The 132,460-nt window shown below is 48.5% G+C and overlaps 1 protein-coding gene across 11 annotated transcripts; it reads left to right on the plus strand.

Annotated features, from left to right (window-relative positions):
- The first annotated feature begins 7,803 nt into the window (after window positions 1-7,803).
- On the plus strand, window positions 7,804-96,794 carry MLPH (melanophilin). Of its 11 annotated transcripts, none has more exons than XM_030580631.1 (17): window positions 7,806-8,017; window positions 26,700-26,835; window positions 39,467-39,688; window positions 41,966-42,102; window positions 49,787-49,825; window positions 51,441-51,535; window positions 54,111-54,239; window positions 56,484-56,685; window positions 60,723-60,940; window positions 69,370-69,453; window positions 71,998-72,186; window positions 85,616-85,771; window positions 86,503-86,595; window positions 89,026-89,118; window positions 90,436-90,493; window positions 94,679-94,776; window positions 95,562-96,794. In XM_030580631.1, the coding sequence occupies exons 2-17, from the start codon at window positions 26,726-26,728 to the stop codon at window positions 95,586-95,588; spliced, it is 1,950 nt and encodes a 649-aa protein (XP_030436491.1). In that variant the 5' UTR covers window positions 7,806-8,017; window positions 26,700-26,725; the 3' UTR covers window positions 95,589-96,794. The 11 variants fall into 11 exon arrangements, with proteins under 11 accessions (XP_030436497.1, XP_030436496.1, XP_030436498.1 ...); XM_030580634.1 differs by having other exon boundaries at window positions 7,811-8,017; window positions 60,777-60,940; XM_030580632.1 differs by lacking the exon at window positions 7,806-8,017 and adding an exon at window positions 17,573-17,592.
- Window positions 96,795-132,460: the final 35,666 nt, after the last annotated feature.

The following is a 132,460-nucleotide window of genomic DNA, read 5'->3' on the forward strand; positions in this document are numbered from 1 at the left end:
TAGTCTCCTCTTTTCCAAGATGAAAAGTCCTAGCCTCTTTAATCTCTCCTCATATGGGACCCATTCCAACCCCCTAATCATTTTAGTTGCCCTTCTCTGAACCTTTTCTAAGCCAGTATATCTTTTTTGAGATGAGGTCCTATTCACAAGCACCAAGGCAACCCGGCAGCTGCATTGCTGTACCAGGAAATCCACAGAAGCCAATGGCATGTCTCTGAGCCTATCCTGACTAAAGGTATATCTACACTTGAAATGCAACAGAGGCAAACTGGAGCTGCACCGCTGTAGGATTTAATCATAGGTATTGCATACAAAAAAACGCTAAAAGAACATTACTACGGTTGCAAATACTCGATATGTAGGAAGTGCCAGAAGAAAGATTGCTTGTGCAACTTTACTTCAGAGCTTCTGCACCTCGATAGTCTTTAATTACAGGTTTCAGAGTGATAGCCATGTTAGTCTGTATCAGCAAAAAGAATGAGGAGTACTTGTGGCACCTTAGAGCAGGGGTCGGCAACCTTTCAGAAGTGGTGTGCTGAGTCTTCATTTATTCACTCTGATTTAAGGTTTTGCATACCAGTCATACATTTTAACGTTTTTAGAAGGTCTCTTTCTATAAGTCTATAATATAGAACGAAACTACTGTTGTATGTAAAGTAAATAAGGTTTCTTAAATGTTTAAGAATCTTCATTTAAAATTAAATTAAAATGCAGAGCCCCCTGGACTGGTGGTCAGGACCAGGGCATGTGAGTGCCACTGAAAATCAGCTCACGTGCTGCCTTTGGCATGCATGCCATAGGTTGCCTACCCCTGCATTAGCGATTAACAAATTTATTTGGGCATAAGCTTTCCTGGGCTAAAACCCACTTCATCGGATGCATGCAGTGGAAAATACAGTAGGAAGATATATATATACACAGAGAACATGAAAAAAGGGGGGTTGCCATACCAACTCTAATGAGACAAATCAATTAAGGCGGGCTATTATCAGCAGGAGAAAAAAAACTTTTGTAGTGATAATCAGGATGGCCCATTTCAAACAGTTGACGAGAAGGAGTGATTAACAGTATGGGGGAAATGAGCTTGGGGAAATAGTTTTTAGTTTGTGTAATGACCCATCCACTCCCAGTCTTTATTCAAGCCTAATTTAATGGTGTCCAGTTTGCAAATTAATTCCAGTTCTGCAGTTTCTAAACATTACACAAACTAAAAACTATTTCCCCATGAAAGTCACGACCACTTTTACCACTGATTTCAGTGGGAGCAGGATCTGGCTCTAGACTCGTTATATAACAGTGCACAGTTCTTTGCTCATCTGTTTATTAAGCCCTTTGTTCCTTGATGCTGATTAGTTTTTCTCTTTAATTGTGCTAGAGGGTGGGGGAGGGGCACTGCTATGGAAATAACAACAAAGACTTTTTCACGGGGTACGTCGGGCAGTTGTTCTCCGGTGAACATTGCACAGGGTTATAACAAGCAGGGAGTGGTCTCAGGGTCCTATCTATAACACTCTGGATCATGGTTCCCCTGCCTACCCACCTTCAGGCACCCCTTTTCAGACTGTAACGGGCACCGTTTTTAACTGCAAAACCGTGGAAAGAAAAGCTGGTCAGGGTACGTCTCCCAGTTTCATAATGAATAGGCCTAGGGCTCTTTTCCAATTTGAACATCGCAGTTCTTTCTGCTTGCATAATAATCTAGAACCAAGAGGAGTGTGATCAGATGAATCATGATTTGAATCAGAAATGTGAAATAACCATAGCCCCCGGAAGGGAAGCAAAACTTGCTCTTTCTAATTCAACGAAACTAATGTGACCTAATATATCCAGCTGGTTATTGTATCTTAGCATGGAATCAGCGGGGTAGGCTTGTGATCTAATACCCTGCATCCTAAGATCAGCAAAATTCACAAACGCTCATCCCCGCTGGAGACTAAGGCTATGTCTACACTGCAGGCAGGCAGTGATTGAAGTACATGTGGACACAGATAGCTAGCTAGGAGGAGCACTGGAGCCATGGCTTCACTGTGGACTAGTTAGCTGACAAATTACTCAGCAGTCTGAGGGGGTAGCTACTACCCATCTTCACTGCTGTTGATGCTCACACGAGCAAGATCGATAGCAAGGCAGCAAGTTTTGAACCATAGCTTAGCACAGGCCCTGAGGAACTAGGCAGTCCCACCCTGCCATCCAGCAACCTGCTAATGGCTGCCAAACTAGAACCTGAACTCTGAGAGACGGCTCCAGTCCTGGGAACTGACTGGTGGAATGCTGGGGGGCCTGACTGGTTCCCAGCTTTTATTTAAATCAAGGCCAGGAAGAGGAAGGTGTCCTTTCAATTCTGTCTCCCCTGGTTTGGATGGTCTCTTTTGCATTACACCTGCTCCTGCTGTCAGCCTCCTGACTCAATGGTTTGCCCTCTGGCCTGTCCCAGACTCTGACCTCCTGGTATGTGATCTGGCCTGACTCCTGCTCTGGCCACTAGGTGAGACCACCCACGTATTGGGTGACACTTGAATATGCTGCAATCACACCTCGGACTGCAGTGCAGAAAGAGACCGTCACCCAAGACTTCATTTCATGCACATAAAGTCAATAGTCTTAGTTAGGCTACACGCAGGGGAGAGGGTTTGCTGGATTGGGGCCAGAGCCTACAGCTTTCCTGTCCGTGTAGTGTAACCACTTCGGATTCTAAAGGGCTAGATCCTTGGTTCTGGTCTCAGGAAGGACTGTGTGAAGGCAACACTGCCCGAAGGATGCTAGCAGCCCTGGGTGTATGCCTCTTTTCCTAGCCATGCCCCCTGCCCTGTGCATAGTTGTGGGGCTCCACCAAAGGGTCTCTAAAATAGCTTGAAAGCTGCTTTGTGCTGCTGGAGCAGAAGAGCTATGAGGGGGCCCAGAACCTGGCCCTGAGTCATGGCAGCAGTGGTCTAAATCAGGTCTGTAATAGAAAGGCTGCAAATAAAGGGCAAAATCTGCCCCTAAATCCATAGCATTGCTTCGGTGTGAGTGAGGGAGCTTTTGGCATATGCTACTAATAACGTTTCTTGGCCAATTCCCCTACGAAGACCTAAAATAGTCCCAAGTGTTGCTTTTTAAAGATGCGATTAACTTTTAATTCCAATTCTAATATCACTTAGGGAGGAATTCAGCCTGTGGGACACAAGCCAGATCTAACCTCAGTCATGCTAGTAACCTGGGCAAAATCTTCAATTTGCACCTCTCTAGGTCCTTGCATCTAGGCTACATCTAAATCTTGCTGGTTCTGTCTGAGTGAGCTGTAAGATACGGCCTTTCCGACCCACCTACCCAGCCAACACTCTCTCGCTGGAGCTCTCACCGCCTGGCTCGGGTTACTGCAACATCACTTTGCTCTGGGCTTGACAAGTGTCCGGTCCTGCCCTCTCCTGTCCATTCAGGCTGCTGCTGCAAAGTTCATTCTCCTAGACCTTCACTTGGCCCATGTTACCATCTTTGTATCCTCCCACTGGCTCCTCCTTCTGTATCACATCAAACAGAAGCTGCCTTTCATCACTTTCAAGGCCCTTCACCCCATCCTACCCCTTTTCTGTCATTCAGTAGCAAGGGGTTGACTCCTCCTCTGATGGGGCCATGATGCCAGCCTCCATCCCTCACTCGTTAAATCTTCAAACAGGTACCTTCATCCTCTCTCCTATGCTGCCTCATATGTGGGGATGAGAACCCCGTAAACAGCTGCAACAAAGCTCCTTCCCTCAAAACTCCCCTTTCCTGTAGTGCCTATAAATCCCTTGACAGGGGTTAGGTGGCTGGTGCGGTGTGACCCCTGCCAATCAGCAATATTGTCTCATTGTTCTCCTCCGCCTGTCTCCATCTGTTATCTCTTATGGGTTAGGGCAGGGACTGGCCTCTTGTTCTGGATTTGTATAGCGGCTAGCACAATGCAAGCCTGGTCCATGACTCGGGATCCTAGGCGCTACTACAAATTCTGCTGCTTATAGAATGGCTTGATTAGCCTGCCGGGGAGAGGATGAGAGAACAAACACATGGCAGATGTCGCAGATGTTGCTTAAGCATGACTGGAAGATGCTTGGATATTACAGATTGGAGCCCAGCATAAGAACCTATACTGAACAAATAGCATCAACCCACTCTTTTAAGGCAGGTCTCTGATACAGTCAGGGATAGTCTCCTCTATGGCGTCTGGGGGGACAGGGAAGCTAAGATGCTGCACGTTCCTAAGGTACTTACATGGCACCACAGTATCAGAGCATAACCTTTAATGCAGTTATTCTCAAAACACCCCCCACTAACCACCTGTGCTCTAGGTGGGGGGGACAGGATGCCTGGGCCATCGAAGGGGATTACACACAGATCTTCTGAGTACCTGCCTAGCACCCTAGTCACTGAACCAGCCTTTCTCTACCTCTCTAAGTAGCTACACGCCTATGGCTCTTCAGGGTGGAGAGGGGCTGAAATGGAAAAGGGCCTTTCCTTGCCTCGTGCTCGCCCTGCGGGTGGCAAGCAGCTCCCCCTCGTCCAACCCCTGCCCCAGCATGCAAGGCAGCGAGATCACTCAGGTGGCACCCAAAGGCACTGTCCACCCGGAGCCAGCCCCCGAAAGTGTGAGTCTCCTAGGCGAGCCGCCATCACCAGCGCAGACAGACCCTGGGTCCCGATCTAGTTTATCACACGAGAAACCACGGTGGCAGCCTCAGGGGTTCAAGGGCGTTTTCATACAGGCCGATTCCAAGTCCTTGAGAACTGAGCACAAGCCTTTAACCAGTGTCCAATGACAGCCTCATAAAGTGAATCGTTAGCCAGAGCAGGAGCTGAAGGGGCCCAGCACGTGGCTCTCTATGAAACACATGGAGGGCCTGATTCAGCTCCCCTGATAAGCGGGCCCTTCCCTCACCCTGGTTTCTGTAGCGTTGCCAGTGGAGTAAAGAACCTTTCACTGTAAGAGAGGCAGTGCTGAGTCCGATGGGCTGGATGCCTGGGTCGCTGCTCTCCTCTTTGAGCCAGGGGGCAGGGAGCAGGAGGAGCCCTGGCTTCAGCCCCCTTTCTTGCTGGCCTGGTGTATAGGGGGGAGAGAGCTGCCTTCCCCACCCTCAGAGCAAGGAGGTAAGCAGGTGAGCACTGTGACCACTGGGCGAGGTCCGTTCACTCAGTCACTAGCTAGCTAGGGTGACCAGACAGCAACTGTGAAAAACCAGGCCGGGGGTGGGGGAGGGAATAGGCGCCTAGATAAGAAAAAGTCCCCAAAACCGAGACTGTGCCTATAAAAATGGGACTTCTAGTCACCCTAAATCTAGCCCTCTCTGAACAGCTGTGTGTATCCCCTGTGAGAAGCTGATGGGAGGCCTGCATGGTAAATGACAGGCCAGGTGCCTGTGTCTGTACTGTTTGTCACTTTCAAGGATTACGCTGAGGTGTTACCAGCTATTACTCAGCTTCAGTACTGGCAGCCAAATCTGGCCGTGTGCTGGCCACCTACGAGTGTGAGCTGGTGACATGCCCCGACTGAGACGGGCCTGAGCTCAGATCTGGACTTTGTCAGAGTTTGCAGGTGTTTTCATACAGGCCGATTCCCAGTCCCTCCAGTGGCCACCTGGAGTGCAAGGGTACTAAGAAAGGAGCAAAAAGAACGAGGAGTCCTTGCGGCACCTTAGAGACTAACATTTGGGCATAAGCTTTCGTGGGCTACAACCCACGTCATCAGATGTGGAAAGGAAAGGAGCGTTAACATGCACAATGCTTGTAACACTCCCTCCACCTTTCAGACACTAACGGGCAGGTGATGCAAACTTCACCTAGCTAATAGCGCTTAGTTTGAAGCTTCCCTGCAGATCTTCCACGTACACAATCCCACTGAATTCATTACACCCCCGGGGCATTTTGTTTGCAGAGGGCCACTAAATAGAACCTTTCCAAGAAAGGAAATGCAAGGCAAGGCAATTCACTCTGAGTTCCATTCAGTCCAGCCCATCCACTGTTCCTTTGGGCAGCGAGGAGATCAGGTTAAGCTGATAGTGTAATACACGAAACTCCAAAAGATATATACATCCAATGATCCAAGCCTAGTGAAGTCAATAGAAAGATTGCTGTTAATGCAGTTGGCTTTGGATGAGACCCAAGTCTTCCTCATTAGCCCCATCCTTAGAAAGGAATGGTCGTGTGAACAGGGGCAAGATATCTGTCTCCCCTCACCATGCTGCTGGAAAGCAAAGGTTTGTTCATCCTTTTCAGCACACAGATTTTTGTTTACTATCAAGGTGAGGGCTTAACCTGGTGATTAAGTCACGGGGATGGAGCTCCCTGCTCTGCCACTGACTTCCTGTGTGACCTTGGGCAAGTCACTTGAGTTCTCTGTGCCTCCATTCCTGCGCTGTAAAATGGAAAGCCTTGCCTACCTAGCCCTCAATCCTGCAGTCAGCTCTGGGTAGGCATACCCCTACAGCCGGACCACCCCTTTGGGGAAACTGAGGCAGTGAGACGAACTGACTTGCCTGTGGCCACACACGTCACCTGACTGGAATTTGGGATTGCCTGACTCCAAATTGTGCTTGTTCCACCAGACTATGTTGCCTCTCAGAGTTTTTGGGTGTGGAATTTGCTCCAAGGCACAATTCCCTTTTCTTGGAAGGCCACTGATCATGTGTATTGTCATCTACAGGCATAACGGTGTTATGCCCTATACTAGAAGGAAAGGATCTATGCTTGGGAGTCTGGGAGAACAAAAGGCTTGCTGTACTGGCTGGTGGCAGGCAATGTGCAAACTTCCCCACTCATCTTGCTCCATAGAACCAGCATGATCTGTGATGGTCACTGCCAGTTGTGTGCTGAAGCGGTCCTGGGCACCCTTAGCTGAGACCACCAAACTCAACTCCCTGGTCTGATCACCACTGGATTTCAACCCAGTCTCAAGAAACAAAAACCTGCGTGCGTTAACCTACTTGCATCACCATGGCCCCAGTTTTAATTATGATTTATGATGAACTCATGCCACAAAAATAAAATCATTGAGCAAATGGGACTATATAGGATCACCTCTTCATATCACCACAGTCTAATCTCATATTGATTTCAGCATCTGAAAGTCTCCACTAATTATCATGCACCAGTAGGCAAAATATCACATGCTGCGGACTCAACTCTATTCAATGTTTCCCAAGCTTGGAACAAATTTCCTTTAAAAAAAATGGATCATTTTTGGAGACAGAACTAACCCAGGCTTATTTCTCTTGCTATAAGCCCCAACATGATGCAGATACCACTAGACACAGTCACTTTAACTTGATTTTTTTTCCTCCAAAGCCTAAAGAACTTGGATTTTCTGTGTGTGAGTGATGCTGGGTTTTTGCTTTGGTTTTTGTTGGTGGTGGGTTTTTGTTTGTTTGTTTTGGTATGTTGGGGGTGTTTTTTTTTTTGGTATGTTCCTTTAGATTTTTGTTTGCTTATGCAATCACCTGCTTTCAAGTCACAAGATTTCCAAGACTGAAAATCCTGGGTCTTTTCTCAGCTCGTTAAAAATTGCCATAGATTTCCCTTTTCCTTGGGGTCTTTTAATTCTCTTTCCTGTAAAGGCATTACAAGTCTGGCAATAGGATAGCGGCTGGGGTTTGACGTGCCTAGGCCAAATTCCTCTCTGGTGTAACTGCACCGGCTTCCACAGAGTTACACCAGGATTGCATTTGGCCCCCTATTTCCTGTCTATTCCCCTTACACTTTACTGCAATCTCCGAAGACTCGCTCCTCCTGGGAAACTGGGTTACGAGGGGGAGTGGGGGTGGAGAGAGTCTTGTGCCCCCCCCAGCTGAGCGCGTCTCTGCCGCGGCAGCTCCAGCTGGTTTGCTCGGCCCATGTGATCGCTGCGCACCGATTAGGGGGTTGGTGCTGCCCAGCCCCACGGCAGGGGATGGGAACCCAGCACTGGGAGCATGTGACAAAAGCATATTTTAACCCCACCCCCTGGGACTGGATTGCCACCGAGCCGGGCAGGGAGATCAAAGCAACATCGGCTGCAGCCCTTCGCAAGGTAAAGTGCAACTGCGCCTTCTCCTGATCAGTTCGCAGGGGTTTCAGCAGGGGATCTGATCGGAAAGGGGGGAGGGTGCCTATTGCTAATCAATTCTTAAACTGAGAGTTTCCCCGCTTTGTAGCAATCACCAGCGCTGCCCTGCTGCTGCAGCTGATATGGCAAGTGAAGGATGGTGACAGCAGCCCAGGTAAGCCTGGGGACTGGAGAGAGGAGGGGAGAGAAATCCCCCTTTTAGTTTGGGAGGGGTGGTGCCCTAAGCAGGTAGACTTCCAGAAAGAAGGAGAGCTACATTCTGGATTAACCTGTAACGCAGAGAGGCTAAAACTGTGTCCAGAAGCACAGCCCAGTTCTCCCAGCTCTGCCTTGAATGGCCCTCAAAGTCCCACGCTAGTTTAATCAGCAGGAAAGACCAGTAGAAACTGGTATATGCTCCCCTGACATTGAACGCCCTTTGAGCCGGCCTCAGAAATTAGGTCGCTTTTCAATATGGTGGTGGATACCCAGCCTGAGGCTGCAAAATGCCAGTGTAAAGTGTGTTCATTACATTTCACATGCACTCCGTGTCATACGCATGGCTGGCGGCGCCCTGCTTTAGCTGAACTTTCAGAAGAGCCTGCTGTGGAGAACAGGGCAGCTTCCTCTGTCTGCATCTCCATGCTCCCATGGGTTTAAGACTCAGGCCTGCTTACCTAGAAATCGAGGAATTGTCCACCTGCTGCCTGGCCTAGCGATTTCACCTGAAGCTGTGTGGGTAAATCTAGTGCAATCCCTGAAAATGTAAGGATCATTACTTTGTGTGTGGTAATTTCATTTGCAATGCAGTATTAATTATGAATAGATCTTCAAGGAAGCTTATACACCATTTCTAGAATCTAGAATAAATCTAGAAGCCATTCAAGATATAATCCTGCCTACTTTTGCCTGCACACTCCTGTTGACTTTAATAGAGCCACAAGGTGTACATGGGGTAGGGGATCATGCCCCAACAGGTTAATTTTTAGCATCATGTAAGCAGAATAAATGGGGCAACTCCCATTATTGTTAACAGAGTGACTATCTAATCTGCCCCATGTAGGGCTGACTCCTGTAAAACCACTGTGGCAGTGGGAAGTAACTTTGCTTGAAGACTCTCAGTTTCTTAGGTTTTATCATTTCAAACAAACCTTATTTATGGCCCTTGTCTAGAGGGGAGGTTAGTTTCATTTTTAGAGATCAAAAATTGTTGAATGTACAGGTGCTCTGAGCACGGGATGCCAGTTAATGGATCCTGGCAGGTGCGGGGTGCCCGCAAATCCTGCTGTCTACATTGGCAACTGAGGGCACATAGAAGGCACCTCGCACCATGCCAGACTGGGCCCTTCCTTTACCTTCAATCTGTCTTTTGCTCTTGAGTCTTTTAAATGGAGAACCATTCCCAACCATCCAGCTAGGGAACAAGGATGGTGCTTCCAAGCACGGATATTTTTATTGATCTTGTGGCTCTTAAATACAGCACACCGCAGAGTGCTAATGCTTTGCAAATATTAACACATTCCTAAAGGGGAGGGCGTGGATGTGGGGGAGGAGGGTGTGTGAGAGAGCAGATATTATTAAAAATAGTTCTGAGTATGTATTGTTGACATCTGCTTGACACCCTGCCAGAGTCTTGTGATCTCCAGAGAGCAATTATTCTACCTCAGAGGTCTTTAAAAGAACAATGAAGGTCTGAAGCCACTTTGCCTGTGCCATGTCTTCCTCCTTCACTTTCTATTACCCCATCAGTTATTCCCCCCTCCCACCACTGTTTATAATTTGATAAATACATGTAAGGTTAAGAAGAACTAAAATTATGTTCTGTGAGCTTTGTTCCTTATATACTTTTTAAAACAACTCTTTACATGATTCTCTCAAAATTATAAAAGGCCCCGCTCCTCGGCAAGGCTTATGAAAACAAAACAATTGTGGGGTTTTCGGGCCTTCCTATTTTAAAGCTGTGCTGAGCCAAAAAGGTACAATTACTGCTCAGATTTCAAACCACCAGATTCTGGAATAAAATGTCCAAATATGGAGTTATTCCAGAATAGCTATTGAACTTTAAATGTACACTTGACTTTATTCTGGGTTAATTGTCATGTATGAACAAGCCCATGTGTTTGAGTTTTAAACCCATTGTAGCTGATTTTATCATGTAAATGCTAACAGACACACTACAGTATATGTTCAGCTATTACCATATAACAGAACTATGATATTCTGAAGTTTTAATGATTCAAAACATTGCAGTTTTACAGTAATGCTGCTTACTTTTCTTTTTTTTTTAATTTAATCATTAGGTCCAATAAACATTAGTTTCTTCTCTTGTTTCACTCAAATCAACTTCAAGTTAATGATATTAGGCTTTCCTTGATTGCACCTGCTTCTTCCGGAAACTGTTGGGCACTCTCCCGAAGAGGTTTCATTTCCAGAATTGCTGACTTTCCACATTGAAGTTAATGGGAGCGCAGCACTTCTGAGAATCGGGCACCTATTATCTTATCACTGTGCGAGTCTAATCTTAATGCATGTATTCTGGAAGACTTGAGTACGTAACTGAATTAGTTACTGTACCTTAGATCAAAGACTAGCACGTGAATGGCAAACAGACAGCTGATGAGTTGAAGTATTTATCATATCACCTGTATGTTGATTTTCCTTAATATAATCGGAGGTTAGAAATGAAGCTATTATCACTGCATGTTCCAAAGCCCGAATGTGTGTCAAAGACAAAAATGAAGGATGTAAAAAAATTGCCATGTGGGACATTTAACAAATCTGGGGGATTCCTCCCTTTAGTGTAGCCAACTCTTTCTGCAGGCTCAGCTTCATAGGTCTTTATTTCTGATACAAATAATTTTCAGTAATTTGAGCAAGAGGACACCAAAATTGTGTGTAACAGAAGTAAGTTGGGGCCTAACATGAGTGATGCCTCCTGAAATACATTTGAGAGGTGCACTAACCATGAGACTTTCTAGCCAAAATATCTCATGGTCTAAGATCCAGTGCTCATTTCTTTAAAGGGACATTGTCAGGTTAAAAAAAAAATTAATTGCACCCGTGCTGCTAATAATACTTTAGGATGTAAATTCAGGATCAAATTTAAGCACATGCCTAACTTTAAGCACATGCTTATGTGCTGTCCCGGAGAGAAATGCTTTCTTGAATTAGGACCTCAATTATTAAAGGAAATGATTTTTTTAAAATCAAATTCACTGTCCACTACTTTAAAATATTGGAATTTACTTGTTTCATTTCTCTCAACTGAAACAATAGGGGGAAAGCTGCTACGCAATTTCACCCATCCCAGCCCTGGTTGTCGGTTTCCTAGCAGTTTCCTTTTGTTGTGGGGCTTGGGTTGCCAGTGCTGCAGGGAACCGATTGAATGTAAACACAAACTGTTTTCATGGAAATGTTTTAAAAACCGATACATTAAAAATCAGGGTGAATGGAAAAGGTTTTCTTTTTAAAAAGAAGCTTAATTCATTTGTACCCCGTTGATCAGGGCTACTGTTTTCTATAGCTGAAGATTTTCTTCTCTGGCTATAAATAGCTTTTCAGTAAATATAGTCACTATTGGCCTCAACTCGGGCAGACCTGTGTCTAGTCAAGATATTTGTATGGCTCCCCGTTATTGTAGCATCTGAGTGCCTTGCCGTCTTTAATATATTCACCCTCACGACACCCCTGTGAGGTAGGAGAATGTCGTTCCTACTTTACAGATGAGGAATTAGAGCACAGAGGGTGTGTTTACACAGCCCGCAGCAGTGGGCCTCCCAGCTGGGTTAGCAGACTCAGGCTCACAGGGCTGGCACTACTGCACTAAACCTACCTATGTAGACAGCACTTTGAAGTTGTGCTTTGCGCTCTGAAGGCCACTTCCCTCCCCAGGCTTCAGAGACCCCTGAGCTCCAGTCCGAGCTGCAACATCTATTTTTAGTGCCTCGGCATGAGTGTGAGTGTGTTGACCCAGGCTCGGAAGCTCACTGCCTCTGAGAAGGGGAGGTTGACGCAACATGCGCACCCCTATACTGTCTGTGCTTGAAGGTAAATTCACATGTTCAAGCAGGTTAGCTTAATGTTATTTCACATGCCTCCTTTGGGGCAGATCTGAGGCTCGTGTAAATCCTAGCTCTTAAACATTTGCACCAGCTAAGGATTTGCCCTACAATCTAGCATTCAGCCGAGAGGGTGCGTTTTCAGTTCAGTGTGTCCCACATGCTCTGATTCTGCAGAGCACGTAAACATGAGCTGAACTTCTAAGCACTTGAGCAATCCTATTATAGGGCCATGAGATGGTCGAGTTCAGGATAGCGACAAAAGGAAGAAAGGAGAACAGCAGAATATGGACCCTGGATTCAGAAAAGCAGACTTTGACTCCCTCAGGGAACTGATGGGCTGGATCCCCTGGGAGGCTAATGGGGGAAAGCAGTCCAGGAGAGCTGGCTGTATTTTAAAGAAGCCTTATTGAGGGCGCAGGAACAAACCATCCCGATGTGCAGAAAGAATAGCAAATATGGCAGGTGACTAGCTTGGCTTAACAGAGAAATCTTCAGCGAGCTTAGACACAAAAAGGAAGCTTACAAGAAGTGGAAACTTGGACAGATGACCTGAGAGGAATATAAAATAATGTTACAGCATGCAGGGGTGTAATCAGGCAGGCCAAAGCACAATTGGGGTTTCAGCTAGCAAGGGATCTGAAGGGTAACAAGAAGGGTTTCTACAGGTATGTTAGCAACAACAAGAAGGTCAGGGATAAGTGTGGGACCCTTACTGAATGAGGGAGGCAACCTAGTGACAGAGGATGGGGAGAAAAGCTCAATGCTTTTTTTGCCTCGATCTTCACAGACAAGGTCAGCTCCCAGACTGCTGCACTGGACAGCACAGGTACGTCTACACTACAGGATTATTCCAATTTTACATAAACCGGTTTTCTAAAACAGATTGTATAAAGTCGAGTGCATGCGGCCACACTAAGCACATTAATTTGGCACTGTGTGTCCATGTACCGAGGCTAGCGTCAATTTCTGGAGCGTTGCACTGTTGGTAGCTATCCCATAGCTATCCCATAGTTCCCACAGTCTCCCCGTCCATTGGAATTCTGGATTGAGATCCCAATGCAAAAACTGTTGCGGGTGATTCTGGGTAAATGTCACTTAATCCTTCTTCCGTGAAAGCAACGGCAGACAATCATTTCGTACCCTTTTTCCCTGAATTGCCCTGGCAGACGCCATAGAATGGCAACCATGGAGCCCGTTTTGCCTTTTGTCACTGTCATCGTATGTGTACTGGATGTTGCTGGCAGATGCGGTACTGCAGTACTAAACAGCAGCATTCATTTGCCTTTGCAAGGTAGCAGAGACGGTTACCATCCCTATTGCACCATCTGCCATGCCATTGTAAATTGGCGATGAGATGACGGTTATCGGTCGTTCTGTACCGTCTGCTGCTGTCATGGGTGCTCCTGGCTGGCCTCGCTGAGGTCGGCTGGGGAGCATGGACAAAAATGGGAATAACTCCCCGGGTCATTCCCTTCTTTATGCTTTGTCTAAAAATAGAGTCAGTCCTGCCTAGAATATGGGGCAAGTGTACTAGAGAACCAGAGGGCACAGCCGCTCCGTGTCAGAGCCCCAGAGATCCCGCAAAAATGATGAGCTGCATGCCATTCTAGGGGGTGCCCCTGCAACAACCCCATGCGTTGCTTCCCTCCTCCCCCAACCCTCCTGGGCTACCATGGCAGTGTCCCCCTGTTTGTGTGATGTAATAAAGAATGCAGGAATAAGAAATACTGACTTTTTAGTGAGATAAAATGAGGGGAAGGAAGCCTCCAGCTGCTATGATAGTCCAGGCAGGACATTAAAGGGTGGCGTGGGAGAGGAGCCCAGCCTTCCTCTGCTATGATAGTCCAGACAGTATAGAATCTTTTCTTTAGACATGAAAGGGGGGGGGCTGATGGAGCTCAGCCTCCAGTTGCTACAATGAAGATGATTACCAGCCATTCTGTACCATCTGCCGGGAATGACCAGGAGTCATTCCCGTTTTTACCCAGGCGCCCCCGGCCGACCTCACCAAGGCCAGCCAGGAGCACTCACGGGCTGATGATGACGATGGATAGCAGTCATATTGTACTGTCTGTCACCGGGAAGTGGATGCTGGTGTTCAGCGCTGCAGCACTGCGTCTACTAGCAGCATGCAGTAGACATAGGGTGACATTGAAAAAAGGCGAAAAATGTTTTTTTTCTCTTTTCTTTCAGGGGGGAGGGTGTAAATTGACGACATATATCCTGAAACACCCAGGAAAATGTTTTTGACCCTTCAGGCATTGGGAGCTCAGTCAAGAATGCAAATGCTTTTCGGAGACTGCGGGGACTGTGGGATAGCTGGAGTCCTCAGCCCCCACTCCCTCCCTCCATGGGCGTCCATTTGATTCTTTGGCTTTCCGTTAGGCTTGTCACACAGCACTGTGCTGTGGCCTCTGTCTATCATAGCCTATAGATTTTTTCAAATGCTTTGTCTTTTCGTCTTCTGTAACGGAGATCTGATAGAACAGATTTGTCTCCCCATACAGCGATCAGATCTAATATCTCCCGTATGGCCCATGCTGGAGCTCTTTTTGGATTTGGGACTGCATCGCCACCCATGCTGATCAGAGCTCCACGCTGGGCAAACAAGAAATGAAATTCAAAAGTTCTCGGGGCTTTTCCTGTCTACCTGGCCAGTGCATCTGAGTTCAGATCGCTTTCCAGAGTGGTCACAATGGTGCACTGTGGGATACCGCCTGGAGGCCAATACCGTTGATTTGTGGCAACGCTAACCCTAATCTGACATGGCAATACCGATTTCAGCGCTACTCCTCTCGTCGGGGAGGAGTACAGAAAATGGTTTAAAGAGCCCTTTATATTGATATAAAGGGCCTCGTTGTGTGGAAGGGTGCAAGGTTAAAGCGGTTTAACACTGCTAAATTTGCTGTAAATGCGTTGTGTAGACCAGGCCCCACAGTATGGGGAGGAGGTGAGCAGCCCTCAGGGGTGAAAGAGCAGGTTCAGGACTATTTAGAAAAGCTGGTCATGCACAATTCCATGGGGCCGGATCTAATGCATCCAAGGGTGCTGAGAGAGTTGGCTGATGTGATTGCTGAGCTATTGGCCGTTATCTCTGAAAACTTGTGGCGATCAAGGGAGGTCCCAGATAATTGGAAAAGACAAATATAGTGCCTGTCTTTAAGAAAGGGAAGAAGGGGAATCTGGGGAACTACAGCCTCACCTCAGTCCTTGGAAAAATCATAGATCAGGTCCTCCAGGAATCCATTTTCAAGCACTTGGAGGAGAGGAAGGTGATCAGGAACAGTCAACATGGATTCACCAAGGGCAAGTCATGCCTGACCAATCTGATTGCCTTCTATGATGAGATAAATGACTGTATGGATATGGGGAAAGTGGTGGACATGATATATCTTGACTTTAGCAAAGCTTTTGATACGGTCTCCCACAGTATTCTTGCCAGCAAGTTAAAAAAGTATGGATTGGATGAATGGACTGTAAAATGGATAGAGAGCTGGCTAGATTGTCGGGCACAACTGTTAGTGATCAACGGCTCGATGTCTAGTTGGCAGCCAATATCAAGAAGATTGCTCCATGGGTCAGTCCTGGGGCCGGTTTTGTTCAACATCTTCATTAATGATGTGGCTGAGGGTGCAATCCATCCCATCATCAAGTTTGCAGGTGACACTAAGCTGGGGGGAGAGGTAGATATGCTGGAGGGTAGGGATAGGATCCAGAATGACCTGGACAAATGGAGGATTGAGCTAAAAGAAATCTGATGAGGTTCAACAAGAACAGGTACAGAGTCCTGCACTTAGGATGGAAGAATCACATGCACCACTACAGGCTGGAGACTGACTGGCTAAGCAGCAGTTCTGCAGAAAAGGACCTGGGAATTAGCGGATGAGAAGCTGGATATGAGTCAACAGTGTGTCCTTATTGCTAAGAAGACTAACAGCATATTAGGCTGCACTAGTAGGAGCATTACCAGCAAATGGAGGGAAATGATTATTCCCCTCTATTTGGCACTGGTGAGGCCACACCTGTAGTACTGTGTCCAGTTTTGGGCCCCTCACCACAGCACGGATGTGGACAAATTGGAGAGAATCCAGCAGAGGGCAATGAAAATGATTAGTTGGCTGGGGAATATGACTTACAAGGAGAGGCTGAGGGAACTGGGATTGTTTAGTCTGCAGAAGAGAAGAATGAGGGGGGATTTGATAGCAGCCTTCAACTACCTGAAGGGGGTTCCAAAGAGGATGGAGCTCGGCTGTTCTCAGTGGTGGCAGATGACAGAACAAGGAGCAATAGTCTCAAGTTGCAGTGAGGGAGGTCTAGGTTGGATATTAGGAAAAACTATTTCACTAGGAGGGTGATGAAGCACTGAATGGATTACTAGGGAGGTGGTGGAATCTCCATCGTTAGAGGTTTTAAAGGCCTGGCTTGACAAAGCGCTGGCTGAGATGATTTAGTTGGGGTTGGTCCTGCTTTGAGCAGGGAGTTGGACTAGAACTTCCCGCGGTCTCTTCCAACTGTAATCTTCTATGATTCTAAGGTATTAAAAATCCCAAGGGCTTCCTCCTTAGCTCCTGAAAAACCTAGCTTTCCCCCATGACAATTTCTACAGTGCAGTTATTAGAAAAACCTGCCGTAGTTGAAATCCTGAAAATGTGGGCCCAGCACAAATGGAATTGATAGCAAAAGAATAACATTGGGACTACCATAATGGACATATTATTTATTGCCATGGCTTATTTAAATGCAAGCGAGTTGAATTAAGCTGCCACAGAGTTTCGAGTTTATAGTATCAGAGAGCCACTGGGGTTGTACCATAGACCATTTGAATAGAAGTAGAATCGATGGGGTGAAATGAAGACATTATGGCTGAATATCTGGGAAAAGCTTCCACCAATGAGATATCTGAGGCTGTGGAATAGTCTCCGAAGGCCAAATAACTCCTTGGCCCAATGGCTGCTTGGGTTTCTGGTGCAATCGATTTGTAAAGCTTTGGGAATGTGCGGTAGGAAGCGCTCCTGCGCCGGCAGTAGGGAAGAGGCCTGGGTAATTTACTACTAGGTCCCATCTCTGACTTCTGTGAGTCTATGAAATGCTTTTACTCCAGACCCCACACAACAGCATTTCATGCCCAAAACTTGTTGGACTAAATTCATCCCGAATGTAACTCCACTAAGTCAGTATCGTTAAAATCAGTGATGAATTTGCCTGTTGATTCTCAGCCACGTCTCCTGGAATGTGGTTGGCATTCATGCATTGTTCCCACTGGCCAATTTATGCCAAGCCATTCAATGCTTTATGTTCCTATCCATTGCTGCTTAGCTGTAATAGGAATATTTAAGTCATTAAACACCTGTGCATGCTGTATGCTTGAACTCATGTCAGATAGGAAAGGAATTAACTTGTGTTGGTTTAGCTTCTGTTTACTTTGCATGTTACCATTAATTTTTATTGATTTACAGTGCCGCTGGCTTCGCAAGGTATTAAACGTCTGCACAGAGGCAGGTACAATAGCATCTTGTTTCTGTATATTTTGATTTAACCCATTCAAACAGTACCAAATAATAAAAATATATCTCTTTACTAATGTAATTCCCAAGACAGTATATCAGATTTATGCTGTTTATAACAGATCAAAATTTAACTCCCCTTAGGTATGGTCAAGCTATGTTTCTCAAGGCAAAAGTCCTGTCTTCCTGACATAGGACTAGATTCTACTATCCTTTCTCACACCTTTACTCCAGGGTTGCTCCCACTGATTGCAGTGCTACCGCTGGAGTAAGCCACTACTATACATGAGTAGTGATTCTCCTTGATTCTCAAACCGAAAAACATTTTAACTGTATTCCTGAAGGTCAGATTGTCCTCCCATGGAATAGCATCTGACTCCAGTTGAAGCCAGTGGAACTTTGTGTGAGTAGAATCTGGTCCTAGTTAAAGACACACCAAAAGCAGAGTAAGAAAGTCTGAATCTTGCTCATAACAGTTTAAAAAATGGTATGTGAATAATAAATACATGGCATGGCATCACTGCATCAATCAACAGCAATGCTCCTATGATTTTAGGGGGATTCCTAAAACCGGCTGCCTTGTATTTTGGCACCAGTCAGTTGTTTTTATGTCAAGCAGATCAGAAAATCACTGAGAGCCCACCCAGAGAAGTACGGGGCTGTACCTTGGTCTACCCTCATTCAGTGGCGGATTAACAAATTTGCCACCCCTAGGCCCTCAAAAAATTCCCCCCCCCATGCCACCTCACCTCCGCTCCCCTGTGGCAAGCCTGGGAGGGACGGGGGAGAAGGAGAGTTGTGGCACACTTCGGAGATGGCGGAGGTGGAGTGGAGGTGAGCTGGGGCAGGAAGCAGTTCCCTTTCTCTCCCCCACCCCCCAAGAGTTACTCCCCACACCCGCTGGCCCCAGCTCACCTCTGCCATCCCCTGAGCACGCCACTACTTGCTTCTCCTTCCTCCCTCCCAGCACTTCCGCGTGGCAAGCCGGAAGTGCTGGGAGGGAGGAAGGAGAAGCAAGTAGTGGCGTGCTCAGGGGATGGCAGAGGTGAGCTGGGGCCAGGAGGGGAGGGAGGGGGGAGAAGGGGAGTTGGGGCGCTCTCGAGGGATGGCAGCAGTTGAGCAGAGGTGAGCTGGGGTGGGGAGCAGTTCCCGGGGCACACGCCCCCACGGGTTACTCCCCGCACCCGCTGGCCCCAGCTCACCTCTGATCCACTCTGCCTCCTCAGAGCGCACCACTACTCGCTTCTCCCTCCCTCCCAGCGCTTTCGCGTGGCAGGCCTGGGAGGAAGGTGGAAGGAGGGAAACACGGCGCGCCTGGGGGAGGAGGCAGGCCGGGGATTTGGGGAAGGGGCAGAGTTGGGTAGGGGGCGCAAGCAAATTTGCTGCCCCTGCAAATTTGCCGCCCTAGGCCTAGGGCTTGTTGGCCTAGGCGATAATATGCCTCTTCCCTCATTGCATGTTGTAGTATGGGCGGGAGACAACAGCCAGGCAGAGCTTTGAGTCCATCCGCCTCATCCCTGATGCACCAGCCAGCACAGCCATGCCTACATGGAGAGGGAAGGAAGCTGCCCTAGGCATCGGGCTGTCGTGCATGGTTTACTTCTCCCATGAAGCAAGGGAGAACCATGACTGAGCCACAGTTTGGGTCCTGGTCCCTGCCTGGTGCCGTGCAACTATGCACAACTTTTCCTTCCAACCTAGCGGTAAAGCGACAGTGTAGCCCCTTAAAGAGACTAACAAGATTTTATAAAGATTGGGATTTAAAGGAGGAGGAAGACTAAAAATAATCTCACTAGTTTCCAATATAGGCTGTGTCTAGTATACCCATTATCCATCTGAATGTTTGCTGTCAATCATACACACTGCTGTCAAATCCGGAAAACACGCCTTTACAAATTACAGCCTACGCTGCGAGTGTTAGCGGATTGTCAGTCCCCAAAGCTTCCCTTTCTAATTCCCAGCGTCCATCAATTTCTAACCCTCATTAATGTCGTGATGATGTTTGCTCCAGCAATTGCTCAAAGACTAACGAGAGCCCTTTTTCCTTAGCATAAAGTTATAACTGTGATAAGGTTTGCCTTAAACACTATCCAAAATGAGATTGGACCATTAAATAAAAGTTGCAGTAGTAATACGTAAAACTAGAATTCCTGGTGTAGATCCAATCTGAAGTTAAAGTTGTTTGAACTTGTTTTCTCCCCGTGTGCTGTGTACTGGATGTGTCGTTGCAATGTTCTGAAGGGATGCAAAATGCAAACGATAGACGCTCTGTAGAAAACTACAAACAGGTGAGGGGGAAAAATGGGATTATAGACCTGAGACATCTTATGACTCTGTGATCGTTCCAGAGAGCGAACAACAGCCAGTGAACTTGTCTTTGACATGAGTGGAGGCTTCCTTGGGGTTGGCAGGGAGGGCTTTCTGCCTGCTGTGTTTGGATACAGTGTAATCTCTCCACTCTGCAGTCAATTGGATCCTTTGTGTTAGTTTTTCTTGCCTTCTTTCAGCTCAGAGAAGGGCAGGAGCTGCAAAACTCAGATCTCAATTTCAGCAGCACCGAGGACCTCTTGCTTCTCCCTGGCCACTTGCAGGGATTTGTCACGGTTCTGAGTGCACAAGCCATTAGGGAGTCTTGCACTCTGATGGCCTGGTGAGGAAACACAGACTTTCAGCACCAGGTTCACAGCTGGTATAAATCAGCATAGCTCTGTCTAAATTCCTGGAGTTGCACTGATGCACACCAGCTGAAGATCTGGCCCATAATATCGAGAAGACTTGATGGATACATCGAGTGACAGCAGATTTTTGAATTAACATTGGGGACCTGATTTTCGGAAAGTCGAGTCTGGGAAAATATGCACGATAGAGTTGAACAAATAATTGATTTTTCAGTTCAGGGGCCAAACCAAAACATCTTTTTTTTTTTTTTTTTTTTAATTGTTCAGTTTGAACCAAAAGTGAATTATTTTGGTTTTTCTCACCTGGAGGGAAAAACTGGGGAGAAAATTGTTTGTGGTTGAACAAAATGTTTTGTTTGACCCTGTGGCAGGGTGTACCAGGGCCTTTCAGGCTCCCTGCTGGAGGGCCTGTGGTCCTACCACACTCTGCTCCAGAAAAGGAGCAGTGAAGGTGAGTCCTCCAGGCCTGCCTAGAAAGGCTGCAGGGAAGCAGCCAATCAGAGTCCAGCTGGCTCTATTAAAAGACCCTGCAGGGACTGAGCAGGTCAGATGCTGGCTGGGACTAGAAGGGGGAAGCAGGACTGGAAGGCTGTGAAATGCCACAGGTAAAGAGTCCTGGGAGAGACCCTGAGGTAAGGGTGAAGAGCAAGGGGCTCTGTGGGAAGTGGCCCAGGGAATAGCAGCAGCAACTATTAAAGAGAGCAGTATGTGGTTACTATTTGTGGGTTGGAACCCAGAGTAGTGGGGGGCAGTCCCCCCCCCCACTGGAAAAGTGGCCAAAGCCCCAAGAAGGGGACAAGTTTAATTTTGAAGCCCAAGCACAGGGCTAGAATTTAAAGGCAAAGAAAGCCCTGGAGTCACTGCTCTATACCTGGGTAGGGACAGACTTAAAGCTAGCCCAGAAAGGGCTGACAAATGCACCCAGAGACAGGGTTGCAGACATTAGCAAGGGTACAGGGAGTTCATGCACATTGACTGGGTGTGACTTGGCCAGAGGGCTGAGCCACTGAAGACCCACCTGATGAGGGCAACAGCTGACAGGGGACACAGCCAAGAGAGAGCAGGTTTGAATCCACCCCAAAGGGGGCACTCACAAGAGGTGAGTGGCCCCTGTCTCACACCCACAAGTGTGGTTCTGGTTTTTTTGTTGTTGTGGTGGTGTGGTTTTTTTTCCTGCTAAATTCACTGTTTCAAAAGGAAAAGTTGAACCATTCCATTTGGAACTGGCCAAACTGAATCCTTGCAACTTCTTGCATTTTTTCCAGTTTATTTATTTAGCCAAAACTGTTCACCGAATTTGACCTGAATTTGCCACTTGTGTTCTGAAAAACTTCACCCAGTTGTAGTGCAAAATACATGTATACTAGGCAGGGGTTAAAGGGTGTATGTGTATATGGGGGGGGGTGGAATACAGCTAAACGCAGAGAGGGGCTCCCCCTTTTCTGCCTGGCTTGAGTTAGCAGCACTCTCACATACCACCTCATCCTTCATTGCTGTCACAATGAGAACTCTCATTCCTATTTCATTCCTCTCATTCCTGTTGAACTATCTCTAAGGCTGCTTAAGTTACTATGCTGAGGACATGGAGAACTGAAAGCTCCATTGCAATGCATTAGTTTTACTGGGAGTATGAAGGCGAAACTGCTTAAATGAAGCTGCCATCAGAGGGGTAGCCATGTTAGTCTGAATCTGTAAAAGCAGCAAAGAGTCCTGTGGCACCTTATAGACTAGCAGACGTTTTGGAGCATGAGCTTTCGTGGGTGAATACCCACTTCGTCAGATGCATGTAGTGGAAATTTCCAGGGGCAGGTATATATATATATATATATATGCAGGCAAGCTAGAGATAATGAGGTAGTTCAATCAGGGAGGATGAGGCCCTGTTCTAGAGTTGAGGTGTGAAAACCAAGGGAGGAGAAACTGGTTCTGTAATTGGCAAGCCATTCACAGGCTTTGTTTAATCCTGAGCTGATGGTGTCAAATTTGCAGATGAACTGAAGCTCAGCAGTTTCTCTTTGAAGTCTGATCCTGAAGGTTTTTTTTTTGTTTTTTTTTTTTGTTTGCTGCAGGTTGGCCACTTTAAGGTCTGCTATAGTGTGGCCAGGGAGGTTGAAGTGTTCTCCTACAGGTTTTTGTATATTGCCATTCCTAATATCGGATTTCTGTCGTTTATCCTTTTCCGTAGCGACTGTCCAGTTTGGCCAATGTACATAGCAGAGGGGCATTGCTGGCATATGATGACGTATATTACATTGGTCGACGTGCAAGTGAATGAACCGGTGATGGTGTGGCTGATCTGGTTAGGTCCTGTGATGGTGTCGCTGGTGTAGATATGTGGGCAGAGTTGGCATCGAGGTTTGTTGCATGGATTGGTTCCTGAGCTAGAGTTGCTATGGTGCGGTGTGCAGTTACTGGTGAGAATATGTTTCAGATTGGCAAGTTGCCTGTGGGCGAGGACTGGCCTGCCACCCAAGGCCTGTGAAAGTGTGGGATCATTTAAGCAGGCTTATTGGTATCTGCTGCTTTTTCCATATGTAAGTTCTGCAGCGGCGCTTGCAAGTCAGATAGATGCACTGATACCCAGCCAGTGATGGCCTGACTTGCATGCACAAGTGTCTGATTTCTGTGTACCGTTGTGGGAACCCTTTGTGCAAAATAGGCATGCAGTTGTGCTCCTTTTGTGTGCAGCCTTGGGCTCCCGTTCTTCTGAAAATCAAGCTGTCAGTTTAGTTTGAGAAGCCTGGTGGTTCTTGGGCTTGGTCTACATGGAAAACTTGCACCGCCAGTGCAGACGTGAAGAAATCCAACCCCCTGGCCAACATAGCTATTACCTGAGATGGCTCATAAGGGAGGAGGGATGGCTCAGTGGTTTGAGCATTGGCCTGCTAAACCCAGGGTTGTGAGTTCAGTCCTTGAGGGGGCAGCTTAGGGAGCTGGGACAAAATCAGTGCTTGGTTCTGCTAGTGAAGGCAGGGGGCTGGACGTGACGACCTTTCTGAGGTCCCTTCCAGTTCTAGGAGATTGGTATATCTCCAATTATTATATAATTATATTTTAAAAAAGCATTATATAAACTGATCTTACAAGAGTGCTCTCATTCTGAAGCCTTTGGGGCCAGATCCTCAGCTGGTGTAAACCGGCTTCTCCTTCCATGGCTCTACATCGATTTACATGAGATGGAGATCAATTCCATTTGACTCATCTACGGTCACCAGATACATAAAACATCTGCTGACTCTCAAGTTAATGAGTTTTGCGTATTTTATTCATACATCTGTAAGAGAGGGACGGGGATGGGGGAATCAGCTGATGGTCATGTTGATTTTATTTTCTTTCCTCAAAATAGGAGGTTATGTTTGTGGCGTTCATGCTGGTGAGTGCTCTTGTGTAAAGCTGCAAAAGTCAATGAACAAACATTAAAAAATCAACTTCAATTAGTACATGCTATTAACTAGCAGGCAATAGCTTTCCCATTTGATTTCCAAGAAAGCTTCATATTTAAAAGCGGCAGCAGCTTGTTTACCAGAACTGTATCAAGGGAAGATTTTTTTTTTTTTTTTTTTTTTTTTTTTTTTTTTTTTTGCTCCTGAATTCTCGTTCAAATGTCATTTTCATGTGATACTGCCATGTCTGACCTCCGTGTGGGCACATTGCTGACAAAAATAACCCAAACACTGCAATATTGAGGCCTCACTAATAAGAACTGTAAAACCATTGCTGACTGTTAGACCAACTCTGCAGCTGTCTCAGTTCAGCAGACCACTTGAGCATATAGGTTGTTCCATTGACAAGATGTCAACATCGATTTCAGAGAGGCTACTCCAGTTCTTAAAGTTAAGCCTTGTGCTTATGTTCTTGGCTGAACTGGGGTCCCTTTGAAGTCAATGAGAGTTGTGCTGATTTCAGTGGAATGAGAATCGGGCAAATGCTGAATGCTTAGTGTTTGGCTCTTGGGCTTAATGGTACCTTCCTTCATAAGCAATCCCATTGATTTCCTTAGTGGGAGGCACCACTTGGTAAGTGGGGGTGGCAGAATCTGACCCTATGCCATTGAGACATGTTCACAGTCCTTTTCAGATGAGGCTCCACCTTGTAAAATAAGGAGTGATCCTCTTCCTCCTGAAGTTAGGAGGGAGCATTGCTGTTTATTTGAACAGCAACAAAAGTAAGACCCAGATGTCAAACTTTTCATCATTGTAGTGCAAGCAATTGGTCATAGATGCCAATTTTAAGCAAATCATTACATTTTGCTTCAAGTTAGAGTTTCTATATAGCGAGAATTAACACTGACCATTTGGTCTCTTGCCCAGTCGGACCAAAAGTTGTGACTGTCTTGTCAACAAAATATTTCCTTCCTTGCCTGAGCAGCAGCATATGTGCTATTGTGTTTGTGAAGGGACTAGAAACAGGCATGTCAATACTTACATTCTAATTATTCATACTGTTCTATTTTTTCTTCTTCTCATTAATGAATTCAGAACAGAAGCAAAGCCATGCTTGAGAGGTCCTGGGATAACTGCAGCAAAAGCCCTTAGACAGGCTCTTGTTGGAATGCTAATTGTCATATATTGACCTGCTATTTGGATTCATTGGTGCAAAGCCGCTCTCAAATCTGCTGACGTAATTTGCTGATAAACTCATTGCTCACTTCTGCTAGTTAACTAATTGTTCTTATTGGGCTCCCAACTCAGCTGGACAAGCTAGAAATAGATTCACAGCTTCAAAGGGAAAAGCATGTGCTCAACTCAGAAACTGTCTTCTCCTGAAAACTCCATTTCTACACAAAATTCATTTGAATTTGGATTCAGCTCACCTAAAGTCCTTTTGAGGCCCAAATCCGGTTGATGTTAGTCCACCTGTCGCCCTGAATGAATTGCTAAACTGAATTACTCTTCCTCTTGCTTGGCAGATGAAATACAGTAGCTAAGTAGCTGTGACAAGGAATTTGCAGCCTGGACTGTAGGAAGCTATCTGAAATGGAGGTGACCTGGGGAGAAATCATTTTGGGTGATGGCCTATGTTGAGAGCATGGTCTCAGTAGATAGAACTTCTCATCCTGGCAGAATTTTGTACCTCTTTAGTGTGTCTTACTCTTGGCTTAAATACCTTGGTGGGGAGGGGAGAAGCATGTAAAGTAAGGTTTGCTCCTACAAAGGAAGAAAATGGATTCCTTTGGCTACCCGGAGTACTTTCTCAAGGAGAGAGCCCCACTCATTAAGTGAATGAGAAGCCAGGGTGATAACTAGGCCTGTTTTGGCAATCAGATTATTTTAGGTTTTGTCCTGCACCCTGTGACTTGTTCTTATTAACAAGAGTCCTAATACACAATACAAGAGATTTAAACCTTCTGCCTTCAGTAATCACATGCATACAACGAAACCAGACTTGTCTTAAGTTATGGAGATGACATTAGTGAATTCATGGTGACAATATTAATGGTATGATGACACTGTTAAATAAGTTGCAACCAAAATATGCTTGGCTTGTGTACAAAGCTGGGACTAAATCAGATGGGAGAGAAACAAGCCAACGAATCAGAAGAGCGGGGAAAGCTGTTCTGTGACCATTGGTTGTAGTAGGTGTCTGTAGAGTGCTTACATCAGGCCAACCTGGCACCCTCTCTGAGGGGGAGCAACAGCCTTGTCCACGGTTGTTCAGGTCAGGCTAAAGACCGGGGAGCTGTAGCTGATATCAGTTTGACAGGCAAAACCTCTCCCAGCAGGGAGACACCAGCAGGCAGGGACCACATCCGGGACCACACGGCCTGAGGTGCTGGTTGGCTCCATTTGCCCTGCAGTTTAGTGTAGAAAATAAGGAAAGGAGAAGCAAGAAGTTGACAAAAGCCACCCTGCTTCCCTTGAAGTCCATGGGGATGACATTTTTTTCATCCTATAGCTGCCATGGCAAGCAGAGAAGATTCTAGAAGTCCTGTCACCCCAACCCCTCACAAACATCAGGCCTTGACTTGTTAGGAAATGTTTAAGATTTGTATAGTTCAGATGCACTTTGTAAACCGCCTGTTTAATAAGCATTTTACTCTACAAATGAAGGCCTCAGTTGCATCAGGCTCTCTCAGTAAGACTCTGAGCAAAGGGATCAATTCTAAGGAAGCTGTCCGTAGGCCTTAAACTACAGTGTGGCTCTCTGAAGGCAGGCTGTGTCAGCAAGTGACTTTCATTGCCACAACTGGCCACCCATTGTACACAACGTCACCTCACATACCAAACCATTGGAATGAACCAGCTCATACGGATGTTGACAGAGGTGGTGTAAGTTCCTTCCCTCTGTCAATATGAAATACCTCCCAGGAGATGCATGAACGTGTGCCTTGTCTGACAAAGAACATGACAATGTTTCTTTGAATGTAGATTGGCTCGTGTATAACCTTATTGACTTATTTCTTATTGCTCTCGTTGTTGTTTAGCTCCCCTGACACAACTGCTTGCTAGGATGGGAAGGAAACTGGATCTTTCCAAGCTAACAGATGAAGAGGCCAAGCACGTCTGGGAGGTGGTTCAACGGGACTTTGATCTGCGGAAGAAAGAGGAAGACAGATTGGAGTGAGTACATGCTTTACGCACACTTCAGTGCTTTAACTCACAGAAGGAAGTAGCAGGCTCAGATCCCTGAGGTCTCTTTTAACATGAGAACAGACAAAGCCAGCAGTTTGAAAATCTGGGCAAGAAAAAATAGTGTGGACTTGACCCTGCGGCCAGCAAAGCCAATAGGAGAAAGGAGTAGCCCATTGTATTAACCTAGTAGTCCACTGCATTTGGTTATAGTCTGAAGGGGAGGGTCCAGCTACTCGGCTGGTGCAAATCAACATAGTTCCATCAGGATCAATCACGGATTTTTAAATCGGTGGAGCTACACCAAGTTTTGCCAGTTAAGTATCTGACCTGAAGTGCAGTACCCTCACTCCAGAAATGTCATGGGCCAAAATCAGGTTTCAAAGATACCCAGCTTTCAGTGTATGGAACAAAGTATGGAATTTGGCTCCATTGCTGTTAGTTTTATTGGTAGGCTTTCATAAACTTAACAGCAGAGTAAATTCAAATACCTGCATGGTTCTTGTGAGTGGGCAGTTTGCAAAAGAGCTAGCTAAAAATAGGTCAACATTTATAACATTTTGATCTGTTCTTCATTAAAATTGGAACTTTGGCACCTAAATTGGATGAAATTTCTAATCTGAGAGATTTTTCCCAACTGTGTTCCATAGTATGTATTATTCATCTCAGTCCTGAAATATAGGGTGGGAAAGTTCAGTGTCTAGCTTGGACAGCAGAAACGTCTCGTTCTGGTTTGAACAGAAGGGTGACAAATGCTTATTTTATGTGAACTAGTTATTCCATCCTCTGTGATGCTGAACTTCTGCTGACCTTGATGGCACTGAACTGGTGAGCCAGCAGAGGAGATTGAAACTGACAAATCACTATCCTCTGACGTGCTCTGGGGGTAGGAAGCTCATTGATTTCAGTCCTTTGGCTCAAAAGAATGGAATAGCGAGTGACAGTCTCATGCCTGTATGCATGAGCCACCCTGGTTTGCATGTGGTGGGTGTCCCCAGCGAAAAACCTGGGGCCAAATTCAGTCTTTGCATAATCAGCTACAACTGTGATGGCTTTAAAAAGGAATTGTATTGACTTAGGCTGAATTTGGTCCTTTGTGGCAACCTGCTGGGGTTTGTAGTTTTTTCTTTGACAAAGGGGGTGTTCTAAAACAGAAAAAATAATCCTTAACAGTAATAGGAATCTTCAGAACCAGCATCTGGACATCTTACCTGTGGCCACTGAAGGGTCCCCACTACCAGCAGCCTCCCCTGGACAGTGTCTAGAAAAACATGTGCCAAGGAATTTCCCAGAATAGACTTCAGAGCACCTGAGCACTTGCAGTTCAGGAAGTAAAGTCTAGTGTTTAAGGCCCTAGCCTAGGACTTTAGAGACCTGAGTTCAATTCCCGGCACTGGCACAGACTTCCCGTGTGACCATGGGCAAGTCTGTCAGTGTGCCTCTTTCCCACCTGTACAGTGGGGATCATTGCACTGCCTGGTGTTGAGGGTAAATACATTAAAGATTGTGATGTACCAAGAGCAGATTCCCTTCTAACCCAATGCTCCAACAGCAGTAAATAGCGAATGGGCAGGACCAATGTGCCCCCCACACACCTGAAGTGAGCTCAGATTCACAAAACACCTGGAGTTTGAATAGGAGGCAGAGATTGTTACTCTGAATGATATTTTTTTTTCCTTACAAGATCCTCTGTGTGTTACGTGTCCCAAAGGTTGTGCTATATTAATCATGCAGCTTGGCGAGCGACGACAAGGGCATTAAAGTAACATAGTTACCTGGAAAGAGACAGGAAAGACTAATTCTGTCTTGGGGAGGGAATTGTTTATGCTGTGCACTGAGGTAAGAGCAAAGCAGCTTCACCATGAATCATAACTGTGGGTGACTTCCTGGAGATTCCATTTGCATTGACTCCTTTTATAGTGTCTATAACCATAAAACATGTTCCCGTGTCCCTGGTGAGCTGACTTCCCGGCAGTTCAGGAGGGCCAGGGAGGAGTGAATTTATAGTGCTCATGGCAACCGGGAACAACTAACGCCTGCTAGACGCTGACATACCTTCAAGTTTCCCCGCAGCTCTGCCAACGGGTCTCCCTCCGGACCGATAAACTCCTCGTGTGCCTCTCCTGAGCAGAAATAGCCAATTACGCTGTTGGACAAACTTTATCCTGCTATGCCAGGCCCTGTAAATAGTCCCTTTAAATGCTTCGAGTCGGTGAGTTTGATTCAGTGTGGCAGGGAGCAGCGTTTTTTCTTTCTGGTCACTGGTCCTGAAAACATTTTTGTACCAATTCACCAGCTAAACAAAAGTCTCTCCCATGTGATTTCAAAAGAAGGTACCTTGCCAAATACTAAGGCTAGAGAGGAATGTTTTAGATCATTTGATGGCTGGGAGCACAAGCTTGCCGGGCCTAGATACCAGTTGTTTCCATCTGACATTTTTTCAGTTCCTCCCTTTTTTTTTCTTCCCTGTTCCACAATGTAAGTCATAAGGTTCAGCCGGTGCAATGAACCCTTCATGCTGCCCGGTGACCAGGGGGATGAGACCGGGAGGTTGTGTGTGTTTTGAGGGCTGGCGGGCAGGGACAAGGCTACAAATGAATGCTTTATACTCTAGCACACCGTTCCTCTCTCCCTCTGGTTAAGGTGGGGCCTTAAAATGAAGTTGTTGCCATTACCATCTTCACCTTGATTCCATCGTGGCCTTGAAGTGCTCACACAAATAAGCTCATTTGTCCTCCATAGTCAGCACTGAGTTGCTGGAGACTTGTCTACGTGTGGTCCCTACAAAATCACCCGGCCTAGCTGTGGTTGTTCATAGTCATGGACCAGGACCTCACTGATGTAGAAGGTACCAGGCAATCCTGCAGAATGGGCATTTGGTGGGGTGTATAAATGCTATCCTGCCACAGCCATGAAGGGGTTAAAAGACACAGTAGCTATCTCCTTAGCTGTGGCTGATTGGCAGACCAGCACAAGCTGGCTTAAGAGCCTGCAGACCAGAAGGGAGTGGCCAGGAAATTTGAGGGGGAACTTTGCATCAAACGCAAGGGAGCAGGAAGCAGCTGGAACCCCCAGAGACACAGCTCTGAAATAAGTAGCTCTGCAAAAGCAGCTGGAAGCCCTTGAAGGTAGGAGGTGGCCCACGGAAGCAGCAGTGAGTCAGATGGAGCAGACCTTAGCTACTCCGTATGGGATCCCTGGACTGGAACCCTTGCCTGCCACTAGCAGAAGGGCGGTAAAAGCCCTGCAGATGCAAGGGGAGAAGGACCATTGAGTCCAGGATGGTCTGCAGACCTGCCAGAAAGTCATTAGACTGTTTTGTTTGTTGAACTTGCCTACCCCCGAAGAGGTGGTGACTGTAAGTGACCTGGCTGGAGGGCTGAGTTGTGAGAAGGGGCAAGTCTCCCCAGGCTTGGAAGGCCTGTCAGTGGGGGAGACACCAGAATCAAGAGGCTGCTGCACCTTGCCTGGCCATGAGGGGAAGTACCAGCCACTGCATTACCTTTCCACAGGGGGAGAGCCCTCCAGATCTGCTCAGATGGCCCTGGAACCTTGTTTAGCCTAACCAAAAGAAGGTTGAGGGGATATGATTGCTCTTTATAAATATATCAGAAGGAAACGTATCAGGGAGGAAGAGGAATTACTTAAGCTTAGTACCAGTGTGGACATAAGAACAAATGGATATAAACTGGACACTAGGAGGTTTAGACTTGAAATTAGACAAAGGTTTCTAACCATTAGAGGAGTGAAGTTCTGGAACAGCCTCCAAGGGGAGTAGTGGGGGCAAAAGACATAACTGGCTTCAAGAGTAAGCTTGATAAGTTTATGGAGGGGATGGTATGATGAGAGAGCCTAATTCTGGCATTAATTTAGCAATTGATCTTTGATTATCAGCAGGTAAGTATGCCCAGTGGTCTGTGATGGGATGTTAGATGGGATGGGATCTGAGTTACTACAGAGAATTCTTTCCTGGGTGTCTGGCTGGTGAGTCTTGCCCGCATGCTCAGGGTTAAACTGATCGCCATATTTGGGGTCAGGAAGGAATTTTCCTCCAGGGCAGATTGGCAGAGGCCCTGGAGGTTTTTTGCCTTCCTCTGCAGCATGGGGCACGGGTCACTTGCTAGAGGATTCTCTGCAGCTTGAGTTCTTCAAAGCACAATTTGAGGACTTCAATGAGTCAGACATAGGTTAGGGGTTTGTTATAGAAGTGGACGGGTGAGATTCTGTGGCCTGCATTGTGCAGGAGGTCAGACTAGATGATCGTAATGGTCCCTTCTGACCTTAAAGTCTGAGTCTATGAACCTGGCTGGCTTGTATAGGTCCCTGGGGCTCCATGTTGAACTGTGGGGATCACAAGGGCTAGATTGTACCTTGAAGCATAGCCCTGATTGGACTAGGGCATATAAGATGCATCACCCTAGATCTAGCACGACAAGCCACTACACTTCAGAGACACCCCTCTGAGGCACAATCCCTGCTTCTCTCTTACTGGGGCTGAGGGGTTGTAATTTGCTGTTGGCCTGTACCAGCAGCAAATAAGGACAGCAATGCACTAGCCTCACCGTGCTGGCTCGTGCATGGTGTGTCTTGAGCGGGAGCCAAGGCTTTGTCCATCCCTCCCATCCACCTGCCTTGGTGGTTGCACTGTGCTGGCTGGGGAACATCCAAAGTTCCTCCCATACCCACCTAAGCAGTGGGGTGGGGTAAGTGCTTTACCCTGAGTGCCCGGATCCTAGGTCCATGCACCTTGTTCTGGGAGTACAGCAATAATTCTTCCTCCTCTGTGCATACATGTAACCCAAGTGACAGTCTAGCCCCTGGCTATTTACAGTGTGTAGAGCTGGCTTCAGCACACAGCAGGTTCTTCACCGCTGCAGCAGAACATCTATCTGAACGGCAGAGGTGTTCGGGTGTATGGACGCGGAGCAGGGAGACAGCTCCCTCTGGCCAAGCTTGGAGGAGCAACTAGAATGGTGCAGTATTTAAAATGTTCTGTCGGGCTCCACTGAACAGGCTGCATGTCATAAAGGTTTCACATGAACTCTGCTACATCCATTATTACTAAGGTGGGCTGGACTGCTCTAAGCCACAGATTTGACAGGCTGTAGAAATGGGCAGTACCAAGGATGGGGTTGACTTTTGATGTTTTTCAGAACCTCCTCGCTCAGATTTTGGTTTTGCAAAGTGAAAGCCTAACCCAAGAGGGGTTTTGGATCCAAACTAGAGCATAAGAAAAGGAGCCTGTTTTGTTTGACATGCAGGTGCTTTGGATAAATAGTGCTGGGGCATTTTGCCCATTTATAATACAGAGCTCTGCTTAAGTCAACACAGCCACCCTGGCATCAGGGTGATCAGAATCAGTTCCTAGCAATGCAGTCAAGTGTAGGGTGAGTTATGTAAAGATCTGCACAAAAGAAGCCATTTGCAGCACACAACAAACCTGGCTGGTTCCACCAAACCCATCAGCCGAGCTACATGCTCCTGAACACAAACATCTGTTAACTATTTACATCTGCACACATCACAGTCCTAACAAGCCAAGCTCAAATAACTACCCCTTCCCATGTTGGAAGCCCGTGGCCTCTGCCTTACAGTGGACTTGATGCAGGCCCGTCTCATAGTATGTTGCAAACACTGGTGTGTAGGAGTTAGGGTGACCAGATGTCCCAATTGTATAGGGGCAGTCTTAATATTTGGGGCTTTTTCTTATATAAGCTCCTATTACCCCCCCACACACACACACACCCATCCTGATTTTTCACACTTGCTGTCTGGTCACCCTAGTCAGAGCGTGCCCATGCAACTTTGTGCAGCACAACTTAGAACAATGGAGGACGTGGTGTGACAGGTGTTATTGCTGGAGTAAGTTCACCATTTTCTCTCACCATCAGTGCGTACTTCACCACAGACCTGTCTGTCTGTGGTAACCTTACATTAGCATCTTCTCCATGAACCTCCCACTCCTCTCTCTGCTAGCCTGCCTCCAGTGGGATGGCTACAGCTGTTCTTGCAGGATGGACAACCTCTTCCGTCAGTGACCACAATGCTCCTCTGCTGATCTGTCAACATCACCCTGGCGTTTGAGAGTGGGAAACACCACAGAAAGCAGGCACAAAGGATTCAAGAAACCGCTCCAGAACCGCTGCACCATCCACTATGTCTCACTATTTTTTTTAAGCCCTACAGAGAGGAATCCTTGGCAGAGTGCAGGGTGGTCTTTTTTTATTAGGCAATATTCTTCTTCATAGAAGTGTTCATTTTTAGCACCATGTCGAGGCTACAACTTCCAGTGGAGATGTTTGGGTTTAGGCCAGAACCCAGGTTCTGAGACCTACCCCTCCTTGTGGGATCTCAGAGCCCAAGCTCCAGCCTGAGCCAGACTGCACCTACAGTGCAGTTTTTATCCCCACAGCCCAAGCACCACATACCTAAGTCAGCTGACCCGGGCCAGCCATGGCTCTGCTCTGAGTCTTTTAGCAGTGTAGACATACCCACAGTCTGTGGTAGAGTTGGGAATTGAACGCACATCTTCTGAGTTGTAACTTTTAAGTTCAGTGCCTTAACTTTTAGAGCTGGGTGAAATTTTTCAATCAAAACTTTAGGCAAAAAAATGCAAAACAATGCAGATTTGGTGATGCCAAACTACTTTGCCAATGGGAATCCATTTGCCAAATAGTTTCAGTCAAAAAAAATTACAAAATAAATAAACAGAACATTTTTGTTTGAACTTCTGATTTTTTTTTTTAATTCAAAAGGAGTTTTTATGGTGAAATTTCCTTCAATTTTATTTTTAGAAAATTAAAGAATGTTAAGGGCTTATTGAACCTGACATTTTTTCAATTTTGCTTAATTTTATTTTTAAACAAATTAGTTTTTTCTCTTCACAATGCAACAAAAACTCCATTATTCACACAGCTTTCATACCCATCCACATATTGTAAAATCCCAATCTCCCTCACTACTGTCCTCCCCCCAGCCCTCAAATGAGCAGTTTTTCTCAGTTAAAGTCTTCTGTGTGGCTTGTTACTGGATCAGAATCTTGTCTCACCATTGCTTCAAATCCAGATAACTCTCAAGTATTCAAAAGAAACGCTTCAGATCTACAATCCAGAGGAGAATCCAGACCCTTGACTATGTTGTTTAGATTTTCAAACTGTGAGTATGAACGTTGTCATCTTCGTCTTATGTTACCTTGAGTTGGTTGCTCAGTTCATTCATGCCCTTTCATAGTTGAATTTAACATCAGGTCCTTATACAAGAAGAAAGCTATATGACTGCAGACCTCGAGCATTAGTGACTGTGAGGGACAGATTCTGATCTCTATTACTACCTGGGTAAATTCAGAGTTGCTCCATTGAGGTGAATGGAATTGCCCAGCTTTGTGCCGGTGTTAATGGGATTGCAACCAGGCCCATAGAATCTATCCTGCATTCTCATCTGAGAACATAAGAATGGCCGTACCGGGTCAGACCAAAGGTTCATCTAGCCCAGTATCTGTCTATCGACCGTGGCCAATCCCAGGTGCCCCAGAGGAAGTGAATCTAACAGGTAATGATCAAGTGATCTCTCTCTTGCCATCCATCTTCATCCTCTGACAAAGAGGCTAGGGACACCGTTCCTTACCCATCCTGCCTTATAGCCATTTATGGACTTAACCACCATGAATTTATCCATTTCTCTTTTAAACGCTGTTATAGTCCAGCCTTCACAACCTCCTCAGGCAAGGAGTTCCACAAGTTGACTGTGCACTGTGTGAAGAACTATTTCCTTGTATTTATTTTAAACCTGCTGCTTATTAATTTCATTTGGTGGCCTCTAGTTCTTGTATTATGGGAACAAGTAAATAAACTTTTCCTTATTCACTTTCTCCACATTGCTCATGATTTTATAGACCTCTATCATATCCCCCCTTAGTCTCCTCTTTTCCAAACTGAAGAGTCCTAGCCTCTTTAATCTATCTCCCATATGGGACCCGTTCCAAACCTCTAATAATTTTAGTTGCCCTTCTCTGAACCTTTTCTAGTGCCAGTATATCTTTTTTTGAGATGAGACCACCACATCTGTGTGCAGTATTCAAGATGTGGGCATACCATGGATTTATATAAGGATAATAATATATTCTCCATCTTATTCTCTATCCCCTTTTTAATGATTCCTAACATCCTGTTTGCTTTTTTGACTGCCGCTGCACACTGCGTGGATGTCTTCAGAGAACTATCCGCAATGACACCAAGATCTCTTTCCTTACTCGTTGTAGCTAAATTAGCCCCCATCATATCGTATGTATCATTGGGGTTGTTTTTTCCAATGTGCATTACTTTACATTTATCCACATTAAATTTCATTTGCCATTTTGTTGCCCAATCACTTAGTTTTGTGAGATCTTTTTGAAGTTCTTCAGTCTACTTTGGTCTTAACTAGCGTGAGCAGTTTAATATCCTTTGCAAACTTTGCCACCTCACTGTTTACCCCTTTCTCCAGATCATTTATGAATAAATTGAACAGGACTGGTCGTAGGACTGACCCTTGGAAACACCACTAGTTACCCCTCTCCCTTCTGAGCCTCTCTGGAAGCACAGCCTGGGAAGATGGGGGCAAAAGTGTTCTTAGGAAAGTCTGGTGACAGTGGGGAATGGTTTGCTCTTTGGCGTAGCCTAAAACAGCCCAGCTACTGTTCTCGTTTATGCCCAGGCTGGAACAGACTCAAGGGAACCATTTGCTATCCAGAATAGTTAGATCTCACCCCGCCCTCTCTGATGCCATCCCCTCGGTGTTCTTCTGTTCCGGGGAGTGGTATGCCAGCCCTACACCACCCAGCAAACCATCCCTCTGCAACAGGTATTCCACCATGGAGATACCTGGCTGTTTTCTGGATTGCCGCTGTGGGTTTCAGCCTCAGTCTGCTAGAGGCTTTTCCTGGTAATTCCATAACAGCCCATGCCAGCTACACCTTCACTTACTTGTTCTGCAGGGAATCTAGTAACAAAGGAGCTGGCTGTGATCCTGACTGTTGAAAAGAATAAATAAAGGCCATGTGGTTCCTCTGGTTTTTAAAGTGGTTCAGCTGAGACCTGTTATCTTCTTGGCAGGGGTAGAGAGGAGCTGGCAGGCTTTGAAAACAGGAAAAACTGGTCTGGTGAAAGTTTCTGATGCTCGAGTACACAGTGGGAAAGTTCATCGAGCACAACACAGAGCAAACGTTATTAGTTATTAACGTTTCTATTAGGGTATTACATAGGGTGAGCCCCCTTGTGGTAGGTGCTGGGCAAACATAAAAAAAGGACAATCCCTACTCCAAAGAGCAATTCTCAGAATGCAGGAAGTAGGCCTGGGGGGCACAGTGTGTAGCTACATAGCCAAAGACTCCTATTCTGCTTAGCCTGCTGAGTTCTTTCATTCCATAACCCAAACGCCAGCACACACATACCTGCTGCTCATCGGCTAGGATTAAGAATGAGGGCTGCCTTGGGCACTGACATCCCTGCCAAAAACTGCCTTTGGAAAGGGCTAAAAACCAGCCCTCTTTCCGAAAGCAGTTTTTAGAAAGTTGTTTGTAAAGCCGGAGCCCTTGATTTGTGTCATAACCACAGGTAAATGTGCTGCTTAACATAGACACCGTTGGGAGGTATTTTATTTCCCAAGTATAAAGGGTTGGGGGCTGAGTTGCCTCTCGCGCTGATTTCACTCCAGTATGTGCCAGCTAGCTTCAAATAGCTCCACCGAAGTCAGTGTGTAACGGAGAGCCGGGTATGCTCTCTTGACAGCAACTTCTTTATAAAAGCGTTTTGCTCCCAGAAGCAGCGAATGCCAGGGCTTTCCTGAATGAGCAAGCGACACTTGGAGTTCAATTATGTAGACAAAAGGTGGCTGCCGGGGTACTTCTATAAGTCATCCTCAGTGAAGAACAACTCATTGCTACTGTAAACATCTCGTGGCCAGAAGCACCCATGGAAATGCAAGGAGCAAGCTCACACTGGGCCAGATTCACAGCTGATATAAACCTTCATAGCGCCGTTCAAGTAAATGGAGCTGTGCTGATTTACACCATCAGAATCTGGCCCCAGGTGACACTCATCCTCCTGGAGAATCTTATGCACAGGCTCCTGATGGGAGAATTCCCACAGATCCTGCCCTGCGTGCTTCCTCAGGCACAGGGCAGGCACCAGCGAAGGAAGCAGGTGCTTCGGACGGCCAATGGAAAGGGGCAGCACATCCGAGTCTTTGGCGGCAGGTCCCTCAGTCCCTCTCGGAGCGAAGGGCCCACCACCAAATTGCCGCCAAGGAATGAAGCAGCACAGTTGAGCTGCCGCCAAAGTACCACTGATCGCGGCTTTTTTTTTTTCCTTTTTCTTCCCCCCTCCTCCCCGTTCACCGGCAAAAAAGCCTGAGCCGGCCCTGCTCAGGCACAACCCTGCGATCTTCCCAGCCATTCCACTACTGCCCAATATTGACAAATGTTCATGACATTGAATGGTTTCTTCTTTCCTTATGAACTGGCTTTGTTGACCTGGCATTTTAACCTTTCTGTTAGTGAGTCGTATTGACACCCATTTATTAACTCTTTTTGATAAGAGCATTGCAATGATGTACAGCTAGTGTGGCTACTCTGGACGCAGCTAAATCTTCTGAGAACAGCTTAGCTACTGAGATTTCTAGTCCATGTGGAACAGCCGTGTTAACTGTGTTCAGGAAGGGGCGGCTTTCCAGCCCTGCCTAGATGGAAAACAAACCTAAAAGGACCCTTCCTACAAATCAAACATTATGCTGCTTAATCATAACCCAAAAGGCAAACAAGCTGTGGTGCGTACTAGCTAACGCACTGCGCTGAGAACAAATAGAAATCCCTTCAGGTATTGCCGCAGATCCTCCATTAGGACACTGTTCTTGCTCAGCTGATTTGGAACATGTGTTTTAGCCAACCCTGACTGCTGCTTGAAATTCAGGCTACATGGAGCACTTCTTGCATTGAGGATTGCCAGTTGTCCAGACCGGGTAGCATATCCTAAAAGCAAATGAAATGTTTGCCTCACAATAGACTCTTTCTGCTAACAAAGTTCCAGCCAAGGTTGCTTTCAAAGCATGCTCTGTATTAGACAGCCATTCATGGGATTGTCATGAACGTCTCACATGGTTGCTTCCTTCATAACTGACACACATTGTTCTGAGACCTTTCTACCTTCTTTTCAACTGTAGTTGTTTCATGGACTTTAGTATTGCAGGACTGTAGAATGGGCCCCAAAACTATAAGAACTGATAGTGAAATCTTTGGTTCCCTACCATGTTAATTGTAAATAGAGAACTTCCAGTGAAGACATATGTATTCAAACAGCTCCTCTTCTTCTCGGTAACAGGTCTATACTGATGATGTCCAAAACTCCTATGAAAATAACCTACTCCTAAGGGGCAGTGGGGAGAATTGAAAAGCAGAAGCAAATTATGATTATTTTATTTATTATTGTGTGTATTATTTGTATAATCGTCGTGCCTAGACTCCCTATTCATGAACCAGGACCCCATTGTCCTAGCTGCTCTACAGATAGCCAACAAAGTCCCCAAAGACTTACAATCTGCGTATAAGACAAGAGACCACAGATGGTACAGACAGATCTGGGAATACAAGTAAACAATGAGGCAACAGCGATCGCACATTTAGGCTGCGGTCTAGAGTTACTGGGCCAGATCCTCAGTGTCAGCTTCATTGAAGTTCTAAGCATCTGGTCCTGCGGCTTTTAATTCCACACTGGAACCTAAGCCCAACAAGTCTGTTTTGTGGTTTTGGATCCAGTCAAAATCTTGTAAGAACAGCTGATTACTGAGGTTTTTACGGTTTGCAACCAAAATCTTCCAGGGCTACCTGGCAGGATTTCAGCAAACCTAAACCATACAGCCCGTTTGGCCTTGAACCCAAGCCTTAGTCTAAACCTAATCTGGATCCAGATCCAAACACTGTCTCTTTGGCCCAGCTGTGCTGTAATACTTGTTTCATTAGTGATAACAGAGCAGAGTTTCAAGAAGCCATGGGGCTTGGAAAATGCTAGTCTAGAGTGATTTATAAATGTCTTGAAGGTTGTCATGTGGAAGGATGCAGAGCTAAATGAAATTTTACTTGGTCAAAGTCACACAGGATAAACAAGTCCATTAATGGGCCAGATTCCATGCTCAGATACACTGATGAAAATCCAGAGTGTCACCATTGCTTTCAGTGGTGTACAGTAGAGAGGTAGTATATCCTAGTGGATAGAGCACTACCCTGGGATTCTGGAGACCTGGGTTCTTTCTATGCCTGGCTCTTCCACTGGCCTGCTGGGTGACTTGGGGTAAGTCACCTCTCTCCCTGTGTGCCTCAGTTTCCCCATCTGTAAAATGAGGATAACAATTCTGACCCCCTTTGTAAAGCACTTTGAGTTCTACGGATGAAAAGTGCTGCGTGATAGCAAGGGATGATCACTCCAGATTTACAGCAACGTAATTCAGAGCAGAGCTGGGGTTGGTGTGCTTAATGATTACTGTTGAGTCAGCTGGTCTCCCAGCTGAGAGTCCTCAGGGCTGCTTCCAGACTCAACTCATGGAGCGGAGCCATGTCTGTTCCTCGTTTCCTGATGTCCGTGTCTGGCTTTTATAGGGAACTGAAATGCAAGCTTGAAAAAGAGGGCACCAAGAGGGAGCTCCTGTCCAATCAGTCCCACCTCAACGAGACCCACTGCGTCCACTGCCTGCAGCCCTTCAAGTTCCTGGTGAACAGCAAGCGCCAGTGCTTGGACTGCCACTTCTACACCTGCAAGAACTGCAGCCGCTACAACAAAAAGGAGCAAGGCTGGATCTGTGACCCTTGCCGCTTATCCAGGTAGAAGGACGGGGATCAGCAGCCCTGCAGGCAAAGGGGTTTCACAATGGCATGGGGCTGGAGATGAGAGGCAGAGTGGCTAGGGGGCGTGTCCTAAGCAAGAAACTCAGGAGATCTAGGTTCTATTTCCAACTTTGCCGCTGGCCTATTGGCTTGCCTTCATCGCTCTGTGCCTCAGTTTCCCCATTTGTACAATGGGGATCATAATACTGTGAAGTGTTTTGAAATCTACATATGAATGATGCTCCACGAGAGCTAGGCACTATTATGATGAGTAACCCCAAAGGTTAGGCAAAGTAAAGCCATGGTCAAGGATCACAAAAGATCTCACGTGCAAGTTCCCTCTCCCAAAGAGTTTTGATGTTGTAGTTGCTGGGAAGTGCCTGTTATTTTCAAGTCATTTTCCTGGGCCCTTGCTATACCTTCTGGGTGTCTAGTAGCAGAGAGCACAACCTCTCTGTGACCCACTGCCGCTCTCAGCACCTTTTCCCCTGCGGGGGAGAGAACAGGGGTAATGCTCCCTTGGGCAGCCCTGGTCCGCGTCTTGACCTAAATATGGACATGGGAACTGTCACTGCTGTGTTGGCAAAGAAGAGAGGGGTGAGGAGTCATTCAAGTGCAGCACAAAGAGCTGTTAGGCCCTAAAGGCGCTGGCTGGAGTTGGACGCTGAACAGGACCTCTCTGTCCCAGGAGGAGATGGTGCCACATCCCTGTCTCTTCTCTTCCCCTCCCCCTGGTCTAGAGCAATATGCCCCTCTTCTCCCAGGCTGCAGGGAGGGAATGAACCTTGCACTCCTGAGGTGTAGGGACTCAGATGGTGACGTCCTTGCCTGAGATGCACTATACAAGCAAGCTCCTTGTAGTCTCAGCACACAATCTGAAGCCGGAGGCGCTGCTGTCTGGGGGAGCTGCGTAGAAGGGATTATCACCCTGGGCGTGGGCTCTCAGAAGCAGCTTCAGTGCTCTGGGCTTTATGCGGGCGTTGCCCGAACATAGAATGGGCCCCTTTGTGATCTTGTCTTCTGGAACAGGCTGTCAGACCCTTCCGCTGCGCACAGCCAGTTTCCATCGATACCGAGTCAGAGGGCTTGTCTACATCACAAAGTTGCAGCGCTGGTGAGGGAGTTACAGCACTGCAACTTAGGAGGTGTACACATCTGCAGGGCACCACCAGTGCTGCAACTCCCTGTTTGCAGCGCTGGCCGTACTCCCGTTTCGTCTCGGGTGTAGAGGAGCCAGCGCTGGTGATCCAGCGCTGGTAATCAAGTGTAGATACTTACCAGCGCTTTTCTTGACCTCCGTGGAATAAGCAGGTATCCCAGCATACCTGAGGAAGCGTCTGGTAATCAAGCAGGTCTCCTTCCCCGGTTTGCAGGTGGGCTCGGGGAACGCGAGAGCAAACCGCGGCGAAGCTGGTCTCCTTCCCCGGTTTGCTCTCGCGTTCCCCGAACCTCCGTGCAAGCAGGTCTCCTTCCCTGCGGTTTGCTCTCGCGTTCCCCGAATCCCCGAGCAAGCAGGTCTCCTTTCCTGCGGTTTGCAGGGGGATTTGGGGAACGCGAGAGCAAACCGCGGCGAAGCTGGTCTCCTTCCCCGGTTTGCTCTCGTGTTCCCCGAACCCCCCTTGAAGCCGCCCAACAGCGCTGCAGTGTGGCCACATCTAACACCACTTGCAGCGCTGGTTGCTGTAAGTGTGGCCACTCTGCAGCGCTGGCCCTATACAGCTGTACTAATACAGCTGTAACAAGCAGCGCTGCAAAATTGTAGATGTAGACGTACCCAGAGAGAGGTTAGACCATTAGCGTTGGAGGAGCAAAGAGTGACCAAAAACCAAAACAACTCCTGCCACCCGCCACATTTGTACTGGAGGCAGGGGGCCTTTTTATTAAGATTGAAACTCCAGGTAACATACCACCCCCCTGAAAGCACGGCACCTTAACCAGTTTGAAAATCCCTTTTGCGGTTACACTTCTATGTTGTGGATGCTCCAGAGAGATGGGGACATAAAGAGACATCTGAGGCTCCAGGTCCAATACTGTTTACTGGCTCTAAGTGGAAAGAAGGATACGTGTGTGTGGATGGTAGGACAGTAGGGAAATAAACCCGATATCTTGCCTCTCTCTGTGTGTTCCATTGGGGCCCAATCCAACACCCACTAAACTAAAATCAGTGAGAGTTCTTCCATTGACTCAGGTGGATCGGCTCAGACACTGGCCAGTGAAAACACGACCACTCTGGCTCGTGTCTGTAAGTTACCACCTCTCTTTCTCTTTGGGCAGGATTGTGAAGATTGGCTCCCTGGAGTGGTATTATGAACATGTGAGATCCCGTTTCAGGCGGTTTGGAAGTGCTAAAGTGATGCGGTCTCTCTACGGCAGGCTACAGCCTGGGCAGAAAATGAATCCAACGTTGCTAGGTATGGCAAAGGGCTGTGCTCCTTTCCGTCTGCCTCGCATGCTTATTTAACTAATGCTCGAGCAACTGTAACAGACACACCTTCTGGGTGTGGCATTGTGTCCCATCTCGTGGCACCGAGACTAGAGAGAGAGATAAAATTAGTCTGCTCTGCAGCCTTAGCTGAGAGCCATATAGTGCTCGGCTCGTGCATTTAGCTCCAGAGGTCCTAGGTTCAATCCCGCCCGCTGATGACCAGGGTCTGTTGGCATTACATGACCCTTTGAAGATATACAATGCAGATACATAAGAATGGCCATACTGGTCAGACCAATGGTCTATCTAGCCCAATATCCTGTCTTCCAATGCTGGCTGGGGCCAGAGGCAATGCACAGAACAGGGCAATTATTGAACATCATCTAGTCCCAACCCCTGGCAGTCAGAGGCTTACATGCTAGTAATAGTTCTTATAATAACATAATACCAATTAATGCTAAGTTATTGGTAAATTTTGCTGTTAGTAAATGAGACAAAGATTCAGTTAATTAGGAGTCGCTTATCTGCTCTGCCACAGATTTCCTGAGTAACCTCTGGCAAGTCTTTTAATCTTTCTGTGCTTCAGTTCACCAGCTACAAAATTTGGATTGTCTCAAATGGGGACTCAAACTGACTAGGTAAAATGTATCCCTGGTGTAACTCCATTGAGACCAGGGATGAATGTGGATGTGTGTGTGTCTGTGTCTGGTGTACATGTGTGTATGTATATAGATGCTGTGCATCTATATACAAAAAATATACAAATATGGTGCTTTTATATCAGTACTCGCACTGTTGTTTAAAGTATCTCTAAGCCTGTAAGTGAGGACCAGATTCCAGCCTCTTTGCACTGCCAGAGCAGCACGCAGGGACACTAAAACTGCCCTAAAAGGGCAGCTGAGAATTTTCCTAGGTTGGAAGAGCTGCCATAGCTGTCTCCTTCATAGGTGGCGAGTTATATGGGACCATGGTGCCTGTGCGCCGCCAATATTCAGGAATGTGGGCCCGGCCTCACCAATGTTTGGGTGTATATTTTCAAAGCTGTCCTGTCCATAGGACGGACTGGGGCAACTGCTCCAGGACCCACGCTTTGGGGGGCCCTGCGCTTGAGGGGGATGGCCTGGGGGGTTAGCAGGCGTCCAGCACCAGCAGCAGCGATCAACCTGGCCCCAGCCCGCCCCACTCTGCTAGGCCCCAACCCACCTCTTCCTGCCCCTTCTCCTCCCCGCCCCCACTCCACCCCTTCCCCCACATCCTACCTCTTTCTGGCTTCTTCCTACTCCCCCAAGCAACACCGGGCACTGGCAGGGAGGAGTGGGGTGGGCTGGGGCCGGGTCACTCGCTGCTGGTGGCACCAGCCCCCCAACAACCTCCCAGGTTGCCCTCGACCCTGCATCCCCCTGAAGTGCAGGACTCCTCAAAGTGCAGGGCCTGAGGCGGTTCTCCGATCCATCTTATGGACAGCACAGCTCTGCTTGGACCTGTTCTGGGAACCACCAAAGATTATACAAGCCTGGTGCCCATGTTCTCCTTTGAACCCGAGACAGAGATGTGTCGGGGGCAGGGCTGGAGTGCACTGTGATCTGGCGTAATGACCCTGAGGGGCTTATTTGAAGCCAATGGAAGCTAAAGCAGCCCTCAGGTCATTCAGACTCCCAGTTGCAGGGACGGGGTTTGACTTTGAATTCACCCCTCCCGCCCCAATCTCCTCTGTGCCATGCTCTGCTCCAGAGGAGTCAGTCCTGAACCAACATTTATGCTTCCTAATTCAAAGCAAACCAAGGAGCATGGCTGCTTTTAAATAACTGACCACAGCCGAGCGAGGGCACTTTACACAGGTTGGTGAGCTGGCCCTTTATCACAGAGGTTTCTCCTCCGCCCCTGTTTCCTACAGGCTGATAAGTGTTTGTATGCTGACTTGCCAGCAGGTGGCAGCATTCGACAGTTTTAAAGACTGACATCACCATTGCTAAAGCCTTTGGAACAGGTGTTTGTTATTCTCGAGAGTGGCCAGGTGGCATATAAACATACATCTTCAATGCGGCAGGCCAGGGATTGGATGTATCAACAAAGCTGCCATCAACATCATATGCTTAACTACAGAACTTGATAACAGTTAGCTGCTGCCAACAGGATATAGTATTACTGCTATTTCTTTGAAAACTGGTTTTGTTATCTAGGGCAGTGGTTCTCAAACTAGGGCCGCTGCTTGTTCGCGGAAGGCCCCTGGCGGGCTGGTTTGTTTACCTGCCACGTCCGCAGGTCCGGCCAATCGCGGCTCCCGCTGGCCGTGGTTCACCACTCCAGGCCAATGGGTGCTGCAGGAAGCGGCCCGGGCCGAGGGACGTGCCGGCCGCCCTTCCCACAGCCCCCATTGGCCTGGAACAGTGAACCATGGCCAGTGGGAGCCGCGATTGGCCGAACCTGTGGACACAGCAGGTAAACAAACCAGCCTGGCCTGCCAGGGGGCTACCCTGAACAAGTTTGAGAACCACTGGTCTATGGTGAGATCAGGGGTGGGGGAATTCTTTTCCCACTGTGAGGTCCCAGCAAATAGTTTGCACTGACGCCATGGGTGTACATAGCTTAAGCCTGTATATCCTTATTCTTTTCCCAAGTCCACTAGTTGATAGAAATACAATTAGAAGCCCCTGGTGTAGATAGTATTTAGTATGAAATTAAAATGATTGCTGGATCTAATTTGCGCATTTCTCCGCAGTATACTGAAAGAGTGAAGAACGTTGAGGTGTTTAGCTTAAAACAAACCGAAGGGAATACTGAAATAAGAATGAAGGATAATAATTTGCTTAGTCTTTTTTCATAACAGAAGGGTTAGTAATTATTTATCAATTTAAAAAATACAGGAAAATTGGAAGGCTCCCCTCACAGAGTTAATCTTATAATAATTAGCATTTACTATGGGCAATGTGATAGAATATGATTTATTATTTGTGCGGCACCCTGTCATCCACCAGACACACTGCCGAGTCCTAGATTCTGCAGGGAATTTAACTTTAAGTATGTGCGTTTAGCCCCATTGAAACTTAACGTTTGGTATTTGCTTAATTATATTGGGGAATCGGGGTCTTAACTGGTTGTTAATGTCATCCTAAAAACACCCATGCGGTGCTTGGCCATGCAGTCCGATACAACCCACCCCAATATATTTTTCTGCCCTCCTTTCCATCCCTGCATCCCTTGAAAAACATGGGGAAATGGATGAGTCTTGCAGCATGTCATGAGCTTCAGAAGCCCTCAGACCCAGTGGGGAAGTGAATTGGACAGCCGAATACTGTGCCTTAAGAGCAGGGCCAGCTTTAGGCCAATTCAACCAATTCCCCTGAATCGGGCCCCACCCCTAAGAGGGCCCTACACCCAAGCCCCAGTACAGCGTACTGGCAAGAGCTGGTGTGCTGTACCGGGGTGTCCCGGCTTCCCCAGGGGGCAATTTAAAGGGCCTGGGGATCCCAGCAGGGACTGGAGCCCCAGGCCCTTTAAATTGCCACCAGAGCCCCACTGCTGGAGCCCTGGGGTAGGGCTGTGGGGCTCTGGGGGCTATTTAAAAAGTCCGGAGCTCCCGCTGCTTCTACTGCCCCGGCCCTTTAAATAGCTGCCAGAGCCCCACTGCTTCCCCAGGGCTCCCACGGCTATTTAACGGGCTGGGGCGGTAGAAGCAGGGGGAGCTGTGGGCCCTTTAAATAGCCCCCAAGCCCTGGGGTAGCAGGGGGCTCCAGGGGCTATTTAAAGGGCTGGGGCTCCAGCTGCCTCTGCTGTTCCCGGTCCTTTAAATAGCCGCCAGAGCCCCATCGCTTCCCCAGGCCTCCAGCAGCTATTTAAAGGGCCGGGGTGGTAGAAGCAGGGGAGCTGTGGGCCCTTTAAATAGCCCCCAAGCCCTGGGCTGCTGCTGCTACCCTGGTGGGGGAGGGAGAAGGAGGGAGCACATACCGTACAGGGTGGGCTGTACCCCCTGTACCTGCACCCCCTGCCCGTAGCCAGTCCCTGCTGCACCCCCTGCCCGCATCCCTTGCCCTGCCTGCACCAGCTCCTGTCTCCAGACAGCTCCGCACCCCCTGCCCTGTCTCCAGACAGCCCGTCTCCAGCCAACCCCTGCCGCATCCCCCTGCCTGAAGCCAGCCAGTCCCGCACTCCTCTGTCTCCAGCCCCGCCAACCCCTGCTGCACCCCCTTGTGGCCCTGCCTGAAGCCAGCCAGCCAACCCCACATCCCCATCTCCAGCCAGCCCCGCACTCCTTGCCCTGCCTGCAGCCAGACCCCACCTCCAGTCGGCCCCTGCCCTGCCTCCAGCCAGCCCCAGGTCCACTGGTTTCCTGCAGTTCCCAGGCCAGTAACCCTGCACACCTGCTTCAATGAGGGGGCAGGGAGCAGCTGAGACCCACACATTTGCACACACTAGGGTGACCAGACAACAAGTGTGAAAAATCGGGACAGGAGATGGGGGGTAATAGGATCCTATATAAGAAAAAGACCCAAAAATCAGAACTGTCCCTACAAAATTTGGACATCCGGTCACCTTAGCACACCCCCAGGGAGTGGCGGGGACCCACACATGTGAAACGGAGCTCATTTCTAGTTCAGGCCCATCTTTTTAAAAAAGAACTTTAGGTAGGGTTAACATACATCTGTATTTTCCCAGACATGTCAGGCTTTTTGGTTCTTAAATAGCTATCCGGGAGGAAAATACGGACTTATGGTAACCCTATTGGTACAAAGAATACATTCTGTGGCACATCCCTTAAATCAGAACTTTTTATAGGGAACCGGTTGCTAAGAAATGAAAGGCTTTTACACACACACACACAAAAAAAAAGTCATCCCTGCTGGGGCTCCGCCAAAAATGTTGGAATTGGACCCCGCACTTCCTAAAGCCGGCCCTGCCTAAGAGCTCTGCCACCACAAGCTAGCTGTGGCTGGCCTGGTTAGCTCTGTCTCATGCCTTGGCTCCTTGAAATTGCACACATATCACATAGTCCAGTGATCCCCAACCTTTTTGTGGCCAGTAGCACATTCATGTTTTCAGAAGAGTGTGGCGGGCGCCAACAATTTTTCAAGGCTTATTTTGTATTTGTACATTAAATAATACGAAAAACACCATATTTAATATTACATAATACATAAATCCAGAGAGAAGCTGGAGAGAAGCCCAGAGGACAGAGAACACTAGAGCCCACAGCACTCTGTCCCCAGCAGGTGCAAGGCCACAGCTTCTCTCCCCTGCTGGGCACTAGGCGGGTACACATAAATGCTCTGGCGGGCGCCAGGTGCCCGCGGGCACCGCATTGGGGACCACTGGCATAGTCTTTAAGTCAAAGCCCAGACCATTCAGAGCTTCACTGGCCTCCAGCGCCTGCAGCCTCACAGTGAAATCACTTTGCAGGCAGCACTGATCAGGGCACAGGTGTCGTGGGCTCACAGCATGGAGTGTTGCTTTACAAGCAAGGAGCCACTTTCTGCCCCAGCTGCAGTTTCTCGGTGCTGTTAGAGCAGAGCCTCATGTGGAGCGTGGTACTGTAACCCAGCCTGGAGGTGGCAAGGGCAGAAATAACTGCGGCATGGGCAGCAGCTGAAAGGAAAGGACACAATGGTATAAGAACAGCCCTACTGGGTCAGACCAATGGTCCATCTAGCCCAGTATCCTGTCTTCCAACAGTGGCCACTGCCAAGTGCCCCATATGGAATGAACAGAACAGGGAATCATGAAGTTATCCATCCCCTGTTGCCCATTCCCAGCTTCTGGCAAACAGAGGCTATGAACAACTTTCCTGTCCATCCTGGCTAATAGCCATTGATGAAACTATCGCCCATGAATTTATCTATTCTTTTTTGAACTCTGTTATGGTCTTGGCCTTCACAGTATCCTCTGGCAAGGAGTTCCACAGGTTGACTGTGTGTTGTGTGAAGAAATACTTCCTTTTGTTTTAAACTTATTGCCTATTAATTTCATTTTGGTGACCCCTAGTTCATGTCTTATGAGTAAATAACACTTATTTACTTTCTCCACAGCAGTCATGATTTTATAGACCTCTGTCATATCCACACTGCTTGTCTCTTTTCCAAGCTGAACAGTCAGTCTTACTAATCTCTCCTCATACGGAAGCTGTTCCATACCCCTAATCATTTTTCTTGCCCTTTTCTGAACCATTTTCAATTCCGATATATCTTTTTTGAGATGGGGCGACTACATCCGCACGCAGTATTCAAGATGACATTTTCTGTCCTATTTTCTATCTCCTTCTTAATTATTCCCAGCATTCTGTTCATTTTTTTGACTGCCGCTGCACATTGAGTGGATGTTTTCATTGAACTATCCACAATGACTCCAAGATCTTTCTTGAGTGGTAACAGCTAATTTAGACCCCACCATTTTATATGTATAGTTGGGATTATGCTTTCCAATGTGCACTACTTTGCATTTATCAACATTAAATTGCGTCTGCCATTTTGTTGCCCAGTCACCCAGCACTCTTAGCAACCACTACTAACTGGCCAGCTGTCCAACGGCGCCCCCTAGCTGTGAGCCTAGTAATAAATGGCAAGCATACCCCGCAGTCAAGCAATATCCTCTTGGTCACTTCCATTTGTTATTTCCCTTTGGTTTAAGCATTCTTGTTCTTTTCCTGGCTGAGTCTCTGCTTGAATAGTAGGGAAAACTTTTTCACTAGGAGGGTGGTGAAGCACTGGAATGGGTTACCTAGGGAGGTGGTGGAATCTCCTTCCTTAGAGGTTTTTAAGGTCAGGCTTGACAAAGCCCTGGCTGGGATGATTTAGTTGGGGATTGGTCCTGCATTGAGCAGGGTGTTGGACTAGATGACCTCCTGAGGTCCTTCCAACCCTGATATTCTATGATTCTAGTTGTCCTTCATGTGTGCCCCACTGTGTGTTAGGTGCCGGCTATGTCACTGAGCACCCTGAACCAGCTGGCTTAGGTGGGTGTCATGCGTATTGTAGTCCATGCCTACTTGCTCTGGCTGGCTCCATAGACAAGCTGGCCAGGAAGGGGTGATGGAATGTAGCCTGCTGCAAACATGGCATGAGCAGAAGAGCAGTGGTCCAACAATGCATTCTCTGAGCTCTTGGGAGGAAGCAGCAGAGCCACTCAAGTGATCCCATATGTGCCCCAGGAGTATCTGCAGACGTGGTGCACATTCATGCCTACTGTCCTGGATTGTGACCCAGATCCCATTGAAGTTGGTGAGAGTCTTTACATGTATTCCACTGGGAGGTGACTCAGTCCCGTGATGATGCCGAATGAATCCCAGTGGAATAGGACCTTTGCCTTATGTTATCCTAAGGCCTGACACTGAGAAGTGCTGATCGCCCACAACTCCCTAATCAGGCTATTAAATAAGGTCACAAAACCAACTGCATGTTTGTTGCAGGAGAGCACTGTGCACATGTTGGTGGCGAATACATGAAGGGTGAACAAGCTGCACTAAGACTTTGTGACTCTGGCACAGCAAAATCTCATTGATTCTGAGTCCAGTTGTGGCTCCACACTCATCGTCCAGTTTTTTTAATTTGCTTTACTGGTTGTGCCTTGAGAACTCTGGAGGCCAGACTCTAGCTCCTGCTCAGCTTGGTTCTGGAAGCTGCTTTGTGTAACATACCTGTAGAAAGAGTTTATTTTTCCCCTCAATTTTTCTTTGTACTTAGGTCTTCATGACAGAGTTTACAGCTTGCCAGACATCAACAGTAAGTCAGTTTTTGTTAATGCCGTTTAAAAGGAAATTGTAGCAGTGGGCTGGTCTGATCGCTCAGTGCAGTACTAGCGGAGGTCCTCAAATCTTCTGCTTTCCAGGTCCTCTTGGTTCCTGTAAGCCCAGCCTGTTGTACATCTCAGAACAGTGTATATCAGGAGGGGCGTTGATCCCTTTTCACTCAAACAAGCCATGCCTCTTCTGAGACTTCTGTTTTTCAGATTTAAGTTGATTCAGCGGTGCTCTTAGTCACCTGCCTATCTTTAAGCATGAGGTGTCCTATTTAAGTCAATGGAAACTACTCGTGTGCTTAAAGTTAGTCACGTGCTTCAGTACTTTGCCGAATCTGGGCCTTCATAATGTCATAACTGGGGGGTCTTGCTAGTGATAATCAAAACGTCCCCAATTCCTATGAATGGGCATTTTGTCCATCTCGGGTCTGGCTAACGGGCTCTCTGGGAATGTTACTGTTTGGGGTTGTGAATTTCCAAAGCAGTATTGGCTCCCATTGAGATCAATGGAGCTACTCCTTACAGTAGTATCCGGTCTGGAAATCAAGGGTTGTGATCCATTAACACAGAAGGGTTAGCGCAGAAGGGTGAAGAGGTCTGGATTTTCTCTTGATTGTCCCAGCTACAAGGGGGCAGGTGAGAATCAGGAGAAAAACTCTATTGGGCTGGAGTTAGAGATAAGAATAAGCAAATCTAAACTGAACTGATGTGATTTACACTTTAGAGTCACTAGCTTAGACTCAGTGAGGTTCTCTCAGACTCAGACTCACACCAATCTCCCGTCATGTAATTTAACCATCACCTCTGAATTTGGCCGAGTGAGTCCATGTGGATGTATCTTATACATCACAGAGATGGAAGGTGGGTCTGCAGCAGGAAGAGTAACTAGTGAGAGGATATAAGATGATATAAGTCTTTATAAGAAGATAAAGGTTGTGAACCATGGCCACATTCACCACTGTCATCAAGATACATCACATCTGGGACGGTCAGCTCCAGGAGTGCTGGCCTATATCTCTTGAGCTAAAGGAGGCCTCCCTTTGCTGTAGTAGGGTGACATCGTGTATATTCCTTGGATCAGCCACTAGAGGGGGAGACATGATCACACACTAAGGCAGTGTGTTAAGAAAGCACGGGCCCATGAGCACCCAAAGCATGGGCCTATGAGCACCTCTTGAGGCCAATGACTCCAATAGGAGCTGGCCCCAAGAGTCATTATAAGAGGAACATCAGTATGGGCCCATCGAGTTGCCATCTCTGAGACACATTGGCTTCCCCACCCTCCAGCACCACCAACAGAAAGGGTCCCAGTGTCGACCATGGTTAACTATCACTGAACTGTACTAGAGAACCATTGTACATGCACACCATAACACGCTGAATGTATCTTTATAGTAAACTGTCCCAAGTAAAAAAACAACCAATTAAATCTTTTCACCAGCAGCTGCGGCAGTAAAAAAACCAAGCCAGGCTGGTTAAAATCCAGCCAAGTGGCAACCCAAGGGTAACCCACAGACAGCCGCTCTGAAAGCTCCCCCCGGAATGGTGCTGGGGCTGCCAAGCCCTTGATGCACAATGTTTTCTTGTACTCCCTCCCAGGTGAGTGCCAGCTGCATGCCGGCGGCAGGGTGCGCAGTGACAGCGATGATGAAGATGACCTGGTGGATGGAGCCGAAGCTGAGCACTATACTAGGGTGAGCAGTTACCTCTATGGACATGCTATGCCTCGTTCCGCGGGCTTCGGTGTGGACTGTGCTCTTCCCCACTCTGGGCTTTCTTAGCTGGTGGGGGCGTTTCCGTTGCCTTGGTTTTCTGATACAAACCTATCTTTCCATGTCACCAATGTAAATGCTGTAAAGAAAGTGCTGGACACCTGCCCTCTGGAGATCAGGTCCCTTTGTAGTGTCAAGCTCCCAGAAATTGATGCTCTCAAAATCACTCGCCACTTTTGACCAGGTTTCTTTCCCCCTGATTAATATGAGCATCCTGGTTCTCTCAGAGTGACACACTGTGATGGGGGGGGGGGGCCCGTCCAGTGCTGGGTGAGTGCACCCCATCTCTCAAGCCGCCTTCTAATTCTAGGCAGTGAGGCCTAAGGGTTTGAGTCTACCGACTGGTCCTTGCTATAGGGCTGTAAGGCCTAGCAGCCAGTCACTAGCAATGCCCTGACTCCCAGGGCAGTGGGGCCCAGCGGCCAGAGTCAATACCCATAGTCTAACTCCCATGGCGGTTAAATTTAGTGGCCGGAGTCAATAGGATTGCAGCAGCCAGGGTAGGAAGACCTGGGCCCTCCCTGCTCCACCAGGTCTCAACCCAGGGCTCGCCACTTAGCAGGGATCTGCCAGAACCATGCTGACTGCTGTAGGAACAATGGCTAGTCTCTCCCTGGGCTACTTCCTATCATGACTTCTGCAGTCCTGAGCTAGACGTCTTTAGGATCTCCGGTCTCCTCAGGTTGTGCTGATCCCAGGGGCTCTGACCTCCAAGTGGTGCCCTCATGTACTTGGGTGTCTGCATGAGTCTCGGTGTCTCCGGCTCCCACAGTCTGGGGCTTCCACAGCTGCCAGGCTGGAGGCTTCAGCATATGTTCTTCCTCTCCAGCAACTAGACCAGACTGAACTGGGCTGCTCCTTCTTATACTGGTGCTACACCGTGAGCATGCCCAGTTTGGACATGGGAGAGTGGCTTCCTCATCCCACAGTGAGGAGTTAACCCTTCCCCGTCCAGTGCAGGGTGAATGCACCCCATCACACACACCAACCACCTTTTTCTAAATGGGAAGGAACAGTGTGGCCTAGAGGGCAGAGTACTAGACTGAGACCTGAGTTCTAGTCCTGGGCCTGCTGGGTGACCTGCTGCAGGTCACTTTGACCCTCTGTGCTTCATTTTCCCTCTTTGTAAAATGGGGATAATAATATTGGCCCTCCTTTCTACAACACTTTTAAGATGAAAAGCCTTACGTGTAAGCTAGGTGCTACGGCCCTTACGAGAGCACAGCTACAGCTGTGCGGTCTCCTGTGTAGCCACTCTATTCCTGCGAGAGAGAGCTCTCCCATCAGCATCATTAAACTCCCCCACCCCCACAAGCGGCAGTAGCTGTGTCAGCAGCAGAGCATCTCCCTCCAACATAGCGCTGTTTACATCGGCACATCTGTCGGTGAAACTTATGGCGGTCAAGGGTGTGTTTTTTCACACCCCGACGGACAAAAGTTTTACCAACAAAAGTGTAAACATAGTCTTAGTTTGGTAAAGGATCTCTTAAGCCGGCATAAGCATCAGACAGTGAAGTGTAAAATTCCACACAGGCCAAATAAATTAGATCTTATTGCAAAGCTGCGAGGGGCATTTTAAGGAGCAGAGGTGGCAGTGCCTCCTAGCTGTGGCTATCTCTGAATGATCCCCTGGCTGAAAAGGGGGATGCATGTTTGAGGATTCCATGGCAGCTGTTGGAATTCTCTGTGAAATTTGAGCCGAGCTCACTTCCCTGTAACTCCTCAATGAACTGCCAGTTGAGTTTCTCCTCCACAGCCCAGAATACTATGGTCTTGACCAAAAGATCACTGAGTTCAAAGGGGGTCTTTCCAGTCACTTCAAAGCACCCTGAAATAGACCTTGCTCATCTGATCCACACCAATATTGGATACCATTCCCATTCTCATTTACACACCCTTTAAATAAGAAGAAATGTGATCCACATTCTGCCCTCTACCACCCAGACAGCTCCACTGATGTGTCAGAGAGCAACATTCGATCCATAAATACAATTAGGCAAACCAGTAATGTCAGATCTGTAGCCAGTAGAGAAGAAAAGACACAACCAGAAACATAGGTGAGATAGATAGTTATGGGCTGAAAGAGTCATAAAATCATAGAATATCAGGGTTGGAAGGGACCTCAGGAGGTCATCTAGTCCAACCCCCTGCTCAGAGCAGGACCAACCCCCAACTAAATCATCCCAACCAGGGCTTTATCAAGCCGGGCCTTAAAAACCTCTAAGGAAGGAGATTCCACCACCTCCCTAGGGAACCCATTCCAGTGCTTCACCACTCTCTGAGTGAAAAAGTTTTTCCTAATATCCAACCTAAACCTCCCCCACTGCAACTTGAGACCATCACTCCTTATTCTGTCATCAGGTACCACTGAGAACAGTCTAGATCTATCCTCTTTGGAACACCCTTTCTGGTAGTTCCAGAGTCATCAGACCCCTTTTTAAAGACCAGTTGTATTTACACTGAATTTTGCTTTCTTGCACTTTCTGTGCTCTCTAAGATGCGCAAGACAAAGCGCCTGCTGTCTGTTCATCCCTTTGATTTTGATCTGGACTCAGAATATTCTGCTCAATCACGCCGTCAATCTGTGCAGCTTTCTCAAACTCCGGTCAACCAGGATGGCCACCAGGTACTGGGGAGGTGGTTGGGGACTGGTGTTCTCTTGTTCCTTGCTCCTGTCCTTTCTTCTCTTCCGCTGTTCAGCTGCTTGGCATTTCCAAGGGTATGATGTTGATTAGCTTCCCCCCCCTTGCTTTGTTTTCTGCCACATAGACCTTACTCCTGAAGACATGAATCAAAATGAGGATAGTGAATTGGGGTGAGGACTGGTGAGCTAGGATGGCAGGAGATTTGGAAAAGATCATGTTCTCTGGCCTCATTTTCTTCTGGGTTTAATTACTTGTTTTTAAATTGGCCCCTGCAGAAATCAGATATGTCTCTGTTTCTTTGCAATCCCATAGGAACATGGGCTCAGTTCATTTCTAGCCTCAATGGTAAGGGATAAAGATGGCTTCTTGTGGTTCCAGCCAGCTGCTCTCGCTGGAGATGGAGAGCAAGGCAGGCTGGGAATTGTAGCCCTTGTGCCCACAATTGTAATACTGAGTTCTGTCAAAGCCAGCGGAGGAAAGGAGTGGGAAATATGAAGACCCTTCTCTCCCTGTTCGGTGAGAAACCTGAAGAGAGCTGAAGTGCTTCTCTAAGCAGGAGAGGCATGTAACCAACCCATATCTGTTTTGTCTGTAATTTTGTTCCTGTGTTTACATTGAGACAGGCCCCTCTGGGCAGGAGCTGAGGCCATCTAAAAACACTGATCCATAAAGTCCTGACAGGCAAAGCTGTTCTTGTTGTTTGCAAAACTTCTTGGCCAGTCACAGCAAGCCACATGGAGACTGACCTTCTGAAAAACAGCGGGAATTGTATGGGTAGCAGAAGATTTCCCAAAGCTGAAAAACAATACTTTTGCATAATTATTGCATAACAGTTGTTCAGAAGAGTGCAAAACCAGCTTCATAATACATCGATACTTCTTGCAGTCATCAGTGGCTGTTACTCGCCATTGCAAACTGAGAGCCATTAGTACCGTAGAACCTCAGAGTTACGAACACCACAGTCACAAACAGACCAGGCAACCACACACCTCATTTGGAACTGGAAGTACACATTCAGACAGCAGCAGAGACCCAAAAAAAAAGAAAATACAGTACAATACTGCCTTAAACACAAACTACTAAAAAAATAAAGGGAAAGCAGCATTTTTCTTCTACATAGTAAAGTTTCAAAGCGGTATTAAGTCAACGTTCAGTTGTAAACTTTTGAAAGAACAACCATAATGTTTTGCTCAGAGTTACAAATGTTCCAGAATTACGAACAGCCTCCATTCCCGAGATGTCCCTAACTCTGAGGTTCTACTGTGCCTAGATTGAACAACAAACTGAATGACTGTGAAAGTCACACCTTGACATAGCATGTATAACATAAGAGATTCTTCTTCCTTCCCCAGACTTAAACCTTTAGAGCTATGCAGAGCTCTTCTTCATCTCCCACCAATAGAAGTTGCTCCAATAAAAGATATTACCTCACCCACCTTGTCTCTCTCATAAAAGATTCATGTATTCTACTCGATGCACAAAAAAAAGCAGCATCTCGTGCTTGATGTCCAAAAAGCAGGGTTTTCCTGAAATGTACCGAACTGACTTGCATATAGGCTAGTGATGTGCAAACCTCAAAAGTAAGGAGGATTGGTTCAATTTCTACAACAGCACAGATGTTTGGATGCTGATTTCAGCGTTAATTCACACCATCCAGACTTCATGGAGTTGCAGGACTGGATAATCCATTCTTGCTTCTGGTTAAGTCAGAAATACCGAGTTGCCTTTTTTATTTTTTTCCTGGTACCTCATCATTCTCCTGGGTAGAACCAGGAAGTGCTGAGAAATGTAACAATAACATTTTATTTTAAAAGTCAAACAAACCTTGGAGTTTTCAAACTCCAAAATAAGTTTGATAAAGCTTTTGGGGCAAACATGTAGGTTGGTTCTAGCCTGTATTTGTGAAGGACACTGTGCTTGTAGCCTATGAGAAAATGATCTCTTTAAGAATCATCTGCATATAACCAAGGTTTTGGGAGCCTCATTACTGTTTAATCAGTAGGAGGACTTGACATTTTAAAAACATAGACACATGGGCTCAGATTTTCCAGGATGCTTAGGGGATTGTGATGCCCAATTCCAATTAAAACTAATGGCAGTGGGGTGTACAAATCCCTTAGGGAAGACTAAAAAATAACCTGCAAATATTTTGCTCGAAAGTGGGTTATGGGGAAAGGGAACACACTGCTCATTTATAGGTACTGACCCGTGTCCTCTCTTCTCAGTCATTCCTGGATTTCCCTGATGCCAGCGAGGACACCTCCCGGAAGGAGACAATGATCGCTGAAGCAGACCTGGCTGCAGTGTTCCACCAGATTCTTCAGGAGCAGGGACAACATATGACCCCTCCAGAGCAGGAGTTTAGTACCGAGGTCCGGCTGACAGTGAACTCACGAAGGAAGAGCCTGGAAAGGAATCCCAAACCTGGTAAGCTACGCTGACCAGTGTCCTTCTGTCCCATTTGAGGAAAAACAGCTGGACCAGCAGTTCTAACAGAATGGAAACGTTAATGGTTCCAGGCTCTTAAAAAACAAGTAAACTACTAAAACACAGAGGGCCTGACTTTCATGACTAGGTGCATAACCGTACATCTGATTTGCACATGCAAATCAGCTTACGCAGCTAGCTGGTCATTTGGGCTTGAGCAACTGATCATCCTGACTCCAAAGCAAGGAATGCCACCTACCGAATCATCAGCCTCACTCCCTACAGCGCTCTGGGCTGTGCTAAGAGGTCTCTCAGGCCTACCTTGCTTAGCATGTCAGATGAAATCAAAAGCCAAAGTAGCCTTGCTTCAGGCCTGAGCGCGGCCACGTTTTAACTTGCTCAGCCAGATCCCCATCTGGTGTAAATCATCCTAGTCCTAATGAAGTCAGTGGAGCACTGCTGATCTTCACCAGATGAGAATTTGGCCGCCGTGGCAAAGCAGGTGCTCAGTTGCTTATGGCATGATGACAGCTTTTGTCCTCGTTTTCAAGTTGTGCACCAAATGTACTCATTTAAATTGTACTGTCATGCTTATAAACCTGTTTGGGGAGATTTCCCTGGCTCTGGAGCCCTGTGCAATCAAACCCTCTCCTGAGGGGATCAGGAGTTTATGGATACTATAAGTACTCTAGCGAATGAGATTACGGAAAACAAATTCTTCTATCACTAATGTGCTTTCTCCTACCAGGGTAACAAAGCAAAATGTGCGTGGTGCATAGCTTAAACATGGGTCGTCCTAAAATATAATCTCCCATGTATTTTTAATGTGTTGGCTGGATTTATTAACACCCAGGTGACTGCGACCACTGAGATTAGCTGAGCTAGAGGTAAATAAAATGGAGGTACTATATAGAATAAAAATAACACTTTGGAACTGACTTAAAAAGCATTTAGAAAGGCTTTCATTCATTTCTCCCAGGTTTGAGGCCTGATCCAAAGCGCACTGAAATCAATGGAAAAATTCCCTTTGACTTCATTGGTTTTCGGATTAGGTTTTCTGAGCTTAGCTCCCAAGACTAGTGAAAATGTAGACTCTGTGAAATCCTTGGTCCACCCATGGCTGTGGTTATTCACCCTTCCCTGCACTGCCCCGACATCTTGTTCTGGAGAGGTCGCCTGTGGGGATAGTTTCAGTCCTGGGTCTTGTTACTGAGACTGCCAGCAGTGGTGCCAGTTGGACAAGTAGGTAAGAACATAACATAAGAACGGCCGTACCAGGTCAGACCAAAGGTCCATCAAGCCCAGTATCTGTCTACCAACAGTGGCCAATGGCAGGTGCCCCAGAGGGAGTCAAGCTAACAGGCAATGATCAAGTGATCTCTCTCCTGCCATCCATCTCCATCTTCTGATGAACAGAGACTAGGGACACCATTCTTTACCCTTCCCAGATAATAGCCATTTATGGACTTAGCCACCATGAATTTATCCAGTTCTCTTTTAAACATTGTTATAGTCCCAGCCTTCACAACCTCCTCAGGCAAGGAGTTCCACAAATTGACTGTGTGCTGTGTGAAGAACTTCCTTTTATTTGTTTTAAACCTGCTATCTATTAATTTCATTTGGTGACGCCTAGTTCTTGTATTATGGGAATAAGTAAATAACTTTTCCTTATCCACTTTCTCCACATCACTCATGATTTTATATACCTCTATCATATCCCCCCTTAGTCCCCTCTTTTCCAAGCTGAAGAGTCCTAGCCTCTTTAATCTCTCCTTGTATGGGACCCTCTCCAAAACCCTAATCATTTTAGTTGCCCTTGTCTGAACCTTTTCTAGTGCTAGAATCACTTTTTTGAAGTGAGGAGACCACACCTGTACACAGTATTCGAGATGTGGGCGTACCATGGATTTATATAAGGGCAATAATATATTCAGTCTTATTCTCTGTCCCCTTTTTAATGATTCCTAACATCCTGTTTGCTTTTTTGACCGCCTCTGTGCACTGCATGGACATCTTCAGACAACTATCCACGATGACGCCAAGATCTTTTTCCTGACTCGTTGTAGCTAAATTAGTCCCCATCATATTGTATGTATACTTGGGGGTTATTTGTTCCAAGGTGCATTACTTTACCTTTATCTACATTAAATTTCATTTGCCATTTTGTTGCCCAATCACTTAGTTTTGTGAGATCTTTTTGAAGTTCTTCACAATCTGCTTTGGTCTTAACTTCTATCTTGAGTAGTTTAGTATCCTCTGCAAACTTTGCCACCTCACTGTTTACCCCTTTCTCCAGATCATTTATGAATAAATTGAATAGGATTGGTCCTAGGACTGACCCTTGGGGAACACCACTAGTTACTCCTCTCCATTCTGAGAATTTACCATTAATTCCTACCCTTTGTTCCCTGTCTTTTAAGCAGTTCTCAGTCCATGAAAGGACCTTCCCTTCTATCCCATGACAGCTTAATTTATGTAAGAGCCTTTGGTGAGGGACCTTGTCAAAGGCTTTCTGGAAATCTAAGTACACTATGTCCACTGGATCCCCCTTGTCCACATGTTTGTTGACCCCTTCAAAGAACTCTAATAGATTAGTAAGACACGATTTCCCTTTACAGAAACCATGTTGACTTTATGAGTTTATGTTTTTTTATGTGTCTGACAATTTTATTCTTAACTATTGTTTCGACTGATTTGGCCGGTACTGATGTTAGACTGTAATTGCCGGGATCACCTCTAGAGCCCTTTTTAAATATTGGCGTTACATTAGCTAACTTCCAGTCATTGGTACCGAAGCCGATTTAAAGGACAGGTTACAAACCTTAGTTAATAGTTCCGCAACTTCACATTTGAGTTCTTTCAGAACTCTTGGGTGAATGCCATCTGGTCCCGGTGACTTGTTAATGTTGAGTTTATCAATTAATTCCAAAACCTCCTCTAGTGACACTTCAATCTGTGACAGTTCATCAGATCTTGAGATGTGGACCTGTCTCCCTCAGGAACCAGGCTGAGACTGCCAATGAATGTCACATAGATGAGGGAAGTAGCTGCTAGATAGAGCTCAGTCAGCAGTCACCTGGGCTGGATTTGAACCCGTGAATATAGCAGTGAAAAGTTCCCTAGCCCATTGGCATTCCGCTAAGTATTCCAGCCTCCTCCCTCTAAGATGCTTTTCACTGTGTGATAATACTTTTCCCTATAAAGCACCTTTTCAGTGAGGATCCCTTAATTAAGTCTTGCAAAAACCCTCAGAGGGACGATTCCTAGTTTAACTGACTGGAAGGCAGAGGTACAGAGCAGTACAGTACATATACATAGCAAGAGATGGTTCCTGTATGCTCTGATCATTAGACCACGCTCCCTCCAGAGTGGCACAGAAATTGTAATGTCAATCCTGTTTGTTCTGGGCACTCGAATTATTTTAAACTGGGTTTCAAGCCCCTCTGATGTATGTGCACTCTTAAGTGTTACCTATGGATAACAACCCCTCCTTTAGGCCTGAAGAGAGAGTTGTCTTTCCACGCCTATGTGATTCAGTTCACTGAAAATAAGGGATTTCTGACACACTCCTTGAATGGGCTCAGGGGTGTTCTATCTAAGCGTTTCATAGCTTCCTCTGTGCTGGCATGAAAAGCCCTCTAACTTTGTTATCTGAAAGCTTGGCGTGGTGGGTATAGGACACTATGGTTATTCTAGGACACTATGGTTATTCTAGTGGAGGATGTATTCGCTTCTGCTTTGAATAAGCTATTGCTGTTAGAGTATCCACTGCCATAGTTTGGAAAGGGAAGAGCTTGACAGCTCTTCTAATGAGGCATTATGGTGTGATTTATTTAGCAAGTGTGTGAGCGTCTGGTCTGAGGGACTGATATAAAGTCCACTGAAGTCAGTGGGAGTCTTTCCGCTGATTTCCCTGGGCTTTGCACCAGGTCCATGGTGTTCTGTAAAGCTATTTAGTGCTTTTTCCTAATATTGTTGCTATTTCCTTTTTCACTTCTCCCCGTCCATCCTTCCACGGGCTTTTCCTGAAACCTAAGATCATAATCCCTGCCCTGAGCCTCCAGTGACTCGAACCCGTTCTGTCCCCAAAGGCAGCCCATGGAACGAACGGCACCGACCCCAGTACTCACCAGATATGGACACCTCCGATGAGGATGTAAAGGGAGCCCAGAAGATATCTGTCTACCAGCCCTATCACATGAAACGCCGAAACAGAGCCTCCTCCCAGGAGAATATAAACCACTCTGGAAATCAGGTAACAAAGAGATTTTAAACCATTCCCAGTAACTCATATGATCTGTTCCATGGCTGAGACTCTGCAACCTAAGTCACCTTTGAAACGGAATGGTTCAGGCAGATGGGTCTCATAAATGGTGGCTCCCGTACAGTGAAATACTAATCTTCTCCAGAGCTGGATCAGCTGCTCTGATGGACAGTGAGGGGGCAGAGAGAGCATGCTGTATGCAGTCAAGAAAGCAACTCCAACTGCCTGTAAAACCAAGGGATCGGGGGCACTCCAGCCACACCCACTCCTCCCCCCACAAGCCCTATGCTAGGGGCCAAGAACGGTGTGGCCTGGAGAAGATATACCAGATCCACACAGAGCAGAGAGTCCACCACTGCAGAGACAATCCCCAGAGGCTGGCTGAGTTGGTTTTGCAGCCCCTTTGCATTGCCGGAGTAGTGAAAGGAGCTATCACTTTGGCTATGTCCACACTACCGCGGTAAGTCGACCTACGCTATGCAACACGTAGCTGGAGTCGACGTACCCTAGGTTGAGTTACCGCAGGGTCTACACCACTGGGGATCAACGGGAGAAAATCTCCCATCGACTTACCTTATTCTTCTCGTCGGGAGTAGAGTACAGGAATCAGCTGGAGAGCGATCTGCAGTCTTTAGTAGACCCGCTAAATCAACCGCTGGTGAATTGTTCTCAGAGCTTGGATCCTGGCTCTAGTGTAGACCTGCCCAGAGTCTAGGATCTGTCTTTTAAGGTGTTTTCCTGATACCATTTTATGGCCGGCTGGCACCTAACTATTCCTATCCCATGCGGCATTGTGGGCCACATTCTGCTCTCAGACCCAGAAGGGCAGCAGGTTGATTCAATTGTGGGTTGCACCAGTGTAACTAGGTGTGGCTCCGGAAGTGCACATTTACAGCTATCAATGCTCCTGAGTTATGTGCCTGGGCGGAGAGAGACCAGATCCTTCTGTCTCTGTCCCCATTTTTACCCGGAACATCGCTGTGCCTATCGTCATTGCCCCACTCCATCCTCTTCACCGCCACGTTTTTTTCATTCAGCAAGAAGAGGAAATGGAGTTCTACTTCACACTCCATTTAGCTGTAATAAAAAGCCCAGCCTGTTCCATTTATTCTATAAGCTGCCTGTAGTTTCCTATGCACCTGAAAAAGGCTTTACTCACGTGAATGGATCAGTGCTTTAGGAGCAAATGAAGACTTGGAGTGGAATAGCTGCTCACCTTTGTGATCCTCTTCTTTTGTAGCTCTTGGAGTGTTCCAGTGGCAGTCGGAAATGGTCACTCTGACTTGTTACATGCCTTTGATCTGTGATACCAAGGGGGAAAGCTGCAAATGTTGCTTATTTTAGGGTGTGGGGGGGAGGGAATTAGATATTCCCTCCCTCGCCCCAATTGAAGGTTTTAAACAGATTACAAAACTGCAGGTTGATTCAGCAGAAAACCTTGCTCAGCCGCTAAACAAAAGCGCGCATTGGTGTTTGAACAAGCCAACATGCAGTTAACATACAGGCCAATTTCCAAGCTACGTTTACAAGAAGTGGACGTATCTGGGTTTTTTGCACATCCTAAAGACCAGTTGCACTCAGTGGGCATCTAGGGGTGGGCAACAATTGGGCAATCTGACCCGAGGAGCGTTAAAGCTGAGGCTTACATGTTGAAAGCTAGTTTTAATCGATACTGTGCTTTCCTTCCTCTTCCTAAATTCCTTCAGTGCATATCGCCATTACTGACTGGCCTTCATTTTACATTAAATGATAAAACATGAATCGAATCAAATACATGTAGCCACATGCAATGAACATAGCACGTTACCGTGAGCAAGTAGGGCCAAATTCCGCGTTCATATACAGCCACGCTGGCTTATTGACTTCAAAACAATTCTTGGATCAATGTGACAATTTATTGAAAAGGGACAGATTTAAACCTAAAACCACACATTTACTACAAAATAGCTTTTCTGGAAATAACTAGAAAATGTGAATTATAATAACCTCTAGCTCCTCTGTAGCACTTTTCCTCAGCAGATCTCAAAACAGCTTAGCAAAAAGAGGGCAGGATCCTGATCCCCATTTGATATATGGGAAACTGAGGCACAATGGGACTTGCCCAAAGGGCCACCCAGCAGGTCAGTGGCAAAGCTGGGAGTAGCACCCAGGTGTCCTGACTTACAGCCACCTGATTTATTTACTAGGCCACGCTGCTTCCCCGTAACCAAAAATCCTAGGGTCCAACCCACAGCATCAGTTTTTAGGTAGAGCTAGCCAAGAATCTTTGACAAAACTTGCAACTTTGGCAAATATCTTCATAAAAATTTACTACAAATTTCAATGGGAAAAAAGATCTGATAATTTCAACAACTGTTTTTTCAAAGAAATTGCATCTTGTTTTTCAACCAGCTCTACCTGCTTGAATACACATTTCTGTTTTTTAGAGGAAGAATTGTTCAACCAAATATTATTTTCAGGCCAAAAAGCCTCTGAGGGATAATGAGGAAAAACCAGTTTTCATATTGGAGAACAAATGGGCTAGCCTGAAAAAGCAATAAGCTGGTATCACAAAGCTCACCCGGGATCACCACTGACAAAGCTCTCCAGAGCAGCCTTTAAGCCAAAGGAGTCAAACTTGTCTGCCTATAGCAGTCAGGAAATCTAGCAATATAATGCCCATCAGTAAGAGTCTTGCAATATTGTCCTAACGTTTATTCATAACGTCCTAGTCTAACTGCGCTGATGATAACATAGAGAGGCCAACTTTCTAATGTCTGAAAACTGGATGCCCCTGCCTCACCTCTTGCCCCTGAGGCCCTGTCCCCTCTCTTCCTCCAAGGCCCCGCACCTCCCTCCGCCTCCTCCGCCCCTCACTTGCTGCTTTCCCCCCCAACTGCAGCATGAGCAGCCCCAAGGGACTTGCAAATTCCAGCTCCAGCAGGCTGGCTGCGAGTGCAGGTCAGAGCACTGCGGCCACACAGGAGCAGCCAGGCAGCCCTGCTGGCAAGATAAGACGCAGTCTCCCCCCACCTCCCTTTGCGCTGCCTGCCCTGCAGCCCCCTTTTCCACCCTCTCGAATCCTCCCCACCCTGAAACTACCTGAGAGTGCGGCATAGGGAAGCGCCGGCTGGCAGGGCAGCTTGCATTCCTTCCCTCCTGGGGAATGTTCTATGCCTGCTGAGAGCTCCTTACCCCACTAGCCAGGGGTCCCTGCACTCTGTCTCCTGCCATAGCCCCGCAAGCCAGGCTCTGCAAAGGGGCCACCTGTGACCCAAGCTGGTGCATGTTGCCATGGGACCTGCCACTTCAGGGATGGGTAACAAGCTGCCACTACCCCCTCCCATTACCACCACCGCCACCCACAGTAACCAGACTTTTAGTGTCCAGTCAGTACATCTGATTGGACTCTGCCAGGTTCCCTTTTCAACTAGACTTTCTGGTCAAAAACTGGACACCTGGCAACCCTAAACCCACAGTAATGATGACTCCTTTGCAGATAATTGGGTTGATCCTACAAAGCTGATCCTACTTAGTCCTACCACGAGTGCAGGGGACTGGACTAGATGATCTCTCGAGGTCCCTTCCAGTCCTACAATTCTATGAAACACCATCATAAAGTATTGCCAACCCCAAGTGTTCAAAAAATCATACAATCATTGAGTGTAAGGCTAGGAGGAACCACCTCATCTCCTTTATAGCACAGGCCCAAGAATTTAATCAGTTAGTTACCTCTGTATTAAACCTCATAACTTGTTTCTAGAACAGCATCCAGTCTTAATCTGAGATCTTCAAGAGACAGAGAGCCCACAATTTTCTTTGGGTAGTTTGTTCCAGGGGTCAATCACCCTCACTGGTAAAATAAACCAAAACAGAACTATGCCTTATTGTAGTCATAAGTCAGGGCCCCAAAATCATGACAGTGGCTTAAAAATCACGAGATTCTTAATAGAAGTTGGGGTGGAGGATTCCTGCTAGGCCTCTGGTTTTTTGAGTCTTTGAGGGCAGGAACTCTCTTTCAGGCTTTTTCTGCCTCCCTGAGGGCTAGAAACTTAAAATAGAGATTCTTATGTAATCACCAGAATCCAGGAGCTGGGGCTTTAAGGAAAAACATTAGCAATCATGAGATTTATGAAAAGATTATGAGAGTTGGCAACACTGGAATAATGGATGAACATAGATGGTCCCTGTTTAGGGCCCGGTCCTTCCCCCATTGAAATTGGTACTAACACTCCCACTGGCTTCAGGAAGAATAGAAACCACCATTGTAATTTATTTTTATAACAGACTATTTACTGGTTCTCCAGTTTCCCTCCAAAAATTCTCCTAGTCCTGGTTTTCTCCTCAAATGTCTTTCTTCATATCTTTCGAATGTTGGCACAATTTAGGGCTGGTCCAAAACCCCAGGAAGTTAGTGGGTATTGAATCAGGCCGGAAGTGACAAGGATGCATAATGGATGAACCGGTCTTCTGAGATACTTGTATGTATAATACCCTTGTTGCCTGTTCCCAATACAGGGAAAAGAGCTGATACCATGTGCAAATGCCAATTGAAAGCAAAGCAAACAAGAAACTTAGGGGTCCCTGAATTAACCAACCCCCCAATTTCTGGAAGGTTTCAGATGTCTCCTGACCCTTCAGAGGATAATTGAGGATTTGGCAGCATAAATTGGTGTAAATTGTCCTCAGCTGGTGTCAAATTGTCCTAGCTCCGTTGAAGTCACCAGCTGAGGAGCTGTCCTCTACTGTCTAGTTTGTGTTTTAAAAAAACTTTTGTGCTGAGCACTTGTCTGCCAGCCCTCGTCATGCAGCCAATACAGCAACATTACAGCTCCAAATGGAGATTTATGGTGGACACACCAGCCTGATTCTAACTGGTGCTGCATATACTAGGTTCTAATAAATTGGGCAAAGCCTAAGGACTAATCTGATTGTACCTTCAACTTGCCTGTCTGAGTCGTTGCAGTTTTACAGCGTGGTTCTGTGTAACTGTATTACTACTGAAATTGCTCAGTAGACCCACTATAGCGCTTGGGGCTGAAATGTGCTTTGTTACACTCCTGTAACCTCAATGCCCTGTGTGGGGTGGGGTGGCTGTAACTGGGGGCACAATCTGGGCCCTTGGGAGGGTTTTGCTCTCGGGGAGAGAGTGCATCAGCGTAGAGGCTAACCCAGGGCAGATCTACACTACCCGCCGGATCGGCGGGTAACGATTGCTCTGTCAGGGTTGATTTATCGCGTCTAATCTAGATGCGATAAATCGATCCCCGAGCACTTTCCCGTTGACTCCAGTACCCCAACACGGTGAGAAGCGCAAGCAGAGTCAACGGGGGAGCAGCAGCAGTTGACAGCGCCATGAAGATGCCACGGTAAGTCGACCTACATATGTCGACTTCTGCTATGCTATTCTCGTAGCTGAAGTTGCCTATCTTAGGTCGATTCGCCCCCGCTCCCCTAATGTAGATGAGGGCCTAGTCTCACTTCATGTTGTGGCTAGCTTGTACTAAAACTTTCAGAGCTTGGACAAACAGCCTCTGGTATCTCCAAGGAGCCCTTTCATTGGCATTATAAATTTATATATGGGTTCTTTTGTGATCTGACCTTTCTAACCCAATGTATTGCCTCATCAGAGCAGCACCACCACTTGGATTGTTAACATAAGGACGTGCGGCTTTGCCTTCTCTTCTGGACTCCCTTCTCAAAGCAGGTGGTCAAGCTGTAGCCTTATGTAGAGTAATGAGTTACTTTAATTATACACCCCAAGGTGAAGGCTTACACCTACTTTAACCTGTGAGAGTTCAGCCGCCAGATCAACTACAGTACAGAGGTTATCAATGGAAGGGGAACCCAATGACGCATAACCGAGATTAATGGGTATTCTTCCTTTAATTATTGCTATTCTTAACCAACCAAACAACAATACACATGAGTCTGGCAAAGGAGAGAGAGTACAATACAGAATGTCTAGCATTTGCCCAGCACATACCATCCTTTGCGAAAAGAATGAGATTTAGTCATCATCCTTGGCATCATCCTCACCACCACCATCATGGTAATCACCAGTGGTCACCATCCTGGTATCTCCCAAGGCAGGCAGGCCAGGATACAGATTTTACAATGACGCCCATTGACATTTGCATGTATTTATGAAAGTTTTATCCCCATTTCCTTATTTGAACTTCCACACCCCAGTACTTTTGGGGTGTCCCATTTCCAAAAGGCGAGCTTGTTAGTTCCCCTTGACGTCACTTTATCACAATAATCACAGGCAAGTCACCTTAGAGACGTTTTTAACATTTCATCCCAGCTACTAAGAGTCATCTTGTGACGTCTACTGAGCTCTCATAGATGTTTTTATCCAAACTCAGGAGTTATTTTCAAAACATCAGCATATCACAGATCTTGACACAAGCTTAGTGGGTTTACTATTAATTTACTTAACGCTAACTTATCTTTATAATTTAGCAAATATCTCCTAAGGCCTAATTTGTCTAAGCTAAATATCTTAGCCTGTAGGTTTCTTGCATTTCAGCTTTAAACCTTAAGCTATCTTCTATCTATTACCTATCGGGTACATCTCTTATATCCATCTCTTTTAATGGATTAATTTGCTACAAGCCTGCTTATTGCCCCTGGTGTGATGTAAGCGCTGGTCACATCAGACCCAACAGTGTTTACTGAGACTTTAGAAATTATTGGATTACTGCCTCTCTGTGGGTTTATTGCTACTAAAGGGGCTTTCTAAAAGGATGATAATTACAGTACTCTGCTCTGAAGTACCCGTTTTTTTACATTCATCTACTGAGCTTACTTTATTCTTTTAAACAGACGCAGTCACTCCAAGTTCTTGTGAGGATCTAATTAATTATCTATTAACAAATACAAAAGCAACATGAAAAGGAAAGAAAGAAGTGGTACAAACATGCACACTTCTCTTTCTTGTTTCATGTTCTGGCCATTCATCTTTTAATAGGATGCATCTGATGAGAACAGGGTATGATGTGGAGAAGATATTCTAAATGGAAATGACAAAGTTTTTTCATCACTTTTTTCTTACCTAAAAAAAAGGCTTTTTAGAAGAAAATGTAATTATTTAATGAAGTATTGGTTTCCTTTGAAATGTTCGAATTTTTTTTATTATTATTATTAAATAAACATTTTAATTTTGGCCTTTGAAAATCAAAAAGTCTTTGTCTTTGATTTTCAATGTATGAGTTTTCTGTCCTCTCTTCTCCACTGGACAGACCAGCCAAAAATAAATACATAAAACTGGAAAACGTTTGGGTTTTGAAAACCAAAAAATGAACATTTTTCATTTAATTGAAAAATCAGAAAATTTCAAAGGAAGCACTTCTTTGTGTGGTTTTCCATTCAAAAATGTCACGGCGAATAGTTACCTTCTTTCAAGCATTTCCACTGGTGTATTAGAGAGAGGCTGATGTGGTGCTAGCCAGCTGAAAGGTTTATCAATGGGAAATGGAACCTATGCCAGACTTTAATCTGACCATGAAATGATTTTCTTTCTGACACTGTTCACTGGCCCAGGGGCAGTAATAATGGAAAGGCTCAGGGAACACTGGCAACACAGTGGAGCACACAATGTCCTGACTGACAATAGGCAAACGCTGCCTCAGGCAAGCTGCCCTCCCACCCTATCCTCTCTCTGATATTGGCATTTCCAATCCAAGTTTGCTGTGAAGACTCAGTAGAACAAATCCAAGGGCATTTGAAAGGTGTATTATTTTTCCTACCTCATTCTATGCTAAGCCCCTTGACTTGTACTCTTGAGTAGATAGATCTATGCCAATAACTGGGGTTTTGGTTCACTGGCAATTTTCTGGAAACTCGGGGAGACAATGGTTTAGGCCAACCCGAAAACAACTTTTAAAAAAAAATTGTCAAAATGAGAAGTTGAAAGAAGAATTCGTTTCAAAACGTTGAGTTCAACCCAAAATGAAAAGTTGGGTTTTAGTTTGAAGCGGGGTTTTGGTTTTTTAACAGTTTAAATCGTTTAGATAAAATAGAAATTTGGAACTGGAAATCATTTCAAACTGAAAAATCAAACCGAGCATCTCAAAACAAAACCTTTCCGTTTTTGCTACAATATTTTTTCTAGTTGACCGAAACAAGATGATGAAATTGACATGAATTTGTGAAATGTTTCAGTCAACCCGAGTCTGCATTTTTCTTTGCAAAAAAAAGTTGTGGCTGAAAAATGTGGCCAGCTCTATTCTGGATTCCCTTAGGCCCTTTGGAAAAACGCACCCATTGTCTTTCTGTTAGTGATCTGTTCTGTATTTCCTGCTTAGCCAGGCGGCACCGGTGGTGGGCTCTGTTCTCTGCCATATTCTCCATTCTGTTGATTTGATCTGCCCTGGACTGTATTCTGGTACTGGTGGCAGGGCCTGTTCTATACTGTATCCCTTTCTCCTCTCCCGTAGATATTTGAACTCAACAAACGCATGTCAGCTATTGAACGCATGCTGAACCGTCTGGAGGAAAGAATCTTGGTGCACTCAGAAGAGGTAACAGTGCCGAGGTGGGGAGGCTATGCACAACAGGCGAAAGCATTTCCTTTTGCAGTCTCCTCAAACTCCTTTGAAGCAGCTTGCATTGCATCGTCAGGAGACGTGACTCCCAGTTACACAGGCAGTAGACAAGAAATCTGCTGTACAACACAGCACTGGGGAGAAGAGGTGCTTCTATTGACAGAAGGTGTATCTAGGAGGTGGATAGCGCTGCCGGCTGCATCAGTGAGTATGTGTGCACTGCAATCAGGAGTTCCAGGCAGGTTGATAGGGAGGCAGCCGCGCCACCAACCATTCTGCTACACCCGTTCTAGCTTGATTAAAGCTAACGCTGTATGCCTGCTGTGCTGGCATCTCCCGATTGCAGTGTAGACACACCCAGTAAGCCAGGGAGCCCTGCATGCCACAGAAGTGGTGGCTAAAAGACAGGGATGAAGTAGTTTGTTTAAATACTCGGATGTTGATTGCACCAATAGACAGACTAACATATAACCCAACTCCCAAGGTGCTTAGTTCTGTCCCTCCCTAAATGTACACCGGGACCCAGCACCTGCCACAAGCTTCAGTCTCTCTGGAGCTTCCTGAAAGAGGAACAGAACTTTCTGCCCAGGAGGGCACAGCACTGGTTGGTGAGTGTGCATCTTTCGATTGATAGAAAGGTCCTGGAGCTGCGTGAAAGCTAATCTGATTTTCAAATGGCAGATGATTCCTCTTTTTAACCATTTATTTTAACCTTTTAGACCCTTGTCATTTTCCAGCTTGTGAGCCTCATCGGAAAACTGAATGTAATGGAAAATGAATGGTTATCTAGCATGCCAGGGGTGTTCTGACAGGTGCTCAAATTAGCTCCTTCAGTCCTTTCTCTGCACGAACAAGACTGTTTGTTTTATTTATACTGGTCTAAGCAATGTTCCTATATGTTTGTAAATGCTTCCAGAATGAATGAGAATTCTGGGGTTACGACACAGGAATCAATAGCTATATTAAATGTAATAATCGGTGTGTAGTGAGTAGCAGTTTCTAACTGAGAAGGATATTTGTCTTTTCCATTATTATTGTCCTTGTTTTGATGGCCATCAAGGAAGATCAATTTAATTTTAAATTCTATTGTGACATTGAATCAGCTGGTATATCGGTAGGTCACTTAATGCTAATTTGAGTTTCCAATTGTAGAATATTTATGCATTTTGCTTCCTTTACATGGGATCGTGCAGTTAATTGATATGACATTTGATAGCTCAGTAGAAGGGACAAAAACAATTTTGAAGATTCATGCAGGTCTGGCTTGAATGGAGGGTAATTTTTCCCTGGTTAAAATTAAAGATGGGTTCAAGCTGAAAAGTTTGGTGCTTGCTCCAGATCCAAATGTCATCAAAATTTAGAGGTGTTAGGATCCAAGATTTAAATGCAGTGCCTCTCTGGAACAAAGAAAATTACTTACCATTGTTCAACTAGCTCTGCTGGGTTGGTCTTTTGATTTTTGTTTTTCCTTGGTTGAAAATTTTTATTTTTTTTTTCAGCACAAATTTGAATACCAAAATATTTTGGTAAAAAACTGAAATATTTTGATTCGGTTGGAAATGCTGCCAGAAGGCATCATGGGAGTTGTAGCTTGTGTTCCTCATGCTCCTATGCTCTTCGATAGGCCAGGCTCCCCGGCCAGACTAATCTTCCATGATGCACCACACTCTTCCCTCTTGCAGAAGGGAAGCAGTGCATCATGGGAGCCTGTGGCCATGCTGCATCTAGTGACAGCATCGTATTTCAGCATTTGGGTTTCGGCAAAAATAATCAGTTTTTTTACAAAAAAATCAGAATCCTCTGCAGGAGATTAGTCAAAAACTCGATTTTCTGTCAAAAGTTTTGATGGAAAATTTTCAACCAGAAAATTTTGTTCAGAGGTCAGTTCTTTAGGACAGGCTGCTCCAAGTGACTAGGCTGGTGACTGCCCAGCTCAGGATCTCATAGCACTATGTGCTTCTCAGTCTGGATTCTCAGATCAAGCTAACTTATTGTGGGATACAACCTGCCGCTTGTGTGCTCCAGCTTGTATTTGTTATGTGGCTTTAAACTGCATGAAGATAGTTTGCCCCTGAGTCATCCATCCTACACGTGAAATCTGACATGGAGTCATACCACACGTGGAATCTCATGCAGGTCCATGGGCTGAAAGACTCCAGGGTCCAGATGTTTGAGAAGATGAATGGTAGCTCCTAAGTGGTGATTACATAACCCACCTCCACGGAGTGTGGCTCTCTCTCCCACCCTAGTGGTTGGATCCCGTGGATATTTATGAGTCTGTACAGCCAACTCAGGTAGAAGTTTATTGTTTTAGATCCAGAGGTCCTGGGTTTGAATTCTGCTACCGACAGTCCACCCAAGAGCATTGCATTACATTTGACCTAATAGATGACCGAATAAACCCTCTCTCTTTTATCTTTTTGCTAGCATAGCCATGTCCCGGGAAGCCTTAAGATACCAACAACATTCCAATTGCATGAACACCAACAGACTGAGAATTGCTTGCTTTTCTACCTCTAGTCTCCGGCCCCTGAGTCCCACACTGATCCTGATGTGGAAGAGGAGGAATTGAAGAGGAAGCTGGAGGAGTTAGCCAGCAACATCAGCGACAAAGGAGTTTCTTCTGAGGAAGAGGAGGAAAAGAGAGAGGATGAACCAAAACCCAAATTGAGCTCCTCCAGCAGTGACCCACCCAGTGATGCTCAGAAGGTAGCATGCTTCCTACCCTCTAAACTCAGTACCATTCTCACGCCATTCTCAATGTTTCCATTTATGTTCCTACTCCTCCCTCTGCTCTTAACATCCTGTAACTGCACCACAGTGAAGTACCTCTTGGCTTTTCCTAAACCCCATCCTGGGCACTCGATGTTAGTACCTAAGATCTTTGCCTTTTCACCCTGGCTGGATGCTTACATTGGGGACTAGAGCAATTGTTCTCAATCTCTACCATACTGGAACATGAACGAACACACACACACACACACACACACACACACACACACACACACACACACACACACACACACACACACACACACACCCCGGCTTCCCTCTCCCATTTAGCAATAAGGGAAGTGCAAGGTGGTCCCAATCCGTCCATGGGCCCCAAGTTGAGAACCCATGACTGAGGGTGGTTCATAAACCAACCCACAAATCCCCTAGCCTGCATTTCAGGTAAACCATTCTCACAACTGAAGCCAGGAAACTACCTGCATTTTTCCCCTCCCTAAGTCTAATAGGACACCAAAGAGTGTGCACACTTTCTGCTCAACAGAGACATTTGTCTGGGTTGCTGGGAACAGCAAACGCTTTGCTAAAGTGTTAGTGCAGAGAGTACAAAGCCCTCCCCACTTCTTTGGGGGTGGGGGAATGTATAATGGTGAAATCCTGCCCCCTGCCTTTAATGCAGAAGACGGGTGAAAATATGGAAGATTTGCTCACCGTTTTGTGTGCGCGCACAGTGGAGAACCTCAGTTCATTGGAGGCCTCTCCCTCTGATGTTCATTTAGATTTCTGCAGCATCAGGGATCGTGGCTTGGGAAGGGGGAGCTGCTCTCCCCAGCAGCAGCCACTTGCAAACCCAGAGGGGTTTCCCTGTGTAAGATAATGCCAGCACTCTGCCCTGTCCAGGGGGCTGGGCGTCAGTGAGGTGCTGTTGCAGTAAGGGCTAGGGCGGGGGTCTGGTCTGAGATCTGGCTCAGTAATAGCTGTCAGGCGCTCTATAAGCGGGCAGGGCTACATCAGGGAAGTGCCAGAGGGGCTAGAACGCAGGAGCTTCTGTCAGCTGGGCCTGTGCTAACCCACTGGGCTCAGGGTACATCTGCACAGGAAAAAAAGAAGACAACCCACAGCAGTGAGTCTCAGAGCCCAAGTCAACTGACTTGGGCTCCCGCTGTGGGACTACAAAGTGCAGTGTAGGCGTCCCACTCGGGCCGGAGCCCGGGCACTGAAAACTGGTGATGGGAGAGGGTCTCGGAGCCCAGATTCCAGCTTGCACAGGGACGTGTTCGCTGCTCTGGTTAGCCCACAGTGCGAGTCTGAATCGTTGACCCGGGCTCTGAGACTTGCTGCTGTGGGGTGGTTTTTTGAAGTGTAGATGTCTCCTGAGCAGCCTCCGGGGACATAGCTCCACTTCTCCCATCCCCTCCTCCTGTAGCAGCCCTTCCCAGAGTCCCAAGCAGATTTTGCCATCAGACTGCAAAAGGGAGCAGGGTGACCCGCACATTTGGCGCCTCTTGCTGTGTTGTGTCCTGCACTGCCAGTGAAAGAACTGGAGCCCCGGACACGGATGGTGCCATCTCAGTAGGGACACTCAGTGTTACTGAGAGCAAATCCAGGCCCCTCCATGGTGGTGCAGATGCTCTTAAAGCAGAGGTTCCGTTAGGCAATCGAGCTGGATGCGGGGATCCTGTGTGCAACAGCCCTGCTCCATCTCTGCTTCCTGAAGAGCAGGTGAAGGGCTGGTGGCTGGGCAGGACCTGAGGACCTGCTGCTGAGTAGATCCTCCAGTCTTCAGGAAGGCCTGCCTAGACTAGCTAGGAGCCCTCATAGGGAATTACCCAGTGTCCAGCCCACCCTGCGCTGGGCTCAGGCCCACGTGTTGGCCTGGCAGTGTACGTGGTACAGGGGTACCTCAGTGATGAAAAGCCCCAGAATAGTTTTGCAATAAATCCTTCCTTGTCCTGTGTGGTGTATTGAACTTTCGTGGACTGGAATCATGTTTTTACACCTAGAAAGTAGATGTTCCATTCAGCACTGGAGCTAGGGCAGTGCAGAGACGCTTACTGGCTTAATCCACCAGATACAGAGGTCTCCAGGCCTATTCTGCAGGAGGAGGGTCATTCATTTGGTGTTCTTATTAAGCTGAAAAGCCCCGGCAGACAGAGGCGTTCTGCGCTGTTAATACACTAGAACCTCTCCTTTCAGTCCCTTTTCAAAGAGATGAGCTCACAGGTCTTTTTTATCCCTAAATTGTATGACTCAGTTGGTCTGTGTCGACAGCTCTGGTGATGAGTAGTTGATGACAACCCATAAAGGATGGAAGTGAGTCAAATATTAATTAAAGGAAGAAAGAGCTTGTTCCTTGTGTATTCTGCAGGCCTTGCACAAGTTGTTCTTCCCTTCTGAGGTGTTCCATTAGAACAAAACAGAGAGGTCAGAATTCCTTTGGGTTTTAATGGTTCCTTTGGCTGGCTATCTGTGTTGTTGTTGTGCACTTTGACACTTCTCCTTTTAATGAGCAGCTTCGCTATCAAAGGAGCGAGGCTGGGCTGTGTTGCACATAACTGCTTGTGCAAAGCAGCTTTCATCTGCGTGATCGGAGAGTCTTTTATTTCTCCATGAGGCCTTTTTCTCTTTGTTCATCTGAATCCGGCAAGAAGACCCTTGGCTGCAGAGATGTAAATGACTCAGAGCCGTGGCGAGCGGCGGTACGGGGCGCCTGGGCTGAGTTTGTGTGTGTGCGCTAGGGGAAGATCTGTCTCCCAGCCCAGAGCTGAAGTTAAATTCTAGGGACATGTCACATGATTACTGCATGCACTCCTTGGGGTACAGCTTGCTGTTCTCTTCTTGACAATCCCCCAGCAATATGCTGTACCCTCGCTGAACGGCTCCTTGCCAGAAAACTACTTAACAGAGTCCCACATTCTCTCTTCAGGGACCAGGTTGCACCTCCCAGATTCTCGTGGTGCATCTGCACTGGCCTGGGTCCATTTGTATAAATAAGAGCAACTTTGGGTCTGCTCTAACTTTATGTCAGCTGGCTACAATCTCATAAGACCAAACCCCAGTCACAAATTGGCAAACACAGGTGCATCCTAGCCCCAACATACGCTCTGCACTTGGGAGTAAGTGGGGGGTCAGTTGGTGTAGAAGCTACCTGAAAGCTCCCCTTTGCAAAGGAATTATCAGGTGGCTCAATCGGACCAGATCCAGGAGCACAAAGTGGCTAGACAGAGAGAATCTGGCTGTAGAATAGAATTTGGCTGCATGCTTAGAGTCAAGGTATCCCAGAAAGCTTTGCACTTCTGCTTGGTCGACAAACAGGGCAGTAGCAGATACAGAGCCTGTGCATTTTATTGCCCCGACGGTCATTACAGATATTTAGAAAATGCTTCTTGTTAGAAAACTCTGTGTCCAAGAACAAACTTGATCTCAAGCTGCACCATTTGGATCTGGACTCAAAACACCCCAAAATCTTGATGAGTCTCCATCACGGTTTTGATTCAATCCATGCTAAGACAATGGGGCCACTTGCAAAATTCTGATCCAGATTTGCATTTCCAATACTCCTAAAGATTGGATCTGGGTTTTTTAGTCAACTCCATGTCTGCTCAGGAAAAGCCTCACAAAAGGAAGGAACTGTCATAAAAACAGACTCCTTTTTCTGTGAAAAGCAACTTGGAAAAGACAGATTTCTGTTTCTGCCCACAGGTACACCACAAAATATCAAATGGACAGAGTTAGCCACCTCCTTACTAAATGCTGTGCCAGGAAGCATGTTTGTCTAGGATGTTACCTTGTAAACACACTTGTTTGTCTCTGCCCATGGTGGTCATATTGCGTCTATCACCATGGTATCTAGGAAGTTATCAATAGGGAGTAGAATGGTGTCTTTCTTTTTACTGTTTTTAAATGTATCAAAATACAGGGCTGACTAGCTTGATCCAGAAACAAGTGGGCACGGTACAAGCCTTATCATACAGCTCTGATAACACTCCTCAGAAGGGTTGCTCTTAGGTTTCAGCGGTGCTGAAATAATATGCCTTTTCCTATCCCCACAGAATCTGGACAGTATTGATATCCAGGATCAGACCCACGGTACCATGAAGCCGTATGTTGCAATTAGACACTAAGCACTCTCTCTGTGCAGCATTAGAACAGACCAGTTAGTAAGATCAGCACTACCCTAGGATACAGCTAGGACGACGCAGGGAAAGAAGCAGAAAAAGGAACATTTTCTGCAGCTTGTCAAGGCTGCCCACCAAGAGCAGCTGTGGCCTGATAAATCAGGCGTGTGTAGCGTCAAGGAACACAGCTGGGCTAGAGGACGGGAAGGGAGCATTCAGCCCCAGGAATCTGTCCCGGAAATAACAGCCACCCGCTTCTCTGAGCTGCCTGTTGAGAAGCAGATATCTCAAATGGAAAGTAGAGGCAAGATAAGTAAACAGCCTGATACAAGTGTCAGCTTCCTGGAGTGGCTGGGAAGGGGCCGCAGCAGAAGCACGTTTGCATGAATTTCATGAGTTATGCAAGTAATGAAGACTTTTCTTCTTAGGCCACACAAGGAGGAGAGTCAAAGCATTGGGACTGGCCTCTAAAGCTGGGCCACAACCATCTCTGTTATGAATGATTTGTATTCCAGTAGCGCCCAGAGGCCCTGCCTGAGATCGGGGCCCCGTTGCACTAGGTGCTGGACATGCACATAGTGAGAGAACATCCCAGCCTCAAAGAATGTACAGTCTGAATAGATCAGCCAGCAAGGCAGGATCATCCCCATTTTACAGATGGGGAAACTGAAGCAGAGAGAGTGATGAGCAGGATTTTCAAAAGCACTTCGGATGGGCCTAACTCTGCTCCCTTCAAATCCCTCCCTAAACACTTCACCCAGGGAGTCTGTGGCAGAGCTCGCCACTGACCTCAGCTCTCCTGAATCCCAGCCCACCACCTTATCCAAATGCCCATCCTTCCTCTTTGCCATTGTCTGGTTTAGCGACAGGCCTGCCCACCAAAATACACAAGGTCCAGCAGTTAATCCAACCCAGCGTTTTCCAAACCGGTGCCAGACAGCTGGCAGTGCCAACTAAGCTATTTGGAATGAAGCTCCACCTAGGACCCAGCCCTGTGTTTACCAGCTTTCAAGGCACTGCATTTGCTGCAGGGAGGTGTGGGTGGCACCTGCCTGTGCCTGGGAGGCCGCTTACGCCAGATGGGAGTATAGACAATATTGCTGCCACGTGCCCTTCCTCAAGGGGGAGGAGGAGAGCTTTAAAATCCACTGGGACGCCATAGGAGACCTGCCATTGAAGGCGGCTGGGTGAATGTGTTGATAGCCACTTGGCCACACCCTTTTCCTAGCCAGCAACACCCACTTCTTGGGGCTGTGCTGGGAGAGCAGGTTTTCTGCCCACTTTGTGTGGTCGCTCACAGCCACCTCCATTGGCCGGCCTCCCGCTGCGTGCGGTGTCTCTGCACAGGGGTATGTCTGATCCAGAGCACCTCCCATGCAAAAACAAAGCCTGTCTAGCGAGAGAGCAGAGTAGCCAGACGCATTGTAGTCAGGTTAAAGACTTCCCAGTGATGATTGCCAAGTTCCTCCCAGTCACCGCTTGCCCCAAAGCACTGTGTGCATTTATGTACAACCTGCAAGTCCACTACGAGGCTGGGGCACAGCAGCTGTTCAATGCTGTAGGGCACCGAAAAACATCAGCCATACCTACAAGGTGAATCCGTAGAGGCAGGAGATAGGCAGGACACCTGGGTTACATCCCTGAGAGCCGGATTCCTCCTGACATCTCCAACACTGTTCTGAGTTCAGTGCCAACTCAGAGAGATGCACAGCACGCCCTGCAGTACCTTTGCTGGTCTTTGAAGCTCTCCTGTCCATGCACTGGCCCACCCTAAGCCTGCGGTAGTTAGGGGAAAGCATGGTATATTGCCGATATAAACCGCTATAACTTGCTTCCCTCTCCTTCCCACTCTGCCAGGGGTCATATACTCACACACAGGCACTGTGAACTAGGCAAAAGGAACTCTCTCTCTCTCTCTCTCTCTCTCTCTCTCTCTCTCTCTCTCTCTCTCTAACTGTTCTGTCTGGAGATGTGCAGCGTCTGGGGGGTGTTTGGGTCTTGGGGTGGTGGAGGATTGGTTTGATCCCTTACGTATACAAGGGTCAGCTTGACGTTTCCAACCTGCAGAGTTCAGGGCTGGGCTTTCGCTCAGATACACCACAGAGTTTTCTTTATGAATTTGCCCTGTATTGATTTAACCCTAGCCAGCCCGGGAGGTCACTGTCCTCCTCTTGAGTGGAATCTGGGAACATCCTTAGATGGATCTTTATAGTGCGGGACAACGTGCTGCCAGTAACAATTTGAAATGGGCATCTCGGATTCGACGACTTCTTCATGTAGCATCCCCAGAGTTTAAAGAAGCCTTACTGTTCTCGTTGTGCATTGCTCTGTCAGCGCCTAACACAACGGGCCCCAATTTGTGACTGGGACTCCCAAATGCAACAATAGTAATAACCCCTTGTGAGGGGAGACGGTGAAAGAAAGGGAATGGCAAGTCTGCTTCTCTCTTTTTTTATTTTCACAACCACAGTTCTATGGAACTCCCCCCCAAACCATTTGCAAAGTCCTGTTTCCCTTGCTCCCAGAGCTATGTTAGCAGCAGTGCGCCCCACTGGCACCTGGGTGGATGAGGACTTCCTCGTTTCACAACCCTCACTCAGCTGCTGCGTTTACTGCCATTGACCTCTCGTGTAAGTGTTTGGAGACTGGGTGGCTGGGCTAGGCTGGCCCCAGTGGAATGAGCAGCTCCCAGCAGCTGTTTCTGCTTTTCCAAAATGAGGGAGTGGTGTGAGGAAGTGAAAACCATGAGGGAAGGGCTGTGGCTGTGATCAGAAAGCCGGTTCAACCGCTTCCCTTTGGTTCAACAGCCATCAAAGCCCTGAACCAAATTCTGCTTGGTTGCATTTGTCTAACTGGGCTGACTGGCTTTGAGTGTTTCCAGCTGCAATGGTGGTGGGGATTGCAGTAAGATTGAGTACCACAGCAAGCAAAACAAATAGCCTGATTATTTGCAGTATGCAACTCCTAGAAATCCCAGCTCAGATTGAAGGCCCTTTGTGCTAGGTGCTGTACAAATACTCTGTAAGGGCATGAGCTGCCCTCTTGAAGCATGCTCCTGGAGCCTGTAGTTATGTGCAGGCTGCCGGCTAATGGCGTTCTGAGATGGTTCCTTTGTCCCAGCTGTACTCGACGAAGTCTGATCTGAGATCAAAGCGCTCCATAAGAGCCACTTCTGTCTCCGTCTGAGAGCCCTCAAGGAACAATGGGAGCCCTTTAATTACAGCTCCTCGTCGTCGGTCACCCCCTCTCCCCTGTTTGGGCTGTTGTGTGTACACATGTGCTAACGTACATTTTTTCGTTGGCTGCGTGTAGCGTTCACAAAGGTCATCGGCTCCGGTTTTGTGTGACATCACAGCCACAGTGTTGAGAGCTGGGCAGGAGTCCTTGAGTGGAGAGGGCCAGGGTGAGGCTGCTTCTCCACTCCCTGCAGGGTGGAGAGATGGGAAGGAGGTGAGCGAAGCCTGTCGAAAACTTGAAGAAATCATAAGGCTCCCTGATGTTCATCGGCAGGGCTTACGGGGCACAGCATAATGCCCAGGGAGGCTACAGCCCCTTGCTCTGGAGGCATAAGAGTTAAAGATTTTAAACCGAGAGTCCTGACCCCAGAGGCCTTGAGAATCAGATGTCAGGGAAGTCGCTCCCCCCCCCCCGCCCGGCTGTCCCCAGGCTTTGCACAATATGAGAGGGAGGGGGAGAGCGCCCCTCTAGACTGGTACTAGAAAGGCAGAGGAGATGAGCTGTCAACTCTTTGTCGTCTCCAAGCGCCGTGTTTCTAATAGACTACAACCAATGCCCCTTTCCCCTGAGACTTTCCATTCCTCACTGGTACAGCTAGATCTTTCTGTGACAGCCCCAGGGTGCAATCCAGGCTAATGAGTAGCTGTGTCATGCCTGCCCTCTAACCTGGGGTGCCCTTTGCATGGCTTTGCTGCTGTAGCCTCTCTCTGGACTGTTCACAAACAGCCTCCAGCATGCGAGTCACTCGCAGTAACGTCTGGGTGTGTGCTGCAGCCAGCCAGGCACACTCTGGCTCTTGGTTGTGCTGCAGGGTGACCCTAGCACGCTCCAAGTCTTAGATTTCCCTCCAGAACTGAGTGTCCTGTACTGCCCAGCCCTCTCCTGGACAGTACAAATTCGTATCAAGTCCATTATTGCTTTCATAGAAATAATACCACCCCAAATGGAGTTTTCCAGACACTTCAGTTCAAACACACTGGATTTGATAAAACAATAAGAAAATGTTTATTAACTGCAAAGATAGGGATGTTAAGTGAGTACAAGTCATAAGGCATAACAGTCAGAAATGATTACATGAAAAATAAAGGTTAAACACAGCTGGTGCCTAACTTAACAAACTATCTTAAATTCAAAGAAAGGTTTTCTCACCATGTGCCTTCAGCAATCTTACTGACCAAACTGCTTAGATCAGGGCCCCTTCTCCAGTTCAGTGCTGCTTCCTTTGTCCCTTCTGGTGCAGTGAATTGATGGAGAGAGAGAGAGAGGAGGGGATGCCTTGGGGTGTTTTTCCTTCCTTTTTAAAGTGTCAGGCCTCCTCTTGGAAAACATTTCCAGCTGAGATTCAGGAGACAAAGTCTATAGGGAAGGATGTTCCCTGCTGCTTTTTCCTCACCCGTTGGAGCATCTTTTGTTTCCCTTCCTGCTTGATATGACTGTTTACTGCTTACATGCAAATTAAGCAGGGCACACATTCCTTTGTTTGAGACAGGTCTGTTTGTCAGCCTCAGTTTGGAAGATGTGTTAAGAACACCATACAGTGGAATCTTCTAACTTCACATATAGTGTTGTCACATGTATTTTATCAGGACAATATTGACCAGCAAATTACGAGTTTTCAAATGATATCTCAGAAGGCATAATTTGTACAAAGATTATTACATTAGCATGTAGGATGTATTCTGTCACACTGGCCCACTGCCTCCAACCAATATTGAAGCCCCTTGTGCATGTTTTACTAAGTTGTCCACTCTCACACTGGGAGGAGGGGAGCTCTGGGAAAGGTGAGAGGAGGGGTTCCTTCAGGAGAATGGCAGGTTGATGAGGAGTGATGATTGTACAGGAGGCTGGGGCCATTGAGATAGGGCATAGAGGTCAGAGAAAGGCAGCCTGTTATCCACTTTAATATGTTATAAGTAGATGAGGAGTGATGATTGTACAGGAGGCTGCGGCCATTGAGATAGGGCATAGAGGTCAGAGAAAGGCAGCCTGTTATCCACTTTAATATGTTATAAGTAGACAATGACACATTTAAAAGGTCTTAAAGCATGTGCAGCATCAGCTTCTCTGGTGTGTCAGCAGCACTGTATGGCTTCCTGAGCTAACCTCAGGAGGATAACCCAGCATAGCAGGCTCCTGGGCTGGGATGGAACCACCATAGCTGTTCCTACAGTCCCCTCCAACCAGTGCTGGGGGAAAAAGCACATTGACCCGGACAATCCCCAGCTGTCAGAACAGCTCTTAAGCCATCTTTGCTCCACCACCCCTAAGCTGCCCCAAGCACTTCTCATCTGCAACTGAGGATCTGACCCACCATTTTAGACAGGGAGAATCTCCCTGTCATAGGCCTCAACCATCTACTACTTCATATCCCACCAGGTGTAACTAACACACACACACACACACACACACACACACACACACACACACACACACACACACACACACACACACACACACACACACACACACACACACACACACACACACACACACACACACACCCCCTTCCGCTGGGTGTGCCCAAGCCCTCAGGAGAGAAGCCCAGCTTTGATGGGTTGACACAAGTCTCCTATCCTGTGGCCATTTTACACCATCTCTGTTTAACTATTAGTCCCTGGATCGATTCTGTGGTAGGGGAAAGTCTGGGTTAAAATGTCATTCCTTCATCCCTTACCAAGGGTGGATATCGCTGACGTTATACTTGTAAGGGCCTGATCCAAAGCCCTTTGGAGTCAACTTGAGTCTTTCTGTTAAAACTACACTGGGGTTTGGATCGATGTGTAGTAAAGCTTGAAGAGGGCTCATGGAGTACGTTCTGTTCGGGTTCTATGCAATTTCTCATAGTGTGGTGTGGCAGTGGAGTGGGAGAATGTTTTTATGAACAGGAATGGAGTGATTGGTCTGTTGCTAATATGATTGTATAGGTTTATGCAAGTGAGCTGGTAAGTTTGGGTGGTCACTCTTGCATAGCGTCTCCCATGCAGTGTTTTGTAGTAAGTAATGCTGTATAGTATTGTTGTAGTGTATTGGAAATGGATCACTTGACTGGGGGTGGAACTGTTAAACCTCCAGGTCATTTCTTTTGACCTTGGTAGATAGTGTTGTAAGCTTTAGTGGGCAAAGTGAGGTCTGGGCTGGTGGATTTTGCTTTTGAGTTTGGGAATAGTTTTATACTGTGTGTTTTGTTCATTCATCAGAGAGTTTGGTCATAAAAATACAGCTACAAAAGGCAAAACTTTCTCCGAAATACCACAGTGCTGCTTGTTTCTGAATGAAATGCTACATCCTAGTGACAGTGGGACCCTTCACATCAGCTTCCATCTTTGAATTCCTCCCCACAAAGAGAGAATCCAGCCATGGACCTTTGGTGCCTTCTAAAACCATCAGGGGCTCGTACTCACCCTCAATGAGGTTGTTCACAGGCAACAGGGAGGGGGTGGGAGCCAGATTGCAGAGGTGGGAGCTGCCCACTCCCGAGTAATACTGCCACTCTGGGCAAGTCATTTCCCCTCTCTCGTCTCCGGCCCCTGGATGTTCCAAGCATTAATTAGTGTTTGTAAAGTAACTTCTCTGAGTGGTTTTTATTGTGCACCAGCAGATTGTGATGGTCAGTGACACACTGAAACGATTTACCAAATCGCTGGGGTGGATAATTGCAGTTAATTAGAAATACACAACACTCGGATTTTTCACACCTCTAGCACATGGCAGATTTCTAGTCCCTGGTTGGATTCTTAGTACTTGAATTCATTTTACCCTGTACTAGGCGCCCTCCAGTGCATGGCTTCCTGCCTCGGAGAGCGTTCTCTCTAACTTCACACATTACACAGTACAGGGACAGCAAGCCAGGGAGCCGTGGATACGGGAGGAGAGACTGTTTGCAGTAATAAGATGATGGGATCATTCAGCAAAGCATGGAGGCCAGGGCCGGCTCCAGGGTTTTTGCTGCCCCAAGCAGCAAAAAAAAAAAAAAAAGCTGCGAATGCAATCAGTGACAGCTCGACCGCACCACTTTCTTCTTCAGCGGCAATTCGGCGGCAAGTCCTTCCCTCCCAAAGGGACCGAGGGACCCAGTGCCGAATTGCCGCTGAAGAGCGTGATGAGCCACCTCTTCCCCTTGGCTGCCCCAAGCACCTGCTTGCTGAGTTGGTGCCTGGAGCCGGCCCTGATGGGAGCAGTATGCTGGCACTGTTACTTTAACAGGGCTATTTTGTATATTAGTTATTAATGTCTCTCTCAATCACATGTCTAAGTTGACTCAGTCCTTGTGGGTATGAAGGTAGTCATGGTACTTCTGGTTAACATAACACTTAGAATCAGGTGTTCGATGTGTGTATTCATTGGTACAAACATGCTATGTTCTTATGTTTTTACGTTCTCATGACGCTAGGCACTGTACTTTATTTATTAGGTGTCTAGGAACCCCAGACATGGTTACAGTTTTGTCATGGAAATTGTGAATTTGAATAAAATCACTGACATCTTGGAAACAGCTATAAAAACACATTTGATGAGGCATTGCATCCTAGCGCAGGGGGTCACAGCACCACTCAGCTTTGGCCCAGCAGCACCTCCATAAATGAAGACTGAGGAGCAGCTGGGCCAGACTAAGTGGCGGTGCAACCCCATGTGCTAGGGTGAAACACCCAGGGCAGGAAGCAGGGCCCAGCCCTCCAGCACAGGAACTGCCACTATGGGGTAAGTGTCCAAGTAGGTTTGCCCTCCAACCCATCCCCCTGACGGGCCTTACCTTCCAAACACCCCCCACCCCTCCCACACACACACACACTATACTCGTGTGTATGTGGATGTAGAGAAAACCACATTATTCGGTGACTTTCCCTGATTGTTTCCAGCACCTCTGCTGTGAAATTTACCAACAATTTTCCATGCCAAAAATCATAGCCTTGAGCAGGACCCCACTGTGCTGGGCACTGTCCTGTATTTATTAGGTGTATTACAATAGTGCCGAGCAGCCCTAGTCAGGGACCGGGATGTCATTGTGCCAGGCACTGTACAACCACAGACCAAAAAGACAGTGTCTGCCCCAAGGAGCTTAGACCAAAAAACAAAACAAAAAAGGCTTGGAATACAACTATTTTGTAAGTTGATTGTACTGGTTCTATAACAACACTAAAAGCTACAGCAATGAAATGACATACATTTTCATGAAAATCTCTCTCAAAATCAAGTAAGCCAATTTTTTTTTTTTTTTTTTTTTTTTTTTAGAATTTGATGGGAATCATCAAGAAATAAGCGTTATTCAATAAACCGGAAACGTAGTGGTAATCAAATAGTGTATTAGGATGGGTGGTAATGTTGCTTTAACCCTTTCATCCAGAAAGAAATGTTTACACATATTTTCAAATAGACCTCAGTCGACATGTGAATGCAACACCTTGTTGACAGGCACATGGAGGAATCCCTACCCAAAAATGTATTTTCAGAACATAAGGATGCTACAGATAGGGACTGGTGAGTTAATTACACCCCAGCTCCCAAAGTGTAGCATCTCTACACCGCACCGAGCTCTTCAGCAGATCCAGACACAGCTAGAGAAGACAGGAGGCGTTCACAGCCTGGCAGTGCTGTTCTCTCTCTCCTCGCCTTGCAAGTATTCTAGAGCAGGACACAGCAGCCTGGCCTTGTTTCTACGTGCCTACCTCCTAGTCTCAATGCACGACATGACGATCCTTGCTCAGACGCTGACACCGCGCATTCAGGTCATGCCGTTTTGTCCTAGTATTTCACAGGGAGCTTTTCCCGCTTCGCCAGAACAATCACTGCTTTTGAAAAATAGCAAAGGGGGGAAATGGCCCAGTCACTTAGAGGAAGAAAGCCCTGCAGGAGTCCAAAGGTACAGACGGTTCAGCGAAACAGAAGTTTGCAGTTATACGGCGCTGATCTCCCCAGTCCATCTGGGGCTGAGTCCATGGTAACCTGAGGACTGTCTAACTAGGCCTGAGAGAGCAGCCTGTGTCAACGCAGCGGGGGGTTAGAATGGGAAGACGATGCCTGACTGCGAGGTGAGTCACACAAGGGCTTTTTTTCAGGTCTGCACAACTGCTGGAAAGACATCCGGGCTGGATCAAACCCCAAGGGACTTAGAGGAATGTGCGCGGCACAGCGGGACCACAGACTCCGAGCTGTCAGAGCTGGAGGACAAAGTGGCGTCGGCGGCCATGCAGCTGCAGCGTGCCGAGAGCGAGGTAATAGCTCAGCTATACAAAGTGGGTGATCCAGCGAGGTCAGGCTGGTTCTTGCATTGTTATTTATTAGTGCCTAGGGGCTGTCGTCTCAGACCAGACCCCCAGCTGTGCTCAGCACTGTACAGACCAGCGCTGGGCCAACCACTGAATGCTTCATCGTTTACTCAGTAAGAAAGTAAACTCGGAATGAGAGTTTCCTTTACACTGTCATATTGATAGTGATGTTCACAGCCGTACACATGTTACGCACTGTGTATATCACTGCCAGCAGGGCAATTTGCCGAGGGCCCCCAAACGGAGTGGTAGCGCAACCTGCACGTGGGGGATACAATGCCATTCAGGTTTGGCCTGTCTGGAAGTGTAGGTGGGCGAAACCTGACTGGCGCCAGGACCCCATTCTCTAGGTCACAACACCAGTCAAATTTGGCCCATCCGCCCTTCTGTCTCCAACTATGGAGGGGCAGCTGGGCCAAACCTGAATGGTGCCGCAGTCCCGCACACCAGGTTGCAACACCCAAAGCAGTGCCACTGCTGCGGAATGGGTGCAGGGCTGGCTCATCCCCAACCCGGTGGGGGCTGAGCGTGGCACGGACCTGACGGGCGAGGCACTGGAGCCAGTGGCTGCAGCAGAGATGACACCAGAGGAATTGGTGGTGATTGGGCTCTGCCCAGCTCCCAGGGTCATTTCTGGGGGTGCACCTGTGGGAAGTTATGTGCATTTTTTCTCTTAGGTTTCCGATATAGAGTCTCGAATCGCAGCGCTGAGTGCTGCTGGGCTGACAGTGAAACCAGTGGAAAAGCCAAAGAAGAAATACAGCACGCAGGTGAGTGTGTCTGCCTGCAGAGGGTGTACCCAGCAGTCAGATGTGCATGGGACACAGTGATGTTAAAGCCAGAAGGGACGGTTATGACCATCTTATCTGACCGCCTGAATAGCCCAGGACTAAAAGCCTCCCCTGCCGGTTCCTGCATCAGGCCCTTAACCCAAGTGCTATTCTACATATGGTATAAACAAAACAGCTGTGGGATAAGTCCCTAACTCTTTTACAGCACTTGCCATTGGTATATATCAAAGTGCTTTGCAGAGGAGGGCAGTAGCATTATCCCCCTCTTACACATGGGGAAACTGAGGCACAATGAGGGGAGTGACTTGCCCAAGGTTACCCAGCAGGCCAGTGGCAGGGCTGGGAATAGAAGCCAGGTCTCCTGAGTCCCACTCCAGTGCTCTAAACACTGCACATATATTCGTTTACTGCACGCTGTCTCCTTTATCAGAAAGAAATCCCACCCATCTGTGACAGGAAGTCTTCAGTTTTCCCCATTCATTTTAGACATGAGATCCTCATCTGCAGCAACCGCTGCCATGTCAGCATACTACCCTTTAAAATGAGGACACAAGAACTTTCCCACCTTCTTAAGATCAGTCAGCCACGGGCAGCTGAGATCAATATTGTAAAAGGGGATTTTATCTCCTGGCTGTTGTTACTGGAATTGTGGTAGTGCTTAGAGGTCTCAGGACACCACGGGGCTAGGCATTGTACACACCCACAGTAGGAGACCAGCCCTGCCCCTAAAACCACACTGTGACATTCCCCAGAGTAGCCAGGGTTGGGAGGTACCACGTGCCCTTAGTGGGACGCAGTCTTGTCTGTGCCTGCTGTGGATCACCTCTCTGAAACCACCTGTCTCTGGCAACACAAGCACTGCCTGCCAGGACTTTGCAGGCCTCGCTGTCTCTGTGCAGGTGAGCAATGGGCACACACCAACCCCTCTGTAGTGCCTCACCTCTGCTCCACTGGATTCTCACAACACTCCCAAAGGAACAGCACATACCCGCGTGCAGGATGGAACTGGGCATCACCACAGCCGTTAGCTCTCTCACTTTCTCTGTCTTTGTATCTAGTGAAAACAAGGATCTGTTTAGTATCAAAGAACAGAGATTCAAGTAAGGGTGAGAAAGAATATTGAAAACAAGTGGTTACATATAAAACAAAATTATAATGAGCTTTCTGGAGCCAAATGTAACTAACGAGGTACTCCCCTACCTCCTCCAAGAAAGCAAACTTACCCCAAGTCATTTCCCTAGTGTTTTCAGCTGGTTTGAGATCCCTTCTCGTAGGATCAAGCCTGCTGATAAGTTGTCCTCGCAAACTGAAGGAATGCACAGAATTGTACCTCAGGGCTGGTCTACACTATGGGGGGAAATCGATCTTAGATACGCAACTTCAGCTATGTGAATAACGTAGCTGAAATCGAAGTATCTAAGATCGGATTACTCACCCATCCTCACCGTGCGGGATTGATGTCCGCGGCTCCCCTTGTCGATTCCACAACTCCGTTGGGGTTGATGGAGTTCCGGAATCGATATAAGCGCTCTCGGGGATCGATATATCGCGTCTAGATGAGACGCGATATATCGATCCCCGAGCAATCGATTTTAACCCGCCGATACGGCAGGTAGTCTGGACGTAGCCTCAGATATGGTTTCCAAACTTCAGTGTATTGCCCCTAGACAGAAAAACTCTTGCTGTTTTTCCTATTCCTGTGAATTTCCTTTCTGTGAAGATTCCACAATCTTCATTAGCATTCAGCTCAAGCTTTTGAGTGGAGGCCCAGTGTGAACCAAGCAAGACTTAATTTACATGTAAACAGACCAATAAATGTTTCTTGTCTGAAAGAAAACCTGCTTTTCACCTGTCCTTAGACCTTAAAAACATAATTTTCAGTTTAAGTACATAACTCTTTCCACAACACACACACACACATTTCACAACGACACTGATGACTAGTGTGATCCCAGCTTTCTGTAGACACCTCACATCACACTCTTTGATGAACCAGAATGTTAATGCCAGCCCCCGGCGATCCCTGTAACCCTTATGCATTCTGCCAGTTGGCATCAAGAGCTCATGGGACACACTTACAATCTAAACAGACAAGACAGTCAAACGTTGGGAAGGGAAACAAAGAGGTGAAGTGACTTGCCCAAAGTTATCTCGCTTAGTAGCAGGGCTGGGATTAGAACCCAGTGCTCTGCCCACGGGATTAGCTATTCGCTCAATGCCACTCTTTGAGCCGTCAGTTAATGTAACTCATAGGTCCCTCAGTATCACCATGGAGGATGAGTTGGCATGGAGGACCAGTGCTTCAAATGTCCCAGCTTCTCTGGTCAGCCCACTGGACAGCTGTGCCTCTCGCTTGTCTTTTGGCACTGAAGAAGTCATAGCAATCTTTTACATTTCTTCTGTCCCAAGCTGTTTATGCTCCAGCCTCCCAGGAACGTAGGTAGCGGCCAAGGAGATCAAAGTACGGACTCTTCAGAGATGGCATCGCCAAATGACTTCAAAGTGAGTGCACAGATGGCTCCTGGCTGTCAGCGACATGATTAAAACAAACCAGAGAAACCTTGGGTAGTCTGGAGCGATTGTGGCCACTATCCTTTGAAGAGACATCAAGTGGTCTGCGTGAAATGGGTTTGGGAAACTCAGCCAATTCCTAACGGACACGTGTCCACATCACATATGTATAATTGGTAGCTGCTGTTGGCAGACTTGGCAGAAAGGCCAGTAACAGGCATGGGAACTGCACTGTCCTCTTCACTGTAGCAGGGTGGCTTGCCTTGGGCTGGAGAGCCTGGGGCCAAGCCAACCCTGATAGAGGGATGAGCCCTGCCTGAAGGGAACCAGGAAATTTCCTGCAGAAGATGGCTGCAGTGAGGCGGAAGCTCGGGGGGCTGTGGTGAGACTACAGGTCCTGAGACCAGGGGAATGGCTGCAGCTAGGAAGGGCAGGGCCTAGCTTGTCAAAGCCCTTCCTGCCTTGGCCAGACTGGGGCAGTTGGGCTGTACCCTGCTGAAGGGTGTTTAGTTCTGAGCTTTGATTTAATAAATCAGACCCCAAGGAGGGCTGTTGTGGTTTGACTGGGAAAACCCTGCATGGAGTTTATTTGGGGATCTAAGAGGGGAAACAGAGAGGAGGGGCTGCATGCAGGGCTGTTCTGAGGTCACTAGGGGGCATTATAAAGTAGCCACTGGTCCACAGACTCAAATTATCCCTAGTCAGCAAAACATGGCTGAATAGGAGAAGTCTTAAGCAGATGCTTAAATGCTTAGTTGGCCAAAGCGATTACTCCGGCTCAGGGCTGAGACATGACGGCATAGCCACTTAGGAAAGTTTGCACTGGTGCAAGAGCTAAAGAGGGTCCCACTGTCTGTCGGGCCTCAAATCTGGTACCTGTTACAAATGCTGCATTATTTATAGTCTCTCTTAACCCTCTGGAGAATGCAGACTTCTGTATGGTACCCGGCCTCCTAACCATTCGCCTCAAGGTTAACAAAGTGCTGTTAGTTAGAATTAGTTCCAAGAGGGCTGTCAGGATTTCTCGTGTCAAATAGAATTTTGCCTTTGGGAAGAATTAAACAATGATCTTTGCTTTGCTTTTCCCCTTATGTATCTCCCGCCTGCCATGTATTCTGGGTACAGTCGGCTAGTAAACACAACGTTCCCACCGGTACATGCTCAGCTGACTGATTGTGACTGGGATGGACATGTGAAGGCGTGTTGGAAATTGGTATCTTTCCTAAACACAGAAGGAAAGCCTACCTGCTGGCCCCCTCAGACAGTGCTTTGAGAGAATAACCACAACTCCTCTCCTTTCTCTTTTAGGTAATGTCTATGCCACAGGTGTTAAGGAGAAAATTCAACAGTTCCCTTGAAATTGCCGGTAAGACTTGTGTTCTCCGCTTGTGTCTGAGGAAAGGGTGGGGGTAATGTTGGACCCTGTGAGAACTCGTGTCCCACACTGTGGGGGCAGGAACTCACATCTGTCTGGCTTCCGGCCATGTTTTTCAACCGGGGAGCCGGCATGGCAAGTGCAGGGGAATGGGATTTTAGAAATAGGCCTGCGGGATCCGAGAAAAGAAGTAGAGTTCAGTGGCCAGATTGAAGCAAAAGGCTAAAAGTCTTCCTGGCCCCTCCCAGCGGAAAACAGGATTCTGTACTGTCCACTCCCCTAAAGAAATAAAGATCGTCAGCATTCCCCCTCTCCCTCACGTCTACGGTATTTGCCACTCCCCTAGTGTGTTTTCCCTCGATGTGAGTGTCTTTACAGTCCCCGGATCATCATCATTCCGACCTCTCCTCTGGGGGCAGGAGCCATTGCCGCACCACAGCTGCTAGAAGTGTCTCAAAGAAGACGAAGACCTGAAAGCTAGCCACCGTGGCCGTGCGAAGGGAAGGGCTCTGGATATGTTATGCCCTGGCCATTGTCGGCAAGAGCCCTTAGGAAATGATTTTTCCACTTCTCTCTTATCTTGAATCGTAAGCTTGCAGGAGGGATTGAAGAAAGAACGGCTCTCCTTCTAGATAAGTGCTGAGCAGGGGAAGGAGTGGCGAGGAAAGGGAAAAGCAATCATTTCATACAGAGAATGAATTTAGCATCCTCCCCTCCCGCTGCCCCCATTAAAAGTGAATTGCAAGGCACGTTTCCTGGTCTGAATCTCACAGGGAGCGAGGTCCCTTCTCTTTGTTGGTGAGGAGGGTCATCGGCTCTTTCGCTGAAAGGGCAGCTAGATAACCGAGGTGCTGCACTCCTGGCATGCAGATAGAGTGATGGGGTGATCAGCCGACATCAGAGCAGGAGTCTAATCCCTCAGGCGCCCCCACAGGGAAGCAGAATGACTCGGTATCTCCTTGCGACTTTCCCCCCAGGTCATTGACATACAAGGTTGTGCAGGGAAGGCTGCAGATAGGGGAAATTGGAACTAGGCGAGAGTGAATGGGAGATTGTGTAGAGGTTCAAAAAGCTGCCTCATTAAGCCTGGCGTTCCCGGGTTCGTAGGGATGTTGGGAGGTCAGAGGGGGACTTGCTTGTGCTAAGGAAGTTTCCATAACAGTGTGCCATGCAGTCCCCCTCAATGCAGCCAGGGGCGACTCTAGGCATTTTGCCACCCCAAGCACAGCAGGCAGGCTGCCTTCAGCGGCTTGCCTGTGGAGGGTCCGCTGGTCCTGCAGTGGGTCCGCCGAAGCCACGGGACCAGCGGACCCTCTGCAGGCACACTTGCGGGAGGACCGCCGAAGCCGCGGGACTAGCGGACCCACCACAGGCAAACTGCCGAAGGCAGCCTGCCTGCTGCCCTCGCGGCGATCTGCAGAGTGCCCCCAGTGGCAGGCCGCCGCAAGCACACGCTTGGCTTTCTGGGGCCTGGAGCCGCCCCTGAATGCAGCGGGCTAACTAACGGGAGTTTATACTTTGCTCCCGTATGCCTCTGTGGAGACCAATAGGCTGGTCTATGCCTCGCTGCGGAAAGAACCCCTGTAGCTGGGGTTTTGAATGCAGCCATATACCACAAAAATGGGACGCTCAGCCTGGCTGGAAGTGGGCCCAACTCTTTGGAAATCAGCAAAGTGGCATCTTCTTACTCCAAGGGGGATTTTGACCCATTGTGTCCCTTTATCAAGGAATTGAAGTAATTAACCTGCTATTGTGAGCCTCTGTGCCCAGCAGGGGGGCAGATCCTAGCCCATACGAAGGCTTCAGTGGTGCAGAGAGTCGCTGAAGGTGACCGAACTGTGCAGCAGAGGATTCCTCCCAGCTCCTCCAGTGTAGATAGGCACAACAGGGCTGGATTGGGGACATGCCTGGAATGCACCGTGATCTCCAGGCCATGTAACAGCAGAGACAGGCTGAGCTGTTCCCAGAACTGGGCCGGGGAGACAAAAAGCTCTTGTAAGGTTCCCTTTGCCCCTCCTCCCCACAGCTCCAGCATACCCAAGGGCTTTCCGACCACAGAGGTGTTTGCAAAGTCTTCCAAGAGCAGAACCATGCGAGAACCAGAGAGCCCACCCACTGCTTTGCTCTGAGTGCAGGAAGGGAGAATTGCAGATGATACCCCGGCTTTGTCTGATGCTTTTAGCGTAGGAACCCGAGTCCGTGTTTCAGTGGTACTGTGGTTTTTAGGCAGAATGTTGTGTTTTGTCTTTCTCGGTCGCTAAGAACCTCCGGCAAATAGATTTTAAAAGAAAAACCCTTGATGGCTTAAAATTGAGAATGCGGTCAGGATCAGAACAGTGGTTCCTGAACAGCTGCATTTCCCTTTTGACTCCTGTCTTAGTTTGACAGAAACAAGCCTCTATCCCCGGCCCCACTCCAGCGCCCGTCTCGCTGCCAAAGAACAGGCTGCATTCCATTCCACTCCTGCATCCGCTACATCCTCAGCTACTTTCTAGTTCCAGCAGCTTTCCTGGTAATGATGAGACATGAGGCCGAGGAGCCGTGGCTCAATATTTAGCCAGCAGGTTGAGCTGACAGTGCCTGATCTTGTGAATGGAGTGGATTTGCTGTGGGATCATTGCAGGAGAGTAAACGCAGCCCTATTTTCAAGGAGCAGCCATTGCTCTGACCAGAGTGATCCCATCAGTGCTTTGTGTAAGCAGAACCCAGCTGTCGTTTGTACGTGAGCCTTTGTTCTTTTGAGCAGAGGGCTCCTGGAAGCACAGTGCAAAAGATGCACCCCAGGGAGTGGATGGGCAAAGCTGGCGCACAAGGGGCTTAAAACCAGCTTATTTCTGGGCTGCTGCAGGGGTCTGCTCTAAGCTCCAGCAGCCTCCCAATGTTCTCAGCCCAGAATGGCCATAGCAGCTAATCTCCTCCCCATCCAGCCCAATACCTCTCCTCCGGCCTCCAGCCCCAGCAAGCACCTACGCAGGGCCTCTGAGGGAGGGGCAGTGGAGAGGCACTCACAGCGTCCTGGTGCTGTTCCTCTGCCAGGCGAATTCTCCTTCCCCATCTGCAGTGCTCTGATGGCCAGTATGTGCACCTCCCGCTGGTGCTGGTGGAGGATGGCTTCCAGAACCACAGCCCTGCCTCAGCACAACCCCATATGCTGGAGCAGCCGTGCCAGCTGAGGATCCCTCAGCTAGGAGAATCCCCAGCTGCTGCCTTTCAACAGTCCCTTCTGGGCTGCAGGGGGCATGGGAGGGACAGAGGATCTGTCCCCTTATGTTTCTAATGCACCTGCCATGGTGCCTAGGTGCCCTGGTGTCTACTCTGAACAGCAGAAATGCAGGTGACTGGATTAATTTGAGCACAAGTCAAGAGTTGCTGTTATTTCTCTGACTATCTCACTGAGTTTGACCTGATCCCACCGCAGTCATGGGACCAGGTCAAAAGAGAAGCCACTGGTGTAAAGGCTCCACAGAAGCAAAGCCAAGGAGAACCAGGCCTTTAACTGGGAGTTATATTTCCACATGCAGACAGTACAATCCCACTGTAAGACAGCCACAGGTGCTCTCACCTGCACCCTGAACACCCCGAGTTGCCTCTTGTCTATGCTGGCCAAGAACCTGTTCTGAGAAATTATAAAGCCGCTTCCAGGGTCACTGTACACGCTACTGTAATAGATTCTATGAAGCTGCCTCTCAGAGCGTCTCCAAGGTGGTTTCCTACTGTTCTCCTGGATGGGAAGAGGGGGGACATATAAATACAAATCAGGAGTCACCGATAGAATAATGAGCACGCTGAGGCGAGCGGCTGGCTGAATAACCAGGAGGTTGTTGGTTGAATTGTTCAGGCACATTCATGAACTGTAGATACTGAATTATGAATGGAAATCACACCAGTGGCTCAGTGAGAAACTGACACCTCTGACTGATGTGGAATATGTCCTGGCTCACGCCCTGTGTGCCTCGAATATGAAGGGTCTAATTCTCTTCTGGTTTACAGTGGTGTAAATCGGGAGTAACTTATTGATTACACACCCGTGTAAAACTGCTGTGAGTCAGAGGAGACACAGGCCCAGAGCAGGGTGAGGAAGCTATTTCAAAGATCCAGGTGCATTTCTTGTCACCCACACGTGATCTTAGCTCTGCATCACCAACATAAGCTATTTTATCTTTTGTTTTTGTAAAGACGGCGACGAATCCTTTGATCGAAACTCCATTTACCGAGGCTCTTTGACACAAAGGAACCCCAACGGGAAGAACAGGAAAGCAGATCGCATCTTCGCGGTAACCTTCCAGACTCTCACTTCTTAGCCCGACACATGATTGGAGATGTTTCAATCTGCAGAGCCAGGAAGCCGATTAGGGCTACCAGTCTCTGGTCTGGCTCAGCTCAGCACAGCAACTGAGTATGGGGGAGAGGGGTGTGCAAAGAGGTCATTCCTGCAGCTGGGGGTCCTGTCCTGCACTTTAGGAGTGGAGAATTGCTTAGAGTTCCTGCTAATTGGCCATATAGGGTCTGGGCATTTCGCTACATCAATAAATTAGCACATAAGTCTTAGCAAACTGTATTTCACCCCTCTAATGTTGGTCAAGATATGCATGGTGCCTCCATGGTGCTCCACTGCTGAAACCTGTGAGACACCAATGGTGCCCAGACACCAGCAACTACTCCTCTGTGGTGTGGTTCAGCCTGCCCGCCCTTAGCCAGTGTGCAGTCACTGGAGCCCAGAAAGGCAAGAAATGGAGCTGTTGAGTGCAGAGCCGATCTCAAGGCATGTGACTAGGTCAGCAGCACGCACGAGACCATGACATGGGCATGATGAAAGGAGGCAGTTGTATCTTCCAGGGGTACGTCTCCCCTGGAAGCCATGCTAGTGGCTTTATCTCCTGCTCTGGAAGGGGCAGCGAGGGCAGCCCATGGCAAGTGGAGATTGCAGGAGGAGAGACACGCAGCTTGGAAAGCTTGGAAAGCTTGGAAAGCAAACTCTGCGAGTCCTGGGACAAATGAGATTTGTGTGTTTGATACTGTAGCCCTGAGGTTTTCAGTTCAATTTCTTTGTGCCTTGCAGAAGCCTGTGATGACCCATCGACCCTGAAGAAGATGGAGCCTTACGACACTGCAATTTTAACAATGCCCGGCCTCAGCTCAGAGCTTCACCTTTATTTCCCTCAACACATTCTCCGAAGGGGTGGACAGAGAGGAGGAGGCAGTCCCGTGGGACAGGGAAATCCTGCCGAGTTGTGCTTACAGAGCTCTGGCTCCACCTCGCTACCCAAGCAACCATGTCCCAATAAGAAACTTGCTGCCTGTTCCTGACAGGATTTCCAGCCCACAGTGTCTGGCAAAGCAGCCCCAGCTGTTATACCACACACCCACTCTGTCTCTTCCGCAAGTCTCCATTGTTGTCAAAACAGGGTGTCTGTCAGCATTCGAAAGCAGCGTTGTCAAGGCTGGGAGCTGCGCGGGTTAACTCATTTGGGCCAGATACATGCTGGGTGTAATTCTAGTGGCTTCAGTGGAGTGAGTTGCTTTCCTCTTGGGTTGGTGCAGAGAAGTCAGTGATTGGATCCAGCAGTATTCAAGAGTTTGCAGTGGATTTGAAATGCCCAATCCCCACTGCCTCGAATGGCGCCACATGGCTAAAACCCAGCCCAACACTTTTAAACTGTGCTGCTAGACATTTGCAAAGGTCACTCTGCAGTTCTCCAAGTTCTGTCCATTCACCCCTCTCCCCCCATGGGCCGGAGCGACAGAAGCTTCCTAAAAGAGGGTTGGAGGCCACCTCAGTATTTTAAAATGGAAACATTTAGTTTAAGAATGATCCATGTGAATCCTCGTGTGAGTAACGTCATTGCATTAGGCTTTGGTCACGAGCGGAAGCACCGAACCTCTGCAGATACGTCCTGCAGTCACTTCATTGCACTGTCAGTGAGCAGGACCCAGAGCTACCACATCACAGAAAATTCTGTGCTTTTGGGCATTTTTACCATTCTGAAATGGAACAAAACAAAATATTTTATCTCCAGCAGAACCAAATTCCAAAAAAAGGCTGGGGGTCAATCAAAACGTTTCATTTCAATAAAACTGAAACCTTTAATTCCCATTTTGATCTCAAAACTTTCAAATGTTTTTAGATAAGATGACTTTTTAAAAAAAAACCCTTTTTTGAACTGAAAAATGAAAATGTTCTAGTCCCAATGTGTCAAAATTGGATGTTTCAACATTTTTAAAATGCTTCTTGGGATGTGGAGAAAATTCATCAAAATCGACATGTTTTTCAAAACATTCTGATTTGACAAAATTTGCATTTTGGGGGTAAAAAAAAAACAAATTTTCATGAAAATTTTCCAACTAGCTGTAGTTGTGACCAACTAATAGTATTTGTATCCTCAGCCTACTGTTCTTATTCTCTTGGACATAATAGCTGAAATGAACCAATGTGACTTCTCCGCAGCTGCTGCCTCATTTTTAGTAGAATTCATGTAGAAGCTACTTCAACGCTCAGATTCCCTTCATGATCCTTTAGAAATCATTTCCATTCTCACTAGTATAGTCCAAGCTGAGATCTTGAGTTCTCTTTAAATTGGCATATGGCTAGGTTGTTCCAAGAAATAAGTATAATTATCTCTGTTAGAAACCAACTTCTAGCCACAACCATGTCATCACAGCACCCTGCAAATAAATTAAATGACCAGTTGTATATATCTCACCACTGAGCTGACATCAAGCATAACCCAGTGACCCAGATCCTCAGCTGGTGTAAGGCAACTCTTCTGAAGTCAATACAATGATGCAGATTTATACCAGCTGAGGACCTGGCCTGGTGATTTTTTAAAGCCACAGTACAGTACCACTTTGACTATAAACACATCCTCTGCTATGCGCAGTGTGATGGGTTGGATCACAGAAACCCCCTTGGGAGCTGCCACCTGATGTGCCAAGACTACTTCTGCCCCTGTTTTCCCTGCCAGCCTGGGACTTCAGCACCTTGTCTTGTTGAGCCAGACACACCGGTCTGCTCCAACACAGACCCAGGGTCTGAAGCACGTGCCCCAAAGCTGCAGAGTTAATTGAAAGCAGCTTACAAAAGTGTTCCTGTCTTGAACACTCAGATGCCCAATTCCCAGTGGGGTTCAAACCCCAAATAAATCCATTTTACCCTGTATAAAACGTATATTGGGTAAACTCACAAATTGTTCGCCCTCTATAACACTGATAGAGATGCACAGCTGTTTGCCTCTTCCTCCCCCCCCCCCCCCCGGTATTAATACATACTCTGGGTTAATTAAGTAAAAAAAGTGATTTTATTAAATACAGAAAGTAGGATGTAAGTGGTTCCAAGTAGTAACAGACAGAACAAAGTGAATTACCAAGGAAAATAAAATAGAACACGCAAGTCTATGTCTAAGAAAACTGAGTACAGATAAAACCTCACCAGTTCCAGTAAACTTCCTTTTACAGACTAGTCTCCTTCTGGTCTGGGTCCAGCAATCACTCACACCCCCTGTAGTTGCTTTCCTTTGTTCCAGTCTCTTTCGGGTATCCTTGGGTGTGGAGAGGCTCTCTCTTTAGCCAGCTGAAGACAAAATGGAGGGGTCCCCCAGGGGTTTAAGTAGACTGTCTCTTGTGGGTGGACACCTCCTCCTCTCTCCTATGCAAAGTCCAGCTCTAAGATGGAATTTTGGAGTCATATGGGCAAGTCACATGTCCCTGCATGACTCCGTTTTTACAGGCAGCAGCCATGGCTTATCTGCTACTTTGAACGTCCTCGTGTAGACTTCTTATGTGGATTGGAGCCTCCCAAGATCCATTGTCTCTTAAGTGCTTTTTGATTGGGCACTTAACTTGCACATTCCTTTCTCAAGAAGCTGCTCAAACGCTTTACAGAGGCTACTTAGAAATCAAGCAAGTATACAGCCAGTATTCCTAACTTCAAGTACAAAAATGCTACATGCATACCAATAGGAGGAGTGTATTCAGTAGATCACAACCTTTACGTAGATATGTTACATGGCATGTGTAGCATAAAACATATTCCAGTTCTATCATATATACAGTCATGAGCATATTCCCACGAAGCATGGGGTTCACCGTCACCCGCAGTTCCACCTTTAGTTCAGTACCAGTCTGTCAGAATCTCATGACAAACCTCGGCAATGTAAAATAAGACTCTAGCTTTCAGGTCATTTTATTTATCTGCTTTCATCCGCCTCTGTCTCTATATATCTGTACATATGTTAAGTCTTACAATAAAGCCAATTTTGTGGTAGGAGATCCTAGCACCCCATTTTGCATCTACTTTCCTCCCTCTGGATTTTGGCAGAATTATTTGTCTCTCTGCTGACTTTCCTCACTTAACCAGGCAGTGCAACTGCATCATATTTGCAAAATGCAATTGTTAAAGTACAGGAAATGAAGCTGTGGCATTGAAACAGAGGATTTGGGTGCAGGGAGGCAGAGAAATACATTCATGAACCTGGCATGGATCACATGCCTGTGTTTTCACACTCATTCAGGAGCTACAGAGGAGACGTATCGAACAATGCCCCATACTGTACATGCCCTATTGGCTGCAATTTGTTACCTGGGTCCTGTGCCATTGCATTGTAAGCACAGGAGCTACCAGAACATCCGCAGATTAACAAAAGGGATTGATGCATAAAAGGAAGTAGGAACAGGAGAAATTCTTTAGAACAACCCTGCCCCCACCCAACAAAAAGTTTTGATTTATTGGCGCATTAAGCTTTGCTTATTTGAATGGCCACACCTCTGCAAAGACCAAACAAATCACATTCCGGATGCTGTGATCTAATTAGGGCTCGTGAAGTTTGCAAGCAGGCAGGTTTCATCGTGAATCCCATCAGCTGAGCTGGTGAACTGTTCAAAACGGCAAGCTGGAAAGTTGAAAACCATGAAAGGATTCCTGGATATCCAAACCAGAAGGGCTGTGGTTTATTTTTTCTTTAATGACTGCCTTACAAATTGCGGGACACAGCGGCTGATTTATGTACTTAACTACAGTTACACAGTAATTTCCATGAGAAACATCCTCGCCTCTCAATGCTGCGGTGCGCTTTCAATTCTGGAACAGGACAAGTGCTTCCATAAAGTAACATTTCCTCGTCGAGGCTCCATTGGCGGGAATATCCCACCCGCTATGACTAGTTTAGCAGTATCTGTGTCTATTGCCACTGTAGCCAAGACCTTTAGAATCCAGCTTTTCCAGCTGAGCAAAGCATAACTGAGATTTTGCCCTGATTCCAGTCTTCAGTGTAGCTGGTCTAATACAGTCCCGTTGTAGACAAGGTCAATGGTGTCTTGAACTGGTGTAGCTTATCTCTGCATGAAACCAGGGTAAGCTACACTGGTGACAATTAGCAGCATTACCTTGTTTACACGGGTTTTGCAATGGGGCCTGGAAACAAGCCAGATCTCTCAGTGTAGAGCAGTGGTTCTTAACCCACGGCCCAATCAGCACACAGCTGCGGCCCAAGTGACACCCTCAGAGCCATTCAGGCAGTATATATATTGTGTGGATGCGACCCACATAACACAGAGAGCTGCATGTGCAGCTCACAATGGTACATACGTTGAAAACCACTGGTGTAGAGGAAGCCATAGAGAGAATGGTGGGATATAATTGGTTAAATAACCATGTTACAGTATGCTAGGATTGGTTAGTTTAAATTTCAGTAAAATGACTGGTTAAGGTATAGCTAAGCAGAACTCAAGTTTTTCTGTGTAGTCTGCAGTCAATCAGGAAGTAAGGGGGAGAAGGGACCAGGGACTTGGGGTGGGGGAATTGGGATCATGCTTTGCTAAGGGGGATACAGGGAACAGGGAATAGGAACAGGGACACAGGCAAGGCCCTGTGGTGTCAGAGCTGGGAAGGGGGACACTAAGGAAGGAAACTGGAATCATGCTTGCTGGAAGTTCACCCCAATAAACATCAAATTGTTTGCACCTTCAGACTTCGGGCATTGTTGCTCTCTGTTCATGTGAGAAGGACCAGGGAAGTGAGAAGGTGAAGGAATAAGCCCCTTAACAACTCTCAAGGACTAATTCTTGAAAATAAGTATCAGTGAACTGCAACACAATATAAAATCACTGCCGCTAACATCAGTGGGTGATAAAATACTAGCAGAGTGGTAATTAATGCTGAGGACAGGGCAATGACGCAGAGCAATCGGATCCCTTGATAAGCTGGACCCATTCAAAGAAAACAAGTTTGAAAAGAACCAAATGAAAGGTTCTATACCTAGCACAAAAGCATGCAGGCCACACCTACAGAATGGGGAAGTGTATCCAGGAAAGCACTAACTGTGAAGAGGACTGAGAGGCCATGCTGGGCGAGCCACTCAACATGAGCATCCAGTGTGATGCCGTGGTGAACAGGGCTAACGCCATGATTGGATGTATGAAAAGAGCAGTGAGTAGCATAGGGAGGTGACACACCATCGGTAAGACTGATCCTGGAATACTGCATCCAGTTTTGGCGTCCGTCTTTGAAAAAGATTTTGAAATATAGGAGATGGGGCAGCAAAAAGCAATGAAACGTTTTGAGGGCTGGAGAAAAATGCCTGCTAGGGAACTACTGAAAGAGCTCCGCTTGTTTAGATTATCTAAAAGATCAGGAGGTGATGTCATTGAAGTGTTGAAGTGACTTCATGGAGAGAAACTATCTGATATTAAAGGGCTCATTAACCTGGCAGAGAAAAGCATAACAAGTCCCAGTGGCTGGAAACTCAAGAGACCAATTCATATTAGAAATAGGGCACAAATATTCAACAGTGAGGATGACTCACCAAAGGAACAAACTAGAAAGGGAAGTGGTGGGAATTCCCCATTTCTTGATGTCTTCTAATGAAGACGAGATGTCTTTCTGGAACGTGTTTAGTCAAAAACTAGCTACTATACTATACAGAAAGCATGTGATCTGCAGGGTGTCAGATTACATGCTCTAATTGTCTCTTCTGTCCATAAAGTCTACTGATTTATGAACAACTGAGCATAGCATGGGGAAGAGCGTCTCGTGTTCTACTGTGTAGTTGGTGTCATCCCACAATGAAGACTCATCAAGTGGGGTGATCCAGGGGAAGCAGCTCAAACATCCCATGTGGCTGGACAAGGGCAGGACATCAGCACTGCAGGGGAGGGGTGGGTGTGGCAGTGACATCACAAGGGCCTTTGGCAGGACCTCAGTCTATTGGACAAAGGTGGTGGGGAGGCGATGATCTCACAGAGAGATCTTGACATCAGCCAGGCAGGACAGGGGTGCAGGACAGGGGCAACCTTGGAGATCCCTGGGGCTTTGCTTCAGCACTTCTCCATCTCGAGGTCTCTCCTTGAGGACCGAGAGAATTCACTTTCACCTACATGAGCGCAAGGAGGACCCTCTTCGGTGTTGTCTCCTTTTCGTATATTGGTTTTGCCAGAAAACAGACGTTCCTGTATAGAAGGTAAGAGCCTCCAAAAGGTTTGGAACCTCTTCAGTCTGATCCATCAGGTGCCAGCTGATTTTTAGGAAAGGAAAACACTAGCTTGTGAGGGCAGCATTTTATTTCCATCCTAGGACTTTTGTCCCTTAGAATCACTGGGGACATTGGGGTTTCTCCTTTTTGTTTTCCCTTTTCCTGTCTCTCCCTCCTTTCTCTTCTCTTGTATCTTTGTCCTTTCCCGCTGCTCTCCCTTCACCACCAGGACCTGTGTGTGCACGTGGAGTGGGGCACGGGGTGGTTGCGCTCCAACTCTCATTGCAGGAGGCCCTCCCAAAGCCATGTGGCTGGAATAGTGCTCCAAGAGTGACTCCGGTGGTGACCTGGGACAGCTGGGGAGGATTCTCACCTTTCTGATTCTCAGAGTCTCAATGCTGATTGGATGAGCATGGGGCTATTGTGAGGGAGGAGACTCAGGTCCTTGTTACTCTCTTTTAAGACCAAGGAAATAAGCCAGAACCAAATATATGTTTGATTGCTCTTGCTGCTTTTCTCCTTTATTGTCTTTGAGCAAGTCATGATTCTCTCTCTAATGAGCTAATTCTTCTAAACTACTTGCTGAATAATTAGGTTTTAATAAAGCCACATGCAAACCCAGACTTCCAGTAACAAAGGAGTCAGGCGGCACCCTACAGAATGGGGGACAGTCCGCTAGAAAGCAGTGACCCTGAAAAGGATTTCAGGGCCATAGTGGATGAGCTGCTCAACACAATCTGTCCATGTGAAACAGTGGTAAAAAAGTTTAAAGCCATTCTTGGCTGGATAGAGTAGTGAGTATGGAAAGGGAAGTGATCCAGCATTGGTGAGACTGATACTGGAATGTTGAATCCAGTTCTTGTGTCCACATTTTGAATACTATGTTTAAAAAATTGGAGCGGGTACAGAAAAGATTCATAATTGAGTGATGGGGATGATACCTTGTAATGAGACATTGAAAAAGCTCAATCTGTTTAGTATGTCCAAAAGAAGAATGAGAGGTGAGTTGCTTGACTTCATGGAGAGCAAATATTGAGTATAAAAGCTCTCTTTTATCTAGCAGAGACAGGAATGACAAGACTACGTGGATGGAAACAGAAATCAGAAAAAGTATAATGACAATAAGACCCAGATTTGTTAGAGGGCGATTCATTATTGGAACATACTGCCAAGAGAAATGATGGCTTCTCCATCTCTTGATATCTTCTAATAGAGGGTAGATACCAGCTCCTCTGACATACAGGAGGCCTTAGGATACACAGGGGATCAGATTAAATGCTCTAATGGTTCCTTCTGTTCATAAAGTCTTCTATCTTATGAATACCTATGTCATGGTATAATTCCCCACTCTGAACCTTAGCGTCCAAAAGATGGGGTACCAGCATGAATTCCTCTAAGCTCAATTACCAGCTTAGTACTTGTAGCGCTGCCACCAACCAGGAATTCCAGTGCCTGGTACACTCTGGTCCCCCCAAAACCTTGCCCGGGGACCCCCAAGACCCAGTCCCTCTGGATCTTAACACAAGGAAAGTAAACCCTTTCCCTCACCGTTGCCTCTCCCAAGCTTCCCCTCCCTGGGTTACCCTGGAGGATCACTGTGATTCAAACTCCTTGAATCACAAAACAGAGAGGAAAATTCACCTTCCTCCCTCCTTCTCTCGCCCCCTCCCAGACTCTCCCTGAGAGAGAAAGTAATCCTAACACAGAGAGAAAATAACCTTTCTCTCCCCCTTCCCTCCTTTCTCCCCACCAATTCCCTGGTGGCTCCAGACCCAGTCCCCTGGGATATCACCAGAATAAAAAAAAAACAATCAGGTTCTTAAACAAGAAAAGCTTTTAATTAAAGAGGGAAAAACAGTAAAAATTATCTTTGTAAATTTAAGATGGAATATGTTATAGGGTCTTTCAGCTAGAGACACTGGGAATACCCTCCCAGCTTAAGTATACAAGTACAAATTAAACTCCTTCCAGCCAAATACACATTTGCAAATAAAGAAAAGAAACATAAGCCTAACTCGCCTTATCACCTAGTACTTACTATTTTGAATCTATAAAAACCTGTGTCAGGGAGATTGGAGAGAAACCTAGTTGCACGTCTGGTCACTCTCAGAACCCAGAGAGAACAACAACCAAAAACTAACAGCACACACAAAAACTTCCCTCCTTCAAGATTTGAAAGTATTCTGTCCCCTTATTGGTCTTCTGGTCAGGTGACAGCCAGGCTCACTGAATGTAACCCTTTACAGGCAAAAGAGACATGAAGTACTTCTGTTCTATTAACTCTTGACTATCTGTTTATGACAACCTAATTGTGGCCTGGGGAAGAGCATGTTGTGTTCTACAATGTAGTCCGTGTCATCCTCACAATGAAGAGTCATTGCGTGAGGAGATCCAGGGGAAGCAGCTCAAACATCCAGTGTGGCTGGACAGGGATAGGACATCAGCACTGCAGGGGAGGGGTGGGTGTGACAGTGACATCACAAGGGCCTTTGGCAGGACCTCAGCCTATTGGACAAAGGTGGTGGGGAGGCGATGATCTCACAGAGAGATCTTGACATCAGCCAGGCAGGACAGGGTTGCACGACAGGGGCAACCTTGGAGATCCCCGTGGCTTTGCTTCAGCACATCTTCATCTTGAGGTCTCTCCTTAAGGACCGAGAGAATTAACTTTCACCTACGTGAGCGCAAGGAGGATCCTCTTCAGAGTTGTCTCCTTTTCGTTTATTGATTTTGCCAGACAACAGACGTCCCTGTATAGAAGGTAAGAGCCTCCGAAAGTTTTGGAACCTCTTCAGTCTGATCCATCAGGTGCCGGCTGATTTTTAGGAAAGGAAAACACTAGCTTGTGGGGGCAGCATTTTATTTCCGACTTAGGACTTTGTCCCTTAGAATCACTGGGGACATTGGGGTTTCTCCTTTTTGTTTTCCCGTTGCCTCTCGCCCTCCTACCTTTCTCTTCTTGCTTTCTTTGTCCGTTTCTTCTGCTCTCCTCCCACTCCCAGAAGCTCTGTGTGTTCAGCGGGAGCTGGGGGGAGTTGTGGGAGGCCCTCACAGAGAGGTGAGACTGGATTAGTGCTCCGAGAGTGATCCCCTCAGTTGTGACCTGTGCCATTCTTGGGCTATTTGATGAGAACCCTTAGCCTCCCACCCCTCAAAGTCTCAGCCCCCTCCTCAGCCATCAAGGTTATTGACAGGGAGGAAACTCTGGTCTTTGTTGTTCTCTTTTATGACCAAGCACATAAGTCACAACCAGTTATATGTTTCACCAATGTTGATGCCGCTCTCCATTCATTGTCTCAGAGCAGTTCATGATCCTCTCTAACATTCCAGTTCTTCTAAAATAGTTGCTGAATAATTCCTATGAACAATTGTTGGTCTGCAGCTTGTTTGAGAGCAACTCTGCTACTGACTGGCTGAATCAGCTAAGACAAGTCACTGCTCCTTTCTCAGCCTTAGTTTCTCCTTCTGTCAAGTACAAATAACAATCCTCTCCCACCTACCTCGCGATGGGTGGATGATGGGGATCCATTGAAGAGTGTCACTAGTAGCAGTGCAGAGTAAGAGGTGTTTTATCACATTGAGCCATATCAGATTATGACATACATTGAAACCCCGCTATAACGCGATGTTTGGGGTCCAAAAACTTCCATTGCGCTAAATGCAGGGTCACGGTATAGTGAGGTTTGTCGGTGGTCCCCAACGTGGTGCATTGATGTGCGCCGCCTAGTGCCCCTAGTGCCCAGCAGGGGAGAGGAGCTGTAGCTCCCTGCCTGCCGGAAACAGAGAACTTGGGGGCTACGGCCGCTGGTGCTCTCTGTCCCCGGCAGGTGAGGAGCCGCAGCTCCTCTTCAAGCCGGAGAGAAGCCGTGGCCCCGAGCCTGCCAGGACAGAGAGCACCGGTGCCCGCAGCCCCGGATTTCTCCGTCCCCGGCAGGTGTGGGGCTGCAGCTTCTCTCCCCTACCATGGTGTTGGGGACCATTGGTACAGAACCGTATTGTATTATACCTTAAAGGGGAGCCAACCTGTGATCGTATTATATGCGATTTTGCGTTATGGCGGGGCGCGTTATTGCCAGGTGTGACTGTAATATTCTATTTTATTTGTATTTTCTTCTTTTGAAATTCTTAAGAGCAGCAACTACTTAGCTCAGACTGAAGCATCTTATCTAATTTTCTAGATCACAGAGTCTCCTCTGTGTGTACGACGAGACAGTTTAATGCTCTGTGACAAACAGGAGATGCTCTTGTTTTGCAGACAAATATTTGTTTGCAAAGAATTTTCATCCTACTTGTTATGATTTCAAGAAAGAAAGTGATTTAGTCTGAATGGATTTTCTGACAGAAAACGGTTTCCATGAAAATGTTCACCCCTTATTTCCTGAGCTCTGTCCCTGCTTCTGTGGGGGTTGTTGTCTGTTAGTTAGAACAGGAGTCAGGACTGTTGGCTTCTCTTACTGGCGCTGTCTCCACTTTGTTGTGGGACTCCTTGGGTAGGTCCGATGGAAATAGGGTCGATTCTCTAACTCCTGGCAGCAGTGAGCCTGGGGGAGGAGGGAGGCTCAAGCTGTCTGCGAAGGAGAAAAGGATGTTTCCAGGTGTCAAGAATTCTAAACTTTGCTAAAATGGCTGGTGGAGAGAAAGAAGACAGAGTTGGGGCCAGACTTTAACCATTGTCATTTTTAAAGCCCATTCGCGGATGTGAGGCCCAGAGAGCCATAGAGAGAGGGAGCAACTTGCCCAGTCCCACAGACCAATAAGCAGCAATGGAGCCAGGAGTGACACTGCCTCTCAAAGGCAGGGGGACTGGAGATTAGGGCCTGGTTGCAATTGCCAGCTGTGGGAGGGAGTGTTCAGTGGAGAGTGAGGAGGAGGGCAAGAGACATCTGCTGACCCTGAACATCCGCCATCCATCATACCATCACCTAGAGCAAGTGAGTGGCATTAGGGTTCCTCGGTGACTTCCCCTGTCTGTCTGAAGAGAGGCAGAAAGAAGGGGAGAGAACATCTCCAAAGGGGTATTTCATTTGCAAACAGCCCCCAAGAGCCCCTCACTCTCCGACTGGGCAGGGGCTTCTCCAGAGCCATCTCCAGTGTGTTTGGAAAGGTCCCAGCAATGGGGCTCCCAGCCCTTCCCTTGTGGGACACTGTTCCCCAGGCTGGGAGTCTCTGAGCTGGGCTAGACCCTATGAGCTGCAGAGTATGAAAATCAATGGGGAATGAGGAGGGCCCTGGGCTTCCTGTGCCTAGGGTCTTTGTGACTTTGACATGGGGAATGGTTCCCAGGAGAAGTCCGGACTCCTGGGTTCTGTTCCTTCTCTAGTCTGGACGGGGGACCGTGGCCTGGGATGACAGGAGGGGGCTGCTTGTCCAGGTTAACCGATGGGCATTGGGGCTGGCCCCATTGCTCTAAAAGGATGAGACTTCCTGGATATTGCAGCAGCAGCAGCAGGGATGACGAGGGAAAACGTTGAGGGCGAGCAGATCATGCAATGAACTCCTGCCAGTGTGTGTAGCTTGCACTCCCTGCACTCCTATGTGGGGAGAAGGGGCTGCTCTGGTTGGAGCAGGGCTGAGGAGGGACCGAAAAGGTCCATGAGTGACCCCAGACTCACACCTGCTCCCCGCTCGATTCCAGGATGGCCAAGCTCCTGCGAAGGTTCAGGAGGAAGGCTCTGCAGGTGGCCCCAGAGCCTTTGGAAAACAGCGGCCATCTTCCCAAGGGGCAGAGCCACCTCTCCGTCCCCGCTGGCAGGGAAGCAGCTCCCATCCAGGCCAGAAGGCGGAAGTTCCCAGCCTTCTAGAGAAGAAAGCCAGCTTCCGGCGCAGGCGCCGAGCTGGGAGAGGCCCCGACCAAGCCCAGGTGGAGCTGGCTCAGGAAGAGGTTTGGCAGACAAGACCCAGCCCAGGAGGGGTGCCGGGCAGGGAGGCTCTGGGGCCTGTTATGTGGGCATCAGCGGCCCCAGGATCCCAGCCCCCATTCCCAGCAGGGAGCATCGCCCTGCCCGGGCACTGAGGATCTTTCAGCCCCCTCAGACCAGGAGCTGGATGATCGCAGCCCCAGCACCAGCCGCTCAGCACAGGACAGCAGCAGTGCCTGGGGCTCTAGCAGCAGCGAGGTCGATGGACGCTGCTGCTTTGTTCCAGCTGAGGAGCCAGGCTGGGCTCAGGGAGGGGTGTGGACGGGGATTTGAACACCCTGGGCCCAGACACTGTCCCAGTGATATGGCAGGGGGGGGGTCCCCAGCCCTGGTGTCTGGCCTGAGCCACGTGAACGCCACTGACACCAGCAGCAGTCACACAGCTGTCCCTGCAGCAAGGGGAACTGGCGGTGGGGGCATCAAGAGCTGCTGCCACTTTGTCCCTTGATGCTCCGGGGCTGGGGGAGTCGGCACCTCCCACGGAGTCCTGGACAGTGGAGGGTGGAGGGGTCTCTGCTATGGGCTTCTAAAGCTGCTGGGGGCTGAAGGCATCCCTGAGAGGGAGGTGTGGGGCCCGATCTGCCCTGGGTGCCTGCAGTGGGAAGGGAGGTCTTTAATCCTGCTCTCCCCACCGCGCCCCTGTCCTTCCCCCAAGGGGCAGCAGACATCACCCTGTTCCCTTCTCTCCCTGGTGCAGGGACCCCCACGGATTCAGCGCAGGAGGAATGGCTGGCCATGACCACAGAGGAAGCTGCTCTCAAGGTCATCAGAGAGCAGCTCCAGTGCAGAGAACAGGTACAAATGTTCCCCACCTGGGCTGGAACCAAGATTGTCCTGTCCCTTCTCAGCATCCCCACCCCCTGCCAGAGGGGCTTGTCCCTGATGATCCACCATCCCTAAGGGGGCCCTTTTATTTACATCCCTGATGTGGGTCCCCCAAGATGGGAATGTTTGTCCCACAACAGCCGAGATCTCCTCCCCCCACAGGCACTGTCCCAGTTCCCAATCCTGCTTGTGTAGGAGTCGTGGGGGATTTGGAGATTAGGCGGCTCCCCACAATCCCCCACTGGGGCCTGAGCCCTGGAGCTGGTGTGGGTGGGGCAGGAAGGTCCCTAGCTAACAGGTTCTCTCTCACTATCCCCCATTCCTGGTGGGTACAGGATGAGAGGCAGCAGCTCAGGTTCCTGCGGGCCATCTACCCCGCGTGTCTTGCTGCACAGGACAGAGGGCAGGACACGCTGGTGCTGCACTGCTGCAAGGTGGCTGTGGTGGAGAGGATTGTGGTGAGTGGGACACGTCATCCGGCAGCTGGAGGGAGGAGAGAGACATGGGATTGGCAGGGGTATCGCCGGGCTAATGGGTGGGGGCTGGGTGGTGGTGGAGGTTGGCAGCAGAGGGCAGGGATTGCTGGGGCTGAAGGCTGGGGAGAAGAGAAGGGAGAAGTTGTGAGATTGGGCAGTGGGGGAATTGTGGGGCTGGAGGGCACCTGTGACTGGGAGACAAGGAATCCCATGGTCCCAGCTCGATAGTGAGTTGGTGCTGAATGGGGGCAGGTTTGAGAGGGAGGAGGAAAGAAGGGGATTGGGACTGAGCTAGGCAGGAATCCTGGAAGGGGGACAAGTCTGATGGGCAGGAAGAAATGGGCAGAGCAGGAGGTAGTGGGGGATCCTGCTGGCCATGTGGGGCACTGGCTGTGTAATCTCCTCACTGGGAGGTGTCAGTAGGGCCCGAATCTCTCACGTTCCTTTATCTCCTTCATGTCTCACAGGAGCTCATTGAGGAGCTTCTGAAAGACTCTCCACCCAGCGCCATCCTCGCCAGCTGCCTGGCTGCAGTGGGCAACCTCAGGTACCGAGACAGCCACCTTTTCCCCCACCCCCGCCCCCGCTGGCTCCCCTAACCCCAGTGCTGCTCAGGCCCAAGGCTGAGAGTCACTGTCCCTCCCATTCCCAGGTCGGTCACCTCCCAGGAGTGGCTCCTCTGGCAGAGCTGGTGGGGCGGGAAGGTTCACTCTCTCCTGCCTGGGCTCATCTTTTCACTCCACTAACATTCCAGGGGCCTTGGGGAGGGGCTCACTCCCGAGTTCAGATACAGGAGGGGCAGCAGGCTCCAGGGAACAGACGCTATTCCTGTCCTGCCACTGTCTGTCTGTGACGCCTTGGCCTTGTCATTCCCTAGCTCAGTGCCTCACTTTCCATTCTCGTCAGCCTGTGCCTATATCCCTGTGGTTTCGTGTCCGTGTTGGTGACAGTCCCACCCCGTACTGCGCAGTCTAATACCAGCTCCTCTCTCTTGCCAGCACCATGAAACCAGCCCTTCAGCCTGACCTAGCGTCCCGCCTCCTGAAAGCTGCCCTTGGCTCGGTCTTCACCCTGGGCACAGAGATGGACACCATCGACACCCAGGTACATCCTATTCCTCTTCCAGAGTGGTCCTTGTCCCTGCTCCCTTGAGTCGCTGGAGCTCCAGATTTAGGGTGGGGTAAGCAGAGATGGAACAAGCTGCAGGGTTGGATCCTTCCCTCTAGAGGATTACCCCCTTCTTTCTTTCCTTCTTTCTTTCTTTCTTCCATATGCCGTGTTTTGCCTAGCTTCCATCCATAGCAACTTGGCTGTTTCCTACTCTTCTGCCTACAAGACCTTCTGCAGAGACCTGCTAAGCTCATGGTTCAAAGATCCAGGTGTCATCAATCCTTGCTAATTGCCTGCAGTGGGATGTGAATGAGAGAGGCCAGGATATGTGTTTGGGAGTGTCACCAGTGCTTCCCAGAGACCCCTCTTCCCATCCTGTGGCAGGTGTAGGCCCAGTTTCCCTGACTCTGACCCATGCTTTGCAGGCTCTGCACAAAGTCATACCAGAGCTCCTGGATGCCATGCTGGGGAACCTGCTGGCAGAGTCCCCAGATGCAGACAGGCTCCACTTCATCTTGGAGGTGAGTCCCATAAGGAGGGGTGGGAACCAATTTTACCTTAACTCTTTGGGGGCTGGTAAGGAGAGACTGGCAGATCCATTTTCTATTCTCTCCTCCTAATTGGGACCCCAGTGCGGCGTCCTTGGCTGGGGAGGTCAGTGCAATGCAGTGTCAGGTCCTGCTTTCTTGAGGGACAGAGGAAGGAGCTTGGACTTCAAGCCAGAGCTCTGCCTGGTTCTGTTGAGAACTAACCACAGGGCCCCTGGTTGTCTTGGGGAGTAAGAATATGAAACCCCCTCTTCTCTCGCCCCCCCCAACACACACACCCCATGAGATTCCAGAGATAGTTCTCAGAGAAGAGGCACACGCTCCTTCCTAGAGAAACAGAAGGACCCCAGGGAATCAGCCCTTCTCTCTGATATGCTCTGAAATTCCTGGGGGGATTGTGCTCTCACTGACTCCTGACATCCCACCAAGGATTTTAGTGGCAGGGAAGGGGGAGGATTCAGTCTCCTTTCTGGTGAACTGTTCAGAAATCAGGAGTTCTGGGAGGATGGGACCAGCCCTGATACCGAACCATGTCCCAATCTAGAGAGACCCTGACAGGTTGTGACCTGCAGGATACAAGCTGCATCCTGGGGGAAAGAATCCCGTTCTAAAGCTCTGTGATCAATGACTCAGCTATTCTCCCTGCGCATAATGTCTCCGGCCCCTGGGGCTAGTGGGGTGGGGCTCATTTGCAAAGCACCACCTGCCCATTGATTCTGACCTGCCTCCTTTCCCCACAGCATGTCAACCTCTGGATTTTGTCCAGGGTGCCCCAGGAGAGAGCCAGGGCCATTAAGAGCAGCACAGCCCTGCTGAGATACGCAGTCACCCTCCCCGAGTTTGACGTAAGTGACCTCTGACCCCAGCTTTCTGACTCCAGGTATAGGCGGGCTGGCTCCAACGGGCTGTAGGATCTGCTGCTGCAGGGGCTGTGGGTTCGGAGTGTTCCTCTTGGGAAGGCAGAGTCAGAGCAGGGAATGAGATAGGCTTGAGTCAAGTTCTTCTTCTCCTGGTCAAGTGTTGTCCCTGGGCCTTGAAGGGGATTGTCCTAATTATAAAGGGAAGGGAACAGCCCTCCTGTGTACAATACTATCAAATCCCTCCTAGCCGCAGACACCAAAATCCTTTTACCTATAAAGGGTTAAGAAGCTCAGGTAACCTGGCTGACACCTGACCCAAAGGACCAATAAGGGGACAGGATACTTTCAAATCTTGGTAGGGGGAAGTCTTTTGTTTGTGCTCTTTGTTTTGGGGAATGTTCGCTCTTGGGAATAAGAGGGACCAGACATCAATCCAGGCTCTCCAAATCTTTCTGAACCAGTCTCTCATATTTCAAACTTGTAAATACCAGCCAGGCAAGGCGTGTTAGGTTTATCTTTGTTTTCTCAACTTGTAAATGTTCCTTTTTGCTAAGAGGATTTACCTCTGTTTGCTATGACTTTGAACCTAAGGCTAGAGGGGGTTCCTCTGGGCTCCTTGAATCTGATTACCCTGTAAAGTTATTTTCCATCCTGATTTTACAGAGATGATTTTTCTCTTTCTTTCTTTCTTTCTTTCTTTCTTTCTTTCTTTCTTTCTTTCTTTCTTTCTTTCTTTCTTGAAAAGCCTTCTTTTGAAGAACCTGATAGATTTTTCCTTGTTTTAATATCCAAAGGGGTTGGCTCTGCATTCACCAGGAATTGGTGGGGGGAAAGGCGGAGGAATGGTTAATTTCTCCTTGTTTGAAGATCCAAGGGTTTGGATCAGTGTTCACCAGGAAATTGGTGGAGGAGTCTCTCAAGGCTTCTCAGGGAAGGGTTCTAGTATTTGGGAGGGAGATATTCTAGCAGGGAGGTTGACAGAGTTTCCCAAATAACTCTGAAATGATTTGGGTGGTGGCAGAAAAACCAGATCTAAGCTGGTAATTCAGCTTAGAGGTTCTCATGCAGGTCCCCACATCTGTACCCTAGAGTTCAGAGTGGGGAAGGAACCTTGATAGGGAGCATGCTCCAGCCCCTGCTTGGCATCCCAAAGCAGCTCCTGGCTCCCTTGGCAGCAGAGCAAATGGAGGGTCTGTCTCAGGCTCCTCTCCCCCAATATCTCCTGCAGAGCAACTAAGGGGAAGGAGCCTTCTGGCCCAGGGGGGACAGGGAGCTGACAGGAAAATGCTGATGGAGTCTCCTCTCCTCTCCCTTCCATTAGATCTCTGCAGAGTTCCCTAGCCTGGGTCACCACGTGGCCCAGCTGGCTCTCTTTGTGAGTGACCCAGACCAGGACATCAGCCGGCAGGCCAGGGAGGGGACTTACCGGCTGTACCAGCTGCTGCTCGAACAGAGGGGTAAGGAATCCACTGGGACACGGAACCCAAGAGGGGACTGAGAGTGACCACAGGTGGATAATGGGACCCCAGACAATTTCTCTCAGCCTGACCCCAGCTGGAGAACAAGTCTCTCTCTGCCTCTCTTCTTCTCCACTCCACTGGGTAGCCACCAATGGGATTAGAAGGACACAGAAACTGCAACCAGAATGATCAGAATGTCTCTCTCTCTCTTCCAGGGTTGACAATACACGAGGCAGAAGATCTGTGGTGCTGCGACTGGCACCAGGACAGCAGGCTCCTGGGCTATAAAAACACAGCCAGGGTGGGGAAGGTAAGAACACTGTGGCAGGATATGACACAGCTCTGGGAATGGGGCTGGCTGGGGTCCCTGCAGTGGATGCCTCCTGGAGACAGGAAAAGAGCCCACTCCTTATTTCCAGCTCAGAGTTTCTCATCCAGCACCCAGTGGGACAGGCTGGTGCTAAAGGCCCCACATTGGAACCTCTCTAGTTGTTGTCATTTGAGTGTCTTACACGGAGCCATTGCTACGTGGCATAAGGAGAATCCCCGGGTGGGTGAGTTAATAGAGGATTATGGCTCTGGGTGTCTCTCTGCTCCTTGTCCCCCTGGCTGATCCCCAAGTGTCTGAGAGGAGACCACTGGGTCAGTCAGTCATTATTGCTTGATCAGACCCTTGTTTAATTCCCTGCACCCTGTAGAAGCAGAGAACGGAGACGGGGTTTGCCCAATTCCATTGCCAGTCAGGAACCAGAATGCCCCAACCTGGGAACTGGATAGTGGACACAGTGAGCTCCTGAGCCAATATGCATGACATGCGCCCTCCTCGTGTCTCCAGACCCGGCCAGGGAACGGCAGAGTATCTGGACCTCAGCCACTGTGCCAAAGAAGCACATTGTCACTGACCCAACTTGCGACTACTTGCTGCACAAGTAGAAAATCAAAGACCCCCCCGCCCCCGTCTCACAACTGTGCTGAGAACGTCCAAATCTTGGAATACACCATAACCCAGTGCCCCCAGATTGAAGTCAAAGGTGAAATGGGTGATTTCCACAACATCACAGAGGAGGCCTTGGAATGGCTTCTGGATCTACAAGTGCATCTACACAATGCTGCTCTATAGATGCCACATGAGAGAGACTGTGTGAGCTTGTCCTGCCTCCCATAAGCTGAATTGCTGCAGCAGAAGAAAAGTTTCCTAGGAGTGTCTGTGATGGGGACTGGGACAGGAGTCTCTTTATCCTGTTCAGGTTGCAGATTGGATTCCCTTTGGCAGAAACCAAGGAGCTGCCGAGGCCATACCCAGCTACTAGAGAAATCACTAATTTGGGGGGAATAGACCTTTGGTCTGTCAGCTCCAACCCTCTCCCCTACCTGCACACTCCTCTAGCTACTGAGGAGCAGGAGATCTCTCTGCTGGAAGCAATACAGGGTCCCCTATCATCTCTGTGCGCTGCACAGCAGAGTAGGCCCTGCTCACCCACATCAGATATATATTTCCAACCCATCATGGCCCCTGCGATCAATTGCCCTCCAGAAAGAGCCACTGCAGGCTATGTTCCCTAAGCATCTGCCACCTTTTAATAAAGGGGCTTCCCTGAGCCATGGGACCCTGAGAGCTTCCTGGGGAATGAACTGCCTTGGCTACAGCAGTTCTCTTACCCTCCCTTTGGGGCACCAGATGCTCAGGCCATTCTATCTCCAGGACTTGGAGGCTGGCTCTGGGCAGTGTGCTACAGCCTCGTGTCCTGTTGGTCTTAGGTCTTTGGAAAATTCTTCTCTGCGGGGCAGAGAAAAGACTTCCTTGAGACTGCAATGCCAGCGATCCACCACCCCCTGCTGTGTATTAGCCAGGCTGGGCTTCTCCTCACATACGCCATCCTGGGGGAAGCCGAGCAACTGCTGGGATACAAGGTAAGCAGCTGCATTCGACCTAGGAGATTGGGGCAGGGCCCAGGCCTCATTCCCATCCAATCACCATTTGCTGGCCTGGGAGCAAGGAGCTTAGTGGGGACTTCTGAACTTCATGGACTTGTGTTCTTAGGATGTGATGCTTTGCTCTCACTCCTGGGAAGGGCAGGAGAGTCCCCTAAGTGCCCTCTGTGAACCTTTCCTGACCCACAGAGCTGCACCCATTTCCCCATGGCCTAGTGTCCATGTCACCCGAATCACCACCTAGAGTTGCTCCCATGACTGGCAGCCTGGGATGCCAAGGACTGATGGGTGATGACGACTGGCCAGGCAGTTCTGAGGCACATGGGTGGGGGAAGCTTGTCCTGCTGCTGGCAGGGCTGGACTCACTCCAGAGAGAATGGGAGGATTCAGTCAGCAGGGGCTGCTGACCTGCCCCATTCACAGGGCTGCCATCCTGTGGCATCAGCATTTGTCACTGGGGTGACTTCGGGAAAGGTCTCAACCTCCCCGCATGCCACTTCACTGCTGTCAGAATCCCTCCTGCCCTACCCGGGCGGGGATGGAGGTGGGGGTGGAGGAGAGGGTTCTACCAACTTGAGCGGTGTCCCCAGGTGGGTTGGAGGTGGAACAGCTGTCAGGAGCGCTGAGGGGGAGGTGGCAGGAGCTAACCCTACAAGGAGGGGGGCTGGCACTGGAGGTCACTAGAGAGGACAAGAAGCCTCCATCCTGGGGATCAGGAGGGTGAATCCACCACTCAGACATGAGCAGCTGCTGGGTGGAAATGGTGCTGGTTCCAGGGGCCCTTAATCCTCCCTGATTCCTGGGCAGTGTCTCAGTCTCTGGCATCTTCTCCTTCCCCTGCAGGGGGAGGATGTCACCGCCAAGCTGATGGGTCAGCTCCGCAGCATCCGGCAGTTGCACCAGGTGCCTGAGGTGCTGCAAGGGCTGAGCCTCTTCTGATGCCCTTAAAGGTTCCCCTCCCACGTTCAGCAACTCCCGCTCCCTGCTGCAGGTACTGCTCTGTCTCACTGTAAATGGGGGGCTAGTGGAAGGGGAAATGGAGGCCCCTGTCACTGACAGAAGTCTCTCCCCTCTCTGTGGACCAGGGTCCTTCCCTCTCACCCCAAACTTCCTTCATCTGGGGCATGAGCTCTTCCCCTCATTCCCATACCCCTCCCCTCTTTCCTTGCTCTGACCACCATCCCATTCCCCGTGCTCCCAGGCAGAGCTCTCCCTGCCCTATACGGCGCAGAAGGACCTTTGAGCCAGAGCTACAGACTGTCTGCCCAAGTGAAGCTCAGGAAGCTCCACATTTGAGGAGGGGAGGATGGGAGGATGGGACAGAGGCTCAGGGCCTGCTTCACCTCTTGCCCTTTATTCGTCCTTTGGCCCTTCTATGGGCTCTCAGAGGGTGACATGAATAGGAACCTCCTCTCCACCTGTCTTCTAGGCCCTGGGGTGTGTGACAGCCTCCCAGATGGGGGCAGGCAGAAGCTGGGCCACCTCAGGGAGCAGTGGGGACAGGTCACCTTGTCCTAGGAAACCAAGCAGTGCTCGTTCTCAAAGAGGCTGAGAGGAAGACCCCGCTCCCTCATTGAGGTAAGAGCCATTGACTTCTTTGGGCAGATGGCAGTGATGAGCTGGAGTTGATTCGCAGGAACCGGTTGTTAAATTTAGAAACCCTTTTAGAACTGGTTGTTCCAAGACAACCGGTTCTAAAAAAGCTTTTACATTTAACAAAAGCTCGGGCAGCTGTCCACCCCGTCTCTGTGCCAGCTCACCTCCCCCTCCTCCCCTGAATGCTCCGCCTTCCTCCCCCTCCCTCTCCCATGCTTCCCGCGACCTTCTGATTCGCGGGAATCTTGGAAAAAGCAGCAGATAGGTAAACTGGGGCTGGGGGCCGCGAGAAGGGCTCCAGGGAGGCACAACGCGGCCCTGTCTGGCTCCAGCTGAGCGGCTCCCCCTAGCCCTGGCCTAGCCCCAGCCGAATGCCCCAGCCCGGGCCTAGCCAAGCACCCCTGGCTGTGGCCCCAGTGGCTCTGGCCCAGCTCGGGCCCCGCAGCGCCAGTCCCAGTCACAGCAGAGCGGACCTAGCCCGGCGCACCCCGGAGAGTTGGTCCCGTGGCACCGGTCCCGGCCGAGCAGGCCCGGCCTGGCCCAGGGAGTTGGCCAGTCCCAGTCCCAGTCCCAGCTGAGCGGACCCGGCCCCAGCCCCAGGCAGTGTGGTAAGGGGGCAGGCAGCAGGGAGAGGGTGTTGGAAGAGGGCAGGGGAGTTTGGTGGGTTATGGGGGGTTGGATAGGGGTCGAGGTGGTCAGAGGGCAGGGAACAGGGGGATTGAATGGTGGCAAGGGTCCCGGGGGGGCTGTCGGGAAGGAGCAGGGGTTGGATGAGGAGTTGGCGGGCAGTCAGGGACAGAGAGAAGGCATGGCAGGATGGGGCAGGGGTCCTGGGGGGCCATCTGGAATGAGAGGAGGGGTTAGATGGGGTGGCAGGGGGCAGTCAGGGGACAGGGAAGGGGGGTGGATGGGTCAGGGGTGCTGGGGGGGCACAGCCCCCTCGTGGGGTGAGGAGAAGGGACACCCTTTGAACGGATAGGCTTGGACCTAGTGGGGCCTTTGGAGAAGAGTAGCTCTGGCCACAAGTATATCCTAGTCGTGGTTGACTATGCAACACAGTATCCAGAGGCGGTACCACTACAGTCCGCCACGGCTCCAGTTATCGCCAATGAACTCTTGCAGATCTTCGCACGGGTCGACTTGCTGCGGGAGATACTGACGGACATCATCGTCTACAGTGCCAACTGGAAGGAACACCTCCAGCATCTCATGAAGGTGCTGCGGGTGCTGAGCAAAGCAGGGCTCACCGCAAACCCAGACAAATGTCACCTGGACCAGGAAGAAGTGACCTACCTGGGCTATATGGTTCTCCCTGCGAGAACGGCTGACGTGGGATCCAGTACTGATCGAACCTGACTTCACAAGGCCCTTTATCCTCCAGACAGATGCCACGGAGGCAGGATTGGGGGCTGTACTGTCGTAAGAGGTGGGGGGAGAACACCACCCCATTTTGTACCTGAGTAACATGTCCCTCCAACCCTATTCCGTCCGAGTGTTACACCAGCCAGGGAAGGCTCATGTGAATGCAGATTTCTTTTCCCAAGTTGGGGGGGGGGAGGGGAGGAGATGACCAAGGGTCTGCCGGCCCAGGCAGCTGTCTTAAGGGGGAGGGTGTGTGACGGGGCAGAGCGGCCCTGCACTGGTATAGCAGGGGTTAACCCTTCCTTCCTGACAGAGGAAGCCCTGCCCCTGAAGTTCTGCTGGCCATGCTCCAACTGGAGCTCAGATATAAAAGCCTGCAGATCAGCTCAATCTGGACTGACCCCCGGAGGGGAAGGACGCATGCTGCTAGCTCCTGCACAGAGAGGGCCTGCGAGCCAGGATCCAGGCATCAGCCCTGCCGAGGCACCACCGGAGACCCTGACAGAGGACGACCCAGAGGAGGAACAGACCGGAGGATCCCTCACCGCAGAAGCACTGCCATTCCCAGGAGAAAGTAGAGATAAACGGCGTTAAAGCTGTATTACCACTAGGCGTGTTGCGGGCGGATCCACGCCGAGTGAGTGGCAAGTAGAGCTTGCCGCTACCAGGGCCCTGGCTTGGGGCTCGTTGGAGAGGGTGAGCCTGAGTCCTCCTACCCGCTCACCCTGAACCGTGCAGGATTATATGGACTCTGGCCATTAGACCGCGCTACACCGCGGGCAAAGGGGGATTATATAGACTTTGGCCGCTAGGCTGCGCTATCCCACTTGCGAAGGGGGATTAAATGGACTTTGGGTGCAGGGGAGGGGCAGAGGGGAGGAGGAGAGCAGGGGAGGGGTTCTGGCTACTGGAGGCCTGGATGTGAGTGGCTCAATCCGGCCTGGCCGCCATGTCAGCTGAGTCGTGCTCTGCATTGGGCGGAGCTGCTCAGACGATTCAGGGGGCCCGGGGTCTTTGGCAGTGAGTCCCAGGGCGGAAGGACTCCCTGCCGCTGAACTGCCACTGAAGAGCAGGAGCAGAAGAATCTCCGGGGGCCCGGGCCCCGCGACAGTTTTTTGCAGCCCCCGGAGCATTGGGAGGGAAATTCTGGACTTTTTTAGATTTTTACAAATTCCTCCCAGACGGCTATTTGAAAACCAAAAAGCTGGACATGTTCAGGAAAATCCGGATGCACAGTAACCCTACCACAGGGACTCCAGGATCTGCAGCTGCTGCCAGCTATATGGTGAATCCTCCAACTCAGCACCAAACAACTCTTCCACATGCTGCAAACTGGCCTCACTGGCTGACTATGTAGGAGAACAGAAACCCTTTGTTACAGCAGGAGAGTCTCTTCAATGCTGCACTCTTTGCATGGCTTTCAGAGGTCACTGTGACACATGACTACCCTGCCCCAGGAGTCTCTCAAGGAGCTACCTGTGCACTCACTTGGCACCCACCAGTAAAGGTCTCTGATAATGGCATTGCAGAGGGAGCTTAGCAAACCGTCCCTTCTATGACTTCCTGAATTGCTGCCAGGACTGATTCTAAGAGAAGAGCGGATTTCTCCTCTGCGCTAGGGAGATTCCCATAGGAAAAGCAGCTGTGGTGCGGGAGGGGGCAATACAAGCACTACCCCGAGCCCTTGAATAGCAGCAACTAGGACTTTGGGAGCCAGGGCACTGGTGTGTCTTGCTGCGAGAGCAGAGCTGGAGAGCAGAAAAGGGCATTGGAGGAATTGTAGAAAAGTCAGTGTCACATCCGGGTCATGAGCAGCCAGACCTAGTGCTCAGAGGCAGAGTCTACACTCAGAAGACAGGAGTCGAGAGTCAGCTGGGTCAGGATACTGGAAGAGCAGAAGCAAAAGACCAAATTGTGTTCAGACCCTCAAATCAGATGAGTCACAGCGAGTCACATGCTGCAGAAGACAAAGGAGCTCGGGTGTTCAGACAGCTTCTTGTTCCTGCTGTTGGTTTAAGGAGGTCCCGGGGGCCGATTAGCTGCTCTGGGACTCTGCCAATAGGCCTCAGGGATGGAGCTTCAAACTGGATCTGGACTTCGAAAGTCCTAGGTAAGCAGTTTTTCGTAGGCTTCCAGGTGGCCTGCTGGAGTGTGGCTGCTCCCATGAACCCTGCAGACCCGGGTTAATGACCCATGGGTCATGACTCTGAGTGATCTCTCCCCGCTCAAACCTCCTGCAGAAACAGTCTCCAGGATCCCAGACACATCCTCTTAGAAGAAAAAAACAAAGTCATGATGGCAACTAGGCTATGGAACAGGAGCCCCCTCTTTGTTGCAACAGCCCCAAGTGCCCAGAAGAGTGAACGGTTCTTACCTCCAGGAGATACATGGGATCTTCCATCTCAGCCTCAGTGGGACCCATGTTGCTTGGTTTGACAGGATGAGATCATCTCTCCCCACTGCTCTCTGAGCTGGGTTGGCTGCAGCATACATCTGTGGAAGAGGCTGGGCCAGAGACTGGAAGAGAGATGTTACAGTCAGGGTCCAAGCACCCAGACGGAGAAGAGAGGGTCTGAAACCGAAAGGCTAAGCAATCAAATCAGCAAATTGGACAGAAGTTTTGTACCGTACAGGGACATCATATAAGATCTGTTAGGAAAGCGGAGATGTTAGTTTGGGAACTGCTAAGGCCACGATTGTGACTCTTAAGATTCAGTTGGAGTCACTACAAAGTGTGTTGTGTTTTGCTTTGTTTTGTTTGTCTGTTTGAAATTTGTCTCTTTCTCTTGCTTAGTATCACTTAAATCTCTTCTTTGTTACTATGCTTCCCAAAGCACCTCAGTGTTGTGTGTGTGAATGAAGTGTGAGTCTCCAGCCTACCTAACAGGCTGAGCTGTGCCCTGTTTCTCTGAAGGTAGCGAATAATTTCGGAGTGGTGCTCGGCACAGAGTCCACAGGCAGTTCACCACACATCTCCTGTGAAGCCCAAAGAGAACAAAGGAGCAGGAGAGATTCAGGCCCCACTGACCCATGGGAACTTCCCATAGAAGAGGCTACACAGTGCCCCAAACACAGCCAGCAGGATCCCTCCCACAAGCTGGGCCATGTCCTTCCCCTCCCAGCCCCACAGCTTCTTCCCCACCCCAGCCTCAGTAACCCCTCCCATCTCCCTGGTCTCCCCACCCACTCTCCAATACCAGGCTATTTCCATAATGGAAGCAGGTTTGTACCAGAATTCACCCACCACTAGATCCTGGCCACTAGATCCGAGGCTGCTCTTTTTGTCCATGGGCATAGCAGGTTGTTTTCCCTTTGCAGGATCTCTGACAGGTCTTGCTGCTGCTCCCTCAAGATTACCAGCTGCATCTGTAGCTCTGCCTGCACTTCCTTCTGCTTCTGTGAGTTGCCGGAGAAACCTCGAGCCCTGCTTTGGCTGCTTAACCAGTCCCTGGAACTCAAATGGGAAATCTCATTTAGGGGGGACGGACCTTCCTTCAGTAACCAAGACTTCCATGAGCCCTCATGGATGACAGGGGAAATTCAGTCCTGCTGACTGCCAATAATCAATGAATCTACTCATTGTTAGGTGCCCTCTGGTCCTCCACTGATAGTCACTTCAGCACCATGGCAGTCTCTCTGCCTAGTAATTCGGCCCTCTGGCTGGCTCACTACCATTAGTCCACTCCTTCCTGGGTCACGCTTCTTCCAAACAAAGTCCAAAAATGTCTTGAACAGAAACAAGGCCTTCCACCCTCGTGGGAGCTCTTCCTTAGCCTGATTTCGGCTTGGTCTGCCCTTCTTGGGTTTCTATGGTCTTCTATGTCCCTTCCTTAGAGACGGTGGGAGAACCCAGTCCTACCCTGGACTCCAGGTTTTAGCCAAGGCCATATACTGAACAGCTAGGTCTGCTTCTGCACTTTTGATGTTGTTTCCCCTTGTTTCCTCTCAGGTGGGGCTCACTTGGTCCTCAATTTGGCCTAGCTCCAGGCTTTGCAGCCACAGGTCAAGCTACCCTGGTATATACCCTCCTCAAAATCCAGCCCATCCTGGGAGCAGGTTCTATCTTGTCCAGTATTCATCCCTCACCATCTCATCACTGTCACCGGCTATGCACTCGTAAAGTCTGGGCGCGCGGCATCTCCAGCTCCCCAGCCAGCTTCCTCACCAGAACTCAGAGGCCATCCTTCTCTTCTGCAATATCCCAATGCTCTTCCTGCAGCCACTCATTCTCATTAACACTGCTTGCAGAGCCTTCTTCTGAAGTCACTAGCTTCTTCTGTAGCCTTTTTTCTACTGCCGCTGCATCCCCCAAAACCTTTTCCATCAGGTCTCAGCACGCACCACTGCTCAACTCTTGTGCCTGATTCATCTCTGTGCCAACCATTTCATCCTTCACTTCCCTGCAGCACCCGACAGGGTGTGTTGGAGGAGGGTCTGCAAGGTCCATGGCCATCCCTGCCATCTCCACCTAGCCTGCCTCATGTGTGTTTGTCCAAGAGAACATCTCCTTTCTTTCTACCTTCTTGTGGCCCTGGACCCTCCTTTTGCCACTCAGGGTCTTTCGCTATGGCCTGCTTCTCTGCACTCAGACAAAGAACTTTTGTTCCCATAGTGGCATTAAGCTATGCTTGTACACTTTCTCATGCCCTGCTTTCCTGGGCTAACCTTCTCAGCACAGCTCCAGCATGCTCTCCGAGTCTGCTCTTTTTGTCCGTGGGCGTAGCAGATTGATTTTCCTTTGCAGGATCTCTCACAGGTATTACTCCTGCTCCCTCACTGGATCTGTTGCTCTGCCTACACTTCCTTCTGCTTCTGTTGGGTTTCTAGGAGCTGCTGGAGAAACCCCAAGCCCTGCTTTGGCCGCTTAACCAGTCCCTGGAACTCAAATGGGAAATCCCACTTGGGGGGACGGACCTTCCTTCAGTAACCAAGACTTCCATGAGCCCTCACGGATGACAGGGAGAATTCAATCCTGCTGACTATGCCAATAATCAATGAATCTACTCATTGTTAGGTGTCCTCTGGTCCTCCATCGATGGTCATCCCAGCACCATGGCAGTCTCTCTGCCTGGTAATTCGGCCCTCTAGCCGGCTCACCACCTTTAGTCCACACTTCTGGGGCTCAGTTTGTCACACACTAAAAGTCCAAAGAGGTCTTCCCAGAGAAAAAAGTTCTTCTGCTCTCGCTGGGGCTCTGGCTCAGCCTGCAGCCCCCTTGCTGGGCTTGGTAACCTCTCTGGGTGCATTTATGCCTCCTTCTTTGGGGCCAGTAGAGGAACCCAGTCCCACCCTGAAACTGGTAGCAGCCCAGGGCTCTGTATGCAACAGCTAGGTCTGCTCTTTTCTCTTTGCTGCAGGTTTCCCTGGGCACATCCTACCTCTCTTCTCAACTTCCCTTCTAGGCTTTCCCTGCTGCTTTCAACTTCCTACCTAGTTCTCATTCCAGTGCATAGCCCAGCTAGGCTTTATTGCCGCTGAAGTCTGGTTCTTTCGGGGCCAATACACGGTCCCTCTGAGGTAGGACTTGTTCTGTAATCAGTTTGGCTAAGCCTCAGGCTCTGCAGCCCAGGGGAAAGCACTCTCCTTTCCCTCTTACAGACCTGCTCTGCCCGGTCCTGCTCTTATTGGGCTGAGGTGAGTCTTGCCCACATGCTCAGGGTTTAGCTGATCGCCGTATTTGGGCTTTTCACCTTCCTCTACAGTATAGGGAATGGTTCACTTACGGGAGGATTCTCTGCACCTTAAAGTCTTGAAACCATTATTTGAGGACTTCAGTACTTCAGACATAGGTCAGAGGTTTCTTACAAGAGTGAGTGGGTGAGTTTCTGTGGCCTGTATTGTGCAGGAGGTCAGACTAGATGATCCTAAATGGTCCCCTCTGACCTTAAAGTCTAGGAGTCTGTAGCAGGCCTGGCACCCCAGTGTCCTTTGTGGCAGGTGCCGGATGGGTGCTGGGGCCTCGCCTCGCCTCTCTCTAGTCTCGGTGTTTGCCCCTCTACGGGCCGTCTGTTACTGTCACTCGGTCATACGCTCTTCTCTCCCCCAGTTGGTGCGGTAGCGTGACCTGGTGAGCAGAGTCTATATAACCCATCTTAGGGGTGGGGTAGCATGACCTAGCAGCCAAAGTCCATATAATCCCGCTTTGCAGCAGGGTAGAACTGCCTAGCAGCCAGTGTTCATATAAACCCCCCTTGCAGGTGGGGTAGCGCTGCCTAATGACCAGAGTCCACATAATCCTTCATGGTTCAGGGTGAGGGGGTAGGGGGACTCGGACCCACCCTCTCCTCTGAGCCCCAAGCCAGGGCCCTGGTAGCAGCAAGCTCTACTTGCCGCTCGCTTGGCAGGGATCTGCCCACAACACGCTGAGCGGTAATACAGCTTTAACGCTGTTTATCTCTACTTTCCACTGGGAATGGCAGTGCTTCTGTGTCAAGGGGTCCTCCAGTCTGTTCCTCCCCTGGGTCGTCCTCCATCAGGGTCTCTGGTGGTGCCCCGGCAGGGCTGACGCCCGGATCCTGGCTCGCAGGCCCTCTCTGTGCAGGAGCTAGCAGCGTGCGTCCTTCCCCTCCGTCAGTCAGCCCAGACTGAGCTGATCTGCAGGCTTTTATATCTGAACTCCAGTTGGAGCATGGCCAGCAGAACTTCCGGGGTGGGGCTTCCTCTGCCAGGAAGGAAGAGTTAACCCCTGCTATGCCAGTGCGGGGCCGCTCTTCCCCATCACACACCCTCCCCCTTAAGACAGCCACCGGGGCCGACTGACCCTTGGTTGTCTCTTCCCCTTCCCCCCCACCCAACTCGGGAAAATAAATCTGCATTCGCATGAGCCTTTCCCGGCCGGTGTAACACTCGGAAGGAATAGGGTTGGAGGGACATGTACCACCGCATAATCCGTGTGTTTTGAGTCCTTCATGCTGTTAATCCACCTGAGGGGTGTGTGGTCTGTTACCAAGGAGAAGGGGTTCTCTAACAAATAGTACCTCAGCGCCTCGACTGCCCATTTCACTGCCAGGACCTCCCGCTCTATGGTGGAATACCGGGTCTCTCTGGGGAACAGCTTCTGACTCAGGTACAAAATGAGGTGTTCTTCTCCCCCCACCTCTTGCGACAGTACCGCCCCCAACCCTACCTCCGAGGCATCCGTCTGGAGGATTAAAACCGCTCCCCTGCCCATGGAGTGTCCTCTTTTTTGAAAGTTCAAATATGGTAACCCTACCCTATGGGCCAAGCCTCCACTCCTGACAGTTCAGGGTAACCTCCTGCGGCTGCTGGGCCTGCCTGCCAAGACAGAGGACTCAGGGATTTCCATCAGGCTGCTCGGTTGCAAATGCAGCCACCCAAGAAGTGAAGAATGGACGTGAAAGAGAAAAGCTGGACCATCCGCTGAGCTGCTACAATCAAGTGAGCAGAGCCTGGGAGAGAAGAGGGAAAGCTCGAAGGTGGCTGGTGGCTGTAGGGAGCCAGAGGAGGAGAAATAAATAGTTAATGAGGAATCCTACAAGCTTAGTCTTGTGTGGTGAAGGGTTTAAAATGGGTCTATGTACTAGCACATTCCACTTTAAAATAGCTGGGTATGGCTGAAGGGCAGGTCTATAAAGGTAAGAGGTCACTCTAGGAGCGTCAAGTCTCAGATTCTGTCCCTACTGCCTGCTTCGACCAGTTGCTCTCAACCCGACACATCCCTCAGGTGGGAGCAGGGGTGAGCTCTTTTTTGGAGTAGCCGCCAGAATTGGGACAGGATACATGTGGCCAAGGAACTAGAGAGGCCTGGGGGTCACTTGCAGAGTTGCCTGTTAATGCAGCTCTTATGGGGGAGCACGGTAGGGGATTGTGCACTCAGGGGTGGTGGCGGGGAGGGGAATTTAACCATGATTCCAGGGGCTACTTTGGCATTTGAGAACTCTAGTGTTTTGGCAGGTAAGTTAGCAATTAGCTGGCAGGAGCCCTGTATCTAATTCCTTTATAAAAGAGAGAAAATTCAATCAGTATTAGACCCACTGAGCTCTAATACTACCGTGGTCTGACATCTTGTGGAAAATCACTTTAGGGACTCAGGTTAAAATGTGAATGTATATTCTTACTTTGTTACTAACTCTGTAGGGAGAGACCCGGCCAGAACTCCTGGGTTCTATCCCAGCTCTAGGAGGGGACTGGGGTCAAGTGGGTTTCAGAGGGGGGCAGATACAGCTCTGTTAGTTATAAGAACATCAGAATGGTCAGATCAATGGTCCATATAGTCCAGTATCCTGTCTTCAAACAGTACCAATAAGTCCCTGTTTCCTGGCCTGGGAGTTGAGGCTGCATTAGGGAGGGAGCTTCCCTCTGGGGTTTAAAGCTGGTACCTGCCTCTTCTGATCCCTCCTCACCAAAAGCATCTGGCGCCTTCATTGCTGAGTCTCTGTCGCTGGGGATGGAGCGGCCCAAGCAGCAGGGCTGGTGCAAGGATATTTTGCGCACTCAGCAAAACTTCCACCTTGCACCCCCCACCCCCGTAACATTGGTTCATTGAGGGGCAAATCCCAAAGAGCCTTTATAAACCCCAGGGGCCAGCCTGCCCGGGGCCAGCCGTGCCCAAGGGCTCCTCCTCAGACCAGGTTCCCCCTTCCCCAGCCCCTGAACACCCCTGGAGGGTGCACAGTCCCCCCAATGAGTCCTCCCCTCCCCACCCCACCCTGAGTCCACTCACTGGCTTTGCCAGGCTTGGGCCACTGCAGCAGCTCAACATGGAGGAGCTGCCTTCTGGAGGCACCGGAGAGCCAGAGCGTCCCGCTTGCTGGGGCAGTGAGACCCAGCCATGGAGGAGGCTGCACGGCGCAGGGGGCAGCAGCCCTGCAAAGGCGGCGGGGGCACCGCTAGCGGGGAGCAGCCACACCCCCGCCCCTCCTGCCCAGGCTGCGGCCTGGTGCCCTCCCTCCTGGGGGCTCCTGCAGCAGATGCATGCGGGCAGAGGCCCCCGTGCACCCCCCCAGCTCCTGCCTCACCGCACTCGGGCTCTGCTGTGCCTGGCAGTGTGAGCCGCCACCACCGCTGCCCCTCCTGGAGCAGGCTTAGGGCACCGCACCCCGGTGGTGGCTCACATGCCTGGGAGCCGCAGAGCCCGAGTGCAGCAAGTGGGGAGCTGGGAGGCGCATAGGGGCTGGTGCCCACATGCATCTGCTGCAGCCTGCAGGAGCCCCCGGGGGGGCGCCAGGCTGCAGCCTGGGCAGGAGGGGCAGGGGGGCGTGGCTGTTCCCCGCTAGCGATGCTGCCACCTTTGCAGGACTCCTGCACCCCTGCTCCACGCCGGCTCCTCCATGGCTGGAGCTCACCGCCCCTGCAAGCCAACGCTCTGGCTCTCCAGTGCCTCTGGAAGGCGGCTCCTCCCTGATGAGGAGGGGCACTGATTTTTGGCGCCCCCCAGGGCCATCCTTAGGATTTATGGGGCCCTATGCAGTATTATTAAACTGGTGCCCCTAAGCCCCACGGCAGACTGAGTTTGCAGCCTGGCAGGAGGCTGGGGGGTGGAGGGATAAGGCAGAAAGAATAATAAGACGCCCGGCCCACCTCACGGTGGCAGAGAGTCACAGTTCCCCGCAGAGACCCTTGTACCCTCTCCCTCTCGCAGAATGGACGTGCAGAAGGTAGCTAATTAAAAGCACTAAACTTGAGAATAAAAAAGGTCAGTGACAGGTTTTTTGATATGCCCCGAAGTTTGTCAGACATTTATTTGCAAAAATTTTGTAGTAAGGGTGAGTCAGCTGTCTTGCTGAATACAACATTCAATATTATGGAATACATGATGCAGCTCTTCTCTGTTTTACATTTTCTTAATCAGTATTTCCAAGCTGATTTTATTTTTTCTAAATGTACTCTTAAGCCTTCATAAAGGAATCATCCTAGATTACTACATATTTATCTCACTGAAACAGACATTATTTTAAATTAATCAGTCACAGAGCTTTAGTGTGTTCATAACAATCATAGAAACATAGAATATCAGGGTTGGAAGGAACCTCAGCAGGTCATCTAGTCCAACCCCCTGCTCAAAGTAGGACCAATCCCCAACTAAATCATCCCAGCCAGGGCTTTGTCAAGCCTGACCTTAAAAATCTCTAAGGAGATTCCACCACCCCCCTAGGGTAACCCATTCCGGTGCTTCACCACTCTCTGAGTGAAAAAGTTTTTCCTAATATCCAACCTAAACCTCCACCACTGCAACTTGAGATCATTACTCCTTGTTCTGTCATCTGCTACCACTAAGAACAGTCTAGATCCATCCTCTTTGGAACCCCCTTTCAGGTAGTTGAAAGCAGCTATCAAATCCCCCCTCATTCTTCTCTTCTGCAGACTAAACAATCCCAGTTCTCTCAGCCGCTCCTCATATGTCATGTGCTCCAGCCCCCTAATCATTTTTGTTGCCTCTACTGGACTCTTTCTAATTTTTCCACATCCTTCTTGTAGTGTGAGGCCCAAAGCTGGACACAGTACTCCAGATGAGGCCTTACCAATGTCGAATAGAGGGGAATGATCACATCCCTCTCTCTGCTTGCAATGCCCCTACTTATACAGCACAAAATGCTGTTAGCCTTCTTGGCAACAAGGGCACACTGTTGACTCATATCCAGCTTCTCGTCCACTGTAACCCCTGGGTCCTTTTCTGTAGAAGTGCTGCCTAGCCACTCGGTCCCTAGTCTGTAGCAGTGAATGGGATTCTTCCGTCCTAAGTGCAGGACTCTGCACTTGTCCTTGTTGGACCTCATCAGGTTTCTTCTGGCCCAGTCCTCTAATTTGTCTAGGTCCCTCTCTATCCTATCCCTACCTTCCAGCGTATCTACCACTCCTCCCAATTTAGTGTCATCTGCAAACTTGCTGACAGTGCAGTCCACGCCATCCTGCAGATCATTAATGAAGATATTGAACAAAACTGGACCCAGGACCGACCCTTGGGGCACTCCACTTCAAACCAGCTGCCAACTAGACACGGAGCCATTGATCACTACCCGCTGAGCCTGACAATCTAGCTAGCTTTCTATCCATCTTATAGTCCAATCATCCAGCCCATACTTCTTTAACTTGCTAGCAAGAATACTGTGGGAGACCGTATCAAAAGCTTTGCTAAAGTCAAGGAATAACAACACATCCACTGCTTTCCCCTCGTCCACAGACCCTGTTATCTCCTCATAGAAGGCAATTAGGTTAGTCAGGCATGACTTGCCCTTGGTGAATCCATGCTGACTGTTCCTGATCATTTGCCTCTCCTCTAAGTGCTTCAGAATTGATTCCAATGTTCATTGCTTTCAGAAAAAGGGAACACTAATTTACTGTGTGTGATCTCCACAACAATACACATTTATAAAATTCTACCAACTTTAAAAAATATGTTTCCAAAGATTTTAGGCCTAACAAATAATTTTATATCTTACTAAGGTACTGATTTTGCTTAAAACTAGTTTATTAGATAGTCAGAAGGAAAGAAAGGGAAACTCTTTGTCCAGCTATCTAAGGGCTCTCTTTGGGAGTGAGGAGGGGAAAGGGGGGCGGTGAAGGGAGAAACAGATCGACAGAAAGGACAGGAAGATTTTGGAAGTAAGTTATTTTACTATAGTAATTAAAAACGGTATTTTAGATAAGGGTGGTCTTTTGAAGACTTTATTTAGAAAACCATATGTCTGAAAATCCAAGCATTTAAAGCTAAAGATGATTGTGTATCTAAAAATCTATGCAATGATTTTTTTAGAGATGTGATTTTATAATCATCACCAACTCACTAATGAAATATTTTTAAAGCAAATTTTTAACCAGGGGTTAACAACCTATGGCACGGGTGCCACAGGCGGCACGCGAGCTGATTTTCAGTGGCACTCACACTGCCTGGGTCCTGGCCACTGGTCCGGGGGGCTCTGCATTTTATTTAATTTTAAATGAAGCTTCTTAAACATTTTAAAAACCTTATTTACTTTACATACAACAATAGATTAGTTATATATTATAGACTTATAGAAAGAGACCTTCTAAGAATGTTAAAATGTATTAGTGGCACACGAAACCTTAAATTACAGTGAATGAATGAAGACTCGGCACAGCACTTCTGAAAAGTTGCCGACCCCTGTTTTAAACTAAGGTCCTATAGACTGACATGTTCTAAGTAAATAATGTTTTCACCTCTTAGCCAGAAGTATTACAGTCATGCAGGACTGTTTTTGTCAGTACATTCAGAAACTGACAGTAGATACCTGTAGGTTGGCAAATGCCTGTAAAATGTCTTCATTACCCCTTGAATGGCTCTTTAACAGTTTCAGTGTTGTGCTAAGAGATCTGGCAGGCTGGAGGCTTTTTCTCTTTTAACTACTAGATCCCTTTCCCAGGAGCCTGCAGGAAGGGTCAGAACAGGGATAGGAAAAGCAGGCAGCTGGACACTAAGACCCAGTGGTGCCCCAAATTTCCAGGTGTCCTACCCAGCTGCCTATGCCTGAGGTCAGCCCTGGGCGCCCCCAACCACTTGGTGCCCTGGGTGACCGCCCAGTTTGCCTAGTGGTTGCACCGTCCCTGCCAAGCAGGAGGAACTGAAGCTTCTACAAACAAATGAAAAACCAGTGAAGTGATTCCTATTAAACAGTGAGGAACTGCAGTGACATCTCTGCTCAGTCTCAGGTGCCCAGAACAGAGGCAGCTCCCTGGGATCCAGGCCTGTCCCAGCCAGAACAGGGCTGCTGGAAAGTGAGAGAAATGGATCCAGCCTCCCCCGGATTTGAGCTCTGCCTTCAACGCTCTGATTCGCCCCCTCCCCAGTGAATGTGACTCTGGATCCGGACACAGCTCATCCTCACCTCGTCCTGCTTGAGGATTGCAAAAGCGTGAGATGGGGAGACACATGGCAGGATCTGCCCGACACTGAGCTCTGTGTGCTGGGCTGTGAGGGATTCACCTCTGGGAGTCATTGCTGGGAGGTGGAGGGGAGGGAGGCTGGGCTCTGGGGGTGGCCGGAGAGTCTGTGAGGAGGAAGGGACAGATCAGCCCTGAGGATGGGATCTGGGCTGTGGGGGATGTGTTGGATCAGTTCTGGGCTCTCCCCTCCCCTGTGACCCGAACGAAAAGGAATTGCTCCTTGGAAATTGATACTCTCACCACTGGAGCCTATTCAGTTGCACTTAGTATTGGCAAATAACTGACTTTTTGGTTCGCTGGCAGTTTTGCACACACACACAAAAACCCAGCAAACCAAAGAGAAAAATCGTTATTCCGGACGGCAGGACTGGCCTCGTTGGCAGGAGCAATTTTAACTACTTGGATGCACTTTAATGCTAAGTAGGACTTGCTGTTTATGTTTATAACATGTCTCCATTTCTTATTAATTACCCAAACGTTTTCTCATTGTCTCTCTTGCTGAAGACAGATTTCCAAAGGCGGTCAGTATCCCAGCCATGTCATTTTGTCCCTCCGCTTCATACACTAACAGGCCTCCTTCTCCAGCATTTTTTCCCCTTGCTGGATAGAGAGATTCACTTACTCAGCCACTAGGTCTAACAGAACCTGATAAGAGCAAAACACGCAGTAAGCAGTGATCAGTTACTCACAAGTGGGCAGCTCATCAAGATGATTTCGTCACACTTGCCCCCAGTGCCGGACAATGCAGCTTCAGCTTCCGTTGGTTTCACAAATGTATTGATCCCTTTTTGTTAGCTTTTCTTAGATTTCTCATCTCCATGCAGGGTGACCTGACAGCAAGTGTGGAAAATTGGGACAGGGGGTAGGGGGTAGGCGGTAATAGGCGCCTATATAAGACAAAGCTCCAAATATCGGGACTATAATATCACGACATCTGGTCTCCCTATTTCCATGTTAACTCCCCTCCCAGGTTTGGGGTTAGTTCAAATCAGCTGCTTCTAACTTTGTAGCTACTTTATCTTTTATTGGCCTCACAAAGGTGATTACTCTGTAGCACGAAGCATCACTGCTCTGCCATTCCTTATACATGCAACATTCTCCTAAAGATTAGGCTGTGAAATGCTATCAAAACAGATTCTTAAAAGTCCCAGCAGGCTGTATCAGGGCTAAATGAGCTTCCTCCCCTGTACCAGCTGTTCTTATTCCATGTTACTCTTTTGGCTTTTGTCAACCCATGCTGATTTGCGGAGGAGGAAGGGGAAAACACTTTTCACGGTGATGGGTTCTACCGTCCCCTCACTGATCCAGCATTGGACTGGGGGTGCCCTGGCCCTCAGCAGGTACATAGCCTGCTCCCAGCGGAGGAAGAATTTAAAAGGACACCGATAGCCGAGGGGAAGGGGGAATGAACTGCATGTGGCACCAGGCAACAAGGCTGGTGCTGAGAGCTTTGCCAGGAGCGGCAACAGCTTTGTGAGAGTTTCTCCAGCAGCAGGGACTTGGATTCCTCAACACCCCCGCCCCTTTGGGAGATGAACTGGACACAGA

The sequence above is a fragment of the Gopherus evgoodei genome, chromosome 11, assembly GCF_007399415.2.
Source record: "Gopherus evgoodei ecotype Sinaloan lineage chromosome 11, rGopEvg1_v1.p, whole genome shotgun sequence".
Taxonomy (NCBI): Eukaryota; Metazoa; Chordata; order Testudines; family Testudinidae; genus Gopherus; species Gopherus evgoodei.

Coding starts and splice junctions, on each gene's coding strand:
- MLPH (XM_030580631.1), top strand. CDS start 26,726: ATGGGAAGGAAACTGGATCTTTCCAAGCTAACAGATGAAGAGGCCAAG. Junction 86,596..89,025: donor AGAAGAAATACAGCACGCAG/GTGAGTGTGTCT, acceptor TTCTGTCCCAAG/CTGTTTATGCTCCAGCCTCC. Junction 89,119..90,435: donor CATCGCCAAATGACTTCAAA/GTGAGTGCACAG, acceptor TTTCTCTTTTAG/GTAATGTCTATGCCACAGGT.